General features: G+C 50.0%; 2 protein-coding genes across 3 annotated transcripts; both read right to left on the bottom strand.

Annotated features, from left to right (window-relative positions):
* Window positions 1-65688: 65688 nt before the first annotated feature.
* LOC146829721 (gap junction beta-1 protein-like) lies at window positions 65689-109558 on the bottom strand. Of its 2 annotated transcripts, none has more exons than XM_085608428.1 (2): window positions 109420-109558; window positions 65689-67964 (listed from the first exon to the last, which is right to left on the bottom strand). In XM_085608428.1, exon 2 carries the CDS (start codon window positions 67950-67952, stop codon window positions 67155-67157), a length of 798 nt encoding a protein of 265 aa, XP_085464554.1. In that variant the 5' UTR covers window positions 67953-67964; window positions 109420-109558; the 3' UTR covers window positions 65689-67154. The 2 variants fall into 2 exon arrangements, with proteins under 2 accessions (XP_085464554.1, XP_085464555.1); XM_085608429.1 differs by lacking the exon at window positions 109420-109558 and adding an exon at window positions 88897-88920.
* On the bottom strand, window positions 74836-109558 carry LOC146829722 (gap junction beta-1 protein-like). Its single transcript, XM_085608431.1, has 2 exons — window positions 109420-109558; window positions 74836-76906 (listed from the first exon to the last, which is right to left on the bottom strand). Exon 2 carries the CDS (start codon window positions 76892-76894, stop codon window positions 76178-76180), a length of 717 nt encoding a protein of 238 aa, XP_085464557.1. The 5' UTR covers window positions 76895-76906; window positions 109420-109558; the 3' UTR covers window positions 74836-76177.
* Window positions 109559-144179: the final 34621 nt, after the last annotated feature.

The raw sequence follows: 144179 nt of genomic DNA, 5'->3' as shown, positions 1-144179 counted from the left end.
ATGGGTCCCGTTCAGCGTTAAACCTCTTGGAAAGAGACTGATTCAAGCAGAGTGCTGTAAGTAGACCAGAATTAAGTAGCTTCACATCACATATACATTTAGTGCCCTTCACTCAAACATACACTCCTTCATGCACATATGAGTAATAACCCAGTGGCTCCAGACCAGCGACAGCCACCACTGAACCCAAGGTACTACTGATGTAGGAAACAGCCATTACCACGCGGGCATTGCATCGCAATGCCTTTACATCGCGGGTATTACAGCGCAAGTCATTACAACGACTTGCGCTGGATGGCGCTCTAACCTTAGGAATAGTATGATTTACTATTCCAACACCTTCCCTACTGTACGTAGACTGGTGTTGGAATAGTAAATCATACTATTTCTAAGTCCAGCGCCCTCCAACGCAAGTCGTTGTAACGACTTGCGTTGTAAAAACTGCGATGAAACGTTCCGCGACCATTTTGATCGTGTTGTAACGTCACATATTCTACTGAGGTTAAATGAGCTCGATGGAACATGGATGAACACAGAGCCCAGTACATTGGTTAAAAATAACAGAACCAATCACATATCAAATTCTGACACACACGTAGCCAACACGCCACAAAACAGAACTAGATGGCCATCAACCCTCTGCATTCTCCAAGTTTCACTTTTTCAATCACTTGGACCCCAGCGGTGGAATGCTCTCCGCAGTCAAAAGCAAGTTGCCCATTCGCCCCAGACTTCAAGCACTCATTTTAGATCCAGCCGTGTAAACCTGTTGAGCATCCTAGCAGCACACTTTAGAAGCTTATCGAACAATCATTTATACCATTGTACAAACACTGATGTGCGCAGCCTCCCCCGTAAGTATGTACATGGGTTAAATATATGTTATTCATTGTATGAATAGTTTATTATTTTATTAACCCATATTAACATATCATGATTTCAGAGAAGCATTAAATATTAATGATTTCTAAAATCAAGTTAAAATTTATTTTCACAGCAATTAAATTGATTACAAATTGACACATTTTTATAACACTTTCATATCCGCATTCAGTACTTGTAACTAAAATGGGTTCTACTCATGTAATCCGCCTGGATGTTTCGCTTTATTGATCACCTGTTTTGGGGATTTTTTACTGTGGGTGAGCCTCACCGCTGGTGACTCACCCACGGTAAATAGACTGCGTTTGTATACCGCCAGTGTTTGCCTTTTAGGGTAAGGCTGCTGGCTACACATGAACACGTGTGCACACGTGTGAGGGCTATGTGTGTGAGACTACCGTTGTGTGCAGTCCGGTATCTGCGCACAGGTAGCCAGCGCAGCGATCTCTGCAGGGTTTGACATTGACCCGGGGTAGGCCTTATAATAATAGCAAACACTGATAGGGGAAGTCAGCGTGGTTTATTGCCTTGTCTTCACTGACATTTTACTATACGCATGGGGAAATTTGCCTTAGAGTGCAGTTCCGCTACAAAACCCAGTGAGGTACTGAGCTGGGTAAATCTGCAAGATCCAAGAAGGTATCTGTACACCTTATGGGTCATCCTGAATTGTCATATTTCTCTGGCTTATCTCAGGATCAGAGCCCAGGCCTTTTATCACCCTGGCGTGCTAAGTTAATTACGTTGCTGTCCAGATACAGTAACATAGGCCTCCTCACACAAAGGGAGCAATTAACAGTGCTTCACTCAGCTCCTGAGGAGGAAAGGGGTGGGAATGAAGGACATGCACACGTCAATTAGCTGTCCCACTGTTCCAGGGATGGGACAGCCCAGGCCCACCAAACAATGGAGGGAGTCCAGACCTCTGGAGTCAACACAGGAGGGGGGTCCTCTTTAAAGTTTTGGTGGGAATGGTCCTGGCAGTGATGTCAGTGAGGGGCGGAGCTGATGGCCCCAGAGGAGATGTGACTAGTGACTCCTGGATGGCGCCATCTTTAATTGTTTCAGCATGGTGTGCAGGAGGGTTGCGACAGGGGTGGAGAGATGATGTGACACACTGAAATTTGCCAGGGGTTCCTGGCTTCTGGAACTTTCCACCTCCACTTAAAAAGTTTTGCATAAGGGGGATAGAGGGCTTTTTGTCAGAGCTGGATGCTGGGACTGGACGGTGGCAGCCATGGACAACAGGAAGAAGGAACGCCCTAATGCCCACGTGGGTTAAGGACTCTGACTACAGTTGACCCCAGGACCAGTGGGTTTCTCCCCAGGACCAGAGCAGTGGGTCCTCTTACACCTTTTACAGACCAGTTGTGGAAGAACGAGACTCCTGCACCCAGGAGTAAAGAAGCCCCAGAGGACAAGAAGAGGAAAATGGCTGGCGCAGGGAGCCTGTGGAACCAGTTCCCTGAACAGTGTGCCACCTTAGAGGCAGGAGGTCTAAGAAAAAGACTTCAGGTGGCTAGGGCTCGCACCAGGAGCTCCCGATTGTGCAAAACGGCCCATCGGGCCTGATATATGCAAGGAGGAAGGATTTAACTTTTAATCCCCAGGCCAGGTTTGGAGCACATGAAGCTCCACTGCTGAGCATTTGAACCCCCCTCCCCCTCGGGGGGGGGGGGCGGGTTAAGGGTGCAGGGCTCAGCACGAGGAGCATTTTTAAAATATTGATGGGGGAGCGGGTGTTCATGGGGACCTCTTGCCAGAGCGGGGAAGGCCCGGGATCCCAACCCCCAGGTCAGGTTTTATAGACGGGGGCCTGGGACCCTATCTCCAGACCCCCCACCACCAAAGGAAAACCGGGGATTGCTATTGTGGCCCCTGAGAAGCAATACGCTCCGCCCTGAAAAGGGTGTGAGTAGAAGAGACCAACGTGTCACGTGATCCGGAAGAGGCTCATCAAAGGTAGCACTGACTGGGTGTCCCACAGTGCTGGCTCACCAGGCGGCCGGGGGCAGCATAGGTTGGTACAGCTGCCCGCCCTTGGATCGCCCGTAAGATAACCCACATATTGCATACTCTTGTATGGAATAAACCTGCAGCAATATTTTCCCAAAACAAAAGTTGTCTTGTGTATTTATTCATTCTTGCATGCTCCGACCTGGGATGGGGGAAGTTGCCGATAATGGCACTAAGGGGCCTGGGAACCCCAGATCCAGGACCCAGATCCAAGCAGCAATAGATGGGGGAAGCGATGTCACACTCCCCCGAGAGGAGGAGGAGGAGGGTCCTGGGACCCGATCTCCAGGCCCCCAATGCCAAATAGAGAAGGGGGAGATCCACCAGGCTCCCCCACGTGGTGCTGGTCCTGTTCCCCACCCCCCCGCCTGTGTCTGAGGTGAGCGGGACAACCACCACTAAGGAACATCTGCCACAGGAGCCGGCAGGGGAGAAGAGCTGCTGGCTCCCACAGCAGCAACGAGTTGCTGCTCGTGCTAGGAGCCAGTAGGGGAGAAGGGCTGCGGCTCCCATGGCAGCAAAGGAGATGCTACTGGGAGCTGGCCGGGGAGAAGAGCTGCAGCTCCCACGGCAGCACAGGAGATGCTGCTCGTGCTAGGAGCCGGCAGGGGAGAAGGGCTGCAGCTCCCACGGCAGCAAAGGAGTTGCTGCTCGTTCTGGGAGCTGGCAGGGGAGACCAGCTGCCATCTCCCACGGCAGCAAAGGAGATGCTGCTCGTTCTGGGAGCTGGCAGGGGAGAAGAGCTGCCAGCTCCCACGGCAGCAAAGGAGATGCTGCTCGTTCTGGGAGCTGGCAGGGGAGAAGAGCTGCCAGCTCCCACGGCAGCAAAGGAGATGCTAATAGGACCCGGCTGGGGAGAGGAGCTGCGGCTCCCACGGCAGAAGAGGAGATGCTGCTCGTGCTAGGAGCCGGCAGGGGAGAAGAGCTGCGGCTCCCATGGCAGAAAAGGAGATGCTGCTTGTGCTAGGAGCTAGCAGGGGAGAAGAGCTGCCAGCTCCCAGCAAAAGAGATGCTGCTGGAAGACGGCAGGGGAGACCAGCTGCCAGCTCCCACAGCAGCGAAGGAGATGCTGCTCGTTCTGGGAGCTGGCAGGGGAGAAGAGCTGCCAGCTCCCACGACAGCAAAGGAGATGCTGCTCGTTCTGGGAGCTGGTGGGGGAGAAGAGCTGCCAGCTCCCACGGCAGCAAAGGAGATGCTAATGGGACCCGGCCGGGGGGAGGAGAGCTGCGGCTCCCACGGCAGAAAAGGAGATGCTGCTCGTGCTAGGAGCTGGCAGGGGAGAAGAGCTGCCAGCTCCCAGCAAAGGAGATGCTGCTGGAAGACGGCAGGGGAGACCAGCTGCCAGCTCCCACGGCTGCGAAGGAGATGCTACTCGTTCTGGGAGCTGGCAGGGGAGAAGAGCTGCCAGCTCCCACGGCAGCAAAGGAGATGCTGCTTGTGCTAGGAGCTGGCAGGGGAGAAGAGCTGCCAGCTCCCACGGCAGCAAAGGAGATGCTGCTTGTGCTAGGAGCCGGCCGGGGCAGCCTGGGCTGGGCTCCCCGCCCTGCGCCCAATGGAAGAAGGCATGCGAGGTGCCTGGTCCCACCTGAGGAGATGCAAAAAAGGAAGGGATAAAGAAAAAATGAAAGTCAGGCGGTGCAAGGCCGCACAGCGTAACAAATTAAAGCATCCAGAGCCGCTCATTATTCCTTCGCGCTTCCTGTGAGGGAGTTCCCATACTGCCCTGCGGGGCTGGATAGTAGCAAAGCATTAGTGCCAATATCGGCAACAGTTATCACAACACACATAAGTACATAAATAAAACACACGACACTGAATGTAAGTGGAGAAATATTGCTGCAGGTTTATTAGCATAATAAATATGCAAACACGGTGGGTTATCTTACGGGCGATCCCAGGGCAGGCCAGCCCCATGCCGCCTGCCCGTCTGATAAGCCTAGAGTCACCATGGCAGCGCCAATTGGTGTCTACCAAATGTTGGGAGGGTCCCCCCCCTCCCATCCGTGGACCTCCAGTCCACATGCTTCACACGCCCCCCCGTGATGGGTGGGCGGAGCATACATGGCAGCCCCCGGTTGCTCAGACCCACAACCGCCTGTCGGTTAGCGGGGCGCCGTAGGTCTTCCAGTGGACACGCTAAAGATCCCTGGGTATCCTGGCTTAGCACCACACGGTGCTGCTGCATGCTATACCCCTTGGTATGTGCAGACCCTGGATCGCCCTGTAACTCCTCCTGCAACACAAAGTGAAAATTGTTAGAAAAACCTGCCCCCCCCTTTGTCCCTCCGGATGCCGGGTAAGCGGATGGGCGGGCAAGGCGAACGAGCGGACAAGAGGGCGAGGAGGGGGCGGGGACAGCATATGTACCCCCCTTTGCTCCTCCCCGCCGGAAGCAGCTACCTGTCTGGGGTCTCCCTTGGTCAAACCCAGGGACACGACCTACCACCCATGTGCCTTCCTGTGGCACTAAGGCGGCCGCCCTCAAAGGGGCGGGCCGCTGCGCAACCCCCCCCCCGGGCAGCCTTACATAGTGCCAATATCGGCAACAGTTATCACAACACACATAAGTACATAAATAAAACACACGACACTGAATGTAAGTGGAGAAATATTGCTGCAGGTTTATTAGCATAATAAATATGCAAACACGGTGGGTTATCTTACGGGCGATCCCAGGGCAGGCCAGCCCCATGCCGCCTGCCCGTCTGATAAGCCTAGAGTCACCATGGCAGCGCCAATTGGTGTCTACCAAATGTTGGGAGGGTCCCCCCCCTCCCATCCGTGGACCTCCAGTCCACATGCTTCACACGCCCCCCCGTGATGGGTGGGCGGAGCATACATGGCAGCCCCCGGTTGCTCAGACCCACAACCGCCTGTCGGTTAGCGGGGCGCCGTAGGTCTTCCAGTGGACACGCTAAAGATCCCTGGGTATCCTGGCTTAGCACCACACGGTGCTGCTGCATGCTATACCCCTTGGTATGTGCAGACCCTGGATCGCCCTGTAACTCCTCCACAGCCTTGGGAGTGGCCACCGTCACTACCAGGGCCCCCCACCAAGGTAGACCTATTTCCTTACAACCTGCTGCAGCCAAAGCTTCCCCTAGGTCCAGTAGGAAAAGAACCGTGCCTAAACTAGAGAGGTGCACCCCATCTCCCTCCCGGCACCCTGTGGACTTGGCGTGTATAAGACCATGCCTGATGAAGCCCAAAACCTCTTTGCTCTGCGCAACTGCGCATGGCTCCCGGTAGACCTTTTTACCTACAGCAACTGATACCGGGCTTCTCCCAGGTCCAGCCAAGACAATCTACGCCCAGCTGGACCGGCGGGCGGCCTGCCCCTCAGGACAGGTGCCCTCATCCTTTCTAAGTCCCCCGTGGCTTTTGACTGAAATGACCGTAAACCTAAAACTAGGCGTTGGTCCAATGTAGCCTTTGAATGGCTGAAGAACAATCCCCTTGACTAGACACTCCTGCCTGACAGTGCCAACGCGGGAGGGGTAAGAGTTGACAAGCCCGCCTTACCTCCTCCTTCACTCAGTTGGAGTATGTCCATCGCATTCCAGTCACCACCAAATGAGAAGCCTTGCCCTCCCAAACTTTGCTAGTAGACCAGGGAGAGACAGGACTGAGTGACCACAGAGGAGGACCAACGTGTAAAATTCTTCACTATCTTGGATACTGGGTACGCCAATTGTTCTCCTGCTAATTGGTAGCACAAAAGCATTACCCCGGGGTTTCCCTCAATCATGTGGACCATGTCGCCCCCGAGGAAGGCCACTTCCACAACCTGCATAGCTGCCAGCCAGTGCTGGAGGGCGGGGGAAGTTACCCGGTACCGATACTCGCATCAAAGGTACCTGTTTCGTCGAACTCAAGGGCGGGCTGCTAAGTAAGCAACCAGGCTCCGCCCCAGTATTCAGAGGTCACACACAAGCCCCTCCAAGTTCTGCTGCTTCACCTGCCTGTTACAGGAATCCCAGGGCAGACCACCGGCCTATAACCCATGCTTAGCCATGCCTGAGCTAAAATACCTCTGAACAGCATGACAACAGGCTAACCACCAGCATTGCGTTCTGAATGTTTCTGACACTGCCAAGAAACGTGCACCTAACTAAAGCAACTGGCACCATGCCATAAAATTAACAATTCAGCCTTCTGCCATACCCAGGCAACCCGCACCCTCTTGGCACTGGCACCCCCCGCCCCAGCTGCCCTCGAGTGCCTGGTCGTGTGTGGCCACAACCTACGTTTCATCACTGCTTCATACCGGGGTATGATGACATCTAACTCTACTGCTGAGTGCCCGTTGCACCATCGCAAGTGTGCCTTTGCTTTGCCTGCTCAGAGTCTGGCTGCAAAGTTGGCTGACATTGACACCCCAGCCCAGGGCGAAAATGGCAGCTTTACAGTATCTGGCGCTATAGACGGTCCCCGTACCCTGATGGAACAGATTGCAATTCCCTTGCTCCTGTAGAGCACGAACCCAGAAGCACTTGCTCACCATGGTTCAATACCTTCCTGCTGCTAATCATTTCCTTGCTGAATGTTGACAAATCCATGTTCTGTTAAGGCACTACTTCGCAGCCTGCACATTCTGCCAGTGCCGAAAAGACCTTTGTCATGCTGCCTGGCCAATCAATCTTGCCCTGTTCTAGAAGCGCCCGCTTCAGCCGCAGAACAAACAACTCGCCAGTAACCCCAACTGGCCCTGATGCGAGACAAACCGGGCCAGGGCACAACAGTGAGTGTACTAACTAATAGCAGGTCTAACCGCATCAACAGGCATCCTCAGCTTACAATAGGCGTGATGGAGTGAGGGTTTCCAGTGAAAATCAAGATGACAACTTCCCATCTGACCGCCCGTGGTGGGAACCAGTCCTGTATATTCTAGTACACCTGGTCCCATTTCACCTGTCACTGCCTGATCGACGTGACCTAGGTACATGGTCCCCTTGCATGGCGGCATGCCATTGAGACCAACATCCAGTCCCCGATAGGTACCACTATCTGCCTACGCTACAATCTTGCCTGGCGTTCCTTCATGCCCAGAGTACCTGTTTGGTGCCAATAACAGTGCCACGAATCCTGATGTGTTTAATACTATTAACAGTAGTGACAACTCAATCAGCACAGGTCTAGGAGCCCCCACGTCTTACAACCGTGTGGACAAACAGGGAGATTAAAGGAAGGCTATCCCCAGTCAGACACAGAAAGACCCACCACGTGGCTGTGCCCAAAAACCACCCTCCCGTGTCAAACCGACCCGATGGAAAGACAACAAGAGCCTAACGCTCTCCACCCGCGGATGACCCCAGGAAATAACCAATCGTTTAACAATCGAGTAAAAACAACGGACATCCTTACAGCATCTGAAGGCCTCCATTTCAGAGGGAACCTGGGACCCCAATGCCAGGCATCAGAGCAGGCCTCGGCACCTGTGGAGGATGTGCTCTTGGCCCACTACCGTGTGACCAGGGCCCGCGATGCATGCTTTCTTCATTATCGCTGAAGCACACGTAAACCACCCTAGCTGTTCCTTGCCGCTATGTCGTCCTAACCTAAGGAGCCCCAATGAACGACTAGGTAACATAACACTCCCTCAACACTAGGCGTGACTTTTTGCATAGCCTATGTGCTGGATGCAAAGTTGCCGGGCGGGCCGTCAGAAGACCAATTAACTACAAAGAAACAGGAGGAGCCAGAAGGCACTGCACCTGAACCAGTGCTGTGCCTGAAAATTACAACCGATATTAGAACAGATGCTACCTCCCTGCTTACGAGAGCATAACAAAGGAGCCTAAGGACCAATTCACCAGTCCTTCGCCACACGCCTGGTATTACCCCTAGCAGCACTTTTCAAGCAGTAATCATACTGTATTTTACAGCGGCGCGCCGACCCGCCACTGCCATCACCCAGAGGGGTTTGGGAAAAACGCTTGCCACTGCACGATTGTGTTACCCCAAGTGTGTAGAGCTTCGTTTAAACATGAGCAGCTGCAAAAGTATTCCTAGCTGAAACTAAGTGACAACAGTGGGACTCGGACCAGTGTATTCGGAAACTGAAGATGTAACGCCTATCGAACATACCTCCTCACCTTTGCACGAGAGGAGAGCGGCGCAGCCTCGCTGCCCGCCCCACATCTCCGCACGTTCAACCCCCAGTCCTGGTCGCCCGGTGCTAGCATGTGCTTAATAATTGTCTGTTTGCTCTGGGCCCTCTGCTACGCCCAGGAGGATGTGGCAGTGAGGGACAATAATGCAGCTGGGTCGAGTAAAACCGCACCACTGCAACCCTAACTTACAAAGGGGACACCAACCTTAAGGAAGGGTACCGCTAATCTGGTGACGCGGCACATGGGGGAGGTAATGAAAGCATGAGAAAAGGGTGGCTAGGTGAGGTAAGGAGCGCGCGAGAAATGGGCGGAAGGTCTACTGAAGGTAACTGGAGTATGAACGAACATAGATGTCTCCCACTACGTCGTGCCTTCCCAACTGGCAATAAGTTCAAGATCTGCATCAACCAGGAGCTCTGTCCATGTGACTGCGCCCATACTTCGAGACCCGGGCAGGAAGGACTGTGACCGCCCCAATCTCCTTGCCCTAACACCGGCCCAGCTGTGTCCAAAAGACCTCACAATTCAGCACGTAAAGTGCTTAACTCGTATAACACTGTCAGGACTGACACAAGGCGGCCCCATATAATGCGCCATACATACTCCTGCCGTGCTGCGGAGTGCCCATCTCCCTGCCATTCCAAGGACGTAATCTTTCTTCCCATGGCAACTCTTAGAGGTAGCCAACCAAAACCACACTACCCACTCAGCATTCCCGAAGCTCAGGAATCTGTGGCCTCAAAAATGAGTATAAGGATCAAAATTCGGAACCCATGGCAGCACGACGGTTGCTGCTGTGGCGAATTCTGCGGCGTTGCCTATGGGTCACCAGTTTTGTGTGACCTCGATATATTCGCGCACAGTAGGTGAAGGGTATGAAATAATAGTTGATTAAAGCACTCTACTAGCTAAACATAGTGACGTTTACACTCCCAATATGCCCTAAAGGGTGAGTAGCTACACCTAGCATGGTAGTATCAAATGCTTGAGTGAAATGTGCAAGTTGAAAATATGCATCAGCCACTAGTACATGCATACAATCGAACTCTGGAAGTAATCCATAGTACAAATAAATCACAAGCCCAGGGAGAACGTTCCTAAGAGCCAATGCCACCCAGTGGCCCCAACATGGCTGTATTCCTACAAGTGTCCCCCAAGCCTGTACCTGATCACTCTGGTGAAGGGGGCTATGAACACGGTGTTGTGCTAATTTTCAACGTATACTCGTTCTCTCTCCCACTTGTATGCTACTCTATGACTCTAACTTACTCCTGCCGCTCCTTTCTTTACTGCGCACCCTGGCATCCCATCTTCCTAACCGGAACCACTGACGGACAATGGAATGCTAGACCAGCCACAATCTTTCCGCGCATAAGAGACATTGACTGAAAACAGCCGAGTGACCATTTGGGGTGGGCCCAACCCCCCTGCAAGTACCAGAGAGAGCGGTGACCGCCAGCCACCCAGGTGAGACGCGATCAATGGACAGCCCTGCTAAATACTGTAGACAGGCCCCGCGGGTGGACCTACGGAGGTGTAAACATGCCGCCCTGCGCCCTATTTGTAAACGTGCCGCCCTGCGCATCCCAAGGGCACAAGCACAACTGTCGCTGTGACGTGGCGGTGATGCAGCAGTAGCACTGCATTCTCAGCCTGTGCGCGGCCGCCGCGGTATGCCACATGGGGTCAGACCTCCCTCATCACCACTGATATGGCGGGACCCGTAAGTGCCGCTCACAGCGGCATCCGACGTTGCCGCTCACAGCGGCCGAATGTGGTTACTGACGCCGCGTGGTGTAGGCCCAGGTAACAGACCCACCCGCATCGGCTTGGTTGTGCATGCTCGTCTGGCTGGGAACTGCCTCCCTCCTCGTGGCCACGCCTATAATTTATTGGCTCCGCCCACCTGGCCTGAGCACACCCCCGGCCTGAGCAAACAATGCGCCCAACTCCCAACAAATAGCGCGATGAGCAATATAACAGGTACCGCGTGGTTAGGCCTGCAAAGAGAGCCCCGCTGCATTGAAGACACGCCTACTGATATTAATGGTTAAGGCAAAGACCACGCAGTGTGATATTTAAATCTCGAAATAGTGATTGGTGCGTTCTCTTCCGGGACATTTATTATCACTATTCTCCCGGGTTACTTTGTGGGTAATTCCAGCACTGAATGCGGCTGGCCAGATGATGACACGTTCTACATGTTCACTCCTGTTCTGTCTCTCCTTACACAGTGAGAGTATTTGTTGCGGTGCAAGAAAGTTTGCATCACGTCCAATCAGCCAGCCATTCTATAAGTGTCGAAATACATGTTTCTGCCAAGAACCCTTGGAGGTTCCTCTAAAAAACTGTTGTCATTCAGGAATGTATCCGAAACTTACTATCACTTCTGCCTGTAGAAACAGTGAAGTCTGACCACCATAGTGTTCTGAAAGCTGCTATTTGCCCCTAAACAAACGGGTGCCGCCTAATGTGCTTACTTGTGGTAATATCGCCACCTAGTGGATAGATTGACCTGCAACATGGGGGCTACTATGTTTAAATTTTCCATAATTTCTAGTTTGTCAAGCTTCCATTTAACTAAAATTGATAGACGGTTACCGTAATAGTGTCTTAAAAAGGACTTTTGGCCAGCAACAAAGACTGAAACGCGAGGGGAATTGATAATGCTGTGGGGTTCCGATTAGCAAAGGAAGCAAAAAGTGCGAGCATGCATGTACTTTTTATACTTTTGGGAATACACGAAAGTTCACACGGTCCGAGGCCCAAGTCCGACTCACCCCTAAATCTGACACTCGGCAGCCGAAATACCGACTACCTAGCTCGCATCTGACACTCGGCAGCCGAAATAGCGACTACCTAGCTCGCGATAGCTTTCCCTGAATGTGCCCAAAGCACCCGTGGGCGCCCTCGAACCCTCACCATGCCGATGTCAGGGTAAGCGCTCGACCCCCTCACGCCTCGGGCCCCCACACTAATTAGGCCAACTAAAATTAATCAGGAGAGGGGCACGAAATACTTTAATAACAAAATAAGGGGAAGAAACAACAGCGTGATAGAGGACATTTACGATGAAGAGCTGCGCTTAGCCGCACAGATGCAACGAGGGGGGCAACGCGACTCGCTGCTCCCCCCCCCCCTGCTATCGTCTGTTGTACCCAAGCTTGGCTCCGTCTGTAACTCCCCTCCCCACTGCGCCGGTGCCGGGGGCTCGTCTGAACACAACATGGGGGGGGGGGGCAACACGACTTGCCACTCCCCCCACTCCGCGCCAGGTGTGCCTGGCGCCGCTCTAACCTTCCCGACCCTCGGCGCTGATGCCAGAGGTCGGCTGCCTACTCACCATGGCGCAAACCGTGGGGCTCGCCGCCGAACAGATGAAACATCTGGCGAAGCGACTCTCCGCCCCCACCCCACAACGCGTCGGATGTCCCACTGGCTCCCATAAGGATACCCCCAACCTTCGGCGCAGATGTCAGGGTCGGCCGCTCTCTACCCCGATGGGCTACCCGTCGGGGCCCCCCCGCACCTAAAGTCCCGCCTGATGCCACGTGGTGCCTTGTAGCCGGGCCCACTACCACGAGTTAGGTGGCACCAAGGGCCGTGCTAACAGCGGATGCAGTGCAGGACTGCCCGGCTGCCGCCTCCTAGGCCAAACACCCCAATCGCCCATGCCCCCGTCCCACTCCCTGGCCCCCGCCATGCTGGTGCCGGCGGAAGCGGACCTTCCGGAGGCCAGGTCATCTATTAATGGGACAAGGTCCTGCCCGGGCCTGGCCCGCATATCGGGGCCACAGGATAAAGGGGTGGGCTGGGGTGAATGACTAACCTCCTACACTTAAAGTCGGCCTCCGAAGCACGCACGTCCGAAACGGCATACACACGCGCCCCACCACCGCAGCACCCGCAAAATCTCTGACCGGCGCTTGGGCCTGGCTTTGTGCCCGCAACCCCCCCCGCCGTGGTATTCCGACCACAGGGCCCCGTCACCTGGTACTGCCCAGGGACAGGGCCGGGGCGGGGAGGGGAGACAGACAAACTCACCGCGAGCGAGGGGCTGCTGGGCAGGCGACGACACGAGCTCAAGGCGAACGAGCGGACAAGAGGGCGAGGAGGGGGCGGGGACAGCATATGTACCCCCCTTTGCTCCTCCCCGCCGGAAGCAGCTACCTGTCTGAGGTCTCCCTTGGTCAAACCCAGGGACACGACCTACCACCCATGTGCCTTCCTGTGGCACTAAGGCGGCCGCCCTCAAAGGGGCGGGCCGCTGCGCAACCCCCCCCCCCGGGCAGCCTTACATTTCAACTGTTTGTGGTGGTCCTGGGATGGCGGAGTCCCCCCCAACAAGCCAAAGAGAGAGTGGCGGGGTTGTAGGAATGCTGCAGCTCTCCACCCCAGGGCAAACTCAAAGATTTTCAGGATGCACTGAGCCATGTTTGGAAGGTCAAAAAAAGGATGACTGCCCTAGGATTGCTTTCCTTTCCAAACACTCCCCAGGGTGGAGCGTTTGTTCTACAGCTGGGAGTGTAGTGCCCTCTAGAGGTTGGTTCTATGGCTGCCGTTTATGTGGTCTAAGGTTGTTTAAAAAAGACAGAGACACATGGTACATGTTTTGTTTCCCATGGTACATGTTTGTACAAAGCTTTATTTAAAAGTGTTCTCTACAATGCTTGAGATAATGCTTTATATCAAAATGTTATTACCAATGCTTTATTTAAAGGTGTTTGGTATTGCTGACAGTTGGGATCAGTCCCGATGGACCGCAATGATCTATTAATTATAATGTGTGCACATGGTTGCAATGCTTAGTACGTATGATTGCAGGTGGATTATGGTTAGTGTAGTCTGTGATGGAGTGTCGTACTATGTTGTGTTATTCTGGTTTTTAAGTCTAGTAACATTGACATGATTTAAAGTGATACGCTCCTGTATGGTTATGTGGTATATTGTACAGACAGGGGGGGGGGGTACTGTGCATTTAGGCGCCACTTCAGGGGTTGAATGTAATGTTGCCAAAGATATTTCCTTCAGCCTTATGCACATTTGTAAATTACTGTGTAGTATTGAGTGGTGTGTGTGTAATAAATGTACTTTTCCCTTTTCTAAAGAAAAAGCAGAGATTGGACAATCATTTAATCATTCCTTTTGTTTTCACTGTTGTAGCTGGTACTTACCTCTATGGCATCTTCACAACAAGTTGTTCAACTTGCATCATTTTTACTTTTACCCGGAAAGCCAAAAACAGCAGGGAAAATGTGGGTTCGCTCATTTGAAAACGTTGTTGTGGCTATTGATGCTGATAATTATTTGTCAAAATTAGCATTGCCATTCAGTTATTTAGGTAGCGAGGGACAGCAAATACTTGATAACCTACCTGTGCTCATACCTCCTGCTGGACATGGAGACGGCTGGACTTTTTACGACGAGGCAGTGCAAACGCTGAGTAAAAACTTCTTGGAACAACCCAGCGCCATGCTTGAGAAATCTAACTTTATGAAAGGGAAACAAGATCCAGATGAATAAGTTGAGGAGTACATTTCGGCCTGCAGGAATTTAGCTGCTAATTGCAATTTTGGAGCGGCACTAGAGAGAGATATATATATATATATATATATTCACTGAAAAAACCATAGGTTTCACACATGTTATAGTTAGCGGAAATTTTACTGATAAAAAACCAATGAAATTCCCCCGTTATAGTTAGTGCAGGCAACTATAACTCACGCGACCGCAATCCTCTGCTGATGCTAATACTGTATTGAGACACTTATTTGCCCATGTCTTCTTCCATACATTTTTAGCTATACATATATTACAAATATTTTTTTTTCATAAAGACACATATGTCATCAGCAGAAGATTGCGGTCGCGTGAGTTATAGTTGCCTGCACTAACTATAATGGGGGAATTTCATTGGTTTTTATCAGTAAAATTTCCGCTAACTATAACATGTGTGAAACCTATGGTTTTTTCAGTGAATTTGCAAGGTTTTTTAAATGCTAATTCCTAACTATAACGTGTGTGAAACCTATGGTTTTTTCAGTGAATTTGTACGGTTTTTTAAATGCTAAGTTACTTTACGCCATTCGTGGCGTGCGCGCCCACTTAACGCAGTTCGTTCCGTGCGCGCACGGTGCGCTTCGCGCACCGTGCGCGCATAGTGAGCACGCGGTGCGCTTTGCGCACCGCGCGCCCACTTTACGCAGTTAGTGCCGTGCACGCACGGGGGGCACGCGGTGCGCTACGCGCACCGCGTGCCCACGTTACGCTAGATGGGCCATGTACGCACGATGCGCTTCGCGCACCGTGCGCACATGGAGGACATATTATGCGCTTCCTTGTGATAGGTAATCTGTTGAAATTTTTTGGGGAAATGCTGTACTCAAAAAAGCCATGCGCAAATGGTGGCCTTCGGCCACCATTTGCACACGGGGTGGAGAGAGTGTGGATTTTTTTTTTTATAATTTTTTACCGTACGCGTACGGTAAGCGTACGGTAAGCGTAATCGGCGAAATTTTTGAAAAATTACAAATTACCGTTTTTTGCCTTGGGGGATCTTTGAAGACTCAACTAACATGGTTATGTGCATGGGCGCTGTCTAAACAGCCCCTTTATATGTTTTTGGCATTTGTTTATCAGCTCCCCCCTCAGAGTGCGAGAGAGAAAATGGCGGCCACCGCTTCCTGGTTTCGACCGATTCGAATGTTTACTAAGATCTAAGGGCCAATCAGAATCGCGCTCGCGCACGCCACCGTACGCGTACGGTAAGCGTACCGTAAGCGCACCGTAAGCTGGCTCAGATATATATATTGATTTAAAGGCTATTTTCTCAGAATCTACTGAACAGATTTACACCAAACCTACAAAAGGCACTTCCTTGACCTGAGGACTACCTCTCTGCCAAATTTCTAGTAATTCTGTTCAGCCGTTCGGGCTGTAGCCCTGTCTAAAGGTCCTATGGAAAAATGCATGGGAAAAACGCGTTTTGGGACCCCCCTTTTATCTCAGCCCCCGCTTGACGAATCCCCCCGAGACTTTCAGGGTAGGAGCGGAGCGTAGCGCCCCACCTATTTTGAAAAATTCGCGAGGATTCGTCGACCGGCGCCAAAGTTATTCAAAATAGAATGTTGAGGTTTTCCTATGGAAACGTGGTCCTAACTATAACTACCTACTGGCGACCGCCAGAAGGTAATATATATATATATATATATATATATATATATATATATATATATATATATATATATATATATATATATTCAAAGCTGCCCAGCAGATAAAGCCGCACTCACAGGTAAGTAAGGGAACTATTTTATTTGGACAAGGCAGGCAGCTTAACATCCCGTATTGAAGTCCTTCTGGCCGACGCGTTTCGGAGACTTCTCTCTCCTTCCTCCTGGACCAAATGTGAGCACACGAAAAAGCTTCTTGCTGGGGTACAGACCCTGCGTGATTTGTAATGTCATTAATTAGCCTCCGGTGTGCTGATTTTTCGTAGTCACTCCCAATGCACGCTGGCCTTTGCAGTTCCATTTTCATGCATAATTTTGACCCTCCAGTGGGCTCGAGTGCTCACATAAATTTCAAGGACAGTTCTTGGCCCTCCATTGAGCCCCCGGATGAGACTCTGCCTGCCTGGTTAAAGTCACCCACCACACCATCACCGAGGTAGTTTTCCCTCGTAAGGCCCCCTATTGATTGAGGGGTGGTGCGTCGCTTCTGCGGGCTGGACCCGCCGCATTCATATTCACCCAAAGCTGCCCAGCAGATAAAGCCGCACTCACAGGTAAGTAAGGGAACTCCTTTATTTGGACAAGGCAGGCAGCTTAACATCCCGTATTGAAGTCCTTCTGGCCGACGCGTTTCGGAGACTTCTCTCTCCTTCCTCCTGGACCAAATGTGAGCACACGAAAAAGCTTCTTGCTGAGCTACAGACCCTGCGTGATTTGTAATGTCATTAATTAGCCTCCGGTGTGCTGATTGTTCGTAGTCACTCCCAATGCACGCTGGCCTTTGTAGTTCCATTTTCATGCATAATTTTGACCCTCCAGTGGGCTCGAGTGCTCACATAAATTTCAAGGACAGTTCCTGGCCCTCCATTGAGCCCCCGGATGAGACTCTGCCTGCCTGGTTAAAGTCACCCACCACACCATCACCGAGGTAGTTTTCCCTCGTAAGGCCCCCTATTGATTGAGGGGTGGTGCGTCGCTTCTGCGGCCTGGACCCGCCGCATTCATATTCACCCAAAGCTGCCCAGCAGATAAAGCCGCACTCACAGGTAAGTAAGGGAACTCCTTTATTTGGACAAGGCAGGCAGCTTAACATCCCGTATTGAAGTCCTTCTGGCCGACGCGTTTCGGAGACTTCTCTCTCCTTCCTCCTGGACCAAATGTGAGCACACGAAAAAGCTTCTTGCTGAGCTACAGACCCTGCGTGATTTGTAATGTCATTAATTAGCCTCCGGTGTGCTGATTGTTCGTAGTCACTCCCAATGCACGCTGGCCTTTGTAGTTCCATTTTCATGCATAATTTTGACCCTCCAGTGGGCTCGAGTGCTCACATAAATTTCAAGGACAGTTCCTGGCCCTCCATTGAGCCCCCGGATGAGACTCTGCCTGCCTGGTTAAAGTCACCCACCACACCATCACCGAGGTAGTTTTCCCTCGTAAGGCCCCCTATTGATTGAGGGGTGGTGCGTCGCTTCCGCGGCCTGGACCCGCCGCATTCATATTCACCCAAAGCTGCCCAGCAGATAAAGCCGCACTCACAGGTAAGTAAGGGAACTCCTTTATTTGGACAAGGCAGGCAGCTTAACATCCCGTATTGAAGTCCTTCTGGCCGACGCGTTTCGGGGACTTCTCTCTCCTTCCTCCTGGACCAAATGTGAGCACACGAAAAAGCTTCTTGCTGAGCTACAGACCCTGCGTGATTTGTAATGTCATTAATTAGCCTCCGGTGTGCTGATTGTTCGTAGTCACTCCCAATGCACGCTGGCCTTTGTAGTTCCATTTTCATGCATAATTTTGACCCTCCAGTGGGCTCGAGTGCTCACATAAATTTCAAGGACAGTTCCTGGCCCTCCATTGAGCCCCCGGATGAGACTCTGCCTGCCTGGTTAAAGTCACCCACCACACCATCACCGAGGTAGTTTTCCCTCGTAAGGCCCCCTATTGATTGAGGGGTGGTGCGTCGCTTCTGCGGCCTGGACCCGCCGCATTCATATTCACCCAAAGCTGCCCAGCAGATAAAGCCGCACTCACAGGTAAGTAAGGGAACTCCTTTATTTGGACAAGGCAGGCAGCTTAACATCCCGTATTGAAGTCCTTCTGGCCGACGCGTTTCGGAGACTTCTCTCTCCTTCCTCCTGGACCAAATGTGAGCACACGAAAAAGCTTCTTGCTGAGCTACAGACCCTGCGTGATTTGTAATGTCATTAATTAGCCTCCGGTGTGCTGATTGTTCGTAGTCACTCCCAATGCACGCTGGCCTTTGTAGTTCCATTTTCATGCATAATTTTGACCCTCCATTGGGCTCGAGTGCTCACATAAATTTCAAGGACAGTTCCTGGCCCTCCATTGAGCCCCCGGATGAGACTCTGCCTGCCTGGTTAAAGTCACCCACCACACCATCACCGAGGTAGTTTTCCCTCGTAAGGCCCCCTATTGATTGAGGGGTGGTGCGTCGCTTCTGCGGCCTGGACCCGCCGCATTCATATTCACCCAAAGCTGCCCAGCAGATAAAGCCGCACTCACAGGTAAGTAAGGGAACTCCTTTATTTGGACAAGGCAGGCAGCTTAACATCCCGCATTGAAGTCCTTCTGGCCGACGCGTTTCGGAGACTTCTCTCTCCTTCCGCCTTGTCCAAATAAAGGAGTTAAAAAACCATAGGTTTCACACACGTTATAGTTAGGCATTAGCATTTAAAAAACCTTGCAAATTCACTGAAAAAACCGTAGGTTTCACACACGTTATAGTTAGGAATTAGCATTTAAAAAACCTTGCAAATTCACTGAAAAAACCATAGGTTTCACACACGTTTGCGCGCACCGGCAAAGTTTTTTATTAAACGAAATGTTTTTTTTTTATTTACGAGGTCCTTTAGGGACCCCCTGAGAAGGACTAGGGGGTCAGGGAGTGTCTTCCCTGCCTCCTTTTCATGTTTTAGAAATCGGGTTAAAAGTAATTCATTTCTGATGCGTGCGTGCACCGTGCGTGCACGGCAAGTCATGTGATTACGAAACAACACTTTTCATTGGTTCATAGTAGTCTCTGTTCCAGAATCTTCAAACACCACACCCACTCCCCTCACTATTTCTTCTTATTTCCTGGGACAAGGAGCTGAACAGCTATTCTAGTACAATTTTACTTGAAAATGTCAGAACAGCAGTCTACTTCAGGGAGTGAGGAGGAGACCTTTGTGGTACCACCAAGGCAGACCAAACAAAAAGACTCTTTTATCTGGAAATTCTTCACCTTTCCAGAGGGCCAAAAGAAGGTCAATGCCCCGAAGGTGACATGCACTATTTGTGAAAGTGTGTTTTCCAGAGGAGATCCCACCAAGAAATACTTATTTAGTATTTATTCAATGTTGAGACACTTCAAGACAGTGCATCCTGTACCTTATGCTCGAGAGTCAACTAGAGCCCTAAGAGACAACCCTCCACCTGCTTAGCCGAGCACATTATCTGCGGCTGCAGATTCTCCATGTACCAGGTCACTGGACATCTGCCCACTTTTCCAGGAGGTGCACATACATTGTGATGTGTGCAATGCTGTTCTTTGCCACGCTGAGAGCAGTATTAACTTGATCGAAAACAAAATACAGCAGCACACATGCTCCAGCCCATAATTGTTTTCATTTATTGTTTTTGTTCCTGTTGAACAGTTTTTCATTACCAGTTTTTTTTGGTGCTCTAAAAAAAATAAAAAAAAATACAAAATTGTTAAAAAACTAAAAAAAAAATACAAAACAAAAAAGACAAAAAACCCAGTTCTTTTCAGAACTCACTTCACTTCTCCAAGAAGAGCTATATTCCTAATATACTGTGTTGTAATTTTATTGAATGAATGTGTAGTGTATACATGAATGATTGAAATGACTGAGTGAAGAGGAGGAAAGGACAGACAGAATGAGTGAGAAAAGGAAAGTATGATCAGTCATGAAAGGGAAGTGAAAGACTGACTGCAACAAAAGGACTAAGGGTAGAGGATACAGGTAAGAAGAGTGAATGAGTAAGGGAATGGCAGTGAGTAATGGAGAGTGATGGAGGGGGAGTGAGAAAAGGGGAGTAAGGGACAGAGATAGGAAAAGGGAGTGACAGATGAAGCGGATGAAGTTCAGCAGGGTAAAGGGATTGAAAGTAAGAGAAGTGGAGTGATGGTGAGATAAGGGGTATGAGGATTAGAAAAGGGGGTAAGGAAAAGTGAGAGATGGGGAGTGATGGGATGGAGGGATTTAGGAAACTGGAGTGAGAGAAAGGGAGTCAGGACTTCAATGAGCAAAGGAGAGTGAGGGAGAGTGAAGGAAAGAATGCGAAAAGGTGAAGGGGTGTGAGATACAGACAGGAGGAAGTGAAGTAGGAGAATAGGAGTGACTATGAGTAAAGGATAGTGACAGTTAGGGAAGGTGAGGGAAGGAGAATGACGAAGAAGGTTAACAAATTGACATAGATGGAAAATGAGTGATGGAGAGAGGAGGAGTGGTAGAAACAGAGATGTTAAGGAAATTAAGGGTAAGACAGACAAAGGGAGAGATACAGAAACAGAGAGCAAGGAACTGAGAAGGAGTAAGGCAGTTAGAATGACTGAGACATATGAAGGCAGGGAGAGAAACATGGTTGAAAAAATAGTGATGGAGGCAGTAAACCTAGGGGAGTAGTAGAGAAGAAGTGAGGGAGTTACGAAAGAGTAGTAAAGGAAGAAGAGAGAGGGAAGGGAAATGAGAAAAGCAGAGTGAGGAGAAGTGAAGAAAAGGGAGCATGAAAGTGAAGGGGTGAGAAATACAGATATTTTAAACTTACCTGACCAACAAAATAACTTAATTAGAAATAAATGTTTTTTTTAATTACAAGAAAAATGGATTCAATTTCCTTAATTTTCTTTCTAGATCTGAAAAAAAGTAGTAATATTTAACAATACATTTTAGAATCCAGTACACATATTTTCATATTTAACAAAGTAATGTTTTGCCCTTTTTTGCTGTTTTCAGAATATATTGAATTTCACTGAAAATAGTGATATCAATTGTATTCATCACTTAACAGCGGGCAAAAAAATAAACAATCTGAAAGATTGTTTAAAAAAGTCCTGAATCTATCCTCAGTAAATCATACCTTGATAGAAATGTAACATATATATTAAAAATATCTTCTAACAACAATAACTATTTGCAATAAATAACGTCTGTAAATCTTGTTGCTTAAGCACATACACTAAAATAATATCTGTCAAAGAAGTCCACAATAGAAACATTTACCTTTCCATGAGGCCACATGGTAATTTTTAAATCCTTTTAAGGTGAAATATCCAATGGTAATCCTATAAAATCGAAATAATGGTTTCTTCAGATGCTGCAATTTGTATCTAAAATTTTGGTTTTAGAAAAATTAAGTAGGAATTCAGTAATTCTGCAGGCAAACGTTGCTTGGAAATCAATTGAGAATCATTACACAGTGTCCAGCCTTTTTCACATTTTAGATAAACTGTGTAATGACCAGAAGTTATAGAAGGTCCATCATGGAAAATTATTGCAACTGCAACAAAAGTTTTTTTTTCTGATATTGATAATTGATTTCCTACAAACTTCTTTATTAAAGTTTCCAATTTTGTTCCATCAGCTCTACAACGTTGCATCATTAAAATTATATACTGTCCATATTTCTTTAAAAATAACGTTGATAACATTTCTGATTTACATTGAGAACATTCCATGTTGTGATTTGCATCTTTAACTAATTTACTAAAAGTCACTGATTTACTCTCTGGTAATGTTAAATGTATGAACCTTTCAGAATCAACATTAGTGTTGCATGTGTTCATACAGTTTTCACAACAATGTTCCCATTTATAAGAGAGACCAAACATATTTTCTATTTCTACCCCTTCATCTTCCAGTACCATAAGCATATACATTAAGAATTCCTGTGCATCTTGCTGGACATTTTGTGTAAACTGTGTACATCCAGAACATACATCTAAAAGATTTCTAACATCAGAAGCACTTTCTATTTTAGTTTTATCATTACTCAACTTCTCATAAAGGAAACTCAGCAGAAAACAAAATCTTTTTTCATGATTTAGTATTATCTGCTCTTGAAAACTTTCAAGATAAAATACAACATTCAGCACTACATTAGCGTAGCAGTTGACACCAGAGCTATTTTCAAAATGACAACCAACAACCTCTTCAACATTGTCCTTTTTCTTTTTGCTTGCAATCACATCACTCTCTTTTTGTTTTCTCTTCTGTACAAACAACACGTTTTTCAAACACAGGATACTGACCTAAATGAGGAGCATAGCTTCTTCTTAATCTATTATACTCCTTTACACAATTTGCATCAGCACTAACTTTTGAGTCATAAAAGTCTATCATGAATAAACCAGATAATTTTTTCACTCGTGCCAAAGCAACATATGCCATACCTTCTTTAAACACACTAGATCCAATGTTTACAAAAGCACTATCTACAGTTAATCCTTGAGATTTGTGAATAGTTACAGCATATGCTAGAGAAAACGGAAACTGCTTCCTACGTACATATAAGTCTTTCACAAGCAAAAAACGAACTGAACAACGACTAATGTCTTTAACCTCTTCAATCTGATCAAATTTTATTTTTAAAAATTCAATTCCATCTTTTTTCTGGTAATTAACAAAACCCACAACTTTACCCATAGATCCATTCACTAAACCTTTTTCTACATTCAAATTACGTCTTAAAATTACTCGATAGTTCATACATACATAAAGATTCTTTTCTAAACCAGCTGTTTTCAATATGTTTTTCTCTAGAGAATCCAATTTAGTTTTCAATTTGCCTGTCAATATAATAGTTATTCCTTCATGCTGTATTTTATCCACGGCTTCCATTTTCATAATCTCTTCATTTTCCAATTTCAAAAGTTCTTCATTGAATATAGAGCATTCATGTAGTGTTGGCATTAAGCAGATTACAGTATTTTTTTCTGCAATTTTCTTGTATATTTTCTCTGGAACTATTTGTTCGGTTGGAAACAAATTACATAGCAATCGACTCTGTAAAGCTTTTCTGCCATGTTCTGTGAGTAGTCCAATTCTGATATCTTTGAGAATACTTGCATAATCATCATCATTTGCTTGCCGCATATTGGTAATGAGTTCTTTGTACTCAAAATATGACCAAATATTCACATTACCTATACTTCCTAATGACTTTTTCGTGTCTTCATGTGCAAGAGTATTAAATACTGGTTGTCCTTTAACTGGAGTGAGCTGCAGTAGATCCCCAAAAACTATAACATGTTTTCCTCCAAATAACACGTCATAGTCTGTCTTTAGAATTTGCTGCATTATTAAATGCACAAAGGCAAGCATTAAGTTTGATACCATGCTTACCTCATCAATAATGAGAACTTTCATTTTCTTCAACACTCTTGAAACTTCAAAACATGCTTCTCCTGTTAGCTTGGGGCCTTCTATTTTGTTCTCATGCTCTACTGGTAACATTAGCAAACGATGTAAGGTAATTCCTTTTATGTTATATGCTGCTAACTCAGTTGGAGCAGTAACAACACAAGACAAAGTTGAATCCGTTTTTTTCTGTAGGTAGCTTCTAATTACTTTAATTAAGAAACTTTTTCCAGTTCCAGCTTGTCCACTCACATACATTCTGATTGGTTCAAATGATGTGCATGAGCACTCTTTATTTTCATGTAGTAATCCATGATCAATTTGTTTTGTGACTTCTTCATAAATTTGTTGTTGGTCATCATTCAGTTGTTGTTCCAAATTTGGTAAGTCTAGTAAATCTTCCTGAGCTTGATTCATAGCTGTTTCCACTTCAGTCATGGCTATTGCAGCTTCATTTTCTACGATTGGTTGTCCTAGGGGATCTTGACTGAGCGTACCAGAACTTTGACTGTCTTGAGAACTGTCTCTAGCTACTTCAGCTGCAATTGTAGCTTCTTGTTCAATTTCTTCATTTAACACTTGTACATAATTTGTGAAAGTACTGCATTCTATGCTATCTTTACATGCATTAAAGGAATCTTCATAGCTCTGAAAATCTCCAAGTAATTCATCCTCTGAACGCCATGGTTTAAACAGCTGTAAAAGTGCTAAGTAGTCAAATTCCTTTTTGTCAGTAGTGTCGCAACTCAGCTTCCTGTGATTAATCAAACTTCCTTTTGTTTGTTTCACCAAACATCCTTCCTCACCAATGACTTGTTATTTTCCATTGTCGATGTCTTCTGTGGCATTCCATGTAAAAATGTAGTTCTGCAGCACTTCATAGAGACACATGTTCTCAAGATGATGACTTCTGTTTGGGTAATATGTGTTCAACATATTTGTTTTCAAAATGTCTGTACTTTCTGGTTCGTTCTCTGCTAAATATTCAATTTTTCGAATAGATTTCAGTACCCGATTTCGCATTCCTGCAAGGCCTAAACTTACCCAAATTATTCTTCTGGATTTGGAGTACAGACTTGCAGATGATAACCTATCTGAGCATTGGTATGACCCAATTTCTCGATGCGATAACATCTTTAAACTGAAACTGTATAGCTTTTTACTGACAGTCTTCTCGTGAGAAATCTCTTCCCACATTTCTTTCAATTCCGTTTTCTCAGATTTAGTGATGTAAGATGTGACATACCAAGCAACAGCAATAGAATTGTCAGCTACATACTGAATATCCATGTTAGCATTCCACATGGATAAAATGACTGGGTTGTAGTCATTTATATATTTTGACTCTTCTTTTCTTCTTAGGTTGTAGGTATTTTTTGGAGATTTTCTTGTAATCGTATGTGGCACAGCTGACATAAAACTGTTTACTCTTCCTTTTGAAAGAACAGGTCGTGGAAATCCAAATCGACAATTTGTGTAGAATTTATCTTTACTCTTGTACTTTCGTCGACAGTATTTTCCACACCGATGACTTTGGAAACGTAAAACTTGCTCTTTTAAGTTTTTTTCTTCTGTGCTTTTAGTTATAGCACATGTTGCATATTCTTCAATGAAAGATAAAACTGCATCATCAGAATCTGTTCCAAATTTTGGGGCATCCTTGATCCACAACAGCATATGAATATGAGGAGCACCTCTTGCTTGGTACTCTTTTCTCCAAAAGAAATCCACAACTTCTCCAAGAGGTGGATTTTTTTTATTGCAGATGAAGGACATCTTAGCCTCAAATCTATGGTTGAAATATCTGCAAACATTAACCGGATCCAATGAGCACAATTCTCCTGCTGTCTTGTATTGGATGTTTTCAATATTTGAATTTGCCTCTCGAAGAAAATCCAGTAAATCATCCCAAGCGTACTCAGCACAGCTTAGGGTAAGGAACCATGTAGGAGTTCCTAAATTCCGTAACATACATTTCAATTTTCCATGGCGTCGGTACCAATATTCATTAGTTCCACGCTGACAAGCCATCAGATTAATCAATTGATATTTCAAATGATCATCTCGCTGTTGCACTTTGTTCATAAAATCCTTTGCAGACACATTATGTAGATGTACTCCAGTTTTTAAAATGTGATTTACTGCATAAGATAGTGCAGACAAGTCACTTTCAAATAAAAGATGGAACAAATAAGGAATACTTTGACGAAATCTTGGATCTTCTGCATATAATCTTGTAGTCCGATACTCAGAAGCAGGAATCTGTACTGGACGTTCATCATATCGTCCACCTTTTCCTGTAGGAAACAGCTGGGCAAAACAACGAGCTTCCAAGCTCTCCTCCCATACACTCACGGGAGTTCCTTTTGCTTTTTTCATCTGAAACAGATCAATAGTGTTTCCCATAACTTCTTTAGAATGAAGAGGATGTATGCTGAAATGTTCATAAATTTCTTCTTCTTTTGACTTATCCACTTTTTCAATTTGCCCAGTTGGTATTCCTGTGTCTGCTTGTAAAACTTCTTCATCTTCATCCATATAAATTGATTCATAGTACTTATTATTTCTTTTCAAATATAAATTTGCTCTTTGTACTTTTTGTACATCTACTAGCACCTGCCAAATTTTCTTATTCTTTGTAGGTACACCATTAACCAGAATATCTAATGGTTCAGTTTCCAAACTATCTGCATCAATTGTTTCAATATTTTTTTTCAAATCTAATGGAAAATAGACAACTCTTCCTTTTAAACCTCTTTGTAAATCTGAAGGAGGTAATTTACCTGTTTTGGGCTCCATACGAACTATAGTCTGAAACGGATGGACACATTGAACGAGTATAGACTCATACGTATTTAAATCACTAAGTTCTGCAGGAATATCAACCAATTCTAAATTATTATGTACAGCTCTAGCTGGCATTTTATTTTCTTCTAACTTGTTTTAACAGTATTTACAAATACTCTGATCTTCACCCAAATCAAAACAATTTTCCAGAAACAAATATGTAGCAAAATCCTTCCACTCATAATTATTTTCTTTTTCACTTTTTTTATAGAGATCAACATTCCTTGTTTGAGTTTTATAATGGCTTCTCCGGCAACAAATACAAGTAATATTTGGTCTTTCATTAGAGATGATAGGAAATTTTGTCATTTGATCTTCACAATTTTTACTAACAGTGGGTTCTACATTCTCTTCCACATTTTCTTCAATAACTGTGTCATTTCCTGCACTTTCTTGTTCTGGACCAAAGTAACAAAACTGAATATCATCAGTAACCTTCTCTACATCTGATACAGATCCACACAACAGAGCACTATTCAACTCATTTAACTTTAGTGCTGGACTTTTAGCAAAATACAATCTTCTCACAAACTTTCTCATTTCAGTATGATGTACTGCCAGCATCTTAAAATGGTGAAAAACACTTTGACAAACTTTCCTAGAAAGACAAGCCAGAGAATGTCCTTGCAAACCAGTATTCTTTCTCACTGTGCGTGGATCTAGTCTTTCAAGCACCTTAATCTTCTGTTTAACACTTTTTTTTACTCTATTCTCTTAGAAAGTCACGTAATTTGTCAATAGATTCTTGTCGTACAGTACAAATACTACTACAATTCCAAGTGTACACTGGGGCTTTAGGACGTTTCCCCATAACCTCATCAGCTAACACTTCTTCCTCATTTCTTGGAACCATTTTCTCCTTTTCCATTACACAACCATCTTTAACTTCATACGTTCGACCACTGGTGTCAACTGCATGCAGCAAACTATTACTTTGAAGATAACTCTCTTCATTAAAAAATGATTCAGTACTTGAACTATGCTTCCATTCTCCTAAGAACACATTACAAAAGTTATTTTTTTTCACTACTCTTTTCCTTTTGCTTTTTGACTTCATTACATTGACTATTTTATCTAATGTACGGATCCTGTTCAAAATTGAAATGAATAGTTTTCTTTTTAATTCCAAAGCCTTTGCAACAATTGATTCAATATGTTTCTTATAAAATATTGCTTTCTTCCTATATTTTTTCACATCCTTTAGCAGATTGAACACCACTCTTCTCTGAAACATTTTTTTACGAATGTTTTGAAATTCTGTTTTTCTTTTTAAGTCATTCTTTCTTGCTTCTGATTGTACATTAGCATTTAGTATTTTCTTTCTATTGTCTTGTTGTTTTCTTCTTGAATTACTATTTGCAGTGGATATACTTTGTACATTTTTTCTATGTTTGAGGATATTTTAAAACAAATCCTTAGTCTGCTTACCAGAAGACATTTTCTTTTTTCCAATATGAGGTTCTTCAACTAATTTTTGTTGCCCAGTTGTCTTCAAATATAGATGTTTTTGCTGTTCTTTTCTCTTTCTTGATTTTATAGGCATGTTTAATTTATTTCAGTGTTGTTCAGCAATACCTAAAGGAAACTAAAAAAAAAAAATACCTTTATGTAATTTAAATATATTACTATATTTTTTTTGAGCTTTTCAAATCCTTTCATATGAGCTGCCCCTTTCCTACGAGTGCAAGTCTTACAGAACAAGAGCAACACAAATTAAAGCCCTGACAACAATTCCTGTGTGCAGACAGACTCATGGTGTGATTCTAGGCAGAAAACGATATTTGATTGGCAATTTCAAAGCACATTTACTACTGTGGTAGAGCAAGTGATAATTACTGTAACAGCCTGACACATTTTCCTTATAGTTTAGAGAGGCAGAAAAGAGCACATGTCCTAACAGCTACTTGAGACCATGAGCATGTGGAACCTGGGTGAGTGATTAGACTAGAGCAAAGGAAATGAGCCTTGGTGATGTTGAATGTGTTAGCGTTACACACTGCTAGCTGAAATACCACACAGTGCTGAATAGTAAGCATGGGAGTGCCGGAGAAGCAGCTGCCTGTGTGCTAAGAGTGTGTTTCTGGAGACTTTGTATTGTCAGGTGCAAGAGAGATCTGCATGGACGCTTGCACAACTGCATGAAGACTGCAGAGATGTATGTAAGAGCACATGTGGTAAGGGTGAATTGGGCCTATGAACATGTAGGAACTACCTCACTCATTACAGTACTGCAAGGAAAATCTACCCTGTTGTTTTCAAATGTGTTAGCATTTGCCTCTCATCTGTGAGATGGTGATGTGTGCTGTATGCTAACCATCACAGTTCAAGAAAACAAGCTGCCTCTTTCCTACGAGTGCAAGTCTTACAGAACAAGAGCAACACAAATTAAATCTCTGACAACAATTCCTGTGTGCACACAGACTCATGGTGTGATTCTAGGCAGAAAACGATATTTGTTTGGCAATTTCAAAGCACATTTACTACTGTGGTAGAGCAAGTGATAATTACTGTAACAGCCTGACACATTTTCCTTATAGTTTAGAGAGGCAGAAAAGAGCACATGTCCTAACAGCTACTTGAGACCATGAGCATGTGGAACCTGGGTGAGTGATTAGACTAGAGCAAAGGAAATGAGCCTTGGTGATGTTGAATGTGTTAGCGTTACACACTGCTATCTGAAATACCACACAGTGCTGAATAGTAAGCATGGGAGTGCAGGAGAAGCAGCTGCCTGTGTGCTAAGAGTGTGTTTCTGGAGACTGTGTATTGCCAGGTGCAAGAGAGATCTGCATGGACGCTTGCACAACTGCATGAAGACTGCAGAGATGTGTGTAAGATCACCTGTGGTAAGGGTTAATTGGAGTTTTGAACATGTAGGAACTACGTCACCCATTGCAGGAGTGGAAGGAAAATCTACCCTGTTGTTTTCAAATGTGTTAGCATTTGCCTCTCATCTGTGAGATAGTGATTTCTGCTGAATGCTAACCATTACAGTTCAAGAAAACAAGCTGCCCCTTTCCTACGAGTGCAAGTCTTACAGAACAAGAGCAACACAAATTAAATCTCTAACAACAATTCCTGTGTGCACACAGACTCATGGTGTGATTCTAGGCACAAAACAGTATTCCTGGGTGATACCAGTACACCTTAACTTATGGTGAAGACATACTCCATAATACATAAAATGTAAAACACAACTTTAAAAGAAGAAACAAATTTCTATTATTTATATCAAAATACACCACATACATCCCCTCTCAAATTCATAACTCACCTTTAAAAGTAGTTAGTTGAGAAAGAAATGTGCCACTCACACAGCAGATTATCAGAGCCAGAATCTCTGAGCTGTACTCCTCTCACCAGAACCACTAAATGGCAAAATGTCCCTCTCTTTTTTCACACATATACATGTTAACTTCAAATCACATTGCTTCCCACATTTTTTGGAAACACACATTTCTATTGGTTGCAAATTTCAACCCTTTCCAAATGATTCCTACCCCCAACATGACTTCTGCCTGCTACCATAGCAACAGATCATGGAACACTGGTGTGAGCAGAGAGGTCAGAAGTTCAGCACACAATGTTTCTAATCCAAAGAGCAAGAGTGCTTGACTCTTCAAACCTAACAGCAAATCCAAAGTAATCTTCTGTGGGAACACATTTTTCTGAACCAATACAAAACATGCTTTTAAAAATTTAAACATACAGCCTAGTTTTTAGTGTTGAATGGTCTGAAACAGCCAATGAGTTCTTTTTATTAAAAAAAAACAGTATGTAAGCCTCCATTTTACAACTATCTTTCTTTTCATATTGCCATTCTACTGAAAGACACCTTCTGAGTGCATCCAGATCTCCTTGAAAGATGTTCACAGTGTGGATTGTAGGTCATAGCTATGTCTACTGGAGTGAAAAGTATGCGGCAAAAAGAGGTATTGTGAAAGACCTTGCTTTGCCAAATGTAGACATTAAATGGATTGGTCAGAGAGGGTTAAAGTGGCACCAATTAATGCCTTTGGTGAAATCCTTTCTACATCTCCCACAGCCTGACCTTATAATTGTGCACTGTGGTGGAAATGACCTAGGCACTTTAACTGGGGTAGGTCTGGAAATGCTTGTTAAGGACACCTTTGTGCAATTAATTTCACTTTTTCCACAAACTACCTTTGTATATTCTAATATATACCAAAGGCAAAAGTGGAACTGGTCCAACCAATATTGTCCGCAGATTGAGAAAGCAAAAAAGCACGTCAATAAGTCTGTTTCTGCTTTCCTCAGAGACTAAGGTATGGGTTCTATATACCACAACAACTTGCGTTACAACATGCAAGGCATTTATAGAGGAGACGGTGTACATTTCACAGATGAAGGGAACAGAGTCTTCCTCTTGAACTTTAGACTCTGCATCGGTACTTACTTGTAGGTTCAAAAAAACACTCAATGAACACAACGGCTCTTTTTAGAGGCAACCAACATCTAAACACTTAAACTTGATTTTTAATTCTATTTTTTTAATGAATTTTTTGCCGCCGTGCGCGCACCGTGCGCGCAACGCGCAATATTTATAATTTGTTTTTGTTTTTTGGGACCTAAGGTGTCTTTTATGGTCCCCCTGAGAAGGCCTAGGGGGTCAGAGACTCTCTACCCTGCCCCCTTTTCATGTTCTCCACTTGTGTTTTTAGCTCTCTTCTGCCTCTAAAACTCAAAATGGCGGCTGGGGGGTGAGCGCACCCCGCGATTTTTTGAAAAAAAATAAAATGTTTTTTTCACCCTTCGGGGTCCTTCAGGGACCCCCTGACAAAGGCTAGGGGGTCAGGAACTCTCTACCCTGCCCCCTTTTCACGTTCTCCACCTTTCTTTTTCACTGTCACACACAAAATGGCGTCCGACACTTCCTGATTTCGACCGATTGGAATATTGTCTGACATCTAACCACCAATCAGAATTACGCTCGCGGACATTTGGTGCGTGCCCCGTGCGAGCACCGTGCGCGCACGGTGCGCGCATGTAGATATTTATGTACTTTCAACTGCAATTTTCTCAGGAACTACTGAACAGATTGACACCATATATGTACAAGGCACATGCCTGACCTGAGGACTACCTCTTTGCCAAATTTCAAGTAATTCTGTTCGGGCTGTACCTTCGACTAAAGGTCCTATGGGAAAATGCATGGGGAAAATGTGTTTTGGGACCCCCCTTTTTTCTCAGCCTCTGCTTGACGAATCACCGAGACTTTCAGGGTAGGAGCTGAGCGGAGCGCCCCATTAGTTTTGAAAATTTCACGAAGATAAGTCAACCGCCGCCAAAGTTATTCAAAATAGAATTTTCAGATTTCCTATGGGAACTCGGTCCTAACTATAACTATCTACTGGCGAGCACCAGTAGATAGTATATCTATATATCTATATATCTATATATCTATATATATATATCTATATCTATATTCACTTTAAAAACCATAGGTTTCACACATGTTATAGTTAGCTGTACATTTCACTCGTAAAAAACCAATGAAATTCCACGTTATAGTTAGATCAGGTAACTATAACTTGCGCGCCCACAATAAACTGCTCATGACGTCACATATTACATCACTCATGACATGGTCAGTGACATCACTCATGACATCAATGATGACATCTGAAATTACACATTGTGGATTGCGGTCGCGCAAGTTATAGTTACCTGATCTAACTATAACGTGGAATTTCATTGTTTTTTTACGAGTGAAATGTACAGCTAACTATAACATGTGTGAAACCTATGGTTTTTTAAGTGAATTTGCAAGGTTTTGTAAATGATAATTCCTAACTATAACGTGTGTGAAACCTATGGTTTTTTCAGTGAATTTGTACGGTTTTTTAAATGCTAAGTTATGTATTTTTTTTTTTTTCTTTCTGGTTTTTCACTGTGCGCACACCCTGCGCGCACGGTGCGCTTCGCGCACCGTGCGCGTGCTGTGGGCGCTCGGTGCTCTTCGCGCACCGAGCGCACACGTTGCGCAGTCCATGCTGTCCGCGCCTCGCTTTTTTTTACACAGTAACATTTGTTTTTTTCTCCCTTGTGGGTCCTTTAATTTATTTAATAAATGTGATTGTTACTTCTTTATTTTTTTTTTTTATTTTTTTTTGCCGTGCGCGTACGGTAAGCTTACCATACGCGCACTCCGCGATTTTTTTTTAAAATTATTAAATGTATTTTTCGTACTTTTGGGTCCTTCTTGGATCCCCTGACAAACACTAGGGGGTCTGCAACTCTCTTCGTTGCCCCCTTTTCACGTTCCCCACCTTTGTTTCTCAGTGCGAGAGACAGAAAATGGCGGCCGACACTTCCTGATTTCGACCGATTCGAATGTTTACAGTCATGTAACCACCAATCAGAATTGAGCTCGCGCACGGCACCGTACGCGTACGGTAAGCTTACGGTAAGCGCACGGAGCGCGCTTACAGATATATATATTGATTTAAATGCTATTTTCTCAGGACCTACTGAACAGATTCACACCAGACCTACAAAAGGCACATCCTTGACCTGAGGACTACCTCTCTGCCAAATTTCAAGTAATTCTGTTCAGCCGTTCGGGCTGTAGCTCGGACTAAAGCTCCTATGGGAAAATGCATGGGGAAATCAGAGTCTCTAGTTACTTTTTACCCACATTGGGCTCCGCTGTGAAGATGCTGTATTAATCTTTTGTTTCCCTTCAGTGGGCCATGAAGCTGAAGCCAGTTTGTATTATTCACCTCTGAAGTACTGTAAATTGAGTCAAGTCACAGTTCCGACTCCCAGCCTCTCATTGATGAAGAGATGGTGCAGCTCTCCACGGCAGGGCTGCCGCGTAAGTATTTTGAAACCAAAGTGCCCAAAGCAATTGAGAGCGCACTCGACTTTCAGAGGAAACCATGAGGTTTATTTTCAAGAAAAACGAGCATCAGCATTTAAATGATATCTTTTTCCTTCCGACGCATTTCGAGGCTGTGGGTAAAAAGTAACTAGAGACTCTGATTTTGGACTACAAGTCCTAGCATGCAACTGACTAAATTACGCACTTTGCGAGGCCCACTTGGGATATTTAAATGAGACATGTGACAGGCGAAACAATCGGAGTCATCTGCTGAGGATTATGCTAATCATCCATGACTAAGAGGCAGCAGCCTCGAAATGCGTCAGAAGGTAAAAGATATCATTTAAATGCTGATGCTCGTTTTTCTTGAAAATAAACCTCATGGTTTCCTCTGAAAGTCGAGTGCGCTCTCAATTGCTTTGGGCACTTTGGTTTCAATATATATATATATTGGAGACCAGTTTGTCTACAGCTGTAATAAAAAAATACAAGAGCGTATTTTAAGTTGTAGAGATCCTTCTCTTACAGCAGAAGTGATAGATATGGCCAAGGGGGTTAAATGCCACAAGTTGAGTCACTTCCAGTCCGTTTGCTGTGGTAAAAATGTAGTCCAAGTCCGTAATGTTCAAATGCATCCACGTGATCTTAAGGATGAATGTGTGCAGGGTGAGTGCTTGCAAGGTGAATTAAAAAAAACACTGTTAACTGTTGTTGCTGGGGCAACTTGTCATCTTGGTCTCAAGACTAAAGGACCATTTTGTCCCGTTCTACTGGGTGACGTGGATATTGATTGATGGTGGGTTCTGTTGCTCCTGTAACCATAATCTCTGATCAACACTTTTTACAGCACTGGTCTTCTAAGGTTACACTTCAAAACACAGATAGAATTCTTAAAGCGTATGGAGATAAAGAGATTGACATGTTGGGTTATTTTATGGAACATGTACCCTGTTTGAGTAGACCTGTGTATACAAAAGTTTGTGTGGCAATTAAAGGAAAGAACATTCTTCGCTGGCAAGATTTAGCCAAAATGGGCTTGAAAATGGTTCCAAGTTCTGAGAATCTCATTCAATTGAATGAGTTATATGTTGCTCATGTGACAGACTTAGAAGATGTTGAAAATAATTTAGAAACGGTTTTAGAAAATTTTAAAGAAGTATTTAACAACAAGATTGGAAAAATCACAAAAAATGAACATATGATAAAACGAAAAGAAAACGCCATTCCCATTGCTCATCAAGCCAGGCCAATACCCCTTAGTGTGAGAGATGACCTCAAGAAGTTCTTACATAACTTAGTTATGGAGCGTGTTATTCAAACTACTGATTCTTCAGAGTGGGTCAATCCTATTGTAATGGTGCGCAAGAAGAGTGGGGGTATTCGTTTGTGTGCAAACTTGCGCACTCTCAATAAAAACATTGGGGTGGACTCTCACCCACTCCCCAAAATTCAGGATCTTCTAGCTGGTATTGGGGGTTCTAAATTTCTCCTGGACCTACGATCTGCTTACCATCAAATCCCATTGACACCAGAATCCTCTGACTTCACCAACTTTGCAACTCCTTTTGGTGCGTACAAGTTCTTGATGTTGCATTTCGGCTTGGCTTCTGCAGTCAGTGTTGTTCAGAAATGTATGGATTACTTTCTTAGGGGGATTGCAGGTGTACAAGCATCAAGACGATGTTTTGATATTTAAAAAAACTAAATTAGATCACTGGACTATTCTAGGAAAAGAGTTAAGCATTTTTAAAGAAGTTGGAATCACGCTGGGGTTGGACAAATGTAAGTGTCTGACTGATTGTTTTGAATATTTAGGTCACACCATTATTTCTACAAGTATTAAATCTAAATTTTCCCTCACACAGGCAATTTCAGAAGTACCTTCTCCCAACGACAAGGACCCATTGGGATCTTTCCTAGGGATGACTGTTATTCGAGATTTGTACCAGGAGATGCACAGATTGCTCAAACTTTACGTTCTTTGCTTAAAAAGGCTGTCCCTTTTCGCTGGCTAACTGATGCTGATTGCGCATTTCAGGAGGTCAAAAGGGTAATGGTCAATACTCCTGCATTGTTATCATACTCTGCTGGTCAAATATGCTTCCTTACAGTTGATGCCAGCCACCATGGTTTCGGTGCTGTGCTATGTCAATAAATCTCAGGTAAGGAACATACCATTGGGTTTGCTTTCAGAGCATTAAAACAAGAGGAATCCCATTACAGCACAATAGAGAGCGAAGCTCTTGCCAGTTCCTGGGCTGTAGAAACATTTTAAACTTTTCAGTGGGGAACTCAATTCAAAGTTTCTACTCATCATTAACTGCTTTTATACATTTTAAATGGTAATGGAACAGGCTGCGCATCTGATGGTCTTTTGAGACTTTTGTCTCGCTTCTTTGAATTTAATTTTGTCATTAAATACATTCTGGTGGTCTTAATGTCAGGGCAGATTGTCTCTCCAGATTACCTGTGCAACACACATCTTTGGATGAGGTACAGGAAGATGTTGAAAATGTTGTAGCCAATTTTGAAGGCATGTTTCATTCTCGTGGTATTATATGTTATAGGGAATGGTTAGATGCTTTAGCAAAGGATGAGGTGCTACAAGCTGCAATGAATAAGGTAAGAAATGGTTGGCCTAAAGAGCTATCTCTTCCAGTGCCCCTTAGTCGTTTGTTCAGATTTCAAGCAAGTTTTCAATAGTAAAAGCAGGGCGCACGAGTGCACGCGAACGGAACCGACAGGCAGTCCACTGCCACAAGCCACACCGAGACCTAGCCCGGCTCCCTTCGCGGGGCATAGACTCGCAGGAGGGCCTCGCTCGCCTCACCTCTGCCCTGTTGATTCTGTGTTACTCCATGGTCTTCCATTGCCTCTGCTGGACTACACTTAGGACCTCTGCTCCTCCGGGGAGACCATCACCGATTAATTGTAGCTAGTGCCTGAAGGCTAAAGAGGGTGAAGGCAGCCAGCGGTATGACCTCTGGCTGACCTCAATCCCCTGAGTCCATGCCTGGGAGCCTATTGGTCATGGGGCCAGAAACACCGTCCCCCTCTCTGGGTGCTGAGGTGGGGAGGCAGGCAGTACACCTTCCCGTGCCTTGAACCACGCCAGGGTCACTGCGGCCCTGGGGTACACTGCGTACACGAGCCCGGCAGCAGTCAAGCTCCACCACTGCCGCTCTGTGCAGGCGGTCATGGGATGCTTCGGGATACCCTGCTTTCTTCTTCTTTTGGTCTGTCAGGACCTGGGGACATTCCGCGCCTGCTGAGAAAGGCTGCCAGGAACATAGTGCCAATATCGGCAACACACCTGACCCCTCAACACAGCAATACCATAATAAAGAACACACAAGACACATTGATCATTGGAGAAAACATTGCTGCAGGTTTGTTTTGCATAAGAAATATGCCAACATGGTGGGTCAACTTACTGACGATCCAAGGGCAGGCAGCCCCTATGCTGCCCTGCCCACCTGAAAAGCCAAATTGCACCGCGGCCTAACCAATCGGTGATAACCATTTTGGGGGATTACCCCTTGCATCCTGTGGACCACCAGTCCACCCATTTACTCACGCCCTTTGATGGGGCGGAGCATATCCAGTCAAGCCCCCAGTTACTCAGGTTTACAACCGCCCGAAGGACTAACGGGGTGCTGTCGTTCCTCCAGGGTCATGCCGTAAGGACTTCCTGGAGTTGTTTCGCATTTGCACCCTTATTCAGCTCCTGAAGAGGGTACCCCTATGTACCATTCAGCCTCTGGATCGTCCTGTAACTCCGCCTGCAACACAAAATAACAAGTTAGCAACATTCCTACCCTAGGCACCCTTCCAGCTGACACGCCAGGTAAGCGGTAGGGAGGGAGACGGCGTGATATCTCGGTGCAAAAAGGATCGCCAGCTGGGCGTGGGCCGCGGGCAGCCTCAATGTGTGCATAAGACTGTCAACATATTCGTCGGCATCTCCACGCACCCGTCAGCGGCTCTGCTCCACAAGCAGCACACTAAGAGGCATATTTACAATGTTTCTGCAGCAATTTTATGCCGCATAGCGTCACTTTTGTGGCACTCCGGAGGCACAGTGTACTGTCCCCTATCTACATGGCCATGCAAAGACAACCTGTGTAGCTTTTCATGGCCTTGTAAATATGGAGCAAGGCGATGCCTTACTCTGCGTGGAAGGGGCGTTACTTGGGTGTTGCTGTGGGTGTTCCCATGCTATACCGATGGTTTTTGACACTGCCCTAGATTTACAGCCTAGTGTAAATCTGGGGCTGCGCCAAATTTAGAAGAAATGTTTACATTTCTCCTCCTTTTTTTCTCTTTCCACGTGTGCTGTATTCTGCGGCACACATAGAACGAGGAAAACACCTCCGTTGATTGTTTTTGTACAGGAAGGTGTCCCTTCATGCACAAGAATAATCATTCCAACAACAACAAACACTCTTGCACCATGGTTCCAGGGGGCCTGTGTTGGCAATCGGCTGCAGTTTGTGCACCGGCGCTGACAGACAAGACAGGAATGCGTATCACGTAGATACGGTGCATTCGTGCCATTTTCTTTTGACGTAGCGCAGCGCAGCGCAGCTAGGAGGCTGGCACCAATGCCCTGCGCCAAATATGCCCCTGAGTTCGATAGGAGGTATCTTAGTTTTTAGTGTGTTTTGATTAGTCAGATCAGATGTTCTAGTCGTCTGGATGCTGAGATCGTTGTAAGCTTTTGTCATAATGAGACATGTTTGATGGAGGTCTGTGCATCAGTAGGAATGGGCAACTGAAGTCCAGCTCGGTAAGTAGTGGACGGGTGGGGATCAGTAGGAATGAGCAACTGAAGTCCAGCTCGGTAAGTAGTGGACGGGTGGGGATCAGTAGGAATGAGCAACTGAAGTCCAGCTCGGTAAGTAGTGGACGGGTGGGGATCAGTAGGAATGAGCAACTGAAGTCCAGCTCGGTAAGTAGTGGACGGGTGGGGATCAGTAGGAATGAGCAACTGAAGTCCAGCTCGGTAAGTAGTGGACGGGTGGGGATCAGTAGGAATGAGCAACTGAAGTCCAGCTCGGTAAGTAGTGGACGGGTGGGGATCAGTAGGAATGAGCAACTGAAGTCCAGCTCGGTAAGTAGTGGACGGGTGGGGATCAGTAGGAATGAGCAACTGAAGTCCAGGTAGGTAAGTAGTGGACGGGTAAGGATTCACATCCTGTAGCAGTCACCTCTTGGAAATTGTTAAAAAGTGCACCCTGCAAGAAACACTTAAGTGCTGCACTAACAGTAAAAGCAACTCTACAAATAACATACAACGTCATCTTGACAGGATGGTAAACAGAGGTACAGAACTTGCACTGGTAATAGCTTGGTGGAGACCTGCACACATCATGTTTGTTCCCAGATACTGAATATGACTCTGTTCTTTCAGTGCACGTCCACACCATAGATTTGTCTTGGGTGCATTTAAAGTATTTCCCTAAATTAGCTGGGCCCACTTTTACCATTTCATGCACACCTTTGGGGCCCTGGAGATTATATGTTCAAGTAAAGTTTGGTCAAAGTTGATTTGCGCATTAGTGTTTTAAACACAGACTTTGAACACACACCTTTTGCCCAAGAGACCCTTACTGTGTGGTAGAGGGTAAAGGGAGAGGAAAGAGAGTTTGGTGGAGAAGGATGGAGAGAAGTTCAATGGAGACTTCACCCTACGGCTTAGTTTCTCTCTTCAGTGACTCCTTCGTTGTCTGAGGACAGAGTAGACCAACACTAGTCAAATATTATATATATATATATATATATATATATATATATATATAGAGAGAGAGAGAGAACCAGAGAGAGAGAGAGAACCAGAGAGAGGTGATTATAGGCAGAACAAGAGAGGCGAAGAGAAGACAGGCATTGGCAGTGGCGGCTGGGACCTTTGGAAGTGGTGAGGCATAATACCTGCCAGGAGTTCACCCCAGTTTTTTTTTCAAAATGTGTCTCACTCATAGTCACTCACTCTCACATTTACTCTCTCTTCCCTCACTCACCGCAACTCACATTCTCTCAGTTACTCATTCTCACTCACAGTCACTGTTACTCACACCAGACATAGTCATTCTCACTGGTTCTCATTCTCACTTACAAACACACATACACACACTCGGCCTTTCACACTCACTGAATCCTGGCCCTGGTGCAACTGCTCTTGCTAAACCACTGATAGCTACACCATTGACTCATTTCCACTTCCTCTCACAAGCTCCAATCACTCACACCTTCTAATACACTCACACTCCTTCACTCACTCCTTCTGCATTCACTTTCATTTATTCATACACACTCAAACTCAGATGGTCACTCACACTATCAGTGACATTCTAAACGTACTCCCACCCACCCACACACTTTCACTCAATCCATTCACTTTCAATCACCCATAAACACACTCCCTGACACATGCATATACGAACAGAGAAATAACAGATTTTACTAACTTTGTTTCCTTTGCAACAGAGCATGGATCTGATGCTGGACTTTGGAACCAGCGAGCCATGATCCCCAAAGAGCGCCCAGACAGAGCGGCAGGGCCATGTGTAAGAGGAAGTCCCACCTCAGTCCCTCTCCCAGCTTCCTGATACGACTGGAGTCACAGTCCTATAAGAAGCTGGAACAGCCGTGGGGATCCCGCCCCTGTGGCACTTTGTTTCTCCTCATTGGCTCAGTGATGCACTAACATGCGCCCTGACAGTTACAATTTAGCAGCTACGCTGTGCTGCCTAAGGTATGCGTAGTACGTCCGCTAAATAAAAAGTATTGTGCCTGTGTGACGGGACCGTAGTTGAACTATGCCACCCAGCCATGAGCAACGAGACATCCACCGATAGAGTGTTGTGTTTTTATAGCACTGTAAGGAAAGGCCCCTTATTGCTTGATCACCCCCAAAGTTCTGGACAGATGCTGCTGGTTTTCCAACGGTGAGAGTGCGCGGAGGCTGCTGACCAGACCTCAGGGCCAGTGCTCTAACACATTACAGAATGTAGGTTGAATCGGCGACCCCTAATTGGCAAGCACTGACCTACTTACAAGTCCCTAGTATATGGTACCCAGGGCATGTAAGACAGAGTGCCCCCCTCCACCCTGCCCCTCCCCCCCCAAGGCTGCAGCACTGACTGTGCCATCCTGTGTGTGACAAAGTACAAGATGTCTCCCAGCCTGCCACTGCACCCTGGAAGAGCAGTTTCAAAACTGCTACTTTGACTTTGCCATTTAAACCAATGGCAAAGTCCCCACTTTCCTTAACAATATATATAGGTCTCCCCTAAGGAAGGCCTATACAGCCATAAGGCAGAGAGCTTTATATTCATAAGTGGGATATATACTTTCTTATATGCCCTAACAGCAAAACTTCCAAATTGTTCATTTTGCTGTGGAAAAGTTAGTATCCCCATTGGCTAACACAGAGTTACCAGCTGACCTCTCAGTCCGACTAACTTCTGAATGGACTATTAAAATGGGTACTTCAAGGAATCATGTTAATTGTGGCATTAAACCCAACTTGATGCCCAAGTGGAATTAAATGTCACTTTCCATGAGAGCAACTTTTAGAAAGTTGCCACCTGTTGCCCAGTTTATCCAGTGCCCTTAAACGGTTTCTGGCCACCAGATAGCCTTCTGCCCCCCCCCCCCCGGGGAGTTGTGTGGACAACTCCCAGGCCCAGGAAGAATAGCAGCCTGCTACAGGGAGAGATTTTTCCTCCTTCTTGCAGGAAGCCACTCAGGGTGTTGGCCCAGAAGGTCAGATTCAAAGGCTACCCCTTTGTGCAGGAAGATTGGCTAGTGGAGGGATCAGAGAGGGGAAAATCAGTGGCCAAACAGATTTTTCAGTGGGCTACCAAGCTCATAACATCCAAAACAGGGTTCAGACATCTTGTGAATGGGCAGAACAGTGCACTCTGGGATTGCTAGATGCCGCACATAGCCGGAAGCCGTCACAGGGTGGGAGGGATCCTGGAAGTGCATTGGCTGGTGTCCGCACCATCACCCCAGGGCATTTTCTGGGAATATATATGGCACCCCTGTCAACCTGTACCTCAGATCATAGCGGAACTGGAGATAAGACCAAAGAAGGACTGCCCTGCTGGCCCCTGGACCTGGCAAGAGAGGCTGAACCGACTGCTGGACTGCTCCTGCTGCGCCTTGGACTAGTAAAGAGAGGACTGTGCCTGTGGCTTCTGGAAGAGTCACTCCCGAGGCCCAGACCAATGAAGTGCCTTCAAAGGCAGTCACCCGACCTCCTAGAACCAGCCCCAGGGCCATCAACGATGAAGAAACCCACTCCAGCACGTCAGTAGCCACATTCTTCGAATCACCACTGGCTACCGCTGGGCGACCCAAGAGACCAATGCTCCATGGCCAAAAGTTGCACCCGAGTCTGCTGGACCCGGGAGTGTTGTCTGAGCCCAGAATCATCACCACAGATGGACACCAGTCCTCATCAAAGAATACCTCTGTAGCCGCTGTGTATGGAGATCGGTAGCCCAGTCGCTCAAAGAGGACTTTGAGGGACAACGACCCCTGTGGCCAAAGTCGCCCCAAATTACTTGTGGACCAAGAAATAGAATAATAGTAAGAACACCGCCATTGACCACACAGCACCCAGAGCCTCTTTCAACATCCTCAGCATTATTATTATTATTAGCAACTTATAGTGCTCACAGCTACCCCGAAGAGTTTCCCGGCACAAGGCGATCGCAGATTAGCTTTCCCAACAGTGCAAAATCAGAATAGCCAAGTTTTCAGCATCTTACGAAAGGTGAGAAATGGTTTACAGTTTCTGAAGATATCCGGCAACGAGTTCCAAAGCTTAGGACCCAGGTAGGGCCCTTCATTCCGGTTTGTCGAACCCTGAGAACACCAAACAGGGCCTGGATCGAGGATCGTAGTAGCCGAGTCGGCTGCTAGGGAGATACTAGTGAGTGTAACGTGGTCCCAGGCCAAATCTGGCCTGGAACATATAGCACAATGCTTTGAATTCAATGCGCTTGGTCACCTTAAGCCAATGAAAAACTTTTAGTAAATGAGAAACAGAAACATATCTGGGTCGGTGATACAGCAGGCTAGCAGTGGCGTTCTGGACAATTTGCAGGCACTGTATAGATGACTTATCGATGCCTAAATACAGTAGATTGCCGTAGTCCAGGCGGGAAATAGCCAGTGCCTGAACAACGGTCCTCTGCGCCGCCAGAGGAATAAGCCGCAAGATCGTTTTCAGCCATTTAAGGACTGCAGAGCAGGTGGCAGTCACCTTAGCTATCTCCGGCCTCAGAGAGGGCTTTGCATCAATAAGAAAGCCCAGGCTGTTTACCTTAGATACCGGGGTGGGAGCGGCCCCTAACAATTCTGGCCAGTGTTTGTCAAGGGAGCAGTTGTTGCCTAGAACTAGAACCTAGGCCTTATCACTGTTAAATTTGAGTGAGTTTTGATTCGACCAAGCTGCAATTTTTCTCATACCCAGACGCAGTAAGGACGGGTCATGGCTCTGTGTCGAAGACAAGGAGAAGATCATCTGGGTATCATTGGCATAAGAGAAAAGGTGAGTCCAAATCTCTCTTTTAGGTTTGCCAGGCGGTGTACATAGATGTTGAACAGTAAGGGACCTAGGATGGATCCCTGCGGGACACCGGAAGTCAAGACTTGTGTTTGGGACTTCACGTTGGATGAAAAAAATTGAAATGTACGGTCCTTTAAGAAAGAGAGAAGCCCCTCGAAGGGCTGAATCTGTCATGCCTATTGACTCCACCCTATGAACCAGGATTGAGTGGGACAGCGTATCAAAGGCCGTGCTCAAGTCCCGCAAGAAGAGCACGGCTGTGCCTCCCTCATCCAGGCATTGTCTGATACGTTCTGTTAGACCCAAAAGGGCAGATTCAGTGCTGGTCCCAGCCCTGAAACCCGACTGGGAAGGCTGGAGAATGTAATGTAATCAACAAACGAGGAGAGTTGGGCATTGACGTGCTTGTCCAGCACTTCTGAGAAAATAGATAAGCAGAGAAATGGGGTGGACGTTCGAGAGACAGTCAGGATTCAAGTTGACCTTTTTTCAAAGAGTGAGGAATAGAGCATGCTTCCATCGCTGAGGGACCCGTCCCTCTTTCAGAGATGTATTCAGAATCTGTGTCATTGTCATTAGGGCAGGTGGGTCTAACAGGCGAAGCTTGTCTGGGGAAGAGGGTCCAGCGGAGAGACAGATTCAACTGATGGTAAAGTACCAACAACGATGATAGGTCCAGAGAAGACCCTTCGCTTACGATAGCAGTATATTCTGCTTCAGATGCCAAAGAGTTGGACATTACTTTATGTCTATCAGAGGGATCGCCGTTGGATTTATCCACTAGCAGCAGCAAGTCTTTGGCCCGCTGAGAATGAATGTTGTCCACTTTGTGAGTGAAGAAGAGCGCCAGCTCATCACATTGTTGTGTGGAAAGAGAAGGCTTGGGCAGGATGGTACTGACATCAGACCGTTCTTTCACCACTTTAAAAAGGTCTTCTGGCAATTCTGGGCCTTAATGATTTTAGCTGTATAATAGGAAGCACGGGCAGACTCACAAGAGTCATGGTAGGCTTGGAGTGATTCTTTATATTCTGACTTAGCATCTGCAGCGTATGACTTCTGCCAGCGTCTTTTCAACACTTTGCAGTGTTTCTTTTCGGATCTAAGTGACTCAGAGAACCTTTAGTGGACTCAGGAAGATTGGTATCAATCGCCTTCTCCAACCAATGACGGATCATAGTATGACCCGAATCAAGATGTGGTAGGAGGGTGGGCTTAGTGCTGAGTGGCTGCTTATTGAGTGCTACAAGGTTCTGTTAGACCAATTCCTTGCATCCTGCATCACCAGCATCAGGACCACTCCATTGAAGTCTATGATGGTCTTGATGTAAAATGTGGATCTAGACTTCAGACTGCTTTGGTGATGAGGTAACTATCCAAATACTACTTATTGGCCCCCCTCATCTTCTCCCTGTCAGATTTGGTCACCCCACTCGGGCTGGAGAAATCAAACACAACTCTTCCAAACTTTTCGAAAGTTTCTAAACTTTACGGTTACCAATGCTTGTTTGCACTTTGGACTAAAAGGCTGAGATTTACATTTTACTTAATTATCTCTATCTCTGGTACCCTCAGAGGATTTTGCTCATTTTTATGTCTAAACTAATTAAAATATAATCTTTTTTAGAAATAGGTGTCAGGTTTTTTCGTGTTGTATGACTTTCTTATTCCATTGTTTGGTGCTTCTGAATGCTTTGCACTAGTTGCTTTGTTTAAGCCTTGCTGTTCGATGCTGCTGCTCCCCAGGGCTGAGTTACAGGTCTTACAAATAAGCTTGATTGGACCCAAGATAGTTGTGCGAGTGTATTACACGATGAGGTTGCACAGCCGTACCATATAATACTCCACAATCCTCACGCACTCTGCAGCTGGACCATGCATCAGTCTCTTCCTCCTCCACCTCTGGTCAGCTGGAGCCTGGAGATGAGGCCGAGCGGGCTGACGTTTGCACTGGCCGAGCGGGGTGACGTTTGCACTGGCCGAGCGGGCTGATGTTTGCACTGGCCGAGCGGGCTGATGTTTGCACTGGCCGAGCAGGCTGACGTTTGCACTGGCTGAGCGGGCTGATGTTTGCACTGGCCGAGCGGGCTGACGTTTGCACTGGCCGAGCGGGCAGACGTTTGCACTGGCCGAGCAGGCTGACGTTTGCACTGGCCGAGCGGGCTGACGTTTGCACTGGCCGAGTGGGCTGACGTTTGCACTGGCCGAGCGGGCTGACGTTTGCATTGGCCGAGCAGGCTGACGTTTGCACTGGCCGAGCAGGCTGATGTTTGCACTGGCCGAGCGGGGTGACGTTTGCACTGGCCGAGCGGGCTGAAGTTTGCACTGGCCGAGCGGGCTGACGTTTGCACTGGCCGAGCGGGCTGATGTTTGCACTGTCCGAGCGGGCTGATGTTTGCACTGGCCGAGCGGGCTGACATTTGCACTGGCCGTGTTCATGAAATCACAAAAGTCATCTTTTCATGAACACTGCTAAACTAAATTTTGCACAGTATTGGGATTTGGAGAGGCAAGGTGCAGAATGTGGAGCCTCACAGGAGGAAGAGTGGGGCTGCACCCTGGAGCCCCTGACAAAGAGCCAACACCGGTCAGTGACCTAGAAAGAGAGTGATAGAGAGCACATAGCTCTTTAAAGTAAAGGCAAGGTTGACTTACAATTGAGGTTGGTAGGGATTTCATTTAGAATGGTACTTAAACCTATGCTGAATACCTATTTGCAGCTTCACAATGGTACCTGAGAGCACCGAGGAAGGAACATGTAAAACGAGAACAAGTGTAGAGGAAGGAAAGCCACAGGAACGAGGAAAGGGTCTTATGGGTGAAGAGGGGCTTCTGCAGGGCCTTGTTATCCCACCAGGTCATGCGACAGTGCTTCAGATGTTGCTGCCATGAGCATCTGGCAGGGGTGAGCAGCAAAGGATCAATAACTAATGAGGGCAGGAGAGATGAGAGTGTGAAAGGGAAGGAGGTAGATTTCCAGGGGATGAATGACAGTGAGAGGAACAGAGATAGCTTAGATTTAATAATGATGATGCAGCATTTAAAAGATACCAGGGCAAGCCAAAGAAACCCCCCTGGGAGGCAGCAGACTGCCCCCTGTTTTACATTGTGTAAAGTCAGACCTCTCGTGAGCCTCTCTCTAATACTTACATTTAGCTGAAGGTGAGTAGAAGGGATAGTGGGAGGGGAGATGGGCACAGACCATTAGGGTTAGAGATGCCATGTCTTTAACAATTGCTGAAGGGGTGGGAGCGAGAACAGAAGGTTAGCAGGGGAGGGGTCAAAAGGAAACCTTTGGAAATCCAAGGAGGTTGGGATCACGTGTCCAGGGCTCCTCTATTGTGCCACATTTGCTCCCTGCGCTGTACAGTAGACACGGGTCTAGGTTGTCAGCACCCCAGCCTTTTTAACAGTATGATCACTCCCATTTTTCCAAAACTTCCTTCAATGTTTCTGATTTAGCCCCATCACTCCTGCAAGAACTAGGCTCATGTATTCACCGTTCTTTCTGAAACTATTTGTCATGTTACTGCTGAACATTCCTCCAAGAAGTTATTTCATGCCTCACCCAAGCACTTCACAGAAATGTGCTCACCTTGCTATCTGGGAAAACATTCCACTGGCTTAAATAATAAAACTTTCCAGCCACTATTGTTCAATGTCCCAAACTGAGGCAACTGGGCACTCTGCAAGGTTGGTTGACCGGAGGCGTTCATCCCAGTGATTAAAGTCTTGATTTAGAATATGGCAGGTGTCCAGGGGCGGCTCCTCCACTAGGGCGGAGGAGTGTCGCTCCACTGCTTTCTTGCAGTGCGAGAAGCAGAAACATAAAATGGTAATAACTTCCAGGAGGGTGGGCGGGGCAGGGGAGGAGTGGTGTGTCTGCCCACTCCTGAGTGCGCAAAGACTGTTTGGTCGGCCCCCTGGCGTCGCCCAAACCAGTCATGCGCACCCTGCCCTTCTCCATGTAGGCTGCATTGCAGCCTGCGTGGAGAAGATGGCCTCCCCATAAGCCGCTGGCTGGGTGGTGTCCAGACCAATCACAACGCTGTTTGCAGCATTGTGATTGGCCTTAGGGAGGGAGCCTGGCTGCCTGAGCAGGAAAGCAGGACCAGTGAAGACGCGGGACACAGCCGGCGGAAAGGTACGTTTTTTAAAATATAATTACTTTTAAATTAACCCCCCTGCCCCCACGCGAACTTCCCCACCCGCGAGCCAGGTCGGCCATGCCTGCAGGTAGCCCACCGTCCGTAAGGGTGGGGGAGGTCATTATGCCCACTAACCTGGCCAGACTACCACTTACCATATTTTGTGATCTAAGCCGCGTTGTGGAGATATCTGTGTCTTCAGAGGAGGCATCACCATGGTGGCTCCTCTGAAGGCACTGAAGGTTGGTTGAGCGGCAGACATGATTGAGACCATTCAGCAAACTTTCTCGTTTTTGAAAAATAAGCTCCCTGACACAGTGGGGGTTTCCACCCAGGGTATGCAGGTCATTCTAATTCTTTACGTTTAGAACAGAAGGTTCTCCCAAGAGGTCCCGGAGTAAAAAAAAACACCAGACCATCCCCTAAGTCTGTTAATAACTGGGAGGATTTCAGATATAGTCTGGTTCAATTTGAGTTAGTTGCATTTTATTCAATTAGTAATGGTAAATGGTGGTCCTAGTGGCTTGCCCTCCTGTTGAGGTATTACAGAGGTCATCCCGCAGGTCGAGGATCATCCGTATAGAAGTACATGTCTACCTGCAGGTTGTGCGGCAGCAAGAGATTGCAGGTTGAGGGAGAACAGTAAATGGGACAAAGATGAGCCCGAAAGAACTCTCCGTAGCAAGTGGATTGAATATCTATTGGAAATACAGTCTTTCAGCCTCAGGAGTGCCTTGTCTTTGATGTGAAACTGTTTAAGAATGTCGCAAACGCAAATAGGCCAAGAAGATGGTTCCTCCTGAGCCTCCGTTATCCGCAATCCCTCTGAGGGCAAGGAGCACTGATGTAATGACGGCCTCCATAGAAAAGCCTGGACTAACCCCTGCCTGGGTAGAGCCAAGGATATTATGAGACTCACTAGGCTCGTTACCACTTTTTCTGAAGATTTGGGAGGAGTTATAAAAGCCTAAAATTGGCCAGGTCATCCTGGTTAAGGCAGTTTTTTTTTTTTTAGTAAAGGTTGAAAGAATGCCCCTTTGAGGCTAGCTGGTACAATCTCCACCCTAAGGGTGTGATTATGTTGGATGTAATCATGGTAGCAATAGTGTCCTAAAAGGAGTTGAGGGGGCGTGGCCAAGATGGCAGAGTAAGCGGACGCTTTCCCTGCCGGCTCCCGCTCCGCTGGACTCCTAGCCCCGGTCAAACAGCAGAAATCTCCCCCCACACAGAGCCAAAATCAGCAGCGGGGACTGTGGAGCCCAGGGGAGAGTTGAGAGGAGGTACGGAACCTCTGGAGAGCCGGGGCGGCGAACAGCGAGCCGCGGGAGTGGAGACGCGGAGAAGGGCCGGAGGGGAGGAGAACGCCCCCAGCCAGAGATGTACGCGAGGGCCGGGCTCGCCGGAGAGGCTTGGTCGCGGGAGGCGGCGAGATAAGAAATCCGGCAGGAAGGTCTAAGAGAGAGCTCGGGCGGAGAAGCGGAGACTCCGGAGCTGGGGGAGGAGAGGTCCGGCCCGCGGAGAGCGGTGGAGAGCGCAGCGATCGACGGTGCCCTGAGACGCCCCCGGGGGACGGGAGACGCCGGAAGCGGGAACGGACTGTTCGGGCCGGCTGCAGGATTAAAGCAGGGCGCCAGTGGCAGCGACGGCGAAAGGGATGGAGAGCCGGAGCAGTGGAGGGGTGTGACCGGGTCTCTGGGCCTCCGGGCTGGTGGCGGGCCTTTTCCCCGTTCCCCCCCCCACACGGGCCTTACAAGAGACGGTGCTGATGAGGCAGCGGAGGACGAGGAGAGGCCGTGTCTGGCACTACAGAGCACGGACGAGCAGGCGACGCCCCCCGGATCACAGGGGAGGAGGTCACGGAGGAGCAGCGGAATGCTGAGCGGTGAGCAGGGAGGCGAGCCCGGACGTGGGACTGGGAGGGGAGCGGGCTCAGGACAGGGCCGGCTGCCCCACGTGGCGGAGGACCGGGGCCCGAGCGACGGGGCCGGCAGCGACCCAGGCGGAGTGAGACCCCGCGAGCGGCAGTGGGCGAGGAAGTGACTAGGCCCCTGGAAACGCACGCCCTGCGTGGGACTAGCCTCGAGAGTGGAACTCACGGGAAGCAGAGGCCTGAACACGAGGTACCGACGCTGCAGCGGGGCCCGAGGCCGGGGAAGTGAATCGGGGTCGTAAGGGGCAGCGGAGGTCAGCTCCCAGAGGCGCCGCGCGAGTGAACACAGTGACGGCACGAACGGGAGTACCCACATCCTGTGGACCGAGGGCATAGGAGTGGGGGAAACGGCTTGGAGGCCGGAGCGGCCCCGCAGAGAGACAGGACGGCCCAGAGGCATACAACGGGGAGGCCGGCCCAGCGGACACCGGGAGAGTCGGCGCGCCGGCCCAGGAGGCAGAAGCTGAGGGGTCGAGGGCCACAACTGGACACGCAGTGCAGCGACCCCAAACGGACGGGGGGGGCCCTACGGGAGGCGCGGTGCCGGAGTAAATGGAGGTGAAGGTCAGGAGGACGAGGGAGAGGCGGCGCGGAGCCCAGGAAACGGCCCCGCGACAGGCCAGCTACGGGACTGATTCGCCTACCATCCCGGCCCGCAGTCATGGCAGGCAGCAAAGGCGGGAGGAAGGGGGAGCGCACCCTCCCCGAACTCTTGGGCCGGCAATCGCAAAGAGTGGAAAGGGGGCAGAGGTCACCCCGCGCCTCGGGCAGTGCTCCGAACACAGACGGAGAGGAGCCCCCGCTTACAAGGTCCTTTATGGAGTCCCTCTTCGGGTCTCTTAGAGAGGACTTCCAAGTCCTGAAGAAGGAAGTGGCTAGTGAAGTGCGGGAAATCAGACAAGAGGTGGATGACCTGGGTGAACGGGTGGCTACGGTGGAGGAATCTAGCCAACGGAGGGACGAGGAGTTGGAACAGTTGCAACAAGAGGTGATACGACTCCGGGACCAGCAGATTGACCTCCAGGCGCATGCCGAAGACCTAGAAAACAGGTCTCGGCGGAACAACATAAGGGTTCGAGGAGTCCCATCGGCAGAAGAGGGAACGGACATCGCAGGCTACTTGAGAGAGCTGTTTCGAGAGGTCCTGGGGGAGCCGGAGGGGTTCTCCATTCGAATAGATAGGGCGCACAGAGTAGGGGCGCAAAGGAGGGGGTCGACGCCGCCCCCCGGACATCCTGGCCTACCTCCCGGACTACACACTTAAAGAGCGCATAATGGCGGAGGCACGTAAGCGACAGCCCCTGACTTTCCGGGAGCACCCGGTGGCCCTATACCAGGACCTGTCGGCAATCACGCTCCAGAAACGGAGGACATTCAAGATAGCCACCGACTTCCTGAGAGAACATCGAACACCCTACGCCTGGGGTCACCCCTTCAGACTCATCTTTCGATGGAACGGAGTTTTACACCAACTGCGCTCCCTGCAGGAAACTTGTGGAGTCCTGGGTCTGACAGCCGGAGAGGACGGCACACCTTTGCAGCGCGGGGGGCGCGCTGGAGGAGGAGGCTGGCGGCGGGTGGCCAGGCAGCGCTCAGGGGACCGATCGGCGCAACCGGACGCGCCCACTATCCGGGGTAGTACAGACACCGCAGGATCCGAGGTGGCAGAGAACACTGGCTCCAGTGACATTGCGCTGACGGCATGGAAGCACTCCGGGGGGAGATCGCACCAGCTTACTTAAGCTTACAGGTTTGGGGCTGGGGGGGGTAGGTGGCTTAACGTCCACTGGAGAGTGTTACTACGGACTTGTCCCCTCGGGGATCGGACTTGGACTGTGAAGATCGGGGAACGGGGGTTGGGGAGGGAGGTGCAGGGGGGCAGGACCTTAATGTTGAATGTTCGTGGTTGGGGAAGAAATTGGGGGCAGGGAGGGGGAGGGAAGAGTTGTTTGAAGTTCAGGCGGGAGGAAGAAGAGAGGGTGGGAACTTTATGGGGGGGGAAGGCGGAAGGGGAGGGAGGCGGGAAGGGGGGGGGACTCCGTCCAGTGCAGGACCAAAGGTAAGGTGGGGCAGGCGACCTCGAGGACAGGGTGCACGACAGTCGGAGAACACAGAGCGGGCGCTATCGTCATCCCACATGACACCCACAAGTCTTAAAATAGTTACGCTCAATGTGCGGGGCATTAACAACCCGACCAAAAGGCGTGCGGTGCTCTCCCTGCTAGAGGAAACTCAGGCAGACATCTGTCTCCTTCAAGAAACGCACCTACTACCCAGGGACTGCGCTAGGCTGCGCTCTCACAAATTTCCCATACAGTTCTTTTCTTCCAATAACACCAAAACTGCAGGGGTGGCAATACTTGTGGCTCAACGCTTCCGGGGAGAAGTCCTCCAGAAGCAGGCGGAGCAGCGGGGCCGACTATTGGTCTATAGATTCCAGGTGGCGGGCATTACCTTAACAATAGGGTCCCTATACGGCCCGAATGACCGGCAAGATCACTTTCTCAATGCGGCACTGGGGGAAGTCGCGGCTACTCCCGACCGTCACATTATATTAGGGGGAGACTTTAACTTAGTCTTTGACTCGACAGTGGATAGATCCGCCCAACGCTCACCACAGGCCGGGGAATTTTCAGCGGGAAGCAGGGCACAACTAGTAGACATGGGCCTGGAAGATCTGTGGCGCCACCTACACCCGGTAGAAAGGGACTATACGTACTACTCACATGCACACAAAACGTACGCGCGGCTGGACCACTTCCTGGTCACTGGACCGGCCCGCACTCTCGCCACGGCGGTGGACATAGGGGTGATCTCCATGTCGGACCACGCTCCTGTATTGGCGACTTTCTTGATGCCGCCGGTCTCCAGCGCGCCCCGAGTGTGGCGACTGAGGGACACCCTCTTATACAGAGGAGACGTAATTAAGCAAGTGACGACCGCAATTCGGGAATATCAAACCCACAATGAGAACCTGGATACCTCCAGGGCGACTCAATGGGCGGCTCTGAAAGCAGTGTTAAGGGGGGAATTCATCGCGATATCGGCAGCGGATAACGCACAAAGACGGAGTAAACGAGAGGAACTCACGCAGAAAGTTAGGGAGCTGGAACATATACATCGCCGAACGGGGGCGCCCCGGATCTGGCGGCAGCTCCAGGGGGCGAGAAAGACCCTGGTGGCGCAAGACATGGACCGCGCGGAATACGCAGCGCTCCGTCTCCAGCATGCCTACTACACGGGGGGAGATAGGTGCGGCCGATTGCTGGCTAGCAGGCTTAGAGTGGCAAGACAGAAGCACCTGGTGAAGGAGATTATCGACCCCACTGGGTCTGCAGTCACGGAGGACGATGCTATTGCGGAGCTTTTCCGCCAGTACTACGCAGACCTCTATGCAGGGGACCCACCGGACGCGCCAGCAGCGCAAAGGTACCTAGAATCGGTCTCTCTGCCATTGTTGACACCTCTGCAAGCGGAGAGCCTAGACAGGGACATTCGAGTGGAGGAGGTGATCTCCGCCATTGCCAAACTCAAGTATGGTAAATCCCCGGGACCGGATGGCTATACCACCCTCTTCTACAAAACCTTCTGCACTACACTCGCCCCGATACTCACGCGCCTCTTTAATACCTTCGCGGAGCCAGGGGCCATGCCGCCAAACCTGTTGCGGGCTTCACTAACAGTCATCCCTAAACCGGGAAAGGACAGATCGCAATGCGGCTCCTATAGACCGATATCCCTCCTGAATGTAGATCTTAAATTATACATGGGGATCCTAGCAGCTCGCCTAGCCCCCCTCTTGCCGGGGATTATAGATCCAGACCAGGCAGGCTTTGTTCCGGGGAGGCAGACGGTAGACAACACTAAACGAATCACACATATTATAGAGAAGGCGTCGCGGATACAGGGTGAGAGAATGCTGATGGCAGTAGACGCTGAAAAAGCATTCGACCGAGTGCACTGGCCTTACTTAGAGAGGGTGTTGGAGAAGGTGGGGATAGGAGACAAGTTCCGCAACATGATATTCAACTGTTACCGATCGCCGACCGCAGTATTGAGGGTTAATGGATGCAGTTCCCGGAGCTTCAATATCGAGTGGGGCACGAGGCAGGGATGCCCGCTGTCGCCCATACTCTTTGCTCTATATATGGAGCCATTCGCACAGCGTATAAGGAACAACCCAGAGATAAAAGGAGTGAAAATGGGCGGGTTTTACCACGCAGTTAGCTTATATGCGGATGATGTGATCTTCTCCCTGGAGGAACCGCTCCGGGCCCTGCCGGCATGCATCGAGGAGCTAACTACGTTCGCGGACGTATCGCGATTCAGGATGAATATGGGGAAGTCGGTCGCCCTGGATCTATCGCTCGCGCCGGCGACCAGGTCGCGCCTGCAGCGCCAAATCCCAATAGTCTGGTCGATGGACACGGTGCCGTACCTGGGGATCCAGTTGGCCCCCACCCTGCCCGACATGACGGCAGTTAACTACACCGCCCTGGGTAGGAAGATAAGATATGAATTGGCTAGATGGAACCGCAGCTCCCTGTCGTTACTGGGTAGAGTGGCGGCTGTTAAAATGACCATTCTGCCTCAGGTGCTATATCTGTTTCGGGCGCTTCCACTGCCGCCGCCAGCGGGGTGGATCCGGCAGACACAGTCCGAGCTCGGGCGCTTTGTCTGGCAGGGTAAGAAACCGAGAATGAGGAGGGCGCTCTCAATGCTGCCGCCGGAGGCGGGAGGCCTCGGCATCCCAGACCTCCGCAAATACTTTCAAGCAGCACAGCTACGCTACCTCGTAGAATGGAGCAGGTGGGAATCGGATAAACACTGGCTTTTTCAGGACCAGGCGGTGGCGGGAAGGCCATTGCAGGAAGTGCCATTCCTGCGCAGGAATCATCGCCCCGCTAATCTCTATGCCTCCTTCATCACTAGAGTCCCGCTGAGGGTGTGGGACGCCACCTGTCTGGCACACAGATTGACCACGTTCCCCTCCCCGTTGACGCCCCTGGTGGATAACCCGGACTTCACACCGGGGACGCAGAGAGGTGCGTTCGCTCACTGGCGTGCGGCGGGATGTAGAGCGCTGTGTCATCTTTACACCTCAGAAGGGATTATTCCCTTCACTAACTTTAGACAGGAGTATTCGCTTCCCGAAATGGAGAGAATGCGATACCTGCAGGTCCGCCACTGGGCGACGAGCCCCCAGGTGAGGGAGACGGCAGATAGAAGACTATCCCAGTACGAGCGTTGGCTATTGACGCGTACGTCCGATACGAAGCTCATAAGTGACCTTTATAAACTCATCCAGTGGCCCTCATCGCACTTCTATCATCCGGGACGGGCGCACTGGGAGACGGAACTGGGCAGGTCCCTCAGTCACACAGAATGGGACCAAATTGCGTACAGGGCGAGACACTCTGCATATCACACAGGCCTTACTGAAACTCTCACGAAAGTCTCCACATACTGGTACTACACCCCGGACCGCATACATGCAATGGACAGCAGCAAAGAGCCGACTTGCTGGAGGGGGTGTGAGCAGGCAGGAACGCTGACCCACATCTTATGGGAATGCCCTCTTCTAGACGCTTACTGGAGGGAGGTGCTAGACACGGTGGACTTCCACTTCAAAACCGAGTTGCCACGCTTACCAGCCTACATTCTTCTGGGCCTTCCCAATGCACTGATGTACCCCCTAAAATCCCGTAGGGGCAGGCAGATAGCAATTGCGCTGGGGTCAGCCATCCAAAACATCATCACCCACTGGCGAACACCCACACCCCCCACGATTACGGGATGGCTACACAGGTTGTGGCACGTGCTAGGTATGGAGAAAATGTCGCTAACAGCAAAGGGGGAAGTGGAGCAGTATAAAGAGATCTGGCAGCCGTTTCAGTCCCTATTAGCCACCGAATTTAGAGAACTGACGTGTCCCAGATACCTTAGACTTTTGCGGCTTACTGGACAGGATAGCCCAGGCGCCTGATCCCACCTGGGTAAGGGTGCTCAGATAGAGAGAACGGAAGAAAATGAGGCTCACAGACATAGGCACTGGACGGGGGAGGGGGGGTGGGGTACCTAGGAGAGGGGGGGGAAGGGGAGGGAGGGGAGGGAGGGTTAAAGTTGGTTAGTATATAAATTAGGGAAGGAACGGGTGTCCGCAGGGATGGGGTTTTAGTCGAGGGGCTTATCACCCCGGCCGGAGCAGAGGTAACCAAAGGATGACACTCTGTCGGGCGTGGCTTTGGGGTGGGGGGATGTGAAACACCCTCCAGAGAGAACAGGGAACGGAGGGGAGGCCCCTCCGTGTTAATTTGCCCTACCAGATCAGAGGGGCACAGCCACGAGGGGTGGTGGGCGAGAAGTTGGAGGTCACCCCGACAGATCGACGGAGTCCTGGTAGGGCCAGGGGAGAGCGGATGGTAAATTGGATACCGGCCGGCCCATGGGGTTGTAGGCTTAAGATGTGGATACCATTGATGATATTTGTTGGATGTTGGTAATCAATAAAAAGATTTAAACCTAAAAGGAGTTGAAATATGTCGCTCGACAAACATCCAGTGGTGACGTGGGTGGCTTGCTGGAGATGACCAGCTTGAGGCAATTTTCCTTAGATGAGGGAGTGAAACCTGACCCAGTTTCATCATCAAAGTTCTCCTGGTAATGACTCTCTAGGCAGACTTTATTAAAATCCTTTATGAAAATTGCCTTCCAATTATACTTAGAGATGTTAAGGAGACATGTCGCACCAGCGTCCCTAGATGTCCCTTTAATCTAAAAAATGATCAAGAAATGGTAAGTAGATGGCAATTGAAAGGAGGAGCAGAGCTCAATGTCTTTTGAAGTAGAGAGTAAAAGATTAGAGGGCATATTAACAACGACCAGCGATAATCATCGCTAGCCGTGCTTAGCGATAATTTTGTTTTCGCAGGCTATCTCTGGCATTTATCGCCCTGGTAGCACGTTATTAACAACGCGTTACTCCAGGATGATAAATATTCCAGAGATGGGGGGCGGAGCTTGCCGGTGACTATGGCGGACGTGTGAGCGTCGAGCTCCCCGTACTATACCTCAAACGATCCTTTCAATTATCCTCCACAGCAGAGCAGACGAGCGAACTGGCGGGGAGATTCCCTCCCATATCTGGCTGCCCCGCCTGAGACCTTCGGCGGTGACCGGCGGAGCCTGTAGGGACAAGTACCGCGAGCGGCGTTTCGCCTGGCGGACTGGGCCGCCATCCCCGGGCTGTCCTGCGGTCTTCCCCGGCGTGCGTCACTCGGCGTGCGGCGGACGTCGAGAGGGCGGGCCCGGCCGGCTGCGACCATCGATCCTAGTGCGGCGAGACGACGGAGCTGAGGTGCTGACGGCAGTCCGGAGCGCGCAGACCCCCCGCGCCATTGGGCGCATCAGTGGATCCTGACTGGCAGAGAACTGTACAAGAGGGGGGTCTTATCCGGTGGCCCACTCAGCGCCGGGGTAACTGGCGGAACGTCTGTATTGGGCGGCGGAACGGACACCGGAGGTCAGTGAACGAAGGTGACCCCCCCCGGACGCATCTGCGGCTCGGCGCTGGCCGCGTCCCCTTCCTTTGGGCCCCGCCGCGAGCCCCTCCTGATCCCCGGGGGGGCCGCTTGACTGGAGAAGCCCTCTCACGCTACCCCTGATTTGGCGTGCGGCCGGTTCCTGCCTCGTGGCTGCGCTGGAGGCGGCCCAGGCTACCGGGCGGCAGAGCTGTGGACCGCGGTGGGTGTTGGAAGATAGGAGCCCTCGACCCTAGTTACGGCCTTGCGGCGAGCCTCGGAGGGACCTGCGGGCCATTTGCCTGGACTGGGATCCGTTTCAGCCGCCTGCCCTGCGCAAGGGGGCCTCGCTGTTAGTTGTGACCGGCTGTCGCCCCGGGGGTGCCTTCCCGGTGCCGGGCGACGGCAGACGGCAGACGGCGTGGAGGAGAGTGGCGCGTCCTGCTTGGGCGGGGAGAGCCGCACCTTGCAAGGGCCGGCGGCGGTGATTGTGGCCCCCCGGTGGTGGAGGCCTGTCTGGAACCCTGCGGACGGACTCGAGATAGGGGCTGAGAAGAGAACAGGGAACGGATCCGCGATTCGGAGCCGGGGGCCTGGCGGTCTTGCAGACCCGACTACTTCGGAGAGCCCAGCCGATTGAACCTCGGTGGGGAGTGGCGGTGTGCCCCTCGGCCTGCCTCGCTGGGGTTGCTCGCCGCGTGGTCTCCCGGATTGAACCTGAAGTCTAGCTCGGAGCGGTGGGACTGTCGGGGACGCTGACCCTCAGACTCACCATGGGCAAAGGCGACAAGACCCAGCCCAAACTATCCTTTGACCCCCGCAGGACGAAGGGGCCCGATGTCGTGGTGCCGGAAATGCTACCCTGCAGTGCTGCCTCGGAGAGCACTATGTGTGCAGACATCAAAGAAATGTTAGCGACAATGGAAAAGGGTCTGCAGGGAAGCCTGACAGCGATAGGCACCAAGCTTGATGCGCTCTCCTATCGCATGGACCACATGTCAGAGCGGGTGGACAAGAATGCGGAACGGCTGGACATGTCCGAGAAGAGAATAATGCAGGTGGAGGAGGCGCAGACGGAATCGGATTCGGACCGCAAACAATTCAGCAAGCTGCTGCAGGTAATCCAGGACAGGTCGGAGGACTTGGAGGCCTGTTCGAGGAGGTCGAACATCCGCATAACGGGCGTGGCTGAGTCGACGCACACCGGGCGGATGGAACCCTTTGTGGAAAAATTGTTGCATGCCCTGCTGGGAGAGTACGTGTTCTCCCCTATGTTCGTCGTTGAGAGAGCACATCGTTCGCTGGGCCCCCGCCCCAAGCCCGGAGCACCTGCGAGACCCATTATAGCAAAGCTGCTGAACTATAGAGACAGAGACACAGCCCTGCGGGTGGCAAGAGAAAAAGGGAAGCTGCAATTTGAAGGAATGGACATCTCTATTTACCCAGACTTCACGGCGAAGGTCCAAGAAGAACGGAGGCAGTTCGCACCCTACAAAAAACAACTACGCGACCTGGGCCTGGAGTACGCTATGTTATACCCGGCGAAACTCAGGATCAACAGGCAGGGTCATTCGCACTTCTTCACGGACCCGAGGGAGCTGCAGCGATCCCTGAAGGAATGGTCGAAGGAACAGCGGAGCGGCTCGCGGGGCCGCATTGACACTTGCGCTGATGCCTCCAGGCTGGAGGAACAGGATAAGATGACTTGTTGCAGCTTTCACTTGCGGGCTTCCCCTCGGCTTGGGCTTGCTGGCCTGACGGGGGGGGGCACCCGCTACCCTGGCAGAGGCTTGACTCCTGGAGCTGTGTGGCGGCGGAGGAGGCGGCGACCACACCTGAGGACTTCGCAGTCACTGCTGGGTGAGACCTTTCTGATATGTGGAGGGTGCCCTAACATTATGGTCCAGGACTTGGGGGATCTGGGTAGGGCGATTTATCTGCACTAGCTGGCTGCCGGCAGGACTACTCCCATAGACTTTATCACTGGTGGGTCCTCACTAGGTTGATTCCTCACATTTGCTATACTGGCCCGCCTCTGAGCCTATCGGATGTTGAGCTGGATGTTTATACGGAGGCTCCCTTAGACTGGCGGGCCCGCCTCGCTAGATGGGGCAACTCGACCCTGGTGGAAGAGTTGGGGATCCCCCTAGACCTATTGGAGGAGGGACGACGACAGCTCGAGCTGTACTGATATTTGGGGGTAATGGTACGGGGGCACGTCTATACTGTGGCCTGCTGAACGGTTGGAGTAATCGTTGCCCGGTGGCCTCTGCCCCAGTGCTGTTAGCTCACGTGGCCCCCTCGGGGGCCGGTATGGGGAAGGTTCTATGTGTTTGTTGTGATGCGGGGAGGGGGGTAGGGACGGGGTTCTGTCTGGCCAGGTTGGGGGCGGTCGGCTGTGGGAGGAGGGGTGGGTGGTTAGGGGGTCGTTTTGGGGTTGGGGGCTGGGAAACGCACGATACGCTGAGTGACAAGTCTTCTGTCCTATCTTTGCATGTCCGACTTATGCTGCCTGGTGATGACTGGTGGGCGGTGCTCCCCGCTGGGCTCTTGGCCGTAGAGGGTATGGTATGTATTTGCAGGGATGTCTGATCCCCGAGTGTTGATTGGTGACAACGGCGATGTGGCCCTTAGAGCGCTGACATGGAATGTAAGAGGATTGAATGATTTCCGCAAACTGCGAAAAGTATTGAATTATCTCCACAGGCACCACATTGACCTGGCGCTAATACAAGAGACCCACCTCCCACTTACTAGTAAACTGTTATCAGCGAAGGGACTGACGGGTAATAGTGTGGCGGCGGGCTTTACGTCGCGCTCCAGAGGGGTGGTCACATGGGTGAACCCACGATCAAACTTGAAGTTAACGATGCTGACCGCCGATCCGGACGGGCGCTAGTTAATCGCTCGGTGTGCCGGGAAAGGTCATGATCTAATTGTAGTCAATGTTTATGGCCCCAATTATGATTCCCCAGAGTTCTACGCCGCGCTGGCCTCACAATGCAGGCAATATGTGCACACTGGCATGGTGTGGGGCGGTGACCTTAATTTCATATTCAACTCGAACTTGGACCGCTCCTCGGGGCAGGTGCGCCGCCCGGCGGCTGCCGCCTTGCATACGCAGGCGGAGCTGACTAGACTCGACATGGTAGATGTCTGGAGACACAGACACCCTGGGAGGGGGGGATATACACATTACTCTGCATATCACGACGTGCACACCAGAATTGACTATTGGTTGGCATCGAGATCACTCCTGGCGGTTATCAAGGGGTGAGAGGTCTTACCGCGTACTCTGTCGGACCACTCCCCCCTTCTTATGGTACTGGCTACTCTGGTCAAACATATTCCGCCATTCACGTGGCGGCTGCCGCCCTACTCACTGTTAGACGAGGTGTTCCGGGGGGAATTGGCGGATGACATCGACTCCTTCTTCGCGATTAACTCAGGGTCTGTTTAGAGTTTTCAAACGGTGTGGGACTCGTTTAAAGCCTATATCCGCGGTGTAGCTATGACTAAGCACTCTGGGGTTCTTAAATCCATACGGCAGCGGCTGGGGGCCCTAGAGACGCAGCTTGCGCAGTTAGAGGAGCGCCATGGGATATCTGCGGACCCCGAGGTAGCAGCTCAGATTCAGAAACTGGTTTCTGAATACAATAGCGAAGCGGACAGGGAGGTGCAACATATGGGCAAGTACGCCACAGCTCGTACCTACGGGGAGAGCGAGCGCCCGGGCTCCTTATTAGCGGGGATACTTCGTAACGCTAGGTGGCCCCTGGTCATTGACGAACTTGTTACTGCTTCGGGGGCAGAGACGGGGATTATAGACGAATTCAGGAACTATTATGCTGGACTTTATAAGTCTAAGTCCTCTCAAGTGGAAGAGGAAATAGATGACTACCTCAGTTATATCAAAATGCCCTTTTTGTCTAACTCTCAGAGGGAATTTCTGGCATTGCCCGTAGAGAAGGATGAGATCCTGGAGGCTCTGGGGGGCATGAAAACGGGTACTGCCCCGGGAGCGGACGGGCTGACGGTGGCTTTTTACAAGGCCTTCCAGGATGAGCTTCTCCCGCACCTTATGACTCTCTTTGATGATATATGCCAGGAGGGTTGTATGCCTGACACGATGCGAGAGGCCCTGTTAGTTACCATTTTAAAACCCGGGAGACCCTCGAACCTGTGCGTTTCCTACAGGCCGCTCTCCCTGATAAATGTAGATGCCAAGCTATACGCTAAGGTCCTGGCTATGCGCTTGGCGCTACTGGTGCCGGAGCTCGTGGCTCCGGAACAGGCGGTCTTTATCCCGTCCAGGAACCTTACATATAATATCCGCACAGTCCTTGGGGCCATGCAGCACGTGCGTCCGGAGTGTAAGGCTTTAGCGCTCTTCCTAGAAATGGAGAAAGCGTTCGACTCCGTGGAATGGCCCTTTATGGTGAGGGTCCTGAGGAAACTCGGGCTGGGGGAGCCTTTTCTGCAGATGCTTGGTGCACTATATTTTCGACCTACTGCCAGGCTGCGTATAGGCGACCAAGTCACGGAAGCCTTTGAAGTCTCCAGGGGGACCAGGCAGGGCTGCCCCCTTTCCCCCCTCCTATATGCCCTGGTGGCAGAACCCTTAGCGTGCGCAATGAGAGAATACCACAGATTTGAGGGTATTAACTTTCCCTCTTATAGGATCTGTATTTCCACCTACGCAGACGATACGCTGCTATATGTCCGCGACCCGGAGGAGAATCTCTCTTCCGTATTGAAAGAGGTGGTCCGGTTTGGGGCCCTGTCGGGCCTCAAGGTGAACTGGAACAAGTCACTGGCATTCCCGCTGACTCCGGTTACTTTGCCGTTCCCTATGGAGTACCCCCTGCAGTGGACGACAGACTCAATCCGATACTTGGGGATCCGGCTCCACAAGGATCCGGAGGTTCTGCTCAGGGAAAACTACGGGGTGGCTTACTCCAGCCTCGTCGATGATGTTGAGGTGTGGAATAGGCTCCCCCTGTCGCTTACGGGCAGAATAGCCATCATGAAAATGGTGGTCCTGCCGAGATTTTTGTTCCTCTTCAACAACATCTCTATAGTGCTCTCTAGGGCCTTCTTCGTGCAGTTGACTCAGACCCTTGTTCGGCTGGCCTGGGGTGGTAAACAGCCCAGAGTTCAGTGGAAGGTGTTGACGCTTCCTAATGAGATGGGAGGGCTTGGAGCCCCTGACCTGGAAAGGTATTACAGGGTAGCGCAGGCGGCCCACCTTCATACGTGGATACATGCCAACTCGGATGTACCTCACGTGCTATTGGAGCGACTGTTTGCAGATCTGCTCCCTCTTCCGGCGACTGTCTTCCAACCGGTGGATCGCAGCGTGGGAACGTTGGATTCGCTTAAAGCCACGAACCACGCGTGGCATGCGTTGCTGAGGGCGCAAGGCCATGAACTATTGTATTCCCCGCTGATGCGGGTGGAGTGGGTGGTCTGGCTCCCCCCCTGAGAGAGGCAGGAGTACTGTAGGCGTTAAGCGCTTTGGGCATCGTTAGGATGGTGGATCTGTTTCTGGACGTGGTGGTCAAGACATGGGAGCAGATCGTCTCAGCTTGACCTGAGACTACTCTACTCCAGCGCTTTGAATTCCACAGGATCCGTAGTGCGCTGTCGGCCCTGTTGGGACCGGACATGGCAGAGCCCCCGGAAATCCCGGAACTTACCTATGTCATTAAAACGGAGGCGCCGTCCAAACTGGTTACAACCCTCAAAAAAATCGGAGATCAACACAGGGTGCACCAGTGCTCTGCAGCACGGCGAGGCTGGCAGACCGACCTCCAAATGGATATTACAGATGAGATGTGGAAATACTGCTGCTCTAGCACCAAGAAGGTGTCCTTAAATGTAGGCACAGACTGATACACTTTAAGTACCTACAGCGGGTCTATTATACCCCTGAGAGACTGCATAGGTATGGGCTTCGCCCAACGGCGGAGTGCGAGCGCTGCCATTTCCCAGTGGCGGACTTCATACATATGGCCTGGAAATGCCTGGGTATAGCTCGGTTTTGGACGGCGGTGTTTCGGGAACTGAGCCAGATACTGGAAACGGAGATACAACCCAACCCAGCGCTGGCGTTGCTGGGTTATTCCAGGCCTCTGAGACGTCTGACAGACATGGCGCTGTTGATGGCTCGGCGGGTTGTGGTGGCATGCTGGATGAGAGGGCCACTTCCCACTAAGAAACGCTGGGCCAGGGACATGCTGTATTACAGCACACAGGCGGAGACATATAGTGAATTGCTACCCCCGAAAAGTCGCCCCAAGAACTTCTGGGGGCTGTATAGAACATACTCGGCTGCCGGGACCACCGAAACGGCTGGTCAGGGGGAGACGCAGAGCGATGAATCCACTGCTCACAGCGGGACGGAGGGAGGCGCGGTACTAGCCCAGGACCCTACGGACACATGATGGGGTGTGATGTTGGCGTAACAGCCGGGATGGACGCTTGTGTGTTGAGGGGATGGAGGGGGATCACTCGGATATGACTGGCACACTCTAAAAGGGGTCATGCGGGATGTGAACGAGTGCCGCAGGGTTGTAAACGGTCTGCATGCGGGGTGGCGCAATAGCTGGTCACTGCTAGATGTGAGGACTGCGGATGTGTATGCATGTAGATGAAACAAAGGAGGAGACGGCGGGCGTGCGGTGGGTGGGGTGGGGGGGTGGGTGTTGTGACATGGTTACAAATTCTCAGGAACTAGACCAGACTTGTAGGCAACGGTGGATGATGGTAGGCATACCATTTAAGCACGTCAGGCTGTAGTGTGGACTGGGGACTAATGCAGCCACCATTTTCAGAAGCAATCATGACTGGTCTATCGTATGTGAAGTTTCTATTGAAATGCCGCCGGTCCTTCGGGATGTCGGCTGAATGGCCGTGTAAGTGACAACTGAACTGCCCCGCTGGTCAGTAGGGTCATCCCATTGCTATGTGATTTCACGGCGCTCTGACCTGTCCATTTCCTATATATCAATAAAGGTTTTTGAAAATTAAAAAAATATATATATATATTCCAGAGATAGCAAGGTTATCGCCGTTTTGCAGGGAACATCGCTGGTTTTCCATCGATGTTCCCTGCAAAAGGGCGATAACCTTGCTGATACGACCCACAGGGTCATATCAGCATAATCCACCCCCTATGTTAGGGATGGCTAAGTCAAGATTTTAGAAGATGTTAGATTTTGGTGAAAACATCCGTTTTCGCCAAAATCTAATGTGTGCTAAAATCATGTGGGCTGCCTTGTAAATATCGCTGATGTTTACATCTGGGGTACGCCCAGTGACGCCCACTTTGCATCTCATTAGAGATGCAAAGGGAGGTGTTGGGAAAAAGGGTGCTAACATGCGATTATGCATGTTAGCACCCTCTTGTAAATAGGGCACTGGTTTTATCTCCGCTTTTTTGGCTTTGTAAGCCAAGAAAGCAGAGATAAAGCCCTTGTAAATATGCCCCTTAGTGTGTGGCCGGCCCTATGAGTGGGCCCCTTAACTAATGTTGATGCCAAGGGAGGTGAGGTCCAATAATATTTTGTAGGTGGCCTGATTCTGGGAGTTTCCATCCTCTACCCAGATATTGAAATCTCCTAGTGCCAGGATCTGGGGAAAGGGTGCTGTCATAGATGATGCGTTTGTTCAGCCACTGGAAATAGAACAGGTTTGGGGGGGGGGGGGATGATTAGGAGGCAGCCAACATGTACCCCGGGGAGATTTTGACTCCAAGGAATAAGGATTCAGTGCCTTGGAATTCAGCACAAAGGATGAAGGGAATTCATTGCAAATCTGTACCCTCATCCCTCTTGTCACTACGATTGCATCGAATGATCTTGTAATTAGATGTATTCGGTCTTCTACAATAGGATTGCAGTCTGGGGTTAATCACATTTCCGTTAAATATAGGTTATTGAGGGTTTCATTACTGCTATGAGCGTTAAGTAAGGTGTGTTATTTTCACTGTAGAGCGCACCTTGCAGAGGCCTGCGCTAAGGTTTCTATATAGACCCTCTCACTATCACTCTAAACATTTCCATTTCACACCATTTCTATGCTCATGACATAGGTTACCTATAGATCTCCTCCCCTAGAGACACTGAATATATAGCAGAAGCTTTTACAGATATCCAGTCTGGGAGGACCACCCCATTTTTACCTCAACCCTCTGAAAACAGAGTTCCTCCTGATCTCTGTTTTCACCAACTCTTTTATCCTTGTGCAAACTTACATCAACTCAATAGATGTGCTAACTCGTAAGTCAACATTAGTGGAATGCACCTAATTCCTTGGCTTTCGCCTGAAAACATCAACCTGAACCAGGCCTCAGTCATTGTCTCTGCTCTAGGAGCAGTTTTTACACCTCATTAAGGTCATGCACTGGCAGAGCAGATGCTTTCAGGCTAATGCAAATTAGCATCCAGGATCTTCAGGCAGGGAAAAGGTACTTTTTCAAAAGTTACTTTTCTTAAATATTTATGAAAAATCCATTATTGCCTTATGATTGGATTTGTAATCAATATTAAAAATAGTGGTTGAATCATTTATTTGAGCTGGTATCTGTGAGCCTCTAAGTGCCTCCCGTGAGATAAGGGGGCTTTATAAGTGTACTCCTGTTGGTGGATCGGGATCTTTGAGACCAAGTCAGAAGGTAAAATCTTTGACCAGAACAAACCCTCACGCCATCCGGATAGCCTCAAACTGCCCCTAGGTCCTGTTCTACCATGACCATTGACTATCATTGGCGCTTTGTGCTTCTTGGTGCTATTCTTAGTTAAAACTTTAAAAATTCATATCGTCAGTCCCCTTATTGAATTTTAGTCATTTTGTTTATCAAATTTTAGTCTATTTATTTTATTTTGTTTGGTATTTTTAGTTTTTGGCATTTTGACTTTATTACTGTTTCACTGTAGCATAAATACTTTGCAAATTGACCTAAGTTAAGCCTGTCTGCTCTGTGCCACAGCTAACAGAGGGCTGACTTCAGGTTAATTTAGTGACTTCGAGAGTTCACACTGTCAAGGGTTGTGATTATTTTTTTAGGTGAGCAGTCGCCCGCCCCAGATAATAATCCAATTTCGTACATGTATCAATAAACCTGAAAGGAAGGCTGAGAGGGAGAGATTAAATAGAATTGTCGAAGAGCCAGACAGATAGCAGCAAAGACGTACTTTAAAAATTGACTTTAATAATGAAAAAAACTCTTCCAAAGTATCTCAGTAGCTTATGCTCATCACTCACGTCAACATTGATTACTTTATCTAAGATCATTTTTTCCATTAGTCATGATTTCTCTCATTGCTAAGAACCTCACCCTCCCATACCATGAGGTGGCGCCATCACTGGGCGACATGTGCAATCGTGTGTAAACCAAGAGCTGGGAGGAACACAGGATGTAGACTCATCCAAACAAGAGTGCAATCAATTTAATTTAACATTAAAAAAGGGAAGCAAACAGTAAAATCCTTCATACCCTGAACTTAACCCTGTATTGTCCCGAAGCAGCCGGGGTTGGGTGGGGGGGGGGGGGGAAATCAATGAAGATATTGGTTAAAGAGCTGCCCATTCCTACCAAAGTGGCCATCAGTTCGTGGAGTACCCGGGGCAGCAAGGTCCTGAGACCACTTTATACTGCTAGTTGAACACTGTGCAAGAGGAACTTGGTTGGAATGGGCTGGTGTAGTGAGAAGTGACGTTGAAAAGGGTTTAAAAAGGGTGATATGACGTCAAGGAACCCTGCATGGAGTGGAATACGATTCACTACGGAAGTGACATTGATACAGGGTAGCTTAACCATGCTGGTAAGCTGATTTAAAATTGGTTAAGGGTGGAGCAGTGTTGAAAGTATGCCTTATGAAGGGGGGCACGAAATTGATGCGGGGTAAAGATCTGTTTGGGGTTGGGATTCGATTGTCACCGGGTGTAGTAACGCAGTGCGTGGGAGTTTGTCTGGCACATGATGGCGCAGTTTAGGAGGGGGGTAAAGTCCAAAATAACAATAATATCAGAGCAGGGAGGCCTAGAGTTTGGTGGAAGTAGGTTTAGTGGGGATTAGGGTAACATTTATAGTCTGGGTGACACTGGCAGTGTCGGACACAGAGGTATATCTTATTTCCAGTCGCAGCCGTAGCGCTCAGCTGCTTTGGTATCTCTCCGCGGTGTCCTGTAACAGGCAAGGATCCCCACCCACCCTCCAGCTGCTTCTCCCTCGTGACTCAAGAGGAGGCGCTGCTTGCTGCGCTATTTACCCATGGTCCAGCGAATAAATAAATGTCAGTAAGCCACAAAGTCACGGTCAGAAGCCAATGCCAAGCTACTGTCTACAGAGGTTTACTGGTTCATGGTGGTCTCGACAGACGAATCCACCTCTCCATGTTTTATTGGCAATGGTGAGTCTTCAACTAGAAGATAAGGTTCCATCCTGATCCGAAGCCTGCAGTCCAATCACGGGGCAGCCTTGTTGACATCCTGTTCAATGTCTTTGTTTTCTGCTCAATGTACTTGTTGTGCAGCCCCCCTACCACCACCGCCAGCCCCTTCTAGTCTGTGCTTGAGCTTTCGAAAAGGTACCTATGATGCTCGTGTCTGTGGCAGGGGAGCAGGAGGAGGAGGAAGACGAGGAGGAAGGGTCGCCTTAGGAGGCTGAGCAGTGGACCCCCTTCTCCTTCAATTCTCCACCTTCTGTCAGTCTTTGGTTAAACTCATTCTGCTTGTACTCTTTACCTTCGTAGAAGGAACTTTTTGTCGATGCCAAGCTCGAGCGATTCTTGGACCGCCGTGTGCAGGCTCTGACGATGAGAAAGACCATTTCCGCCACGTTGAGCACTATGCATATGCCGGATGTGGTCAGCATGAAGACGGTGAAGATGGTCTTCTCGGTTGGCCTGGAAACGAAGCAGTCTACTGTGTTGGGGCAAGGGTAGGCGCTGCATTTGACGAGTCGGATCATCTTGTATCCGGGGTAGATCATGTAGAAGAGGTACATAAAGCCAACCTCAAAAATGATGCGGAAGATCACGCTGAGGGAGTAGGTCCACCACAGCGTGCCTGAGATGCGCATTTTGTGTTTTTTAACCTCATCCAAGTGCTTGGCGTCTCCTTGGCCGGACAGCTTCAGCGCTTTCTTCTCTTGATGCTGCAGGTACGCGATGTGCATGGCCACGAGCAGGGCCGGAGTTGACACAATGATCATCTGCAGGGCCCAGAGACGGATGTGTGAGATGGGGAAGAACTCATCGTAGCAGACGCTGTTGCAACCTGGTTGTTGGGTGTTGCAGGTGAAGGAGGACTTCTCGTCACCCCACACACTCTCAGCGGCCACCACCAGCACCATGATCCGGAAGATGAAGACCACGGAGAGCCAAATTCGGCCGATGCTCGTAGAGTGACGGGTCACTCCGCTGAGGATGACATAGAGGCCAGCCCAATTCATCTTGTCCTACACCTAGTGGCAAAAAAGATAGAGTAATCGTTAGCTGTTGGAGGGCCTGTGACAAGAGCACAGAGGCAAGCGTGCCCAAGACAAAATGGTGGGACAAAGATGTCCATTCTGTAAATGCTTAGAATTGAATGTATTTCACTTAGCATCCAAAAGGTTTTGACATAACCTCCACAGTCTCTCACAGCTATCAACAGACTCATACACACCACCAACAAACTCTCACATGTGCCCTCAACTATTGTTCAATGTGACCAGCACAAACTCTTACATCGCCATCAACTGAGTCTTCAACCCACCATTCCCAGCCCCAGACCTGCACCTACCCTCGTGGAACAGAGGACTTTTGGCTAACTAAACCAACCCACCTCTTTCTGTTACACATACCTAGGACTACTGCCCGGAGTGGAGGGTTCAAGACCCCATGGACCAGGACTTTGAATCAGTGCTCCGAGAACACAAGGCGTACCCTTCTCTGTCATCGACAGAGCAGCCCAGGTTGTTTTCTTTGGTCTTTCTGGGAGAATGTTCCTCCCTCCAAACCGAAGAATCAATCAATCAATCAACCAATCAGTGCTTGTAAAGCGCGGCAAATCACCTGTGAGGGTCTCGAGGCACTGGAAGAAGGCGCTGAAAGAAGGCGCTGGAAGAAGGCACTGGTTGTGTCCTAAACTGCTAAACATTATTTACACAGCCTCTACCACACCTGCACATCCTTTGGTAGACAGTGGCTCGGGGTTAGGATGCAGTGGTATGAGGCAGGACATGCGACAGTTGGGTACTGGAACAGGGACTACATGCAGACGCAGCAGGGCATATTTATGAGCACCTTGTGCCACTGGAGCCTCACTTTTCATGGCGCTTCAGTGGCACAAAGTACAAAATCATATCTATTAGGTCACACAAAGCCACTTTCAATGGTTTTGCATGGCCTCATAGATATGGCGTAAGGCAAGGCAGCGCAACTTACTGTGTTGCCTTACTTTGTGCTCGGGAGGCTTTCCATGGGCGTTGTGGTGGGTGTTCTGCAGCACACACAGAAAGATGAAACCACCTCTCAGGATTGTTCTTGTGCAGGACTCCTGCCGACAACACAGGCTCCCTTGCACCATGGTTCAAGGGCCCCTGCATTGGTGCTAGGCTGCCGAAACGGCACCAGCGCTGGGGGATAGGACAGGAATGCACCATACTGGATATATACGGTGCATTACTGCCCTTTCCCTGCGATGCAGGATAACACAGCAAGGTTACTTGCTGCTCTGCCCTATGCCAAATCCCTGTAAATGAGGGCCAGTGTGTACTGAAGTTTGGAGTACTGCTGATAAACTTGGACTATGTAGTGGAGCCGCAGGGGTCTGTGTAGCCTATGTACTGGCTAGGACACCAAGGGAAGGTTACGCTGCGAAGCAAAGGATAACCACACTCTCCGTGCGTTTATTGAGATATTTCAAGGCACAACGACCAGGGTACGGGTCAAGTCTGATATTGGGAGGGATGGTGTACATGCTTGGTTTACTTGTGATAAACTCAGGGGCAGCCCCTCTGTTTGAGCGGAGGGGCGTGTCCCCAAAAAATCCCCCCAAAGATGAAAAATAACATGGTGATTCATTTCCATTTTATTTTTGGCCGAGCGTCAGGAAAGGGGCGGGCCACTGCTGAGTAACAGGAGCATGTCAATCATCAGGGAGGAGGGTGGGCTGATATGGCACTGTTCAAAGTGCGCATGTCTTTTTGGATGGATGTCTTGCGACGGCCAGCCACACATGCGCACTTTAAACATCTCTAATGCAGCTGTCTTAAGAGAGCTGGGTTAGACAAAGCCTCCAGAGCGCTGTTGAGTGCCGAGTGAGGTCGCCCCCACCAATCCTAGGGCTGCTCTCATGCTGGTGAGAGCAGCCCTAGGATTTGCCGAGGGAGTTGCTGCTTCCGGTTCCTGTGTGGAAAGAAGAGGTCTGGAGCGAGGATGTCGCCGAGTTCAGGAATGTTTTTTTAAATATATATTATTTAAAGCGCGTGCGCCTGTCCCTCCCCATAACATGCCAGCTGCCACTGGATAAACTATCCGTTTTAAAGGCAGAGTGTAGCTTCAGGGCTTTGTTATGCAGCACTGACACTTCCAGAGGTTGAAGCGCTCTTAGGACCCCTGCTCACAGAAGCCACGCATGCAGAGGTCGGATGTTTTTTAGCTGAGCTGTGACACACATAAAGTTGTCTCCATTGCATGTTGAGGTGGTGTCTGGGAATGGCAAAGTGTGGTGCTGCAATGTGCACACAGGGGGACTCAGCTGTGCAGTGAGGTGGGCTTATCACAAACCATGAAATGCATCCAATCCTCAGCCTGGCAGCCATTCACCACTCAGGTGATAGCAGCTTTCTTTGAGTGTCAGTGACAGAGAGGAGGGACTGTCCTGTTCCTGCAGTTCAGATCAGAGCATTTCCGCCTAGTTTGTGTGTTTCCAGTGCATGTCACCAGCCTCTAGTCCCAGTGCACAAAGGTGTTGGTTGGTGTGTAGAAGTGACTTCCTGAGCCTTCTCGGTACTGTTCACTCTTTCCTGACAAAAAAGCCTGTTTCTAGCTCCATGCAAGCTATAAGTCATTTGACTGGAGGTAAATGAGTGTTCCATTTGTAACTTACCATTACAAAATAATTCCGCACGTACTTTTGTGTTTCAGACACACAGCTTATACCTTCTATACCATGCCACGTTGTGATTTTACAGGTGCATACACCTCGCAGGGGATGTGTGCTGTTGTACTACACTGTGGTGTGTTGATCTAAACACTGTGAGGCATGTTCACAAGGAGTTAACTCCGATTTATCTCCACCTTAATGCAGCAAAAGTGGAGAGAGATTTAAAACCCCATTCACAAGCTGGTAAAAACTGCAGACAACACCAGTATTCCCGGGATAACTGCCCCAAAATTTATCTCCACGGTGGACACCACCAACTAACACTAATGAGATGCAGAGTAGGCGTTCCCGTTCAAAAACACATGAGAAAACCACAACACCACATTCACAACGAACTGCCAGATCTGCAAAGCAAAAACAGGCGATAAGCCGCGGTAGCACCAGGGATTCTACACCTGCCTTTTGCTGGTGCTAAGCAGGACGACTACCCACAGCATGGAAGGGAGCCCAGCCACGAGCCACACCTGAAGACCCACAGATGCCAAGGAGGCAATGATCATGCAGCTCCGATACCCATGAGGATCACAACACCCACCGCCACCACCCCCAGCCCCCCTGCCATATTTTTATAACCACCTGCCAACCCCCGAGCATTCACCCGTGAATGCATTTGCATCTATCACTTGTAGGTGCTGGCTGGCAGGGTCTTTCAATAGAGCGGGGGTACAGAGGTCGGGGAAAGGGCCTCTGTTGACACAGCAGTCTTTCAGGCTGCATGCCAAATGTTAAATGAACCAGACACGACTCCTGCATTTGTTAATCACTTGCCATGCTAACCCTCACATCCTAATATTTGTAGGGCCATGTTCGCAATGCGATATCGCCTGGGTTGAGAAAGGTGAGTGTCCTGGGGCTGATGTGCCGATCCACAGCTATCGCCTGCTAACGCAGGAATAACTAACGCCATTGAGATGTTGTTGTCGCCTGTTTTTCCGCCGTTCACTGTTATTATCGCCATGTAGCGTGGGCTTGTGAATACCCCGCTATCACGGCGATAATAATCGGGGTTAGGCAGTGCTAACTTTTCTGCCGATAAATTACTTTGGCGATAGTTATCGCACGTTCTTGTGAATATGCCCCTGTATGTTTTTATTTTCCAAACATCACAGGAAGGGGCACATGTTTTTAGATCACTTTTAGATTTTTTTGAGGCACTAGGTGCAATGCTTTAAAGGGGCAGATACTGTCCGGTACTGAGTACCTGCACTTCTCAGGAGCAAACAGGTATACTCAACAGAATGAGCACATGCACTTTTTCAATTCCATTTAAAGCACTGATTAAGTGTCACCTTGAAGTCATGTCAGAGCGCTTGTCCACAGGGAGGGGGTAGAAGAGGGGGGAAATTGAGGTAGGCTCTGAAAGGGGCCTGACCTCAACATGGAGGTCTTTGGAAGCACTGTAAGCGACACCCCTTACACCATGCTCACCCAAAGGGGGCATGCTCCTCTGCAATATACACCATAGGTAGAGAGTAAACTATGAAAAGTGAAGCAGAAACACGTGGACAAGCGCTCTTGAGCACACTCTGCATGCTGTGACGAGTCTCATCGCTGGGATTGGACACCCCGCAACCGCCTTCCCAGTGAAAAACCTTCCCTAACGACATGACCCTCTTCAGATGCTCTTCCCACAGACATCAGGCACTGACCAAACCTGAAGAGTGGCCTCAGGCCCTGACCAAACCTGAAGCGTGGCCTCAGGCACTGACCAAACCTGAAGCGTGGCCTCAGGCACTGACCAAACCTGAAGCGTGGCCTCAGGCACTGACCAAACCTGAAGTGTGGCCTCAGGCACTGACCAAACCTGAAGCGTGGCCTCAGGCACTGACCAAACCTGAAGCGTGGCCTCAGGCACTGACCAAACCTGAAGCGTGGCCTCAGGCACTGACCAAACCTGAAGCGTGGCCTTAGGCACTGGCCAAACCTGAAGCGTGGCCTCAGGCACTGACCAAACCTGAAGCGTGGCCTGGTGCTTCTGAAGTTAGGTCTACAGTGCCAGCTACTGCAGAATGTCACCGTGGTACGGTATGATGCCACACCAAAAGATAACAGCAGATTAGAGAGAGAGAAGGAGGGAGAGAGAAGGATCACAAAGCCGGGAGACGAGACTGCAGGAGGCGGTCGCAGTGACTCCTTACTCAGTGAATAGAGTGGCAAAAGGAGCGAGAACCTGAGACTTTAAGGGAATTAAAGCACAAAAGCGAGTGGATGATTCAGCAAAGAATAAGAAAAAGAGAACGTCACAGCGTATAACAGAGGGTTGTATTGTAATTGGATTTATGTGGCACTTACAGCCGCTGGCGAGGCATTGGAGCACTTTAAGAAGGGTAGCACACTACTCTGGAACCCAAGGTTAGTGGCTAGTTCAGTCTTATTGGTTAACATTGGTTAGTAGAGTCAGTCTTGTGACCTCACAGAAACCAATCCATGCATTTAATCCAGGCTCTTTGTGGTAGATACATTAATAGGAGCTAAGTGTGGCCATTGTTAAGTTATAGCAGTACAGTTCCTAAGAAAGAGAGGCTGACCTATGAATTAATTGTTTGTAATTTGTAGAGAAACAATAATATAGAATACAGCAGAGAATCCTGCGACCCCAGACATTTAAATTTAAGCTTTCTCCTTAAATGTAAACATCTGAGCCACAAAGTGTGGGATATGTCCGGGCAGGATCCCAGAATCCCACCGCAGGAAGGGGAGAGGCTTGATTTGAATCACCAATGGCTGTTGCCCCTTCCAGGCAGGATCCCAGAATCCCACCAAAGGAAGGGGAGGGGCTTGATTTGAATCACCAATGGCTGTTGACCCTTCCAGGCAGGATCCCACAATCCCACCATAGGAAGGGGCGGGGCTTGATTTGAATCACCAATGGCTGGTGCCCCTTCCAGGCAGGATCCCAGAATCCCACCGCAGGAAGGGGAGGGGCTTGATTTGAATCACCAATGGCTGTTGTGCCTTCCAGGCAGGATCCCAGAATCCCACCATAGGAAGGGGAGGGGCTTGATTTGAATCACCAATAGCTGTTGCCCCTTCCAGGCAGGATCCCAGAATCCCACCCGCAGGCATAGGCTCCGCCTCCATGGAATTCAAGCCAGAGGCCAGTCCTTGCCATAATATGATCTAAGGTGTGGTGTAGCGGTCTAGCGGTTGTTACGCTTGCCGCGTGACGTCACAGGACGTCCGGCGGCGGCCATTTTCACGGAGTAAGAGCGCCGAATTCAACGAGAGCAGAGCTCCGCTCCGGCGCTCCTGTGTAGGCAATAAACGCAGTACACCACAACCTTGTGTACGCATGGTTCTTCAGGTATGGGGCCGTGAGCACTAACATCATTACATAAGGAAATGTCAGTTAGAGAAGCGAGTCTTGGCCAAGGAGCCTGTGACGTGTAAGCAGGTGATTTTGTAAATTAGCTCCGGATGTGAGAGATGGTCTCTTCTCTGTCTCTAGAATCGAGGTGCTATAGTCAGTGAGGGGAGCTCCAGACACCTCTGGGCTCGGTAGCACAGACACAGAATCGAGGCGCTGTAGTCAGTGAGGGGAGCTCCAGACACCTCTGGGCTCGGTAGCACAGAAACAGAATCGAGGCGCTATAGTCAGTGAGGGGAGCTCCAGACACCTCTGGGCTCGGTAGCACAGACACAGAATCGAGGCGCTGTAGTCAGTGAGGGGAGCTCCAGACACCTCTGGGCTCGGTAGCACAGACACAGAATCGAGGCGCTATAGTCAGTGAGGGGAGCTCCAGACACCTCTGGGCTCGGTAGCACAGACACAGAATCGAGGCGCTGTAGTCAGTGAGGGGAGCTCCAGACACCTCTGGGCTCGGTAGCACAGACACAGAATCGAGGCGCTGTAGTCAGTGAGGGGAGCTCCAGACACCTCTGGGCTCGGTAGCACAGACACAGAATCGAGGCGCTATAGTCAGTGAGGGGAGCTCCAGACACCTCTGGGCTCGGTAGCACAGACACAGAATCGAGGCGCTATAGTCAGTGAGGGGAGCTCCACAGACACCTCGGTAGCACAGACACAGAATCGAGGCGCTATAGTCAGTGAGGGGAGCTCCACAGACACCTAAAGACCGTTACGTTTGAAACAAGGACACCCAAACCCCCAGAGACAGCTCGGCGTGCTTTCCGCTACATAACTGGATAATAATTTTCAGTATTAAAGAGAGATCGACCCCTGGTTCTTTAAAAGCCGTTTATTGACAGTACCATATGTAACTCTTCCTGTTCAATCTCTGCACGCGGTTGATTCATTTCAATGATTTCAATGCCTTTTACAAATCAATGTTCTCTCAGCCCTCCCTGTGCCTGCCCAGCCCTGCAGCCTGATGGAACTCCGTGACGCCATCCGCAGCCGCCAGTGACGTCATCAGTGAGCGCCTAACGAGGCTACATAAGAGCAGAGGGGTCTGCGTTTTCAAATCACAAAACATCTAGAAGAAACTCAGTTATTTTGAATAAACAGTAACTGAAACCCACCCAGAAACACGCAAACTCTTGACCCCAATACAAAATCCTATATCCTACCCCAACCCACAATGTAACAGCTCAGGTATTCCTGTAAGACTGGGTGAGCGCCGTGCAACCCCGCGCTCTCTTGAAACTGGGCACTCCGTTGTTACAGGAACCCTGATTCCAGCAGCAGTTATAGGGGACATAAGTTGAAGTAAACTGAGAGGGACTCTGGTAAATATGTCAACGGGCCCAAGAGGCCGGTGGAAGTGGGACAGAATCAGTCATGTGCCAGGAACAGGGGGTGACGCAGTCCCAGTCCTTCAAAGGAACGGCTTACAGAGGTCCCGGGGGAGCCTCTGGGATTATTGCCATGCTGACACAACCACGACGTTCCAAACAACGCGGTGAATGATTCCTGGACTGGTATCAGAGTCATATTCCAGGAAGGTATGCGATTGGACATCATTGGCACAGCAGCACTGGGGAAGGAGGGTCTGCCAGCTCTGCCCTCAGGCTGGTCTTGTGTGGAGCGGTGATCTTGAGTGGTTCATTAGAAGTACTTCCAACACCTTGTGACTCTCCCACCAAGAAGAGGAAACACCCCTGCTCACTTTCCACCACCATCTCTTCTTTCAGATCCACTGAAGGGGGGTCCACTCAAAGTCCACTAAAGGAGAAGTCTGTAGACCACAAGTCCACGTGAGGGTTCACCGGGATGGACGAGCAGTGTACGGGCAAACAAGATGTTTCTGCTGAAACCAGAGTGACCAGGACCCTGGCTGAAACTGCTGACCTGCGTCATTGTACCAATTCCCAACATGGCTCTATTGACCTGTATTGAGTGTCTAGTCTGTTAAGTTCAAAGTTTGTCTGTGGAGTCACACCACCTGCTATGTCATGTCTGTTTGAGTGTTTATAATCCTTGCAAATGGTGGCCATGCAGCTCATGACAGGCAGATCTCTAGGAGAGAGAGGGACTCATTTTTTGGATGGTGGGGCAGTTAGCCGATGTTTCTTCTTCATCCAGGCCCCCTCCTCTATCTGCATGTCCTTCAGCTTCTGTGGTTGCTACTTCCCATGGTAGAAGGAGCTTCTGGCAGATGACAAGCTTGTCTCTCCCCGGTAGCACCGTGTGCAGGCTCGGAAGATGAGGAAGATGAGTTCGGCCACGTTGAGCACTATGCATATGCCGGATGTGGTCAGCATGAAGACGGTGAAGATGGTCTTCTCGGTTGGCCTGGAGACGAAGCAGTCCACCGTGTTGGGGCAAGGGTAGGCGCTGCATTTGACGAGTCGGATCATCTTGTATCCGGGGTAGATCACGTAGAAGAGGTACATAAAGCCAACCTCAAAGATGATGCGGAAGATCACGCTGAGGGAGTAGGTCCACCACAGCGTGCCTGAGATGCGCACTTTCTGCTTTTTAACCTCGTCCAAGTGCTTGGCGTCTCCTTGGCCGGACAGCTTCAACGCTTTCTTCTCTTGGTGCTGCAGGTGTGCGATGTGCATGGCCACGAGCAGGGCCGGAGTTGACACAATGATCATCTGCAGGGCCCAGAGACGGATGTGTGAGATGGGGAAGAACTCATCATAGCAGACGCTGTTGCAACCAGGCTGTTCGGTGTTACAAGTGAAGGAGGACTTCTCGTCACTCCATACAGTCTCAGCAGCTACCACCAAAATCATGATCCGGAAGATGAAGACCACGGAGAGCCAGATGCGGCCGATGCTCGTAGAATGGCGGCTCACTCCGCTGAGCGTGGTGTACAGACCGGCCCAGTTCATCTTGTCTCACACCTAAATGGAAGAGACATGGAGAGGGGTAGGTAGGCGTAGCTTCAGTGAGCACTTAGCAGAAGGGGCTGCATGGTAAACATGAATTAGCTTCCCAAGCTAGTGATATCAAAGATGACATACAGCTAACCCACCAATGGCAGCACAAATACGACCTTTAAGGAACTATTTAAAATAACTGCGTCAGGAGCTGGTTTGACGCAATGTAGGCCAATAGGTCAAGATTCAGGCAGGAGTCTTATTCTGCAGAACCCAAAAAGAAAACCAGGACTGAATGCAAACATCTGCCTCTCCAGGCACCAACTACCAGAACTGCCTTCAAACATCTGCATTTCCAGCTGCCAAAATTACTTCAACCACATACAAACATCAACCTCTCCAACCTCCTTAACTAATGAAACCACGTACCATACCTTCCAGAGCAGAAAACAAATATCTGCCTCTCAAGCTCCATAACTTTCTTAACTGCATGTAAGCATCTGCCTCTCAAGCACCACAACTGCCACAACTTCATACAAGTATCTGCCTCTCAAGCACCACAACTGCCACAACTTCATACAAGTATCTGCCTCTCAAGCACCACAACTGCCACAACTTCATACAAGTATCTGCCTCTCAAGCACCACAACTGCCACAACTTCATACAAGCATCTGCCTCTCAAGCAACACGACTGCCACAACTTCATACAAGTATCTGCCTCTCAAGCAACACGACTGCCACAACTTCATACAAGCATCTGCCTCTCAAGCACCATGACTGCCACAACTTCATACAAGTATCTGCCTCTCAAGCACCATGACTGCCACAACTTCATACAAGCATCTGCCTCTCAAGCACCACAACTGCCACAACTTCATACAAGCATCTGCCTCTCAAGCACCATAACTGCCACAACTTCATACAAGTATCTGCCTCTCAAGCACCACAACTGCCACAACTTCATACAAGTATCTGCCTCTCAAGCAACACGACTGCCACAACTTCATACAAGCATCTGCCTCTCAAGCACCATGACTGCCACAACTTCATACAAGTATCTGCCTCTCAAGCACCACAACTGCTACTTCATACAAGTATCTGCCTCTCAAGCACCATAACTGCCACAACTTCATACAAGTATCTGCCTCTCAAGCAACACGACTGCCAGAACTGCATACAACCATCTGCCTCTCAAGCACAATAACTACCAGAACTGCACACATACATCTTGCTCTCAAGCACCACAACTACCAGAACTGCACAGACAGCTCCCTCCCAAGCACCATAACTACCAGATCTGCACACAGACATCTCCCTCTCAAGCATCACAACTACCAGAACTGCACACAGACATCTCCCTCTCAAGCACCACAACTACCAGAACTGCACAGACAGCTCCCTCTCAAGCACCACAACTACCAGAACTGTACACAGACATCTCCCTCTCAAGCATCACAACTACCAGAACTGCACACAGACATCTCCCTCTCAAGCACCACAACTACCAGAACTGCACACATACATCTTCCTCTCAAGCATCACAACTACCAGAACTGCACAGACAGCTCCCTCTCAAGCACCACGACTACCAGAACTGCACACAGACATCTCCCTCTCAAGCATCACAACTACCAGAACTGCACACAGACATCTCCCTCTCAAGCACCACAACTACCAGAACTGCACACAGACATCTCCCTCTCAAGCACCACAACTACCAGAACTGCACACAGACATCTTCCTCTCAAGCACCACAACTACCAGAACTGCACAGACAGCTCCCTCTCAAGCACCACAACTACCAGAACTGCACACAGACATCTTCCTCTCAAGCACCATAACAACCAGAACTGCACACAGACATCTTCCTCTCAAGCACCACAACTACCAGAACTGCGCAGATACCTCCCTCTCAAGCACCACAACTACCAGAACTGCACACAGATATCTCCCTCTCAAGCACCACAACTACCAGAACTTCACACAGACATCTCCCTCTCAAGCACCACAACTACCAGAACTGCACACATACATCTTCCTCTCAAGCACCACAACTACCAGAACTGCACACATACATCTTCCTCTCAAGCACCATAACTACCAGAACTGCGCAGACACCTCCCTCTCAAGCACCACAACTACCAGAACTGCATACAACCATCTCCCTCTCAAGCACCATAACTATCAAAAACATAATGATGAATCCTAAATACCTGTATAATGGTCCCGGTGTGAGGATGGGCATTAAGGGTCAGAGTTCAGAGTGCAGTGAAACTGCTGTTTATGGGGAAAAGGGAGAAAGTGGTAGATGCCTCTTCTCCCTTACCCTGGTACCCTATATATTTTGGGGCCTTAGCCCCCTTACCCATGCCATTGCCGCTCCCTCCGTTTACGCCTGCGGCAAAATTAATTTGTCACCTAGTGCCTGATTTGGATCTCAGCAGACGGGTTACTTCGCCGCAACAGTGACGGTTATACCATCTAATGAAATATAAATCCTAGTATATCCCATGGGACTTATATTTCGGCCGAGATCTAAATCAGGACCATAGTGTCGTACCCCTGAGTGTGACGAGTATGCACGAAGACTACTCAGTCTGGAAAGCAGGAATTAAGATACCACCAGTGCATGCATTGAACAGCATATCAGAAATACCCCACCCCTCGCATTGGACTCACCACTACAGCGCAGCAGCGCATGGTAAGTCCAGGCCAGTAGAGTGGCGGGCAGACCAGCAATCACATACTGAGCATGACAATCCTTTGGTAGCCGATAGTATGAATGCAGCATCTTTGTCGATCGATATTTTTCAGCTTTGCTACAGAGCCGTACAACTGAGTTTAAAAACAAAAAGAAGGCGATGTTCAGCCTTTGCTTAAAACGTCACAAGTCGATGAAGCCCCGCGTCTTAAAAATCTTGCATACTCTGGCGCAGATGTACGAGATTGTCATGCAGGACGGCGCAGCAAGTCACCTTTGTACGCTGCACTGCATGACAGGGACAGGGCAGGAGTGAACCCTATCTAAAAGAATATGGCTCATTCTTGCCTTTTCTCCTGTGCTGTCGGGCAATGGACTGCCTAATGCCAACGCAGGCACCCATGCACCATGGGGCAAGGGTGCCTCCATTGCATGCAGGATTGTTTTAGTGCAGGAAGGGGGGGAACCTTCCTGCACAAAACCAACCCTGAGAAGCACATAGAAGGAGGAAGTAATGAGGAGAAAGAAAGATATTTCTCCTCGTTGCGCCTCCCCGGGAAGGTGCATCTTTTTTTAGGCACATTCCCAGGTTTAGTAGTTCTGATAAACCTGGGAATGTGTCAGAAACCAACTGAGTTGCAAGGGAACACCCACACAACACCAATGAAACGCCTCACCTGCACAGTTAAGCAACGCAGCACTTTGTGCTGCGTTGCATTACTCCAGATTTATGGAGCCTCTCAGGGCCAAGCAAAGTGGCTTTGTGTGGCTTCATAAATCACATTTAAGGTTTGTGTAGTTCATGCACCACATTGCGCGGTGCAAACGCGATGCAAACCGGCTCATAAACATACCCCTATATGCACAATGTAGCAGAATAGCGGCCACTGGCCAGCTTACCAGGCCAACGACGAGGCGACCTCCTAACATCACCTGTGCTGAGGGCGGGGCTCCCAACTCAAGTCACACTGTCCATCGACTGATGAAACTTCTATCCGGGGTCCCCACTGAAGTCAGGTTCCATGTCGAGGGGTATCAGGAAGCCCGCGGCGGCGAGATCCGAGTCCTTTTCAACTTTAGATAAGGACAGATTTTCAAAGCCATCTTAGCCCCAATTTTGATGCAAGTTCCAATCATCTCTCCTCTCCTCTCACGCCTGAAGACCCCTCGGGGTCTTGGGGAAAATAAATATGAGGCTGTATCTTACCTGCGCCCAGGACCCAATGGGAGGTAGAGCTGGTCTGTTTTGGGGTTCATACTCTAATCTGCCAGTACTGGCCTCCAGTCCTCTCAACACTGGGTCCCAGAATGCTCCAGGAACTGTCCAAAGATGCAGGCACACACTTCCCTCTACACTCCGAGTTAGAAAGCAGATGAGCTGCTCCTGAAGGCAATCTTGGCCTGGCCGTCTCCTCCCCATGTGAGCCAGTGTGGGCGAGAACTGCATTTATTGTTGAGTGCCTCACAGTCCATCTCCCGCTGACCCTGGAAACCCAACGCCGGTAGTACGTGGAGTCACTGCGCGGCCTTTTGTAGCCCAAGTGCTTCAAGAACACCTGCGGACTCCCCTAATTCCCACTGACTTTGGGTTACTGTTCTTTCACCTCAATGCCGGGGCGCGTATGGTGTAATGAGAAATGCCCCACTCCCTTGCTAGACTTTATGTATTGCTGTAGAAGCTCTGGGAGTGTCTGAGTGATCCAGAATGTGTCAGTGTGTGAACAGAACTGCTTTCAGTGTGCATTCTGCTGCACGCCCAAGCACGTCGGGCCACTGACACTGACAGTCTTAAGAGACTTTGGATGTTCGCTCAGCTGAACTCCTAGGCCTGTCCGGCCAGTGACTCTGTAAGAGCAGGACTGCCATCTCATAAGACTGCAAATATTTGCTCGGTTGCAGTCCCAGGCCTGCCCGCCAGGTGGCACAGAAGGACTGCTGTCTTCTTTTATGGCTACGAATATTTGCTTGGTTGCAGCCGCACGCCTGCCCGGCAGGTGGCTCTATAAGAGCAAGGCTGCCTTCTTATAAGACTGTGAGTATTTGCACGGTTGCACTTCCACGCCTGCCCAGCAGAGGCTTGTGTAAGGGCAGGACTTCCTTCTTATGAGACTGTATTTGCACGGTTGCAGTCCCACGCCTGCCCAGCAGGGGCCTGTGTAAGGGCAGGGCTGCCTTCTTATGAGACTGTATTTGCTCGGCTGCAGTCCCACGCCTGTCCAGCAGGGGTCTCTGTAAGGCAGGGCTGCCTTCTTATGAGACTGTATTTGCTTGGCTGCAGGCCCAGGCCCGCCCGGCACGGGTCTCTGTAAGAACAGGGCTGCTTTTATGAGACTGAATATATTCCCCTTTGCAGACCTACGCATGCACTCCATGTTGCACAGACCGAGCAGCGCTGCCTCTTGAGAGACTGTGAACATTTGCTCAGCTGCACCCCAGGACACCCCAGAAGGTGCACCGTAGGAGCAGAGCTGTCCTCTTAAAAGACTATAAATAGGTTCTGGGTTGCACTCCCACTCATGCCCGGCAGATGGCGGAGTACGACCAGGCTGCCCTCTTCAGATACTCAATATTGTACTATGGGGGTTAGAAGTGTCAACGGCTCAGGATAAATGCCGGGTTTGCAGCCGTGCGGGGCCTGTCCAGCAGGGGTCGCTATACGAACAGTACTGCGCCTTCTCTTCCCTAGTGAAACTACCCATGCATGAAGTGTCTTCTGAAAGCACCAAGGCCTGTCACACATATGCTACTCACAGAGCTCTGGAGCCTTGAGTGAGTGTCGCCCAGGCAGGATGAGTGCAAGGCTCCCTCGTGCACAGAACAGGCACAGCACAGGTACCACAAGCTTCATTTAGATGCACTTGAGCAACAGGCAACAGAGGTGTAAGATGGCTTCACACGCAACACCGTAACCCCCAGCACCCCTCATGTACTCATAACATGCACACAACAGGTTGCAGCAGTGCAACCTTCTCTTGTGAACAGATCACTGCCAGTGCACACCTCTCACGCACTCTGAACTGACATATCACAGGCAGCAGCAGTGCAAGCTTCAATCAGTGCACAGAACACAAGATGCACTGGCGGCGGCAGTGCACGCCTCTCACACACTGAAATGATACATCACAAGCAGCAGCAGTGCAAGCTTCGCTCCGTGCACAGAAGATGCACTGGCGGCGGCAGTGCACGCCTCTCACACACTGAAATGATACATCACAAGCAGCAGCAGTGCAAGCTTCGCTCCGTGCACAGAAGATGCACTGGCAGTAAACGCCTCTCACACACTGAAATGATACGTCACAAGCAGCAGCAGTGCAAGCTTTGCTCCATGCACAGAGGATGCACTGGCGGCGGCAGTGCACACCTCTCACACACTGAAATGATGCATCACAAGCAGCAGTGCAAGCTTCAATCAGTGCATAGAACACAAGATACACTGGCGGCGGCAGTGCACGCCTCTCACACACTGAAATGATGCGTCACAAGCAGCAGCAGTGCAAGCTTCACTCTGTGCACAGAATATGCACTGGCAGTAAACGCCTCTTACACACTGAAATGATGCCTTACACGCAGCAGCAGTGCAAGCTTCACTCCATGCACAGAGGATGCACAGGCAGCGGCAGTGCACGCCTCTCACACACTGAAATGATGCCGCACAAGCAGCAGTGCAAGCTGCAGTCTGTGCAGAGAGAAGCAGAAGCATTACAGTGCACGCCTCTCACACACTGAAATGATGCCTCGCAAGCAGCAGTGCAAGCTTCAGTCCGTGCACAGAAGATGCACTGGCAGCGACAGTGCACGCCTCTCACACACTGAAATGAATCCTCACAAGCAGCAGGAGTGCAAGCGTCAGTATGTGCACAGAGAAGCAGAAGTATTAGCAGTGCACGCCTTTTCACACACTGAAATGATGCATCACAAGCAGCAGTGCAAGCTTCAGTCCGTGCACAGAGAAGCAGAAGCATTAGCAGTGCACGCCTTTTCACACACTGAAATGATGCATTACAAGCAGCAGTGCAAGCTTCAGTCCGTGCACAGAGAAGCAGAAGCATTAGCAGTGCACGGCTTTTCACACACTGAAATGATGCCTCACAAGCAGCAGTGCAAGCTTCAGTCCGTGCACAGAAGATGCACTGGCAGCGACAGTGCACGCCTCTCACACACTGAAATGAATCCTCACAAGCAGCAGCAGTGCAAGCGTCAGTATGTGCACAGAGAAGCAGAAGCATTAGCAGTGCACGCCTTTTCACACACTGAAATGATGCCTCACAAGCAGCAGTGCAAGCTTCAGTCCGTGCACAGAAGATGCACTGGCAGCGACAGCGCACGCCTCTCACACACTGAAATGAATCCTCACAAGCAGCAGCAGTGCAAGCGTCAGTCTGTGCACAGAGAGGCAGAAGCATTAGCAGTGCACGCCTTTTCACACACTGAAATGATGCATCACAAGCAGCAGTGCAAGCTTCAGTCTGTGCACAGAGAAGCAGAAGCATTACAGTGCACGCCTCTCACACACTGAAATAATGCATCACAAGCAGCAGTGCAAGCTTCAGTCTGTGCACAGAGAAGCAGAAGCATTACAGTGCACGCCTCTCACACACTGAAATGATGCATCACAAGCAGCAGTGCAAGCTTCAGTCTGTGCACAGAGAAGCAGAAGCATTACAGTGCATGCCTCTCACACACTGAAATGATGCATCACAAGCAGCAGTGGAAGCTTCAGTCCGAGCACAGAGAAGCAGAAGCATTACAGTGCACGCCTCTCACACAATGAACGGATGCAGCAGGAATGCCTGCGCCCCTCACACACATTTCTGAGCTCTGTATTAACCCTTCCCTAATAACTAGAGGGACACTGTGATATGCACGGTGCACAAAGATCTCTGCAGCGGGTCCTTTAACCCACCGAGATGTCGCACCTGTTATAAATGAACACATCGAGGTAGTTGCAAGTGAGCAAAAGACTATGACTAAAATCCTGAGTAAGTTAGGAAAACTGATAGAAGGACAGGAGAAGCTGTTCCAGGAAGTGGGAGTTCAGCCCGTTCATGCTCAGAATGCTGGCCTGGGAAATATCAGTCCGTGATTGCTACCTGGCGTTGAGCACCCGGCCCTGCTCTTTGGGGCACTGGACAGCTGAGCTTTAGGGAGAGCCGCTGCTCCTCAGCCTTTGAATAATGCAATAAACACACCCTGTGGCCTGGTAATAACCCCGGCCACCCGCCCCCAGGATGGTAAGCCGCCACCACTTCCATATATTGACTGACCTACCAGGGCTTCCACGCGGAAGGATTTAAGACTGGCTGAAAGGGTGCTTGAGACAGGGGAGGCCGCTCCAGCAGGAGTCGTGGGGCTGAATCCGGACTAATAAGACTATCACAGCCATAGTGTAAAAATAAAGACTTAGTGAAAATAGATTCGCGCAGCGGAAGGCGTTACCATGTGCCTTCTGGGTCTTTCATCCGTACTTGTACATGTTTTTCTGTATAGCACGTGTACAAGTTGTTGCTATGAAGGCTGCTAAATTTCAGAACGAATCCATATTCCAAAGCTTTGCTCGTAATATCGATACGTTTCGACTCCGCAGGCTTGGAAGCCTTCTTCAGGGCTATACGGAAATTGTGTTTTCTGACCATAGCTTTTGCAGCTGAGTGCCCACTTATCCTTTGAGATGACTGGGTATGTGTCGACTTATATCTGTTCAGTCGGTGCACGGTTAATCTGCAAAAATAGGAAGAGGCCAAGGGCTGTGAGTGATGGTGGTTGCTTTACTCCAAACCTCACTCACAGAAATATGTATATGTACATGTATATTTACTTGTAGACATACCTGCATCGTAGGTCAGGCCTGCATACCAAGGGTGTCTCATTCTCCACAAGACAGTAATTGAGAATCGTGTTTCACCAGGGAGGGCAGGGGGGTTCAAGGTGACTACTGTGCCACGAAGGGCCCATACTCTTCTTTTTGTTAAAGATGTCCAGTTGCTTATGCTCAAAGCTTGCTTAAACTCAGCCCCACAGAGGTCCAGGTTTAATGTCAGTCCTTTGTCTGTTTCTCATGCTGTGCTGGGGTCTCCCGGTAGAGCTACTTCGCTGGCGCATGCGCGTTACAGACATTGTTCAAACTGAGTCTGAAACACAAGTTCGCGCCAAGACTGATGCGCTCTCAAACCGCCCTCAGTGATATCACTCCCAGCAGAGTGACATGCAGGGATATTTACGCTGTTTGTAATTTGTGCCCGACAAAGACCCGCTCTTATTAAAGTATCTTAAATACGCCGTGATGACGTACTTGCTCAGACAGTTTCCTTTGAGATTAAGACTTACATTTTAAAGTTGTGAGGAGTTAAGAACAGCTGAAGCACACCCTGCCCTTTGTGTTTAACCTTCAGAAAAGGAGGTCTGCCTTAAACATTAAAAGACGATGACCCGCAGGCGGTGTGACGTGCAGGGGGGACAGCGGTGCATACCAGAGCCGAGGCTTGAGAGTAGAAAACAAGAAATGCAGGTTAGTGCCAGTGGCAGGGACAGAGCGGGAGCTCCGGGGACAGAGCGGGAGCTCCGGGGACAGGGAGCTCCGGGGACAGAGCGGGGAGCTCCGGGGACAGGGAGCTCCGGGGATAGAGCGGGGAGCTCCGGGGACAGGGAGCTCCGGGGACAGAGCGGGAGCTCCGGGGACAGGGAGCTCCGGGGACAGAGCGGGAGCTCCGGGGACAGAGCGGGAGCTCCGGGGACAGAGCGGGAGCTCCGGGGACAGGGAGCTCCGGGGACAGAGCGGGAGCTCCGGGGACAGGGAGCTCCGGGACAGAGCGGGAGCTCCGGGGACAGGGAGCTCCGGGGACAGAGCGGGAGCTCCGGGGACAGGGAGCTCCGGGGACAGAGCGGGAGCTCCGGGGACAGGGAGCTCCGGGGACAGAGCGGGGAGCTCCGGGGACAGGGAGCTCCGGACAGAGCGGGAGCTCCGGGGACAGGGAGCTCCGGACAGAGCGGGAGCTCCGGGGACAGGGAGCTCCGGTGACAGAGCGGGAGCTCCGGGGACAGGGAGCTCCGGTGACAGAGCGGGAGCTCCGGGGACAGGGAGCTCCGGGGACAGAGCGGGGAGCTCCGGGGACAGTCCCGTGGAGGGAAGGCAGCACACCCACGGTTCTAGCGCTACACACCCTCACTGTTTCATGAGCACTTCTATTACACCCACGGTTCTAGCGTCATGAGCGCTTCTATTACACCCACGGTTCTAGAGATTCACACCCTCACTGTTTCATGAGCGCTTCTATTACACCCACGGTTCTAGCGCCACACACCCTCACTGTGTCATGAGCACTTCTATTACACCCACGGTTCTAGCGCCACACACCCTCACTGTGTCATGAGCACGTCTATTACACCCACGGTTCTAGCGCCACACACCCTCACTGTTTCATGAGCACTTCTATTACACCCACGGTTCTAGCGCCACACACCCTCACTGTGTCATGAGCACGTCTATTACACCCACGGTTCTAGCGCCACACACCCTCACTGTTTCATGAGCGCTTCTATTACACCCACGGTTCTAGCGCCACACACCCTCACTGTTTCATGAGCGCTTCTATTACACCCACGGTTCTAGCGCTACACACCCTCACTGTTTCATGAGCACTTCTATTACACCCACGGTTCTAGCGCCACACACCCTCACTGTGTCATGAGCACTTCTATTACACCCACGGTTCTAGCGCCACACACCCTCACTGTTTCATGAGCGCTTCTATTACACCCACGGTTCTAGCGCTACACACCCTCACTGTAATGCGCACTTCTATTACAACTATAATTCGACTAGTACCCGCCTTCATTATTTATTTTTATTACACATGCGGTTCTCGCACTACACATCTTCACTGTTTAACGCGCACCTCTATTACAGCTTCGAGTCTAGCAATAAACGCCTTTGTAGTTTCACGGGCACTTTTATTACAACTATTATTCCATCGGCACTCGTGTTACACCTTTGTGGTTCTAGCCCGCAGCTCACTCTGAGGTGCTGACATGTTTTACATGTAGTGCAACATTATCATTATGAGTGACCCGAACAATTGTCTTGAGTTAATGGGGTACTGGTACCGCCAGGGCCCATTACAAGTTGGACCCAAAGTGCCGAACTCACAGAGGTAAACAGAACCTTTGGCGTAAGTGTACGTTCGTTGTGGGATTCACAAAGGGCGTACATTGTGAATTCCCTGTCTCCACCCCTGGTGAGTTCTCATTTCCCCGGTATGTCACCCCCAGACTGGCCTCTCTTTTCTCAGCTGGGGTCTGGGTGGTATGACCCCAGAACTTGTAATGCAGAGGGTGGTAACCCCTGCTGGGGGAGGCATCAGCAATAAAGGGCGCTCCTCTGAGGCCGCAGAGGCTTGTCCCAGGGGCCTTACGCTGGACTGTGCTTCCGGTCACCCTCCAAAGATGGAGGCCTTCGGGCTCTCCCTGTCTGTTCTCCCCTCACCCCTTAGGGTTCGTCTTCCTGCATCCCAACCCGTCGACCTCACGCGTCGTGCATTTCTAAGGCCTGTGCACACCCAGCGTACCTACCTCAAGCTGTGACCCATAGGTCGCAGGGCTTCAGGGGACCTGCCTTACCTACCTCCTCGGGTGCCTGCCCTGGCGCACAAGAGAGACGGCTCGTGATAGGGGTCAGAGAGCGCTCCCTGCCCCGGGACACAATCCAGCCCCGGACACTCGCCCAGCAGCAAGGTGCATTCTGGGACTTGTCGTCTACTTTCGGATTGAGTGAAGCGCGTCGACTAGCACCGCCTACTGGAAAAGATGAGTCCTGGGGACTCGCCTGGTGGAACACATTTGGGACAAAAATACAGCTCCCAGACCCCTTTTAGGAGAGTACTGATTAGATTGTGTTTTCGTGGAAATTTGTTAAGTGAATATGTCCCGTTTCAGCAGCTCTCGTCTACCCATCCCGACTCGGCCACTTACCACCAAACAACCGGAGGACTGAAATTCAGAGTGGAACGGAAAGAGCGCCCAGACAAAGAAAGCGCTACGGAGTCCACCTAATGGTGCGAGGCGCTATAGAAGTGCTAATTACACAACAACGTAGGCCTGTGCACACACACACCATCATGCTGCTACCCTGTAGGAATAACACCTATCAACACTACATCCTTGTAGGTGTCGAGGCAGCGCCAGAGGCGGACTGGCCTCTGTCTCCAGCAGGCCTGACCCTCCACGCTGAGACCAAGACCCCCTCCACAGAGCACACCACAGGCGGAGGCGCCTTCAGGCTCACCATGAACGGTAGCAAACCCCAAACGAGGATATTACCCTTGGAAGGATGAAAGGCTGAGCTGCCCCGCTGTGCTTGGATCCTGTCTCGATACACAATCAAGCCTGCTATCCCAATCCGCCGCCACTCACGGTTCCTAGCGCCAACTACTTCGGATGGCCCCGGTGGCCCTCAGGCACGTCCCTGCGCAGGAGCCCTCCGCCGGGCCCTCCTCTGAGCCCTCAGCCGGGCCCTCCAGCACCCCTCGCCCAGGCACAGGAGCAGGGCTAGGGCTGGTCAGGGGCGCGCACCTGAGCCTCGCGCGCCCACATCCAGCGCGCATCCGCCCTGTGCACACGCACACCTGCAGCACTGCACACCCGGCCGTGCACACGCACAGGGCGCTCACTGCCACTCTTGACACCTGCTCCGGTGCGCGGAATGCAGACACGCCGGCTCTGCGCCTGCTCCAGGGGCCTCAGGGCGCACCGCCCGAGTGACACCTCCGGGCTGTACATTCTTATGTCAGTGTGTGTTGGACGCGCCCCCGAGACTAAGAGTGTGCAGAGAGATAATGCTGTTTCCCCCCATGACAGCCCTTGAATGTGCTGCGGGTGAATGTCACTGCGAATGTGCTTCTGAGTGAACCCGAGCGTGTCAGTGAATACATTTCTGAGTGAACCCCCGATTTTGACTCTGAATGTACTTCTGAGTGAACCCCAGAGTGTGCCACTGAGTGTGTCACTGAATGTACTTCTGAGTGATGTCACTGAGTGTGTCACTGAATGTACTTCTGAGTGAACCCCAGAGTGTGCCACTGAGTGTGTCACTGAATGTACTTCTGAGTGATGTCACTGAGTGTGTCACTGAATGTACTTCTGAGTGAACCCCAGAGTGTGCCACTGAGTGTGTCACTGAATATACTTCTGAGTGATGTCACTGAGTGTGTCACTGAATATACTTCTGAGTGAACCCCGGAGTGTGCCACTGAGTGTGTCACTGAATGTACTTCTGAGTGATGTCACTGAGTGTGTCACTGAATGTACTTCTGAACCCCGGAGTGTGCCACTGAGTGTGACTCTGAATGTACTTCTGAGTGAACCCCTGAGTGTGTCACTGAATGTACTTCTGAGTGAACCCTCGAGTGTGTTACAGAGTGTAACTCTGAATGTACTTCTGAGTGAACCCTCGAGTGTGTTACAGAGTGTAACTCTGAATGTGCTTCTGAGTGAACCACCGAGTGTGTCACTGAGTGTGACTCTGAATGTACTTCTGAGTGAACCCCTGAGTGTGTCACTGAATATACTTCTGGGTGAACCCCTGAGTGTGTCACTGAATGTACTTCTGAGTGAACCCTCGAGTGTGTTACAGAGTGTAACTCTGAATGTACTTCTGAGTGAACCACCGAGTGTGTTACAGAGTGTGTCACTGAATGTACTTCTGAGTGATGTCACTGAATGTACTTCTGAGTGATGTCACTGAGTGTGTCACTGAATGTACTTCTGAGTGAACCCCTGAGTGTGCCACTGAATGTACTTCTGAGTGAACCCCTGAGTGTGTCACTGAATGTACTTCTGAGTGAACCCTCGAGTGTCACTGAACGTGCTCCTGATTGAACCCCTGAGCGTGTTACAGAGTGTGACACAGAGCGTACTTCTGAGTTAACCTTCGAGTGTGTTACAGAGTGTACCTCCTAATGTACTCCTGATTAAACCCCTGAGTGTGTCACTGAGCGTACTTCTGAGTTAACCTTCGAGTGTGTTACAGAGTGTACCTCCTAATGTACTCCTGATTAAACCCCTGAGTGTGTCACTGAGTGTACTTCTGAGTTAACCTTCGAGTGTGTTACAGAGTGTACCTCCTAATGTACTCCTGATTAAACCCCTGAGTGTGTCACTGAGTGTACTTCTGAGTTAACCTTCGAGTGTGTTACAGAGTGTACCTCCTAATGTACTCCTGATTAAACCCCTGAGTGTGTCACTGAGTGTAACTCTGAATGTACTTCTGAGTGAGCCCCTGAACGTGCCGCCGAGTGTCACTCTGAGTGGGAACCTGAGGGAACCCCCGAGTGCGCTTCTGAGTGAGCCCTTGAATGTCCTGCTCAATGTCCTTCTAGGCGCTAGAAGTCCTGGCTGCCAGTCCAGAGCAGCTGAAGGTTGCCCAGGACACCGCATCGGGGTGAAGCCCTGGCAGCCATCTTCCTCCCTAACCTGGCACTGAACAAACATTGCCCATAGGTCGAGACCTGCGCACTGCTCCATGGGACCCCCCACGTCTAGCCTATAGACCCCTTATGGATTCCAGGGAGAGGCCCCGCGCACAGCTCCATAGGACCCCACAACTAGCCTTTTGAGCCCCCCCTCCCCCCACACCCTCCCCAATCGCGGCCAGGGAGAGACTACGCGCACAGTGACTCTCAGTGCCCTGTCCGTCCATGGCAGTCGCCCCTCGGGGCCCATACCTTGTAGTTCTCAGTGCTCGGTGCCCACACTGCCCCTGGCAGTCGCCCCTCCTGGCCCATACCTTTTGCTCTCAGTGCCCTGTCCGTCCCTGGCAGTCGCCCCTCGGGGCCCATACCTTGTAGTTCTCAGTGCTCGGTGCCCACACTGCCCCTGGCAGTCGCCCCTCCTGGCCCATACCTTGTGGCTCTCAGTGCCCGGTCCGTCCCTGGAAGTCGGCCCTCGGGGCCCATACCTTGTGGCTCTCTGTGTCTCCTCCGAATCCCTGGCAGTGCCCTCTGGTGCTCAGACCTAGCAGTACCCCAAAGCTGCCGTTGGCAGTGCCTCCTCGGGGCTCATACCGCGCAATGATGTCTTCCAGGCCAGTCCCTGCAGTGCCCATTAATACCCATACCTTGCAGTTTTCGGTGCCCACTCTAGCCCTGGCAGTAACCCCCCCCCCCGTGCCCATACCTTGCAGCGCTCGAAGCTGTCTCTGGCAGTGCCCTCGGCGCTCTACGGCCGCCCTGGCACGGGTGCCATGGTGGGCAGCGGCCGGCGGCCTGACTCCTGCTTGGTGCCCGGTGCAGAGTGTCCTGTGCCCCCCACCCTGGAGTCATATGGTCTGTTATAATCGGAACCTCACAAAGGGCCCTTTGAGGGGCTCGCGCACAACGCGCCTTACATTCACATGAAACGCCCGGAGCGCTCGCCCACCGCCCTGGCACAGAGCGCCCTTTGTGTCCAGACACCGTGGACTGCCCGCCAGGACGCAGAATGGGATGAGAGTCAGCCGTTTACCATCCTGCCCAAGCCATTCACCACAGGATGCGCTCAGCCAATCACCGGGGTCCGAACTCAGCCATTCATCCCCAGGAGGCACCGTCATTCACCACAGGCTGCCCTCCCAAGGGAGCACTCAGTCATTCACCCCGTGGCTGTACTCAGCAATTCACCACAGGATGCACACAGCCATTCCCCCCGAGGCTGCACTCAGTCATTCCCCCCGAGGCTGCACTCATCCATTCACCCTGAGGCTGCACTCATTCATTCACCTTGAGGCTGCACTCAGTCATTCACCCCGTGGCTGTACTCAGCAATTCACCACAGGCTGCACACAGCCATTCCCCCTGAGGCTGCACTCATCCATTCATTCCCCCCGAGGCTGCACTCAGTCATTCACCCTGAGGCTGCACATAGTCATTCACCCCGAGCCTGCACTCATCCATTCACCCTGAGGCTGCACTCAGTCATTCACCCTGAGGCTGCACTCAGTCATTCACCCTGTGGCTGTACTCAGGAATTCACCACAGGCTGCACACAGCCATTCCCCCTGAGGCTGCACTCATTCATTCACCTTGAGGCTGCACTCATTCAGTCACCCTGAGGCTGCACATAGTCATTCACCCCGAGCCTGCACTCATTCATTCATTCACCCTGAGGCTGCACTCATCCATTCACCCTGAGGCTGCACTCAACCATTCATCCCGAACCTGCACTCATCCATTCATCCTGAGGCTGCACTCATCCATTCCCCCCCGAGGCTGCACTCATCCATTCACCCTGAGGCTGCACTCAACCATTCATCCCGAGCCTGCACTCATTCATTCACCCTGAGGCTGCACTCATCCATTCACCCTGAGGCTGCACTCATTCATTCATCCCGAGCCTGCACTCATTCATTCATTCACCCTGAGGCTGCACTCATCCATTCACCCTGAGGCTGCACTCATCCATTCACCCTGAGGCTGCACTCATTCACTCATGCTTAGACAGCACTAAGCCTTTCTCTCGGGTCCATTCCTTAACTTCTTGTTATCCGTTATGACGGCCCCCTCCGGCCCCTCCCAGTGCGCGAGCACCTCCGACCCCGAAGAAAAACATATAAACCCTACATTATGTGGGGATGCGCGTCTGGCTCTGAGGTCACTGAGGGGTCACCGGCTCGAGAGGGAAGCCTGTGTCTGAGGGCCGGACACACCATGGCGTCCCAGCCCGGCTGTCTCTTTCTCCCTCTGGACACGTGACCTCCAGAACAGGACACAACCATGCACAATACTCTAGAGGCCTCTCTACTGTTGCAGCCTGGGTCACGTGACTCGAGGCCCAAGAAGCCCCTGTAACTGGACACAATACTCAGGAGTAGCCTAGAGAAGAGCACACTGCCCTGGAAGAATATCGAACCCAACACAGTCCTTCCAAGGCCTCCCTAGAGCTTAATACAACAAGCCGTAGAAACACATCAAAGGCCCCAAGAACCGGACACCATACTCCAGAAACCTATAAACCGTGATACAATGCTCTAAAGACCTCTGGAACCGGACACAGTGCCATGGAGACCCCTAGAACTAGACACAGTACTCCGGAGACCTCTAGGACTGGACACTGTACTGTAAAGACCTCTGGAACCGGACACTGTACCCTGGAGACCTCTAGGACAGGACACGGTACCCTGGAGACCTCTAGGACTAGACACAGTACTCCGGAGACCTCTAGAACTAGACACAGTACTCCGGAGACCGCTAGGGCTGGACACTGTACTGTAAAGACCTCTGGAACCGAACACTGTACTCTGGAGACCTCTAGGACTGGTCACTGTACTTTGGAAACCTCTAGAACTAGACAATGTACCATGGAGACCGCTAGAACTGGACACTATGCTCCAGGAATCTGTATGACTGGACACTATACTCCGGAGACCTCTAGGACTAAACACTGTACTCTGGAGATCTCTAGAACTGGACACTGTACCATGGAGACCCCTAGAACTAGACACAGTACTCCGGAGACCTCTAGGACTGGACACTGTACTGTAAAGACCTCTGGAACCGGACACTGAACCCTGGAGACCTCAAGGACAGGACACGGTACCCTGGAAACCTCTAGGACTAGACACAGTACTCCGGAGACCTCTAGAACTAGACACAGTACTCCGGAGACCGCTAGGACTGGACACTGTACTGTAAAGACCTCTGGATCCGAACACTGTACCCTGGAGACCTCTAGGACTGGGCACTGTACTCTGGAGACCTCTGTAACTGGACACTGTACTCTGGAGACCTCTAGAACTAGACACAGTACTCTGGAGACCTCTGAACTAGACACATTTCTCTGGAGACCTCTAGAACTAGACACAGTACTCTGGAGACCATTAGGACTGGACACAGTACTCTTGAGACCTCTAGGACATGACACTGTACTCTGCAGACCTCTAGGACTGGACACTGTACTCTGGAGACCTCTAGAACTGGACACTGTACCACGGAGACCTCTAGAACTGGACACTGTACCATGAAGACCTCTAGAACTGGACACTGTACCACAGAGACCTCTTGATCTGGACACTGTACCATGAAGACCTCTGGAACCGGACACTTTACCCTGGAGACCTCTAGGACTCGGCACTGTACTCTGGAGACCTCTGTAACTGGACACTGTACTCTGGAGACCTCTAGAACTAGACACAGTACTCTGGAGACCTCTAGAACTAGACACATTACTCTGGAGACCACTAGAACTAGACACAGTACTCTGGAGACCATTAGGACTGGACCCCGTACTCTTGAGACCTCTAGGACATGACACTGTACTCTGGAGACCTCTAGGACTGGACACTGTACTCTGGAGACCTCTAGAACTGGACACTGTACCACGGAGACCTCTAGAACTGGACACTTTACCATGAAGACCTCTAGAACTGGACACTGTACCACGGAGACCTCTAGATCTGGACACTGTACCATGAAGACCTCTGGAACCGGACACTGTACCCTGGAGACCTCTAGGACTGGACACTGTACTCTGGAGACCTCTGTAACTGGACATTGTACTCTGGAGACCTCTAGAACTAGACACAGTATTATGGAGACCATTAGGACTGGACACTGTACTCTGTAGACCTCTGTAACTAGACACTGTACTCTGGAGACCTCTAGAACTAGACACAGTACTCTGCAGACCATTAGGACTGGACACTGTACTTTTGAGACCTATAGGACATGACACTGTACTCTGTAGACCTCTGTAACTAGACACTGTACTCTGGAGACCTCTGTAACTAGACACTGTACTCTGGAGATCTCTAGGACTGGAAACTGTACTCTGGAGGCCACTAGAGCTAGACGCAGTACTCTGAAGTGCTCTAGAACTGGACACTATATTCTAGAGGCTTCTAGAACTAAACACTGTACTCTGGAGACCTCTAGGACTGGACACTGTACTTTGGAAACCTCTAGAACTAGACAATGTACCATGGAGACCGCTAGAACTGGACACTATGCTCCAGGAATCTGTATGACTGGACACTATACTCCGGAGACCTCTAGGACTGGACACCTCACTGGAAAGACCTCTGGAACTGGACACTGTACTCTGGAGACCTCTAGAACTAGACACAGTACTCTGGAGACCTCTAGAACTAGACACAGTACTCTGGAGACCATTAGGACTGGACACTGTACTCTTGAGACCTCTAGGACATGACACTGTACTCTGTAGACCTCTGTAACTAGACACAGTTCTCTGGGGACCATTAGGACTGGACACTGTACTATTGAGACCTCTAGGACACGACACTGTACTCTGGAGACCTCTGTAACTAGACACTGTACTCTGGAGATCTCTAGGACTGGAAACTGTACTCTGGAGGCCACTAGAGCTGCACACAGTACTCTGAAGTGCTCTAGAACTGGACACTATATTCTTGAGGCTTCTAGAACTAAACACTGTACTCTGGAGACCTCTAGGACTGGTCACTGTACTGTGGAAACCTCTAGAACTAGACAATGTACCATGGAGATCGCTAGAACTGGACACTATGCTCCAGGAATCTGTATGACTGGACACTATACTCCGGAGACCTCTAGAACTAGACACAGTACCCTGGAGATCTCTAGAACTGGACACTGTACCATGGAGACCTCTAGAACTGGACACTGTACCATGGAGACCTCTAGAACTGGACACTGTACCATGAAGACCTCTAGAACTGAACACTGTACCATGGAGACCTCTAGAACTGGACACTGTACCATGGAGACCTCTAGAACTGGACACTATGCTACAGGAATCTGTATGACTGGACACTATACTCCGGAGACCTCTAGAACTAGACACAGTACCCTGGCGATTTCTAGAACTGGACACTGTACCATGGAGACCTCTAGAACTGAACACTATACTCCGAAGACCTCTGGATGGACACTATACTCTGGAAATCTCTAGGACTAGACACTATACTCCGGAGATGTCTTGAACTAGACACTGTACCCAAGATCTTATCAATCCTTGTGACCTCTGCCCCAGTTCCAGACACGTCTCTAGATGGTCTAGCAGTATTTTATCAATGCTTGTGACTCCTGCCCCAGTTCCAGACACGCCTCTAGATGGTCTAGCAATATTTTATCAATGCTTGTGACCCCTGCCCCAGTTCCAGACACACCTCTACATGGTCTAGCAGTATTTTATCAATGCTCGTGACCCCTGCTTCAGTTCCAGACATGCCTCTAGATGGTATAGCAGTATTGTATCAATGCTCGTGACCCCTGCTTCAGTTCCAGACGTGCCTTATAGATGGTCTCAAAGTATTTTATCAATGCTTATGATCCCTGCTCTCCTTTCAGACACGCCTCTAGATGGCCTGGCAGTATTTTATCAATGCTCGTGACCCCTGCTTCAGTTCCAGACATGCCTCTAGAAGGTCTAGCAGTATTTTATAAATGCTTGTGACCCCTGCTTCAGTTCCAGACACGCCTCTAGAAGGTCTAGCAGTATTTTATCAATGCTCGTGACCCCTGCTTCAGTTCCAGACACGCCTCTAGAAGGTCTAGCAGTATTTTATCAATGCTTGTGACCCCTGCTTCAGTTCCAGACATGCCTCTAGATGGTCTAGCAGTATTTTATCAATGCTCGTGACCCCTGCCCCAGTTCCAGACACGCCTCTAGAAGGTCTAGCAGTATTTTATCAATGCTCGAAACCGCTGCCCCAGTTCAATACACGCCTTCCAGATGGTCTAGAAGTATTTTATCAATGCTTGTGACCCCTGCTTCAATTCCAGACACGCCTCTAGATGGTCTAGAAGTATTTTATCAATGCTCGCGACCCCTGCTTCAGTTTCAGACACGCCTTATGGATGGTCTCAAAGTATTTTACCAATGCTCGTGACCCCTGCTTCAGTTCCAGACATGCCTTCCAGATGGTCTAGCAGTATTTTATCAATGCTCATGACCCCTGCCCCAGTTCCAGACACGCCTCTAGATGGTCTAGCAGTATTTTATCAATGCTCGTGACCCCTGCTTCAGTTCCAGACACGCCTCTAGATGGTCTGGCAGTATTTTATCAATGCTCGTGACCCCTGCTTCAGTTCCAGACACGCCTTATGGATGGTCTAGCAGTATTTTATCAATGCTCTTGACCGCTGCTCCCGTTCCAGACATACCTGTGTCTCGGCTGGGCCTCCTGTGGGCAGGAAGCAGAGCCCTCTGTCCTCAGACCGAGAGCCGACCCTTGGCCTGGACGTGACACATTCAAGTATTGCGCAGGGGGCGAAGGGCAGCAGCGCGCACAGCGTGACAACATGGCCTGCAGTGCTCCGGAGGGGGAGGGGTGCACACTGCAACCCCCCAGACTTTCATATGTCTGCATGGACACACCGACCAGACACTCCGATCCACAACCCTTGATCCACAGACCCTGATCCACAGACCCTGATCCACAGACCCTGATCCACAGACCCTGATCCTCAGTCTCTGCTCCACAGACCCTGATCCACAGACCCTGATCCACAGACCCTGATCCACAGTCCCTGATCCACAGTCCCTGATCCACAGTCTCTGACTCAGTCCCTGATTCAGTCCCTGATCCACAGTCCCTGATCCTCAGTCTCTGATCCACAGTCCCTGATCCTCAGTCTCTGATCCTCAGTCCCTGATCCACAGTCCCTGATCCACAGACCCTGATCCACAGTCCCTGATTCAGTCCCTGATCCACAGTCCCTGGTTCACAGTCCCTGATCCACAGTCTTTGATTCAGTCCCTGATCCACAGTCCTTGATCCACTGTCCCTGATCCACAGTCTCTGATTCAGTCCCTGATCCACAGTCCCTGATCCACAGTCCCTGATCCTCAGTCCCTGATTCATAGTCCCTGATCCACAGTCTCTGATCCTCAGTCTCTCATCCACAGTCCCTGATTCACAGTCCCTGATCCTCAGTCTCTGCTCCACAGTCTCTCATTCACAGTCTCTGATCCTCAGTCTCTCATCCACAGTCCCTGATCCACAGTCCCTGATCCACAGTCCCTGATCCACAGTCTCTCATTCACAGTCTCTGATCCTCAGTCTCTCATCCACAGTCCCTGATCCACAGTCCCTGATCCTCAGTCTCTGATCCTCAGTCTCTGCTCCACAGTCTCTGATCCTCAGTCTCTCATCCACAGTCCCTGATCCTCAGTCCCTGATCCACAGTCCCTGATCCTCAGTCTCTCATCCACAGTCCCTGATCCTCAGTCTCTCATCCACAGTCTCTCATTCACAGTCTCTGATCCTCAGTCTCTCATCCACAGTCCCTGATCCACAGTCCCTGATCCTCAGTCTCTGCTCCACAGTCTCTGCTCCACAGTCTCTGATCCACAGTCTCTCATTCACAGTCTCTGATCCTCAATCTCTCATCCACAGTCCCTGATCCACAGTCTCTGATTCAGTCCCTGATCCACAGTCCCTGATCCTCAGTCCCTGATCCTCAGTCTCTGATCCTCAGTCTCTGCTCCACAGTCTCTGATCCACAGTCTCTCATTCACAGTCTCTGATCCTCAGTCTCTCATCCACAGTCCCTGATCCACAGTCCCTGATCCTCAGTCCCTGATTCACAGTCCCTGATCCTCAGTCTCTGATCCTCAGTCTCTCATCCACAGTCCCCGATCCACAGTCCCTGATCCTCAGTCTCTGATCCTCAGTCTCTCATCCACAGTCCCTGATCCTCAGTCTCTGCTCCACAGTCTCTGATCCACAGTCCCTGATCCACAGTCCCTGATCCTCAGTCTCTGCTCCACAGTCTCTGATCCACAGTCTCTCATTCACAGTCCCTGATCCTCAGTCCCTGATCCTCAGTCTCTGCTCCACAGTCTCTGATCCACAGTCTCTCATTCACAGTCCCTGATCCTCAGTCTCTGCTCCACAGTCTCTGATCCACAGTCTCTCATTCACAGTCCCTGATCCTCAGTCCCTGATCCTCAATCCCTGATCCTCAGTCTCTCATCCACAGTCTCTCATCCACAGTCCCTGATCCACAGTCCCTGATCCACAGTCCCTGATCCTCAGTCTCTGCTCCACAGTCTCTCATCCACAGTCCCTGATCCACAGTCTCTGATCCACAGTCCCTGATCCACAGTCCCTGATCCTCAGTCTCTGCTCCACAGTCTCTGATCCTCAGTCTTTCATCCACAGTCCCTGATCCACAGTCCCTGATCCTCAGTCTCTGCTCCACAGTCTCTGATCCACAGTCTCTCATTCACAGTCCCTGATACTCAGTCCCTGATGAAGCGTGTCACCGCTGGGCACCTTGCGGTCCTAGTGTGAGGAGGGAACCCAATGATGAAGCATGTCACCCTCGGGCGAGTGAGAGTTCTCGTCCTCACAGCGTGGTGCTCCCACTGATCCTTGATTACTACGTGTGTTTCGTCAGCTTTCTACACTCGTGTGACCAGACGTACACGTGTGTGTGATTCTATTGTTATAGGAGCAGTGCGTTGTTGGTAGGGCTGATGCTCCATCATGGCCCACTGTGTGTTGTTAGTAATGTTTCCATCAATGACTGCTTCATGGCTGAGTCACGGCGCTATACCTCAAATCATACTCACAGTGGCACATGACTCACAGCAGAGCTATCTGTCATGTTACATGTATCACAGATATCATGCTGCATTTGAGAGAGCTGTCTCTCTGGTTATACATATCCCCTATAGCGGGCTGTATGGAGCAGAGCTCTATGCACCTTTAAAGGGCGGCCTACGTGCAGCAGAGCTGTCTCTCAGGTTATACATATCATGCACAGCAGACTGCATGCAGCAGAGCTATATCTCGGGTTATGCATACCATGCACAGTGGACCACGTGCAGCGGAGCTATCTCTCAGGTTATACATATCATGCACAGTGGACCACGTGCAGCAGAGCTATCGCTCAGGTTATACATATCATGCACAGTGGACCACGTGCAGCAGAGCTATCTCTTAGGTTATACATATCATGCACAGTGGACCACGTGCAGCAGAGCTATCTCTCAGGTTATATATTCCATGCACAGCGGACTGCATGCAGCAGAGCTATCTCTTAGATTATATATACCAGGCACAGCGAACTGCATGCAGCAGAGCTATCTCTCAGGTTATACATATAATGCACAGCGGACTACATGCAGCAGAGCTATCTCTCAGGATATACATATAATACACAGCGGACTACATGCAGCAGAACTATCTCTCAGGTTATACATATAATCCACAGTGGACTACAAGCAGCAGAGCTATCTCTCAGGTTATAAATATAATGCACAGTGGACTACATGCAGCAGAGCTATCTCTCAGGTTATACATATAATGCACAGCATACTACATGCAACAGAGCTATCTCTCAGGTTATACATATAATGCAGAGCGGACTACATGCAGCAGAGCTATCTCTCTGGTTATGCATATAAAGCACAGCAGACTACATGCAGCAGAGCTATCTCTCAAGTTATATATACCATGCTCAGTGGACTACATGCAGCAGAGCTATCTCTCGTGTTATACATATCATGCAGAGTGGACTACATGCAGCAGAGCTATCTCTCGGGTTGTGCATACCATGCACAGCAGACTACATGCAGCAGAGCTATCTCTCAAATTATATATACCATGCTCAGTGGACTACATGCAGCATTAGCTATCTCTCGGGTTATACATATTATGCACAGCGGACTGCATGCAGCAGAGCTATCTCTCGGGTTATACATATAATACACAGCGGACTACACAGGGGCGTAACACAGGCCCTCGCAGCCCCCGCGGTGTGGGGGGGGCCCGACCTGCAGGGGGCCCCTCATCACATAACTCAGGCCTGAGAGCTCCGCATTAAATCCGGAGCGGGAGGCCCCTCTGTCAGGCCATTGTGCAGCTCTGCACCGTGTAATTATGATACAGGGTGCAGGACCAGCCATACTTAAGTGACTCGCTCAGTTGGCAGAACTGCCCGGCGCAAATAGTTTAACAGAGCCCCACATCTGTCAGGATTGGGTAGCCGAACTGCTAGCGTGGAGCAGCAGCACAACTGATACACAAAGCTAACAAGCATTGGCATAGCCAATAGGTCTCGCCTTTGGGACCTTATAAGTGTTTAGCCATGCAAGAGTTGCATAACTAAACACTTATAAGGTCCCAAAAGCACGACCTATTGGCAATGCCAATGCTTGTTTTAACTGCTGCAATCTATTGAAGCCTCACGGAGAACATCAAAGCGGCCGTGCGGCCACAAAAGTGATCGCGATCAAACATCAAAGCGGCGGCGAGGCCGCGAAAGTGAAAGTAATCGCGGTAAAACGAGGCGCGCGCGCCCGCGCACATGCACTGTAGCTCTCGGCTGGCCTGGTAGCACTTTTTGGAGCCCTCTCAAAATGTCTCGACAGACCAGCGCATGCGCTGGCTCAGGCGAGACCTAAAAATGAGCAGCGCAGCAGGCAGAATGAACCCCCACAGATGGCATGACTGAACATCACCCCGAATGTATTCGCATCACCGTAGAGTATTTAAGCAGCAGTTCGGGAGAACCACAGCATGCACATGAGACATCTTACTTCCTGGTGTTTTTTTCTCCTTGCATATTATTTACTATGGACATATTTTTATGAAGTAAGGTTGCACCTGTGGTGTATTTATGTGCCAGCTGCGTTTGTACTGTCCAGCCCTGTTTCTGGTGGCATGTAAGTGTTCAGCATCATTACATTGCGTCAGATGCTGCTGAGTAATAACGCTGCTGTGTTCTGCGGCAGATCTTGAAGTCCAGTAATATCTCATGAGCCAGCCATCAAACCGGCCTCACACAAGGATGGATTTTAGAAATTCCTAGAGGAGACCCTCAAGTCTAAATTATGAAAGTTGGTCTTGCTTGCTGGGTCTTTCACTGGGACAGATGTTTGCCAGGTTTTAATACTCACCACGCACAAACTGATGTTTATAGCAAGAAATCTAGTCTAGAAGCCCCTTGCAATCAGATGTTTGCTCTCCGGTGTCCTGGGGCCTCCATAGTATGGACTCTCAAACTGGGGAGCAAGTGCCCCTTTTTAGTGGTTAACTCTAATGGTGACGAAGCTGGGCAGCTCAAAGGGGCTTTGGGCGAGTAAGAGAATCAATAAATCTTTGTCCAGTGAGGGATTAAAAAAAAAAAATACTTTAATGCAAAGGCAACTCTAAGTTGGACACACAATTACCAATATTCTCAGGTAAAATGATAATACTAGTAGTACATCTAACCAATAAAACTAAGCCTATTTGCTGTCAGATGGCATGAGACGCACTCACCGCTCATAAGATGCCAGAGGGCGCATCTACCAAGAATACAAACACTAGGGGCACATATGGAGAGAAGAGCAAGGTGCAGACTGAATGACTCCCTTTCAGTCCAGAAATGCGACAGAACAAAACAGTCTAAAGATCGACAAGAAACTGAAGTAGTAATGTATTCAATCAATATATGATCGTTTCCAAAATTACATCAGACATAAATACAGACAGTAAGGAAGTGTTTGTTGAAGAGATTGCTACGGGAAGGCACATGGGCCCTCAGTGTAAGTGGCCCAATAAAAAGGTGTGGTAATATTCCATTCGGGATTAGCGATATGAGCGGTGTTACTTCACCTTTAAATGCCTTTTAAAGGTTCCTGTCTGGAAGGAGTAAGACCGTGGAAATCGCTGTTACGTCGATGTCTGAACGCAGTTCTGAGTCCATCCCACTTTATGTGAACATGTTCCATCATGTTTGATCTCACAGATTTATCCCTAAATCACATTCCGTAATACATTGTGTGGTAATATTAAATGCGGTATTATCTCCTGACTCAAAGTTCCGGGTCTATATTGGCATTAGGCTGCTAGTCATAACGATGCCCCTAAGATATTTCTTTGATCTTTTTATGAATGGTTTTTCAAAATATTTTCTAAATGTTTGGGTTGGTAGGGAGAGGCCTCTATAGAGAACCGGGAGAGTTTTGTTCCCTTAATGATATCTCACACGTGATGGACCTTTCAGAGATGTACTCTTGAGGATCTCCCATGCTATGTCCTTCTAAAGAGCAATTACCTTCCTCGTGAACATAGCTCGCGTGTTACCAGCACCACGATGCTGGTGAGCTTCTCATCGCGGCCATGTTGCAGTATTTGATCTCTTGCAGGAACAAATATGGCTATTTCTCATTCCATTGAGTAGTTTAAATACACAATTTTCCACTGGAGAGTAATTAATTAGTGATACGTTTTATATTTACCGGTTCTATTAATAAGTCATGGTATGTATGGATTTACCAATCAAGATGAGAATAACCTTCAATGCATTCCATGAATTATATTACGGTTTCGATATGACTTTAGGTGCGCCACCCCTGCAGGTTACAGTAGCAGAGTTACAGCAAGATTTGAATGCATTTCAGCAACTGATGTCATGAAAAATATTGATTATTTGAATCCCACAGTAACATCATTTAACCACCAAATCGATGCATGGATTGACTATCATTAGTTGCCCATCTTTAGTGCCCGTTCACTGCTTCGCCCCAGTTATAGTTCTGTTATAATTTTGCCCAGTGGTTGTGCAGCGATTTCCCCCGTGGAATGGACTTTTTTCCCTATTGCTTGTTCGGTGTTTGTCCTAGTATAGTGCCATCAGGCCATGCCATGCGAAGCTGGTACTGGCATTTATACAGCACCCAGGAGCCATTGGAGTGGCCTCCTCTGCCACAGTAACTATTCCAAGAAGGTTCAGCAGTGATTTTATTGAGGCTTTGTGTGGTGATGACCTCAGAATGGTTATGCTGGCAGAGGAGTGCCTCTGTGCCTTTTTTTGTTTGAAGCGAGCCTTGGCTCCAGGTGCTCAAAAACAAATATGAATGGAAAACATATATTAAGGGCAACTTTTACCAACAACAGTTGGGGGAGGGCCGAGCTCCGGGGGGTCCCAGCAGCACTGTACCCTGGCCTGAAAGCTCTTGAGTGAGTCTGAAGGGGGGGCCCCCTCCATGCACTTTGCAGGGGGCCCCCCTCAACTTTCGTTACGCCACTGGGACTACATGCAGCAGAGCTATCTCTCAAGTTATATATATCATGTTCAGCAGACTACATGCAGCAGAGCTATCTCTCAGATTGTGCATACCATGCACAGTGGACTCCATGCAGCAGAGCTATCTCTCAGATTGTGCATACCATGCACAGCGGACTCCATGCAGCAGAGCTATCTCTCAGATTGTGCATACCATGCACAGTGGACTCCATGCAGCAGAGCTATCTCTCAGATTGTGCATACCATGCACAGCGGACTCCATGCAGCAGAGCTATCTCTCAGATTGTGCATACCATGCACAGCGGACTCCATGCAGCAGAGCTATCTCTCAAGTTACAGATATCATGCACAGCGGACTACATGCAGCAGAGCTATCTCTCAGGTTATAGGCCTTATATAAGTAGAGCCATTAGACAGCAGAGCTAGCCCTCCTTATACAGATCACACGTGCGCCCGCTCTACGAAACAGATGATACTGGCTCGGGCTTTGGACAGCAGTGCAAACTCTCAGACAAAGAAATGCCACAGGCACAATGTAGCGCCTAAAGCTAACATCTAGCTTGTGAGTAGGCACTAGGGCAGATACGTTGCCCTCATCACACTAAGCATTTAAGTGTTGTCACTGGGATTAAAACACGGGCACCCTGGCCCCACTGTACACGGTGTATTCACTAGATAGCGCCTCCTAGCACCTGGGCGCTTCGCTGTGCTTTGAACATGCCCAGGGGCCTCATGTGGCCCGTCTGGCCCCCATCCTTGGTGCCTTACGGCGGGTGCCGCATCCAGCTGTGCTGTGCCTTCATGCGTAGTGAGGCTTTCACCCCCCCCCCCCCCCACCCGCCTTCTCTTATGCGTCCTAGGACGGGCCCCACTTCGTCGTGTGGTACACCTAGCGTGCCCGCCGTGCACAGGTGCTCTCCGACCCGACCCCTCGCACCTGTTCTGTAAGGCCCCCACCCCTCTGAATCCATGCCCTCCGAAACAGACCACCTCTGTCCTCGAACCCGATCCCTGCCCTCTTCTCCTTGCCGCACCCCCGTGCATGAAGGTGGCATGTGGCTTGCCCGTGCCCCCAGACCGTCCCACGGGGCTCCAAGAATCACCCCTTTTGTTTTAGATCCGCACCATGCGACGTGCGACGTACCCCCGAATCACCCGTATGTGCCGAGTGTCAGCGCCTCGAAAACAGCCCCGTGCTTCGATGAGCACGTGGAGGTGCCACATGCCCCCTCCGCCCTGAATGTGCCCCTGTTCTTTGAGCCTGCTTCCCTCTGGTCGTGTGAATCGCCCATGTATGCCCAGGTGGTGACTCGTGCGCACACAGCTGCCCCCCTCCTACTCCCTTGTGCACTTGGCTGTGCCCTGTTTCCAGTGCCTGGGACGAGCTCTTGGAGCTCAGAACCTACCCCATGGGTACCCACCCTCGTGTGCCCAGGTGGTGAGTCCTGTGCCCTGAGAGCTGCCCCTCCTGTTCCCGTGTGCCCCATGGGTACCCACCTACGTATGCCCAGGTGGTGAGTCCTGTACCCTGAGAGCTGCCCCTGCTGTTCCCGTGTGCCCCATGGGTTCCCACCCACGTGTGCCCAGGTGGTGAGTCCTGTGCCCTGAGAGCTGCCCCTCCTGTTCCCGTGTGCCCCATGGGTTCCCACCCACGTGTGCCCAGGTGGTGAGTCCTGTGCCCTGAGAGCTGCCCCTCCAGTTCCCGTGTGCCCAGGCGGTGAGTCTTGTGCCCTGAGAGCTGCCCCTCCTGTTCCCGTGTGCCCCATGGGATCCCACCCACGTGTGCCCAGGTGGTGAGTCCTGTGCCCTGAGAGCTGCCCCTCCTGTGCCCCATGGGTTCCCACCCACGTGTGCCCAGGTGGTGAGTCCTGTGCCCTGAAAGCTGCCCCTCCTGTTCCCGTGTGCGCCATGGGTTCCCACCCACGTGTGCTCGGGTGCTGAGTACTGTGCCCTGAGAGCTGTCCCTCCTGTTCCCGTGTGCCCTTGGCTGTGCCCTGTTTCCTGTGCCTGGGACGAGCTCTTGGAGCTCAGAGGCCTGCCCCATGGGTTCCCACCCATATGTACCGACTGTCAGCGCCTCGATAACTGCCCCGGTGCTTCGTTGAGCAGGTGTAGGCGCCATATGCCCCCTATGCCATGAAGCCTGTCCAGTGCACTTGAATGTGAGACGTGTGCCCAGCTGCGTGACCTCTGGGCTGAAGCTGTCGTTGTGAGCTCTTGAGCACCCTGTGCTCCGAGACACCCCTAAGTGCGCCCCCCCCCCCCCCCTGTACCCTGCCTTGGACCAACCTGTGTGCCCTGCTGGGCACATTGAAAACGTGTACCACCGGCCTACCGGAGCGCCGCGAAGACCACGTCAGCACAAACACAGCTGTGCAAAGCGCTGCGAGGCCGCCTTCCTGCTCACACTCCAACCAGCACTCACCAATTCCACTCACGTTCTGGCGAGCGTGACCCAGACACCGTATTCACCACACTCCAGTGACGTGTCCACCTTCCACTCACAGACCAGCGACTGCACTCACCCCCGTTCACACTCCGGCGAGTGCACTAACCACTACTCACAGACGAGTTAGAGCAACCACTCACACCCCAGTGACTGCACTTACCCCCACTCACACTACAGCAAGTGCACTAACCACGACTCACAGACTAGTTAGGGCAACCACTCACACCCCAGCGGCTGAACTCACCTCCATGCACACTCCAGCGACTGCACTCACCCCCACTCACACTCCAGTGACTGCACTAACCCTCACTCACACTCCAGCAACTGCACTAACCCTCACTCACATACTAGTGAAACTACTCACACTACAGCGAGTGCACTAACCCTCACAGTCCAGTGAGTGCACCAACCCTCACTCACAGACCAGCGAGTGCACCCCCCACCCACACGCCAGCGAGTTTCTAGTCCACCTCAACCAGAGCCAACTTCTCTAAGGAGAACTAAATTCTGACAAGACAGAAGCGCTGCGCTTCAGGAACAAGAGCGCTCCCTGGGGCCCCACCTGGGGCCATCAGACCTGGACCCACACCAACCACTCATTCTAGAGGACAAACTTCAGGAACAAGAGCTCTCCCTGGGGCCCCACCTGGGGCCCCAGAGCTGGACCCACACCAAGCACTCATTCTAGAGGACAAACTTCAGGAACAAGAGCGCTCCCTGGGGCCCCACCTGGGGCCATCAGAGCTGGACCCACACCAACCACTCATTCTAGAGGACAAACTTCAGGAACAAGAGCGCTCCCTGGGACCCCACCTGGGGCCCCAGAGCTGGACCCACACCAAGCACTCATTCTAGAGGACAAACTTCAGGAACAAGAGCGCTCCCTGGGGCCCCACCTGGGGCCATCAGAGCTGGACCCACACCAAGCACTCATTCTAGAGGACAAACTTCAGGAACAAGAGCGCTCCCTGGGACCCCACCTGGGGCCATCAGAGCTCGGACCCACACCAACCACTCATTCTAGAGGACAAACTTCAGGAACAAGAGCGCTCCCTGGGGCCCCACCTGGGGCCATCAGAGCTCGGACCCACACCAACCACTCATTCTAGAGGACAAACTTCAGGAACAAGAGCGCTCCCTGGGGCCCCACCTGTAGCCATCAGAGCTCGGACCCACACCAAGCACTCATTCTAGAGGACAAACTTCAGGAACAAGAGCGCTCCCTGGGGCCCCACCTGGGGCTATCAGAGCTGGACCCACACCAAGCACTCATTCTAGAGGACAAACTTCAGGAACAAGAGCGCTCCCTGGGGCCCCACCTGGGGCCCCAGAGCTGGACCCACACCAAGCACTCATTCTAGAGGACAAACTTCAGGAACAAGAGCGCTCCCTGGGGCCCCACCTGGGGCCATCAGAGCTGGACCCACACCAAGCACTCATTCTAGAGGACAAACGGAACAGGACAGCGCAGGTCTACGCGGCCAGCTGCTTCTGTCTCCATGTTCTCCGCAGGCCCCGCAAGAGCTTTAAATGGCTACCCCTGCACACTCACGCACGCCCTCAGACTCCGGCACCGCACTCTGCCGTGAGCTCCATCCATCGACTCCAGACCATCCAGAAGCCGCAGCGAGACCCATCCTCGACCCCCAGCAACGCATCCTTTCTCACAGAGCCCCACTGGCTCCCCATACATAAACGCTGCAAATTCAAACTCCTCACGCACACATACAAGGCCCTGCACAGCATTGGACCAACATATCTGAACAAACGCATGCACTTCCACCAACCCACCAGACACCTGCGCGCACCCACACACAACCCCTGCATGGGAGAAGATGAACAGGAGGTGGGCATCCTCCTACATCGCACCCGAGGTCTGGGATGACCTCTCCAGGTCAGCGCCTCCGCCTCACCTCTTGAACTCTGAAAGAAGCGGAGACCCGGCTCTCCGACTAGCTCACTGAGGCGGACTCAGCCTCTTCAGCCTCACGCCCGCGCGCCTGCTCCAGCCCCTGTGCACCTTCACGGGGATAAGCCACCCAAGACTAATCTACACAACATGAATGAAGGAGTGGATGAGTGGATTTCTAAAGCGCACAGCGACCGTGAGAGTGCCCGGCGCTAGGGCGGACGCCGATGGAGGGAACAGATGCGTTTCCAGGTGTTTGCGAAATAAGTTCTTCATAACCTAACACAACCTAACAAAACCTGACACCCACCCCACTCACACTCCAGATAGCGCACCCACCCTCACTCACACTCCACCGAGCGCACCCACCCCCTCTCCCGAGAGTGCACCCACCCCCACTCACTCCAGCTCGTGAACACCCCTTCACTCACTCCAGCTCGTGAACACCCCCTCACTCACTCCAGCTCGTGCACACAGCTCGCACTCACCTAGGCTCCACTCAGTGTCCCACAGACTGGAGCGCTGAGATGCTCCTGACCTGCCTCCTCCAGGGGCGCTGGGGCTACTGAAAGTGTACCGGAGGCTTTAGGGGCACCCTGCCTCCTCCAGGGGCTTTTGGGGTCGCGGAGGTTCCTGACACCTCCAGCCGGGTTTATGGGGGTTATTAAGCGGTGATCCTGTCTGCTCCACTCTCTGCCCAGGCTCTGTCCGGCCGCCCCCGCGGGCAGCTATATACTCCTGTAATCGGGCCCATACAATGCCCATTAATGAGTAATCCGAGGGCGTGAGGTGCGCACTCCCTGCCCCTCCCTCTCTCTCTCTGAGGCCAGAGGCCTGGCACCGACTGCCCCAGGCGTGGACCCTAACCTGATCACCGCAGGTCCGGTCCTCGACCCCCCCCCCCCCCCACGCCCTCAGGAGGCATGGGCCCCGCCCGGGGGAACCAGGCCAGACCCTACCTGGCCGAGAGAGGGCCCTCCCCACCCGCAGGACTCATGGGCCCCACCCTGGGGGAGCAGGCCAGACCCTACCTGACCGAGAGAGGACTCACCCTCAGGAGTCATAGGCTCTACCCCGGGAGACCAGGGCTGGTCACAGCCAGACCCTACCTGGCCGAGAGAGGGCCCTTGCCACCGGCAGGACTCATGGGCCCCACCCTGGGGACCAGGCCCGACCCTCCCTGACCGAGAGAGGACTCCCTCCCCACCCTCAGGAGTCACCGGCCCCACCCTGGGGAACCAGGCCAGACCCTACCTGGCCGAGAGAGGGCCCTCCCCACCCTCAGGACTCATGGGCCCTGCCCGGGGGAACCAGGCCAGACCCTACCTGGCCGAGAGAGGACCCCCCCCCCCCCACCCTCAGGAGGCATGGGCCTAATCCAGGGTACCATGTCTGGTCACAGCCAGACCCTACCTGGTCGAGGTATTCCCTCTACCCCGCTCTCCCACCCGCCCCCCTCAGAAGGCGTGGATCCCAGCCCGGACCCCTCCTATCTAAAATGTTTTGGGGAGGTAGCCCCCGCCACATGCGTTCTTCTCTCCCGCACCCCAGGGACTAGGTGAGGGTTTAGGAAGGGTGAGGCCGGTTTCCTGCGTGGAAACGCGCCGTCAGCCCTGCACACCTTTTCCCACGTGGGTCGCGGGGCTGGACACCGGGTCTCATGTTCACAGTGTCCGAACAGATGGATTTTTTCACAGGTCTCTTAAGGGTCGGGAGGCCCTGGCCTCAGGCGGCAGCTTAGGGGGGCAGTATCTGGAAGTGTGGGTTTAACTTAGGGGGTGTCAAGGAACGCGAGGACGAAGAGCCCAAAGTCACTGAGGGGGTTCGGGGTACGAGGAGGGGCCCTAGATTCATGTTCATGGGGCCACCGGACGGGCAAAATCTGCTGTGACTGCCCCAAGAGATGAAGGCTTCCCACACCCAGAGGTGCGGCACATGAGAACGGTGGTCACTGGGGGTCCTGCAGGGGTCTGATAATGATGGTCAGTGAGGGCTCACTGAGGGGCCTGCAGGGGTCTGATAACGATGGTCAGTGAGGGCTCACTGAGGGGTCTGCCAGGGGTCTGATAACGGTGGCCACTGAGGGGGCCACTGGGGCACCTGCAGGGGTCTGATAACAGTGGTCAGTGAGGGTTCACTGAGGGGCCTGCAGGGGTCTGATAATGATGGTCAGTGAGGGTTCACTGAGGGGCCTGCAGGGGTCTGATAATGATGGTCAGTGAGGGTTCACTGAGGGGCCTGCAGGGGTCTGATAATGATGGTCAGTGAGGGGGCTGCCAGGGGTCTGATAACGGTGGTCACTGTGGTGGCTACTGGGGGGCCTGCAGGGGTCTGAAAACGGTGGTCAGTGAGGGCTCACTGAGGGGCCTGCAGGGGTCTGATAATGGAGGTCAGTGAGGGGTCACTGAGTGGCCACTGAGGGGCCTGCCACGAGTCTGATAACGGCGGTCAGTGAGGGCTCACTGAGGGGGCTGCCAGGGGTCTGATAATGGTGGCCACTGAGAGGCCACTGGGGGGCCTGCAGGGTCTGATAATGGTGGTCAGTGAGGGCTCACTGAGGGACTTGCAGGGGTCTGATAACGGTGGTCAGTGAGGGCTCGCTGAGGGGACTGCCCTCGGTCTGATAACGGTGGTCATTGAGGGGTACTCAGGGTATAATGAGGGCCCTGCAGGGGTCTTGATTCGGTGGTCAGTGAGGGCTCACTGAGTGGCCACTGAGGGGCCTGTCAGTGGTCTGATAATGGTGGTCAGAGATGGCTCACTGAGGGGCCTGCAGGGGTCTGATAACAGCGGTTAGTGAGGGTTCACTGAGGGGCCTGCAGGGGGCGGATAACGGTGCTCAGTGAGGGCTCACTGAGGGGCCTCCAATGGGTCTGAGAACAGGGCTCAGTGAGGGCTCACTAAGGGGCCTGCAGGGGTCTGACAACGGGGGCCAGTGAGGACTCACTGAGAGGCCTGAGGGGTCTGATTACAATGGTCAGTGAGGGTTCACTGAGGGGCCTGCCAGGGGTCTGATTACGGTGGCCAGTGAGGGCTCATTGAGGGTCCACAGAGGGGCCACACAGGTGCCTGTCAAGGGTCTGATAATGGTGGTCAGCGAGGACTCACTGAATGGTCATTGAGGGACCTGCAGGTGTCTGATAACGGTGGTCAGTGAGGAGTCAGTGAGGGACCTGCAGGGGTCTGATAACGGTCGTCAGTGAGGGCACACTGAGGGGGCTGCCAGGGGTCTGATAACGGTGGCCACTGAGGGGGCCACTGAGGGGGCCACTGAGGGGCCTGCAGGGGTATGATTATGGTGGACAGTGAGGGGTCACTGAGGGACCTGCAGGGGTCTGATAATGGTCGTCAGTGAGGGCACACTGAGGGGCCTGCAGGGTCTGACACCTATGGTCAGTGAGGGCTCACTGAGGGACCTGCAAGGGCCTGATAACGGTGGTCAGTGAGGGTCACTGTGAGAAGTTGGCCTGGTATATGCTGTCCACTAGTTATAGTGGGCACCCTGTATCAGTCCAAACAACCTTATTGGTTATAGGTTAAAGACAACCTTTATTGAAAGATATCCTAGTGGTAGCTATGGAGAGCAGCCTTCAGGCTAAGTCTTGAAGGAATGTAAAGCAGCTAGTTTTACCAGTCTATAATTTCTTGAGTTCCTAAATGAAAGATATCCACACCAGGTATATTTATAAAATATATGTATTTATTACTAAACACACCCTCCTAGTCTCTTTATGAGACTAAAGGTCAAAACAGCACAAATACACATCAGGCCCTAGGGGCGAGCCAAACCATATACTAAAATAGTGGTATCAGAACCACGACTGAACTAGACACAAGGCCTAGAGCCTGCAGAATCGCTGGGACCCCAAGGAACCACCCAAGGTAGTGACACAGGGGAGCCACGGGGGACGTGTGCAGTGTGAGAACACAGCCGCGAGCTCCCGTTAGCTTCTATGGGGAAAGTCGCGGTTAGATTTTTAAAGATTAGGGACACTTAGAAATGAATCAGGACCAAACCCTTTTGGACTTAGGACGTTCTAGGGCAAGCACCCACGGGAGCACCGGAGTACTCGTGTTACCTCACCCAGGGAAGCCGGGCGCATAGGTGTCTTTTGGTGTCGGGTCACGTTGTCGATTTCAATGGGAGCTGGCGAAGAAGTGCTGCTGCCGTGAAGATGCGAAGGGTCCGAAGAGATCCAAGCCTGGATCGAAGTCGAGAAGAACCTGAAAGCAGAGGGGACAGAGTCTGGGTCACTAGGCAGTGACCAGGAAGGCGATGAGCAGATGCCCACCGATGTCGGGTGATTTCAGGTGAAGGAGGTGAAGCTTGACTCTTCAGCCACAAGGACCAGGAGGTGTCGAGGATGACCAGGAGCTGGATTCGAGCTGACCCACAAAGGATGTCGAGTGCTGCAGTGTCAGTGCCCGGATTGGACACAACAAGCCTTGGAAACAGCAACCCACACAGAAATGAGAAAGATGCTTCGGTGCAGACCAGCAAGGTCTGAGGGACTCACCACTTGGTTGAGAGTCAGGGCACGCCTGGAGCAACCAGGGAAGCCCAAGGAAATACAAAGTTACCCCCTCAGGGACCCAACAGTCAACGGACCAGGGATCGCGAAGGGACCTCGACACAAAACACAAAATGGTGGCCCACGGGTCACTCGGGATCACTAGGCTGACAATCTTCGTTGGATTCAGTGCTCGAGGTGGGGGCTACAAGTCAGCCCAAGCACGACTTCAAGAGACATCAAGAAGTCAATGCACTTGCAGAAATGCATGGTGACTAGGAGTTACGGTTCCACGCTACTCACGAGGGCTGTAGGTCTCAGCTTTGCTGGGGACTCGGGCCGGCCTCTGAGATGTCTGGAAATCCTCTTCCTGGGCTGCAAATACTTCGGAGTCCAGCGGGAGCTTCGATAATGCAGACCAGCAAATTGCTTCGTTGGTGCCTGCCAAGCAGGGGAGTCAATCCTTGACCCCCAAGGGAGATTTCTTCAGTCCTCTGGTCTTTAGCAGAGCGTCGAAGGTCCAGGATTCAGCTTCAGAGTTTCGTCCAGGGTAATCTAAATTTCTGAGGACAGGGGTCCCATACTTATACTAAGGTAGGGGGTTGGACATACTCTGGGGACCCACCTATGGGAGGGTTTGGAAAGAGGGGTGGCTACACTCATTTCCTTTGTCCAGTTTCGTGCCAGAGCAGGGGCTGGAAGCCCCTGAACCGGTTTGAGCTGGACTATCAATCAATCAATCATGGCATTTGTAAAGCACACTACATACCCGCGAGGGTCTCAAGGCGCTAGGGGGGGAGGGGAAGCTGCTATTGTTTGAAGAGCCAGGTCTTGAGAAGTCTTCTGAAGCACAGGGACACCAAATGTGCCCCCAGTGCAGGACTTCAAAGCACTCAAAGAGTGCTTCCACCCAGCCCCAATACACATAAGCCTGTCTGGGAGGTGGTTACACCTCCCTGTGACAGGAAACCTATTGTCCAGGCCTCCCCTGCCAGAGTTTCAGTCAACAGCAGGAGGCCAGACCCATGTCTGTGGCTGCAGCATCCATTTTGTGATGCCAGGGCTCTGTTAAGTTTCTATCGGGTAACCCAGTACTACCATGTCTTTCCCTCTAGAAGGGAGGAATTCTACGACCGCCGCCAGAACTGGTGGGGGGAGGTAGGATTCCAAAGCGTTTGACACCAAACACGACATGTTTCTGTGCAGCCATCCCAAAGTTAGCATTTACGGCGAGGTTATAATGCACTTAAGAGTATATGGTCAGGCTGCATTACAAACGGCATCAGAGAAGGGTCTCCGAACGCTGCAGAGGGGCTCTGCTCATGCAGGGACACCCTCTCACAAAAGAACCAAGCACTCTGCCTTCAGGATTGATAAGGTATGCCATAGGAGTGACTTATAGGTTTATATGTGTGTATATATATAGTGATATAGGTAACCTATATCACAGTAAGGGGTGCATGCACTACCTTACCCAGGCTGCAGTAGCAGACCTGTGGTGTCATTTTGGGTGGCATTCCAGGGGTGGCATAATACATGCTTCAGCCCCTGGTAGGCCTCTGGGGTATCTATGCCCTGGGTACATAGTGTACCATATACTAGGGACTCACAAGGGTACCTCAGTATCCAATCTATGGTATACCTAAAGTACATGCAATCGATTTAGAGAGGAAGCAGCTAGGCTGGGGCTCTGAAAAGCAGGGTCACAGCCAGACTTAAGTCGAAAAACAGTGAAACACCAGCAAAAAGTGGACTAAAGTCGAAAAACAGTGAAACACTAGCAAAAAGTGGGGGTAAACATGTGAAGCAGATCCTACTCTCCTACAGTCACTGAGGGACCTGCAGGGGTCTGATAACGGTGGTCAGTGAGGGCACACTGAGGGGGCTGCCAGGGGTCTGATAACGGTGGCCACTGAGGGGGCCACTGAGGGGCCTGCAGGGGTCTGATAACGGTGGTCAGTGAGGGCTCACTGAGGGGCCTGCAGGGTCTGATAACAATGGTCAGTGAGGGCTCACTGAGGGGGCTGCCAGGGGTCTGATAACGGTGGTCACTGAATGGGATACTGGGGGGCCTGCAGGGGTCTGATAATGGAGGTCAGTGAGGGGTCACTGAGTGGCCACTGAGGGGCCTGCAAGGAGTCTGATAACGGTGGTCAGTGAGGGCTAACTAAGGGGGTTGCCAGGGGTCTGATAATGGTGGTCACTGAGAGGTTACTGAGGGGGAAACTGGGGGGCCTGCAGGGGTCTGATAATGGTAGTCATTGAGGGTTCACTGAGGGGCCTGCAAGGGTCTGATATTGGTGGTCAGTGAGGGCTCACTGAGGGGCCTGCAGGGGTCTGATAATGGTAGTCAGTGAGGGCTCACTGAGGGGCCTGCAGGGGCCTGATAACGGTGGTCAGTGAGGGCTAACTGAGGGACCTGCAGGGGTCTGATAACGGTGGTCAGTACGGACTCACTGAGGGATCACTGAGGGACCTGCAGGGGTCTGATAACGGTGGTCAGTGAGGTGTCACTGAGGGACCTGCAGTGGTCTGATAACGGTGGTCAGTGAGGGCTCACTGAGGGGTCTCTGAGGGACCTGCAGGGATCTGATAACAGTGGTCAGTGAGGACTCACTCACGGGCCCACCATGAACACGGAGAGGATTAGAGAGGAACAAGCTGCAGGGGACCCTGAAGGTAAGTCCAGCCAGGTACTCTAAGACTTGGGGGCAAGATTTCAGCACTGAGGGCCAGTTGGGTGCAGGGATAGTAGGCCGCGGTGACTTCTGGGTGTAAGCCCAGGGCTTTAAGTGGGCCGGGTCTTGCAGGGCACTGGCAGTTCCTAAAAGCAGGTGCCGGGAGGGGCCCCTATCGGGCTCTCCATTTTTGCCCTCACCCTGGGGCGAAAAAGAAATCTTTGCTCTGCAGCAGTGCCACCCTTCACAGCCTTTGATGTAACTTCAAAGAGACTCTGTATAGTTATTTCACAGTCTCCTCATTTCAGAACTGAATGTATCTTATGCAACTAACAACCATTGGCAGAGCCAATAGTCCTAGCTTGTTGTAGGTATGATGTTCTGGATGCAATGACAGAAGCAGCAAAACACCAGTCGGGCGACACACTATGGAAAGCACAGATTTTTACCTTGTGAGTTTTTTAGCCACGCCCTTATTTTCACCGGCCACGCACCTTTGAGAGACCCCCAGTTTTTTCATGCCACTGAAAGACCAGTGTAAGACTATAACGCCCACGCGCTGAGGCTGCCCCACAATATGATGCCAAGGCGTCCGCAGCACAGCTCCAGAGGGTGGGTCGGCTTTAAAAGAGGACTTCAGCGGCACACTTTGTACTGGGGCTCTGGCCCCTATGTGGCCACTCAGCGGGGGCAGGGGAAGAGACAGCCAGAGCTCCAGGCCACAGAGACCCTCTGCGGCATAGGAGAGCGTAACCAGGTGGCCCCACATAAGCAGACACCCTGCAGCCAGTTAGAGACCTCCAGGCCTGTGGCCAACAGAGCTGCTGGTATAACCAGGGAGTTTGGGCTTCATCCCGGCTCTGGGGGTCGAAGCCTGGACCCAGCAGGCACAACGGATCCTGGCCTCTCTTGGTTTGGTCAATGACAGCCCACTCTTTGCTTGGACCGACCAGAGAGTCTTGGATCCTGCCTTCTCCTGGTTTGGCCAATGAGTCCAACGACTGTCCACCCATTTCATGGACCGACCAGGACACCCTGGTTCCTGCCCTCTCTTGATTCGGCCAATGTGGCCAATGACTATCCACTCTCTGGTAGGACTGACCAGGGCACCCTGGTTCCTGCCCTCTCCTGAGGTGGCCAACGGGTCCAAACACTGTCCACTCTTCGCTAGGAATGACCAGGTGTAGGAAGTTGGCTCTTTATGTACTATTTCAAGTACCTGATATACTGTGTTAAGAGTCCAGGGGTTCCCTTACTAGGGGACAGGGGCGCCCAAAGTGCTCTGTTAGTGGGTAGTGTGGTCGAGCAGCCTTAGGCTTAACACAGAGGAGTGCAAGACATCTGCTAATACACACAACGATCAATAAATGACACACATGACTCAAGGAGATCCACATTAATTTATAGAAATAGCAAGTATCTTTATATATATGTTTAGGCATCAGAGAAAAATCATTCAGGTAAGTACGTTTTTAAATATAAATTCTTTTCACTTCAAAAAGTGGATTTCCAAGTTCTGCAATGTTATCCTATGGAAGGAAGAACAAGTTCTGAAAACAGGTGGAGTACATCGACTTACAGGCCCAACCTCTAGGAGTTAAGGTGAGTGGTGGGCCAGGTCCAAGGCAGCACCAGCAGTACACCACCAGCGGCATGAGGGCCGCAGGTGCAGAGCAGCGTCTGGAGCCCAATGCGTTTCAATGGGGATCGGTCACTGTAAAAAGGGGCTGCAGGCTCTGGTAGGAAGCCAGTCGGGCCGAACCAGCAAGTGGGCTTAGGCCTTGCGATGCTCGGGGACGGGGGGACACCTTTGGTCCTTTTCTCCATGGCCCAGGGGCTACGGGTGTATGGGCGTCCTTAGTTGTCGGGTCTTCCTTACCGGAACAGTTGCGGTTGAGGGGGCCTGCGCGCAGTCCAGGACGGATGAAACCATGATTGTCTCTAGCTCTGGAGGGCTGGGGGACCTTGTTGACACCTGTGGCCCACTTGAACTCATGCTGAAAGCGACAGGTGCGGTGGTTACATCGGGTGTTGGGTTTTAGCAGTTCCAGGGGACTCAGAGTCTTATCTTTTAGAGTTTCTTCAGAACAGGTCCGCTGTTCACAGGAGGTCTTGAGTCTTTTTCGAAGGCAGGCAGTCCTCCAAGGTTTCTGGAGTAAGCAGCTGCAAGATGAGTCGACTCTGGCAGTTTTTGATGAGGGATGCAGACAGGCCAGCAGGGTAGGGACCAGGTCAGCTGCTTCTTGTCTTCTCTCCTGTATGCTTTTGCGGCTCATCTGTGTCTTCTCTCTTCTTAGGCAATCAGGATCTGCTTCTCTAATGCCAGAGACTCCCCTAAATACTGAGTTTAGGGGTGTTAGGAGAGTGGAGGGTAGTAGGCAATTGGCAACTGACGCTTGGGGTCACTATGCCACCTATATGATTAGATGACCACTCCCTGTGGGAAGTGAGTATCACCCTGAACAAAAATTCCTTGGAATGCATTCACAAAGATGGCTACATCTGAAAAATCGTGTCCACCTTACAGTAGCCCACCTGAGGGGTGCTACTAGCCTGGAGGTGGCACATCTACCTGACTAGCAAATTTTCCTGCCTGTCCAGGTACCAAGGGGGCTCTGGGCGGGGGATGGGGTGGCTTCCTTTCCTTTGAGGGGAGTCAGATTCACATTCCGAAGGCGGCATCTTCTCTGCAGCTCACCAGCTTAACAATTTGCCAATTAGGAAAACAATTGAACCTTTTTAGGGAAAGAACACTGGTACTGGGGACCTGGTTAGCAGGGACCCAGCACACTTTCAGTCAAAGTTGCATCAAACACTAGCCAAAAAGTGAGGGGGGGGGGAGGTACTACAAAAAAAAAAACAGTTTCCCACTCCAGGGCGCCTTGGTCCTTTCCTTTTTTGGTTTGGCCAACGAGGCCAACGACTGGCCCCTCTTCTTTAGGACCGAACAGGGAGCCTTGGATTTTGCCATCTCGTGGGTTGGCCAACGAGGCCAACGACTGGCCACTCTTCTTTAGGACAGAACAGGGAGCCTTGGATTTTGCCCTCTCATGGGTTGGCCAACGACTGGCCACTCTTCTTTAGGACCGAACAGGGAGCCTTGGATTTTATCGCCTTATGGGTTGGCCAACGAGGCCAACGACTGGCCACTCTTCTTTAGGACCGAACAGGGAGCCTTGGATTTTGCCGTCTCGTGGGTTGGCCAACGAGGCCAACGTCTGGGTTGGCCAACGAGGCCAATGAATGGCCACTCTTCTTTAGGACCGAAGAGGGAGCCTTGGATTTTGCGGTCTCGTGGGTTGGCCAACGAGGCCAACATCTGGCCCCTCTTCTTTAGGACCGAACAGGGAGCCTTGGATTTTTCCGTCTCGTGGGTTGGCCAACGAGGCCAACGTCTGGCCCCTCTTCTTTAGGACCGAACAGGGAGCCTTGGGTTTTGCCTTCTCATGGGTTGGCCAACGAGGCCAACGTCTGGCCCCTCTTCTTTAGGACCGAACAGGGAGCCTTGGATTTTTCCGTCTCGTGGGTTGGCCAACGAGGCCAACGTCTGGCCCCTCTTCTTTAGGACCGAACAGGGAGCCTTGGGTTTTGCCGTCTCATGGGTTGGCCAACGAGGCCAACGTCTGGCCCCTCTTCTTTAGGACCGAACAGGGAGCCTTGGATTTTGTCCTCTCGTGGGTTGGCCTACGAGGCCAACGACTGGCCCCTCTTCTTTAGGACCGAACAGGGAGCCTTGGATTTTGTTCCTCACAAAGAATGATGAGATGCTACTATGAACAAGAGGAAAGAAAAGGTGTGTATAGACCGGGAATCTTTACTTTTAAAGACGAGAACCCTCACTCACCCAAAGATGACATGCTTCATCATTGGGTCCCCTCTTGCACACTGCAACCGCAAGGTATACAGTGTGGGCTACAACTCTCAAAAAGAGAGGAGCGTGAGGTGTTTTTGAGAGGATGCCAACTTAGGCAGGTGGAGTAAGGGGCAGAGTGTGAGTTGGAAAAACAGGGGGTGTGTATATAAAACTAGCTACTGGGTAACAAAATTCAATTTACTATTAGTCCCCATCAGCTAGGGTTAAAACGAGGTGATATAGGATTGAAATAATATCCTAATTACTAGTGGTCGACATGTTTCTGCCAGATGACTACGTGTTCGCGGCATTCATCAGGACCTCTCGAAATTATCACTCTGCTTACAAAACAAAAATTGAAATAAAAACCATACTCAATATTATGGTGGTTTGTGACAGCAGAACCAGCTGCAGTCCGGTCCAGTGTCTATAAGGTAATGTTAATTTACCTCTCCCTTACAAGGAATGATGCCTCAGATCACAGATTACTTTCGTTAACCCGTGTCTTTCGTTCGGGGCATCAAGCGAGGGGCCTTGGATTTTGCCCTCTCGTGGGTTGGCCAACGACTGGCCACTCTCCTTTAGGACCGAACAGGAAGCCTTGGATTTTGCCATCTCGTGGGTTGGCCAACGAGGCCAACGTCTGGCCACTCTCCTTTAGGACCGAACAGGGAGCCTTGGATTTTGCCCTCTCGTGGGTTGGCCAACGAGGCCAACGTCTGGCCACTCTCCTTTAGGACCGAACAGGGAGCCTTGGATTTTGCCCTCTCGTGGGTTGGCCAACAAGGCCAATGACTCTCCTTTAGGACCGAACAGGGAGCCTTGGATTTTGCCCTCTCGTGGGTTGGCCAACAAGGCCAATGACTCTCCTTTAGGACCGAACAGGAAGCCTTGGATTTTGCCCTCTCGTGGGTTGGCCAACGAGGCCAACGTCTGGCCACTCTCCTTTAGGACCGAACAGGGAGCCTTGGATTTTGCCCTCTCGTGGGTTGGCCAACAAGGCCAACGACTGGCCACTCTCCTTTAGGACTGAACAGGGAGCCTTGGATTTTGCCCTCTCGTGGGTTGGCCAGCAAGGCCATGTTGGACACAGTCCTTGTCTGTACTTGACTAACCTAACAAGAGGCCCATGGGATTTCCTTCTTTGGTGACATGCGTGCTGACGTCACAGAAACTTTGAAGTCTCCTCAGCCCTCTCCATACTGGTTACACTTTCATGTATGGATATACATTGGGTCCAATACATTACAAATCAAATTATGCTCAGAACTTGCATGATTAACATCCAAGGGTCGCAGTAACATTTTCCAAGAAATATTGTATGAAATTCAAGGTGCAAGAAGAATTCCCCTAGAAATATAGAAGACAACTGCCTCAGAAGCATTTGTGGACAACCGTCTAAGAAGCTTTGGCAGAGACCTGTCTCCCCTGTTCGCGGACCGGCATGTGTGAAAACTCCACACCCCTAAAGCCGTGGAACCAGATGGCCCCCAACTGGGAAAATTATACAAGTTATTAATTTGCAATAAACCTAAATCTCACAATCTTGATGGCCCACCCCTGCTCCCACCAACAGGGGCAGCATGGAACAACAACTCTCCTTTAACGAGACCATAACATCCAATCAAGTGATTAAATGACAGGGTGGATGGGATATAGTCTGCAAGCAGTGTTCATATGATGTGACCTGTTGAGGCGAGGGTGAGAGTACAGACACTTCGATAGGGTGCATACACCCAGTGGGTCCTTACACCAGCGAAGAGCTACAGATGAGCAGGAGAACTACCTACAGTCCAGTCCTGCACAAAAATCCAGATTTCATACTTCACCCCATTCATTGGACATTTTGCGTATTTTCTGGCAGATTTTTGAGATTGCAAATTATCTCGGTTAATGTTTGTTTCCAGACAGAGAAAGCATTAAAATCATCATAAAGTCAAGAGGAATGGCTGGGGCAGAAGCAGAGGCACGTGGGAGCTAATTAGCATAGACTGCTGATGGAGCAGGAAAAACAAAATTTTGTATACCTCCTCTCATTTGCATGAAATTAATTACCTAATCATTCTAAAATTAATTTACATAACCTGTTTGAAGTGGAAGTGATACTAAGCAATGTTTGCACCTTGAAAAACACCGATAAACGTGGGACTAAATTGCGAATTGCATAGCAAAATTAAATAATTAATAATGGTACGCAAACTAACCTTAGATTGTGGTGGAATAGTAAAATTGCATGATTTATATTGCTTTGTGATTGTATTGTGGCTTAAAATTATCATATGGTAAGTATTATCGCTTTAAATGTCGCTGCAGCAAGGAAAATACTAATATATATTGGGATTAGTGTGGGTTTGAACATTAGAATCTTCATTTCTACATATTAATTGCTGCTATGTCTATTTTCGCTTGGTTAATGTTCGGGCCTACTAGGCCGCAGTGCTCAAGATGGCGTTCTCTGAAGCAGATGCCACCGTGCGCGCGCGATGATTTCTGCGCATCCCCGAATGGCTCTTGAGATCACGAGGTGATTTGAACTCCTGACATCGTGTTTCTTGCCAAGGCCAATTTGTTGGAAACTTGACCGCAAGCCAGAAGATGAACGAATGAGAAACTTGGGAGAAGACAAAGGCTGAACCTGTCAATAGGACCCTTTTCACCTTGAAGAGATACATTTGCCGTTCCCGCCTGAGAAACGGAAAAATAACTTTCAATTTGTGACCCCTTGTGCCAAGTCACCCTGAAGAACCATTTTGCACTGGGAAAAAATGAAATGAACTATTGATAACCCCCAACTGTCCAATCAGAACATTTGGTCTGCCCCTAAAGTTGCCATATCTTGTATGAAGTAAGGGGGGAAAGGGTATAAGAACCCTTCATCAGTCATTATTGTTGTTGGAGTTGTTGTTGGTGGAGTTGCGGTTGCGGTTGCGTTTATCTTTTGGTTAATTTTCCTTATAAAGAAGTTCTTGTTGGGTTGGTGTTCTTTCAAAATCTGAAATTTACTCTGTGCTGTCCGTCTGAGTGTGGAATTGATCCATGCTCCGGGTTGATGTATGGACTTTGCTGAGTATCTGAACTTTATTACGCCGCTTCCTGTAATTTGCACAACGGTTTGATCCTATGATGAGGGTCAGGTTGTCTTTTGCCGAGGGAGTCTTCACCTGAGAATGCAGATAATTCCCTATCTGATCTGAAGCTATCATATTCTATCGATTGGTAAATGATTTACTGCATTTTTCTTAAATCTATGTCAAAGAGTATAAACAAATGAAAGTGGGGGTGCACAAATGAGATAGTCCAATGAGCCAAAGCGTTGTAATCAAATGTCCTCTTTAATTCAAATTAAATTTCGGTAGAAAAGGAATGGTCAGCCAACGCGTTTCATTCAAGGGGAACTTCATCAGGGCTTGAATCAATGTATATGTTCTTGAAAGTAGAACAAATCTTGGAATTTTCATGCAGTAGAGTATATTTAACATGTACTTCAGATTTCGGCAATCGCCTAAGCAGGGTTCCTAGTGTGACGGCGTGTTCCTCGAAAGGCCCATTGTTATAGTTGAAAACTATGTCAAAGAGTAGTTTCTAAATGTTTATTTTCTCTTTAATAAATTTAAATTTTAATTAATGAGCTGTAATCAGTAAATGCAAGATTAAAAAGTGTGATTAATGTTTAGATAAACACAATTGAAATAATAAGAAATTAGTCTGTGGTTCTTAAATTAATTACTGGAAATATCAAATGTTTCTAGGTTTTAATTGTGTTTTAGCTGGTTCTAATTCACCATCAACCAGTCCAACTAGTTGGTCCATCGACCAAACAGTGGAGTGCCTTGATGATAAAGTCAGGATTCAGAAGACTGTATATAGAATGTATATATTTAATTCAGTAGAAAATGAGTCCTGATAGACAATAAGGTGCCCACTTGGTCCAGCATCCGTTCTCCTGTGTACAGATTCGAGTGAGTTATGTGGATGAGGAGCGTGTTGGTGTTATGGGCCCCACCAATGAATGAGTGTATGAATGAACCGTTGTGAATAGGGATCTCTGACATAAGGAGATTCTGTAAATGTTGTCCTCCACGCTGGATCACTGCCAAATCTGCAGCCAATGACTGGAGCCCTCAGTATTTTTAGGTCCGGCCTGTCCCCCCAGACAGCTGTTTGCAGCATAAAAACATACATAATCTACATACATACATGGGCTTTTGGTCAGCAGGCTTCATCCATTGGTCTGGTGAATAGCCAATCACATTTTGCCACCACCCACAACAGCATGGGGCAGTGGGTCAGCCCACTTTACGGATTGGCTCCCTTCACTTTGAGTGACTGCTTAAAGCTTGAGCACACTGTTCATAGCCGATTAGAAATAGTTCCTTTCTCTTCAGTGACAAAGCTCACTCAAAGGGTTTACATTTTCTTTTTTCATAGATGGTGTTTAAAAACTGGTATTTCTTTAGCTTGGACTTCAGGAACCTTATTTCCAACTTCCTTTTAAAGTTGCTGTTGAAAAGTGTTTAAGTGACATTGCAACTGCCTGCAGTTTGAGTGGTTTGACTAATTCTTGTCTCCCTCAGAAAAATGGTAAAAGTCATGGCACAGCTCAAAGGCTGTTTAAAAAAAAAAACATTAGTCAAAAAGCAAACTCAGTGAACTCTTTTAAATCTTACATTTTTATTTCAAACATATGGAGGACACATACAGGTGACGATCTTTTTCTTACAATTTTTTTCCACCAAAAAATGTAGAACATTTTTTACCATTGCACCATCATCCTAAGAACAGGACTATTGGCTTTGACAATACACATAAATAGCTGCTTGTTGCAGACGGATGAGCAGTGGCGCACGCGCACTACAACTTTGAAGGGAGCCCGTCAGCACAGGCCACTCCCAGACTACTGACATCACCCAGGCTCCTGACGTCAGAATGTGACATCACCCAGGTCCCTGACGTCAGAATGTGACATTACAGCAGAATGTGGCATTACAGCAGAACTTTCACACCAGAATGTGACACTATCCCAGACTCCAGACTTCAGAATGTGATATCACCCCAGGCTCCTGACATCAGAATGTGACATCACCCCAGGCACCTGACATCAGAGAGTGACATCACCCCAGGCCACTGACGTCAGAGTGTGACATCACCCCAGGCTCCTGACCTCACAATGTGACATTACCGCGGGCTCCTGGAATCGGAGTGTGACATCATTACCGCAGGCTCCTGGCATCAGAGTGTGACATCACCCCAGGCTCCTGACCTTACAATGTGACTTCACCCCAGGCTCCTGACATCACAATGTGACATTGCCTCAGGCCCCTGGCATCAGAGTGTGACATCACTCCAGGCTCCTGACATCACAATGGGACATTGCCTCAGGCTTCCGACGTCAGAATGTGACATTACCCCAGACCTCTTACATCACAATGTTTACATCAGACTCTGAGATCGCCCTCGGTACCTAGTGTCAGATTGTGACATCAACCCAGACTCCTGACGTCAGAATGTGACATCACCCCAGGCTCCTGACATCACAATGTTTACATCAGACTCTGAGATCGCCTTCGGTACCTGGTGTCAGATTGTGACATCACCCCAGGCTCCTGACGTCAGAATGTGACATCTTCCCAGGCTCCTGACACCACAATGTTTACCTCAGACTCTGATATCGCCCTCGATACCTGGTGTCAGATTGTGACATCACCCCAGGCTCTTGACCCCAAGATGACCCTTACAAGGCAGCCATTGAAGAGGCTGTGGGGCTGACACGAGCCCCATGGACAAGCTGACCCTTGACAGACCTGGGGAGCGACGGGCCTGTGACTGGTGAGGGGTGAAGGGAGAGACGGAACAGGCCTGTGCCGCCCAGTCCCATCACACCTAGATGCCACTACCACGACTTGGCCTCCAAGTGGGGCCACAGAAGGCCGTTGCCTTGCCACATCACCACTAACGGCCAGGGGAGAGTGCCCGCTGGCAGCAGGCGGCGCTTTCACCAGGGCCAACCACAGGTCACGCGGAGCAAGAATGGGGGTGCGAGGGGGAGAGGGCAGCCTGTAGCACTCCAGGCGCCTGGACGCCCAAGTGTAACTCCAAGCGCCCGGGGCAGCTCCAAGAATCGAGACAGGCCGCACGGTGGGTGGATGATTGGTTCAGCAGAGAGAGGGTGGACAGGTGTGTGTGAACGAGGACTCCTGTATAGCGCCAAGTGAGCCGACAGTCTCCAGGCCGCCGAGGACATGGAGCAGACGCCTGGACGCCCGAGTGTAGCTCCAAGCGCCCGAGTGTAGCTCCAAGAATCGAGACAGGCCGCAAGGTGGGTGAGTGAACGAGGGCCCTTGTATAGCGCCAAGTGAGCCGGCAATCTCCAGGCAGCCGAGGGCACACAGCAGACGCCTGGACACCCGAGTGTAGTTCCAAGCGCTCGAGTGTAGCTCCAAGAGTCGAGAAAGGCCGCGAGGTGGGTGAGTGAGTGAACGAGGGCCCTTGTGTAGCGCCAAGTGAGCCGGCAGTCTCCAGGCCGCCGAGGACACAGAGCAGCAGCCTAGACGCCAAAGCTGAGGCTGCAGAGAGCTCTGTTGACGTCCTGTCACCCACATACATCCACATACCCACACTGGTGCCCTCTGTGTGCCAGCTTCCAGGCCTGGGTATGGGTGGGCAGCGGCATGCCAGGGGTGCGTCACATGGGGGGTCCACGTGCCATGGCCTGCGTCACATGAGAGTGAGTGCACAAGTCAGGTCTAGCGTCACAGACACGCGGGTCCCACGTGACTGGTATGTGGGGGAGGTGGGGTAGGAGGGGGGCGCTGAACGTTAAGACTCCTCAGTGACTCTCAGAGTATTTTCATCGACGCACGCCAGTGGCATTTGTGAGAGAAGACGTCACAAGGCGCTATAAACCACCAGAGGATAGGACAACAAGATGTTCACTGGTTTACCTCATGTCTGGTTTACCTCACCTCTACTTCAGCTCACCTCTGGTTCACCTCACCTGTGATTCACCGCACCTCTGGTTTACCTCACCGCTGGTTCACCTCACCTCTGGTTTACCTCACGTCTGGTTCATCTCACCTCTGGTTCACCTCACCTTTGGTTCACCTCATGTCTAGTTTACCTCATCTCCAGTTTACCTCACCTCTGGTTTACCTCACCTCTAGTTTACCTCACCTCTGGTTCACCTAACCTCTGGTTCACCTCACCTCTGGTTTACCTCACGTCTGGTTCACTTCACCTCTGGTTCACCTCAGGTTCCCTTCACCTCACGTCTAGCTTACCTCATCTCCAGTTTACCTCACCTCTGGTTCACTTCACCTTTGGTTCACCTCACATCTAGTTTACCTCCCCTCTGGTTTACCTCGCCTCTGGTTCACCTCACCTCTGGTTCACCTCACCCCAGGTTTACCTCACCTTTGGTTCACTTCACCTCTGGTTCACCTCACCTCTGGTTTACCTCACGTCTGGTTCATCTCACCTCTGGTTCACCTCACCTTTGGTTCACCTCATGTCTAGTTTACCTCATCTCCAGTTTACCTCACCTCTGGTTTACCTCACCTCTAGTTTACCTCACCTCTGGTTCACCTAACCTCTGGTTCACCTCACCTCTGGTTTACCTCACGTCTGGTTCACTTCACCTCTGGTTCACCTCAGGTTCCCCTCACCTCACGTCTAGCTTACCTCATCTCCAGTTTACCTCACCTCTGGTTCACTTCACCTTTGGTTCACCTCACATCTAGTTTACCTCCCCTCTGGTTTACCTCGCCTCTGGTTCACCTCACCTCTGGTTCACCTCACCCCAGGTTTACCTCACCTTTGGTTCACTTCACCTCTGGTTCACCTCACCTCTGGTTTACCTCACGTCTGGTTCACTTCACCTCTGGTTCACCTCAGGTTCCCTTCACCTTTGGTTCACCTCACGTCTAGCTTACTTCATCTCCAGTTTACCTCACCTCTGGTTCACTTCACCTTTGGTTCACCTCACATCTAGTTTACCTCACCTCTGGTTTACCTCGCCTCTGGTTCACCTCACCTCTGGTTCACCTCACCCCAGGTTTACCTCACCTCTGGTTCACTTCACCTCTGGTTCACCTCACCTCTAGTTTACCTCATCTCGGATTCACCTCACCTCTGGTTCACCTCACCTCTGGTTTACCTTACCTCTGTTTTACCTTATGTGAGATGTTGGCTTGGCATATGCTGGTCACTAGTTATAGTGGCCACCTTGCACCAGTCCAATTCGACTCTTATGGTAGATAGGTTTAAGACAACCTTTAAAAGAAAGCTATCCTAGTGGTAGCTGTGGAGAGCAGCCTTCAGGCTAAGTCTCAGAGGAATGTAAAGCAGCTTGTTTTACCTTATAATCTCTTGAATTACCAAATGAAAGGACACCACACAGGTATATATATCAAATATATATCTGTATTTATTACTAGACACACTCTACTAATCTCTTTATGAGATTAGAAGCCAGATACACATTCAAATGTCAATGTTTCACAATAAATTAAGCACAAATATGGCTGGAGCCCTAGGGGCGTACCAGACCATATACTAAAAAAATGGTATAACAATGTCGACTTGCAAAATGACAAGGCCTAGGGCCAGGGGAATCGCTGGGGCTTCACTACTGCAGTGTTAGCAGGTAAGTAACAGGCCCACGGGAGACGCGTGCAGTGTGTGAACACAGCCGTGGGTTCCCTATTGATTATAATGGTGCAAGTCTCGGTTTGATTTTTAAAGTTTTAGGGTACTTCGAGGAAGTCTACAAGCAAGCCACTTACAAGGTAAGTACTTTGAGGGCCAACACATACTAGGGCACCGGAGTGCACGAGTTACCTCACCCAGGGAAGCCGGGTGCATAGGTGTCTTTTGGTGTCGGGTCGCGTCGCTGTTTTCTATGGCGACCAAAGAAGACTTGCTGCTTGCGTCGACTGAAGAAGTGTCCGGTGGAATCCAAGGGTGGATTCAAGATGGAGGCGACCTGAAAATTGAGGGGACAGTGTTCAAAGTCACTTGCCAGTGACCGGTGGCCAGGAAGATGGATGCCCACGGATGTCGGGTGATTTCAGGTCGTCGATGGTGTATTGACTCTTTGCTCACGAGCTCCAGGAGAGTTCAACGATGACCAGCAGCTGGATTCGGAGTGTCCTAAGATGTCTGCAGCTGATGGCTATATCGGCAACTGGATTGGAACCAACAAGCCTTGGCAACTGCAAGTCTTGTGTAGACTGAAGAAAGTCCATGGTGCAGACCAACAAGATCTGAGGGACTCACCTTGCAAGGGTGAGTGAAGGCAGACCAGGAGCAACCAGGGGAGCCCTTTTAATCAATAAGAAAGTCTTCGGGGGACCCACTAGCCAATGGCCAAGTGATCGCAAAGACGCCTCTTCAGGAAATGCTTCACAGGAGCACACGGTCACTCAGGACGGGGTAGGCCTCTGATTTTCGCTGCAAAACTTGCTGGAGGCTTAGGCCACAATTGGTCCAAAGCACAAGTCCATAGGATGTCGTGAAGAGTTTGTACTCGACAATAGTGCATGGTCCCCAGGTATTGCTGTTCCTCATCACTCGTGGGGTCCACTTGCCACAGCTTTGGTGGGGACTCACAATGGCCATCAAGAAGTCAGGATATCTACTTCTGGGGCAGCAGGGACTTCGAACTCCGGCGGGAGTGGGAAAGTTTGCAACCGTTGATTAAGGGTTTTGGTGCCTGCCAAGCAGGGGAGTCACTCCTTGACTCCAAGGGAGATTCTTCTGTCTTCTAAAGGTAGTGGAACATCGAAGGACCAGGATTGTTCTTTGTAGAGCGTCGTCCAGGGTTATCTGAATTGCATTGGCAATGCTTGCTATCTTATAGTGAAGATAGGGGAGGGACTAACTCTATGACCACTCCTCAAGGAGGGTCAGGGGAGGGGGTGGTTACACCCACTTCTCTTTGTCCAGTTTCGCGCCAGAGCAGGGACAGGTAGCCCCTGAACCAGTTTGAGCTGGCATATGCACAGAGGAGCCTACTGCTCCCCCAGTGCAGGACTTCAAGGCACTCTAGGAGTGCACCCACCCAGCCCCAATACATTAAATCCTGTCTGGAAGGTGGTGACACCTCCCTGTGACAGGATGCCTTTTGTTGGGCTTCCTCCACTGCGAGTTTCAGTCAGCAGCAGGAGGGCAGCCCAGTGTCTGTGCTGGTGGCATCCATTTTGTGATGCCAAGGCTCTATAGGATTTCTATCGTTTTACATGTCGTCCCCTCTAGAAGGGTGGGATCATGCTCCCACATCATGGACTGATGTGGGGGTATGATTCCAAGTTGTTTGACAACTAACACGACATGTTTTGATGCATTCATTCCAAAGTCAGAATTTTAATGCACTTAAGAGTATATGGTTTAACCGCATCCACAAACATCCATAGAGAATGGACTCTGAGAGCTGCAGAGGGGCCCTGCTCAGGCAGAGGCACCCCCTCACATTATAAACCAAGCACCCTGCCCTCAGGATTGATAGGGCCTGCCATAGGGGTGGCTGATAGGTTTATATGTGTGTGTATGGTGAGATATAGGAACCTATACCTCAGTGAGGAGTGCTAACACTACCTCACACAGGCTGCAGTAGCATGCCTGTGGTGTCAGATTGTGAATGCTTCCCAGGGGTGGCTTAATACATGCTTCAGCCCCTGGTAGTCCTGTGAAGTGCCTATGCCCTGGGTACCTAAGGTATCATATACTAGGGGCTCATAAGGTACCACAGTATCCAATCACTAGTGCATCTAAGATGCACACCAAGTCGTTTAGAGAGAACAGAGAGGCTGGGGCCCTGATTAGCAGGGACCCAGCCAGACTAGGGCCAGAAACCAGTGTATACATCAGAAAAAAAGTGGGGGCAACATAGGTGCAGATCCTACTCTCCTACACAACCCCCCCTCCCAAACGCAGGGACATTAAACTAACCTTGACCAGTTGAGTCTTCATGTTCTAAGTGGAAATAACCCCTGTAGGAAAATGGACCACCTGAGCAGTTTAGGATTTTCACCTTTCATCTGTTTGAGCCATAGGAGGGGCTTATGGTCAGTCTGAACTATGAAGTGAGTGCCAAACAAGTATGGCCTCAGCTTCTTCAGGGCCCACACCACAGCAAAGGCCTCCCTCTCTATAGCTGACCAACGTTTCTCGCCAGGGGTCAGCCTTCTGCTTATGAAAGCTACTGACTGGTCTTGACCTTCATCATTAAGTTGAGACAGTACAGCTCCCACACCCAGCTCAGAAGCATCTGTTTGGACAATGAACTTCTTTTTGTAATCTGGACTCTGCAAGATGGGGGCATTGCACATTGCCTGCTTGAGGTCATATAAATGCCTTTTGACAGCTAGCTGTCCACTGAACCTTCTTTGGCATTTTCTTAGCGGTCAGATCATTTAAGGGGCTCACTATAGCTCCATATCCATTAACAAACCCCCTATAGTACCCAGTCGGGCCCAAGAAGGCTCTCACCTGTGTCTGGGTGGTTGGAGCTAACCATTCCATTATGGTCTGGATCTTGCTCTGCAATGGTTGAACCTGGCCTCCACCTACAAGGTGGCCCAGGTACACAACCTGACTCTGCCCTATCTGGCACTTAGTGGCCTTAATAGTGAGGCCTGCTTTTTGCAGGGCCTCCAAAACATTCCTGAGGTGGACCAGGTGATCCTGCCAGGTGGAACTAAAGACAGAAATATAATCAAGATAAGCTGAGCAATACGTTTCCATACCAGTCAGAACTTTATTCACCAACCTCTGAAAAGTGGCAGGTGCATTCTTCAAACCAAAGGGCATTACCACAAAGTGATAGTGCCTACCAGGGGTTGAAAATACTGTTTTGGCCTTGGCATCATCAGCTAACTTGATTTGCCAGTAGCCAGCTGTTAGGTCAAATGTACTAAGATACTTGACTGAGGCCAAAGTGTCTATACGTTCATCTGCCCTGGGAATTGGATAGGCATCAGTCCTGGTGACTGCATTGAGGCCTCTGTAGTCAACACAAAACCTAATTTCTTTCTGACCACCCTGGGTATGAGGTTTAGGTAAAAGGACTATTGGGCTAGCCCAAGGGCTATCTGAAGGCTCAATAACACCTAGTTCCAACATTTTCTGGACTTCAGTCCTGATACAATCCCTGACATGGTCAGGTTGCCTGTAGATTTTACTCTTGACAGGCAGACTGTCTCCAGTGTCCACCTCATGGGTGCACCAGGAAGTCTGACTTGGGTTCATGCTAAACATGTGTCTGAACTGTTGCAGAACTTGTCTGCATTCAGTTTGCTGATGGTCAGTGAGGCTGCTTGCCAAAGCAACACCATCAACTGACCCATCATCAGGGTTCTGTGAGAGCAGGTCAGGGAGAGGGTCACTCTCCTCCTCCTGGTCCTCATCAGTTGCCATGAACAAGCCCATGTCAGCCCTGTCCACATATGGCTTTAATCTGTTGACATGCAGCACCCTAAGGGGGCTCCTGGGAGATCCCAAATCCACCAAGTAGGTGACTTCTCCCTTTTTCTCAACAATTGTATGGGGGCCACTCCATTTGTCCTGGAGAGCTGCTGGGGCCACAGGCTCCAACACCCACACTTTCTGGCCCGGCTGATAAACAGTCAGGAGAGCCTTTTGGTCTTGCCAAGCTTTTTGTAGTTCTTGGCTAGCCTCAAGGTTTTTCGTTGCCTTCTTTATGTACTCTGCCATCCGGGAGCAGAGACCAAGTACATAGTCCATCACATCCTGTTTTGGGGGTTTGAGAGGTAACTCCCATCCCTCCTTCACCAGACATAGGGGGCCTCTGAAAGGGTGCCCAAACAGAAGTTCAAAAGGGCTGTAGCCAACCCCCTTCTGTGGAACCTCCCTGTATGCAAACAGAAGGCAGGCAAGTAAAAGGTCCCATTTTCGCCTAAGCTTTTCTGGGAGGCCTTTAATCATTCCCTTTAGGGTTTTGTTGAATCTCTCAACTAACCCATTGCATTGTGGGTGATAGGGAGTAGTGAATTTGTAATTGACACCACACTCCTTCCTTTTTTTTTTAAACATCTTTTTTCAGACACCATCACATAATCATTTCTGTAATGTACATATTAAGCAAGTATGCATAAAGTGCATAAACTACGTAACATGTCAATTTTTCAATCTTTAATTAAATAAACCATCCCACCCCACCCCTCCCATGGACCCAAGAGAGAATAAATCCGTTAAATTTGATGCATACACAGCAATACTTAATTCATAATCATTAAGGTTTCACCGAGTGGTTTGGCTGTAACAATTTAAATTAAATTATATCAAGCTGAGGCATCATTAATCCAATTGGGTATTGGTCCCCACATTTCAAGCCCCCTTTTCTTTGCTTTAACACCAGAACGTAAAAAAACTGCTCTCTCCCAGCGGTAAGTGGCTAGAAGCTTCCCCAGCCAACAGTGAAGTGAGGGGGGTTCTTTGTCTAACCATACAGTAGCTACACAGATCCTAAAGACTGCCATCGCAGCAAAAAGCAAAGCCCGTTTTGAAGCTAACATCTCCTGATTACTTACTCCCAGTATAATAACTTGCGGGGTAAGGGCTACCCCATATTCTCAATATATTTACCCACTTCACACAGCATGATTGACAATCTAGGGCATGTAGCAAACATGCAGAATATCTGCAGCAAAGCAATGACAACGAGGACAATTTATACCAGAGGAACCTCCCCATTTAGAAATTCTCGCTTTTTCGATTTACCTCACCTCTGGTTTACCTCACCTCTGGTTTACCTCACTTCTGGTTCACCTCACCTCTGCTTCACCTCACTTCTGGTTCGCCTCACATATAGTTTACCACACCTCTGGTTCACCTCACCTCTGGTTCACCTCACCTCTTGTTTACCGCATCTCTGGTTTACCTCACCTCTGATTTATATCAGCTCTGGTTCACATCACCTCTGGTTTACCTCACCTCTGATTTACCTCACCTCTAGTTCACCTCACCGCTGGTTTACCTCACTTCTGGTTCACCTGACCTCTGGTTCACTTCATCTTTGGTTCATGTCTAGTTTACCTCATCTCTAGTTTACCTCACCTCTGGTTCACCTCACCTCTGGTTTACCACACCCCTGGTTTACCTCACCTCTAATTCACCTCACCTCTGGTTTACCTCACCTCTGGGTTACCTCATCTCTGGTGCACCTCATCTCTGTTTCACCTCACTTCTGGTTCACCTCACATCTGGTTTACCTCACCTCTGGTTTACTTTACCTCTAGTTTACCTCACCTCTGGTTTACCTCACTTTTGATTCACCTCACCTCTGGTTACCTCACCTCTGGTTCACCTCACTTCTAGTTCACCTCGGCTCTGATTGACCTCACATCTGGTTTACCTCACCTCTGATTTACTTCACCTCTGTTTCACCTCACCTCTGGTTCCTCACCTCTGGTTCACCCCATGTCTAGTTCACCTCACCTCTGGTTTACCTCACCTCTGATTTACCTCCCTTCTGATTTACTTTACCTCTGGTTCACCTCACCTCTAGTTTACCTCACTCTGGTTCACCTCACCACTGGTTTACCTCACCTCTAGTTTACCTCACTCTGGTTCACCTCACCTCTGGTTTACCTCACCCCTGGTTTACCTCACCCCTGGTTCACCTCACCTCTGGTTTACCCCTGAATCTTACTCTTCACCCTACTCCCTGAATCGTACTCTTAGCCCCAGCCCCCTGAATATTACTCTTAACCACACCCCTGACTCCCACTCTTATCCCCACCACCTGAATCTAACTCTTAACCCTGAATGCTACTCTTAACCCCACCCCCTGAATCTTACTCTTAACCCCACCATCTGAATGATACTCTTAACCCCCTCTGGATGTTATCCTTAACCCCACCGCCTGAATCTTACTCAGTCTTGACCCCACCGCCTGAATACTACTCTTAACCCCATCCCCTGAATGTTACTCTTAACCCCATCCCCTGAATGTTACTCTTAACCCCACAGCCTGAATCTTACTCTTAACCCCACCCCCTGATACTTACTCTTAATCCCACCCCCTGAATCTTACTCTCAACCCCACTCCCTGAATCTCACTCTCAAACCCACCCCCTAAATCCTACTCTTAACCCCACCCTCTGAATGTTACTCTTAGCACCACCCCCTGAATGTTACTCCTAACCTCACCCCCTGAATCTTACTCTTAACCCCACCCCCGGAATGTCACTCTTAACTCCACCCCCTGAATCTTACACTTACCCCCACCCCCTGAATCTTACTCTTAACCCCAACCCTGAATCTCACTCTTAGCCCCACCCCCTGAATGTTACTCTTAACCTCACCCCCTGAATCTTACTCTTAGCCCCACCCCAGAATCTCACTCTTAACCCCAACCATAAATGTTACTCTTAGCCCCACCCCCGAATGTTACTCTTAACCTCATCCCCTGAATTTTACACTTAGCTCCACCATCTGAATGTTACTCTTAACCCCCCTGAATGTTACTCTTAACCCCCCCTGAATCTTACTCTTAACTCCATCACCTGAATGTTACTCTTAGCCCCACCCCCTGAATCTTACTCTTAACCCCACCCCCTGAATCTTACTCTTAACCCCACCCCACAAATGTTACTCTTAACCCCACCCCCTGAATCTTACTCTTAACCCCACCACCTGAATCTTACTCTCAACCCCACTCCCTGAATCTTACTCTCAACCCCACTCCCTGAATACGCCACCCCGTGATTCTTACTCTCAACCCCACTTCATGAATCTTACTCTCAACCCCACTCCCTGAATGTTACTCCTAACCACACCACCTGAATCTTACTCTTAACCCCACCCCCTGAATCTTACTCTTAACTCCATCACCTGAATCTTACTCTTAGCCCCACCCCCTGAATCTTACTCTTAACCCCACCCCCTGAATCTTACTCTTAACCCCACCCCACAAATGTTACTCTTAACCCCACCCCCTGAATCTTACTCTTAACCCCACCACCTGAATCTTACTCTCAACTCCACTCCCTGAATCTTACTCTCAACCCCACTCCCTGAATACGCCACCCCGTGATTCTTACTCTCAACCCCACTTCATGAATCTTACTCTCAACCCCACTCCTTGAATTTTACTCTTAATCCCATCCCCTGAATGTTACTCTTAACCCCACCGCCTGAATCTTACTCTTAACCTCACCCCCTGATTCTTACTCTCAACCCCACTCCCTGAATCTCACTCTCAACCCCCACCCCTGAATCTTACTCCTAACCCCACCCCCTGAATGTTACTCTTAGCCCCACCCCCTGAATGTTACTCCTAACCTCACCCCTGAATCTTACTTTTAACCCCACCCCCTGAATGTTACTCTTAACCCCACCCCCTGAATCTTACTCTTAACCCCAACCCTAAATGTTACTCTTAGCCCCACCCCTGAATGTTACTCTTAACCTCACCCCCTGAATCTTACTCTTAGCCCCACCCCCTGAATGTTACTCCTAACCTCACCCCCTGAATCTTACTCTTAACCCCACCCCCTGATTCTTACTCTTAATCCCACTCCCTGAATCTTACTCTCAACCCCACTCCCTGAATCTTACTCTTAGCCCCACACCCTGAATCTTACTCTTAACCTCACCCCCTGAATTTTACTCTTAGCCCCACCCCCGAATCTTACTCTTAACCCCAACCCTAAATGTTACTCTTAGCCCCATCCCCTGAATGTTACTCTTAACCTCACCCCCTGAATCTTACTCTTAGCCTCACCATCTGAATGATACTCTTAACCCCCCCGAATGTTACTCTTAACCCCCCCGAATCTTACTCTTAACTCCATCCCCTGAATGTTACTCTTAGCCTTACCCCTGAATCTTACTCTTAACCCCACCCCACGAATGTTACTCTTAACCCCACCCCCTGAATCTTACTCTCAACCCCACTCCCTGCATCTTACTCTCAACCCCACTCCCTGAATACGCCACCCCCTGAATCTTACTCTCAACCCCACTCCATGAATCTTACTCTCAACCCCACTCCCTGAATGTTACTCTTAACTCCACCCCCTGAATGTTACAGTTTTTAACGTCTTTATTTCGATTTTTTCATCATAAAAGACACACATATACACAAAATTACATTAGATACAATTAGTGCGCCAAAGTCATAAAATCATAAATATTTAAATACACATACTAACAAACAAATCAAAAAGAAACAAAACAAGAAAAATGAAGGCAAGGCAAAACTAGTTAAAAATCTCAATTAAACATACTTATAAAGACGTCAAAAAAAAAAAAAAAAAATTGTATAAACATTTGGGCATATATAAAAAAATAGCAGATCATCAATACTAATAAAATCATGGGACAAAAAAAAACAAAAAAAAAAAACAGTGGGATAACACAATATACCAGTTATTTGGGTCATGATACTATGAGCTGACTGACTTAATCCTTATCAGCCAAGCCCACCCAAGGAATTTGGCCAATCCTATGGTTAGCCATTCAGAAGTGTTGGTTCTCAAGATGTACAATGCTTCACTACTCACTCGGGTGTTTAGTCTAGAACATATAGGTTTCAGCCACTTATTACGTGGTTCACAATAAGCAGTGCAGACAAATAAAAAATGACCTAGTGTTTCTTTGCAAACGGTACAACAGGGACAAAAACTTGACTCCAACCTCTGCCAGCCATTAGTAAAAGCCCTCAGAGGCAGTGTACCTACACGGAACTGATGGTATAGTTTCCTATCTAATGTTTTAAGGATAACATCCCAGTATACTTCTTTGTTAGGTACTATTTTGTGGAGCAAAAACTGGCCTGTCAGATTCATTTTCTCAGAAAGAGCCACAAGTTCCGTTTTTACCATGGACCAAAAGAGAAGTTTAAATTCATTCTTAGTAGGGAAGATTTGAGAACCCGGCTCCGACCAAAGCAAGGGAAGACCCATTTCGGTAAGAGTGTTCTTAATTAGCTTTAGCCACGGTACGTCACCTGCCCCTTGTTGCATTCTCACATCCTGTAATTCACGGGCAAACATGGCCAACTCCGGGGTGGACCATATGCGTCTCCATAACGCCACCATCCTATAGAGGGCCTGGTGTTTAATGGTATGCATGCCCATGTCCATCAAAAGTGGAAGGACTGGTGTTGAGGGGGGGAGACTAACTAGGTTTCGAAGGAATTTATTCTGTATCCTATCCAAGGCAACCAGGTCCACACATCCCCAAATATCGGCCCCATATAATATGGCTGAGCTGATTTTAGCACTATAAATTTTAAGAGCGGGCAGTACTCTTTTAGTCAGGGAACACCGCTGTTCTTTTACTAAACAACCAGTCAGGCGGGCAAATTTCAAACAGAGTGCTGCTACCTGATCTTTCCATTGTAGCCTATAATCCAAGGTAACACCAAGATAAGTCATTACATCAACCTGCTCCAATCTAGACCCATTCATTAAAACATGGCCCCTCAGTGGCTTTTTCTTAGTCAGGACCATGAACTTGGTTTTATTAATATTGATCTCAAGATCATTCATATTACAAAAGTCCATGAATTTATTTATTGCTACCTGTAAACCCTTCTGTGTTTTGGCCAATATAAGAGTATCATCTGCGAAAATTAAAAGAGGGAATTTGGTCCCACCCAGTGAAGGAGCATCAGTGGGGGTGTCTGAGAGGAACTTAACCACCTGATTAATGAAGAGTACAAATAGGGTGGGGGCCAGGACACAACCCTGCCTCACACCGCGAGTTACGGGGAAGGAATCGGTAACCTGGCCCTGACAACCCCATCTGACTCTTGCAAAGTTACCCTCATGCATCCTGATGGTAAGTTCTAATAGTGCACTAGGGACCCCCATCCTTCTCAATGCTGCCCACATCTTCCCTCTGGGGACTAGATCAAACGCTGATTTGAGGTCCACAAATGCAGCGAAGATCTTCCCGTCTCTCAATAACACGGTTTTCCAATAGATCATGACAAATCTTAATATCTGATCAACTGTGCTAATGTGTGCTCTAAAACCCGCCTGCATTGGAGACAGAATATCTACTTCTGACATCCACGAATGGATCTTCCCTAACAGCATTCTGGCTATTACTTTTTGTAGGGCATCGATAAGGCTGATGGGGCGATAATTTCCCGCATCAGATCTATCCCCTTTTTTGTGCACTGGCAGAATCTCAGCCCCTTTCCAGGAGTTTGGGATCCTGGTCCCTCTAGCTATGGCATTTGCTAAGACTAATATGTACGGGACCCAGTGTGTTTGATCGTATTTGAAGAGGTCCGCAGGGATGCAGTCCATGCCGGGGGCTTTGCCATTCTGCACTTGTTTAAGAGCAGAAATAGCTTCAGTTTCAGTGAAAACAATGTGATCAAGTGAGGACACCTCAGACTGCACACTGGCATCTTCCCTAATGGTAGTAAGGGAGATCCGTTCCGTGTGGCTGAACTGTGCCTCATAATGCTTGACCCATTGCTCTGCAGGGACGTGGTTTACTGGAGTATGTAATTCCCCCGGCCCTCCCCATTTCACAACCTCCCAAAATTTTTGTTGGTTAGATGAGGTACTTGCCTGGTATAAATCTAACCAACGCTGATCATCCCATTTGATTTTTGCCTCTTTTAATGCTTTCTTATAATTCACCCTGGCTATTCTTATATCCGGGCATGATTTAGATTTAATAGCCCTTAACAGAGAGCTGTGGGCAATACTACAGGTCTTATCATACCATTTCGACCTAGATTGTACTGGGCCATTAATTCCTCCTTTTACGGGTTTGATAAAAAAAGACTTAATTTTACTAAAAAGAGACTCATGAATTGTCCCGATTTGGTCAAGTGGGGTTCCAGCTTCAAGTATGGGTACCATCTGTTTTGTAGCCGCAAGGACCTCCATGGCAATCCCGCTAATAATAGCAGTATTGTCTTGGAGCCCAGCCCATCTTACCCTTCTGCAATCATTTGTGAGACCAGCATCTGCTGTATCAATATTTGTTGCAGTATTCATGCGGAGACCCTCATCCACTGATAATTTTATAACCAGGGGGTTATGATCACTCTCGGATCTAGTGACTATTTCCATGTCCACCAATATTTTCCAAAACTCTATCTTTAACAAAAAATAATCAATGCGGCTCGAGTTTAGGAAATTATCAAATGTAACGTTTCCCATCTGGTCTGATTTGGTCCTTCCATTCGCTGCACGCAAATCCCATTCAAGGCAAAGACCCAACCACTGCATAACTGCCTCCGTGACTTTTTTAATTGGAGGAATAGACAAAGGGGGAATATTCCAAATCTGATCAATTTCCCCATATCCCCCGCTATCAAGATTAGGAAACGGTTCAAAACAACAGTTGAAATCACCTGCCACCATGACACATTTGTCACTACTAATGTTATTCAGTAGGGAGTCAAGTTCAGCTACCACTCCCGCAGGCTTCCCACCTGGTAACCCTCTAGCATATATGTTGAACAAACAAATGTCCTGGTTATTTTTACCGGTTAATTTCAACGCTAGGATGTCATTACTCAGTGTAGGGAGTTCCGTGATAGTAATGGCTAAGGATTGTCTAATCCAAATAACTAGACCTCCTGAAGGGCGACCCTTCGGTCCTTTACTAGCTGGTTTGTAGTAATTAAGGTAGCCAGCCCGATAAATAGCGTCGGTTGACCAACTTTCCTGCAGGATAATAACATCATGTAAATCCACAAAGGAACCCCAGTCAGCCTCTGACGCTTTCCCCCTTAAGCCCGCTATATTCCAAGACAAGACTACGAGGGTGTAATTTGTTCTCTCTGCCATCTTGGCGGTTGGGTTGGCGACAGCCTTAGTGATCGTCTGTCTAGGGGTACCTGACAAGAATGTTTCCCTTATTTCCACCCTCTGTGAATTTGCGCTAGACACAGGGACAGTCTCTACCCCAGGGACACTCACATTATTTAAAGAGCAAGTTACTACAGCACTAGAACGCCCGGTAATCGATTGTTCTACATCATGTCAATCCACACCTTCCAGGCCGGAAAGGGGAGCAAACCGGTTCGCAAGGTGGGGATAGAACATTGGATAGAGCGGAGTGTCAAAATGGAATCTCCCTCTAGGCCTGTCCCTTCTTGAGTGATGAAACGGGGTGTGGGATCTATTTGCATATAAAGCTGGATAAAAATAATGCAATAGTAAAGTTTGTACATCCCCAACTCTACCGAATCTTGGTTCCCTGCAAATGTATTCGGCAACCCAAGGCTCTCTAAAGCTAACCACCACACAATCCCCCTCAAGATCTTTCTTACCAAAACCTATCCAATCCACCCTCCTTACATTAAGTATTTCAGGGTTTAGGTTAGGAGGGAGTGGCCGGTTTTTATTAAGCCAAAATGTAACCTTATTGTAAAGATCCTCGTCTGTTTCCCTCTTACCATCTACTAGCGGAGCCACGCCAGTTAAAACAATTGTATAAGGCACTGACTCCGGTGGAAGGTTCACACACTGTTTCTTTGGGATGGGTTTGGCGGTGGACTGATGACTAATATTTTTGCCCCTAACGGAAGTTAGGTTTTTCTGAACCTGCTGGTTTTTTACAGGCTTTGGCCTTGCAGGGTTCTCTGTAGAAACTGCTTTCTTAGGGGCAGGTACAGTTTTTTGCGGGGCCTTGGGTATAGAGGGTCCCACTTGTGAACTATTACCCCCCGCTTTATTGTTCATAGGCTTTGGAATGGTCAGGACAGAAGGGGTCGGACCAGCAATTTCTAAGCTGGCGAGGATTCTGTCAGAGGTCGCTATATTATCCTTCACTAGCAGATCTAAGGAATCCATTTTTGTATTTAATAACCTTGTCCTTTCAAAAAGAGGTAAAAGTAGAGATTTAAATAGCAACTCAATTTTAGCCAAAAATATCTCTTCTGTAATACTAATCATAGTCTCACCTCCCCCTTGCTGGGCAGTAGTGTTAGTATTGGGTAGCTGTGGGGGGGATGGTGAGGCATTTCCCAACCCCTCAGCTTGTTCCTCCATGTCCGGTAAGTCTACCCTCTTGCGTTTCCCAGGGTTATGAGTGGGTGTTTGTTGTGGATGGGAAAGGGAATCCATTAGTTCAGCACTAATATTGAAATTTGGGGAGTCTGAAAGACCAGAATTATCCCTGGACTGATCTAGGCAAGTGGTCCCGCTATTTAGTAGGTTAACGCGCGCAGTATTAAAAGCATTTTCCTGGTTAGAATCCACTATCTCCACAGTATGAATCTCAGGAGCAGTTACCAACATTACTTCTACATTACTGTCCGAGTTCAACGTGAAAAGTGGGACAGGGGAGACAGCCTCATTGATTTTACCTAGTGAAGACCGCTTGCCTGTAATAATATCAAGCGAGAGGCGTTTTTCAACCAGGGCGATCTCCTTCTCTAATATAGCAGTAGACCGTTTAAAAAACTGATCAATTGTACCAGTAAAAGTACCATTAGAGGTTGAGACCTGAACTTGCCTCTCCTTACCAGACCTTAAAGGCATTTTTGTTATTCTTATTAAAATACAGCGGGCGGGGATATCACCAACCTCAATGCTCAATCAGCGAAGCCACTCAGGCCACAGTATTTATCCTTCCAAATATGGGGACTGTAACGTCACTTTAGACACAATCAGTAACAATAATAATTATACCAGTTGATAAGGGTCAAAATTACGTAATTAGGAAGAAAATGTTAATAATAGGGCCCAGCCCGGCCTCCTCCGGCCCCGGACGGCCACAGACGGTCCCGCCCTTGTCCCGGGCTTCTCCCGGCGTGCTCCCGCGCGCTCCCGCGCAGCGGCAGATGCAGACTCCTTTGTGGATATTGCAGAGGTGGGAGGATTGTTGGGGGCGGGGCGATGAGGGAGAGCGGCCCAGGTGGAGCGGGCGGGGGATGACCAGAGACTCCTGGGAGATGGAGTCCTATCCCTTGTGCTCGCAGCCCTCGGCCCCAGGTACGCCCCAGTCAGCTGCTCCCTGGTGTTGGATAGTGCCTCGCAGCGAAGCGGGACCCGCGCAGCGGGTACCGCGAGGCGTGGAATAAAAAACGGCAAATGTCCTCTGGAATGCAGGGTCAGCACAAGCAAACAGCAGTAAGGTCCCACGTAGCAATGAGCACACCTTGCTTAAATCCGTGCTCAGATCTGTTGGGGGCGGGGCGATGAGGGAGAGCGGCCCAGGTGGAGCGGGCGGGGGATGACCAGAGACTCCTGGGAGATGGAGTCCTATCCCTTGTGCTCGCAGCCCTCAGCCCCAGGTACGCCCCAGTCAGCTGCTCCCTGGTGTTGGATAGTGCCTCGCAGCGAAGCGGGACCCGCGCAGCGGGTACCGCGAGGCGTGGAATAAAAAACGGCAAATGTCCTCTGGAATGCAGGGTCAGCACAAACAAACAGCAGTAAGGTCCCACGTAGCAATGAGCACACCTTGCTTAAATCCGTGCTCAGATCTGTTGGGGGCGGGGCGATGAGGGAGAGCGGCCCAGGTGGAGCGGGCGGGGGATGACCAGAGACTCCTGGGAGATGGAGTCCTATCCCTTGTGCTCGCAGCCCTCAGCCCCAGGTACGCCCCAGTCAGCTGCTCCCTGGTGTTGGATAGTGCCTCGCAGCGAAGCGGGACCCGCGCAGCGGGTACCGCGAGGCGTGGAATAAAAAACGGCAAATGTCCTCTGGAATGCAGGGTCAGCACAAGCAAACAGCAGTAAGGTCCCACGTAGCAATGAGCACACCTTGCTTAAATCCGTGCTCAGATCTGTTGGGGGCGGGGCGATGAGGGAGAGCGGCCCAGGTGGAGCGGGCGGGGGATGACCAGAGACTCCTGGGAGATGGAGTCCTATCCCTTGTGCTCGCAGCCCTCAGCCCCAGGTACGCCCCAGTCAGCTGCTCCCTGGTGTTGGATAGTGCCTCGCAGCGAAGCGGGACCCGCGCAGCGGGTACCGCGAGGCGTGGAATAAAAAACGGCAAATGTCCTCTGGAATGCAGGGTCAGCACAAACAAACAGCAGTAAGGTACTCTTAACCCCACTCCCTGAATCTTACTCTTATCCCCACCCCCTGAATCTAACTCTTAACCCTGAATGCTACTCTTAACCCCACCCCCTCAATCTTACTCTTAACCCCACCATCTGAATGTTACTTTTAACACCCTCTGAATGTTACCCTTAACCCCACCGCCTGAATCTTACTCTTAACCCCACCGCCTGAATCTTACTCTTGACCCCATCCCCTGAAT

Source organism: Triturus cristatus, chromosome 5_2 (genome assembly GCF_964204655.1).
Source record: "Triturus cristatus chromosome 5_2, aTriCri1.1, whole genome shotgun sequence".
Lineage (NCBI taxonomy): Eukaryota > Metazoa > Chordata > Amphibia > Caudata > Salamandridae > Triturus > Triturus cristatus.
Note: the sequence above shows the minus strand (reverse complement) of the source record. Positions and strands in the feature narration are given on the sequence as shown.

Coding starts and splice junctions, on each gene's coding strand:
- LOC146829721 (XM_085608428.1), bottom strand. CDS start 67,952: ATGAATTGGGCTGGCCTCTATGTCATCCTCAGCGGAGTGACCCGTCAC.
- LOC146829722 (XM_085608431.1), bottom strand. CDS start 76,894: ATGAACTGGGCCGGTCTGTACACCACGCTCAGCGGAGTGAGCCGCCAT.